Here is a 117,500-nt window from a genome sequence, read left to right on the forward strand (position 1 = left end):
CTTTTGAGTAAGCGCTTTGATCTGGAAACTATTACTGTGGGTGGAAGAGCATGGGAAACGATAATACTTGAAAGACCTCTTTCCAAGTCTGCAACTATTAATGCAACACCATAACTATATCACCCCTCAGCTTTTTTGTGTGTCTTTGACTATCTCAATGTACAGTAAAGTAAGAATCTCCACAACACAAACCCCCTAGGTGAAATATTTGATGCCGTCATTACTAACTTCGGTTGGTCAAAATAACTCCAGGTTGATTCCAAGAGGAATGCTTCATTGACAACGCATTGTCTGGGGAATCTGCCATCCCTCTGCCAGTGGAAATGCAAAACAGGGAAGCCGTCACAACCTGGAGCTGAACACGCTCAAGACAGTAGAGATGATTGTGGACTTCAGGAAACATCCATCACCACAGCTACCCCTCACACTATACAACTGCCTCGTGTCAACCGTTGAGAGCTTCAAGTTCCTGGGAATCAGTCTCCCAGGACATGAAGTGGGAAGTCAACACCAACTCTATCCTGAAAAAGGCCCAACAGAGAATGTACTTCCTGAGGCTGCTAAAGAAGCATGGCCTGCCACAGGAGGTGCTGCAACATTTCTACATGGCTGTCATCGAATCCATCCTGTGTTCTACCATCACCGTTTGGTTCGGGGCCGCCACAAAAATGGACAAAATCCGAATTCAACGGACAGTTAGGACGGCGGAAAAAATTATTGGCACCGCCGTACCCACTCTCGAGGACGCAAACTAGGGTGCGGAAAATCCTACTGGACCCTCCGCACCCTGCCCACCACCTTTTCCAGCTACTCCCCTCAGGCAGGCACTACTGATTCATGCGCACCAAATACAGCAGAAATTTAAACAGCTTCTTCCCCCAAGCCATTAACTCTTTGAACAGTAGCCCAAATGGAACTGTATAGTGCCTCTTTGCAATTTTTTGATGATGATACTAGGGCAGCATGTTCGACCGGAAACAAATTGCTTGTGTGTTCTACATACTTGGCAGTAAAGATGATTCTGATTCTGATGACACTGGTATGTTTCTGAAGCTTGTCTCCTCCATGATATATTTCCGTGTTCAGTAAAATACTTCCTCTTCACACATGGAAAAGTAATCAAAACATGAAACTAATGGGGCATGTAGGTCTCCTTGAGAGCACAATCGTCACCTCTGTTTAAGACATTAAGAGAGTCAATGGTTTCAGACAGATGATTAACTACTGTTTTCACGGAGGACACCATTACAAATTATCTGTAAATCATTGCCTAACAAATATTACCAAAGAGGAAATCAACTGAACATCTCAACTAAACTCTTTCTTGCCACTCCAGCAAATACCTTAGTGGAGAAGAAGGGTTTACGTTCAGAAATAATTTGTGGTTCTGTGTTTCCGGTAACAGAAACAAAAACATAAACAAAAAAATGATTCTGTGTGATTTTTGGGGCATTTGTCGTACATTCATAATTGTCCAGGATTTGCAAAACTCCATCAGGATATTGAGAGTTAAATAATCATTCATTTAAATACGTTAGCTACAGCTAATTGTTCCTCCCCGAAATATAAATGATAATTGATCTACTTGGCAGTAAAAATCCATAGTTAGTGCGTATCAAAATCCCAGAGCAAAACGACAAAATAACAAGCTTCTAGGCTTAAGTCACATTTACGCAATCACAGTTCTGTAGTGTGTGTGTGTGTGTGTGTGTGTGTGTGTGTGTGTGTGTGTGTGTGTGTGTGTGTGTGTGTGTGTGTGTGTGTGCTTCAGGTATGGCAGCACTGTGAGAGGTTTACAGATTAAGCTGAAAAACACACGGTTACTCAGTTTAGTTACTCAGTTTAGTTACTCAAGTCTCTCTGTCTCAATGGAGAGCACTGCCAGTCAAGAAAGTCGTCCTTGATCAGTCCTGTTCCGACTGTATGTTTTTAGTCTTTTGTGCTGAGAATTACCGCTCCACTGATGCTGTAGCAGCTGGAATAGTGAGCACGAGCTGGAGCAACTTTGTCGCTTCAGGAATAGTTTCAATGAGATCCTTCTTGGCCAAAAATCTGAGAAGCTGTCCAGGAGATTTACATTCATGCCTCACCGTTTGTGAGCTATACAGTCCGGTTAGTTGTATTAAGTTCATCCTGTCTACTTGATATCTAATTTAAAACTGATTATTTTCTTACAGACAGAGTATTGTAGGTGTTCAAATACCTGACATGTTTCGGCGTATACTTCCGCCTTTGTCAAACATGTCAGGTATTTGAACACCTACAATACACTGTCTGTAAGAAAATAATCTGTTTTAAATTAAAATTAAAATTATACAGTTCGGTGTTGGTCTTCCTTTGATTATTATCTCCTGCTTCGATTGAAAGTCTAGTTTAGACAATTCTTTCAATTTAGATATGTAATCCACCATTCTGAAAATAAGACCAAGCAACCCGAAAAAAGGACTGGATGATGGTTGCACTTAACTTGCTGTTAACTGTAGCTTGCTGTCACTAATTCTATTATTCTGCAGCCGAGGAGTCGCTAGAAAAATCGTAATCAACAGCGTCCCCTGTCATGAGGCAAGAGAACTGTGTGCCTCACCTATGCACAAAGTTTTGATAAAAATAAAATAAAATAAACACTGTAGTACAGTGTTTATAATGAACAGTGACTGTACATTATATACACTAGCTAAACAGTAGAAATTTAGTTCATATACTAAAAGCTTTTGAACACTTTAATAGCGATATGCAGAGGGACAGCAATGCGGTCTCACTGCAGAGCAAGCCAGTACAGTTAGCATAGTGATTGTGCAATCCATAGTGAGACTGAGCCGGCTGGTGCCTCACCAAAAAAAAATGGTGAAGTTAAATAGAAAAGAACGTTAAAGTACAAATCACTAAATAAATATACGTAATTTTTTAATTTATTTTGTCATTTAATATTTCCATGATGACAGGGGAGGCACAGCCTCACCTGCCTCCTCTGACTGCACGTCACTGGCAATGACTATGCTAACTGTGCTGGCTTGCTCTGCAGTGAGAGCGCATTGCTGTCCCTCTGCATATCGCTATTAAAGTGTTCAAAAACTTTTAGTATATGAACTAAATTACTACACTTTAGCTGGTGTATATAATGTACATTCACTGTACATTATAAACACTGTACTACAGTGTTTATTTTATTTTATTTTATTTTATTTTATTTTTATCAAAACTGTGTGCATAGGCAAGGCACACAGTTCTCCTGCCTCATGACAGGGGGCACTGGTGATTCCAGAGATTCTTCTTCTGAAGAATAATATTTAGCTTGTAGTTGACATGCACATTCCACCATGATGTCCCTGATCCACTGGTGGAAAGACACTTTGATCTTCTCCTCTTTCATCTAGAACTGTTTCATCATTCTGTGTCATCACAAAGAGGGTACAGCAAGTCCTGAAGAATGAATGTCTCTCTGTGTCTTTGTTTTGTCATATTGTCTCTATGCTGTCATATTATTTGGTATTTAGTTTTTTTTTTGTTCTTTTGACTTCAAGACGGCGCCGCGAGAGTGGCTGCCTTTCCAGCAGCTCATGTATTTCGTTTTTCTACTTTCATTCCTTTCATCACTTTGCTGCTGTGAAATGTAAATTTCTCCACTGTGAGACTAATAAAGGCATATCCAATCCAATCCAATCCAATCCAATCCAATTAGTGACAGCAAGCTACAGTAAACAGCAAGTTAAGTGCAACAACCCAGTCATTTTTTCGTGTTGCTTGGCCTTATTTTCAGAATGGAGGATTACATATCTAAATTGAAAGAATTTTCTAAACTGGACCTTCAATCGAAGCACGAGACCATAATTAAAAGAAGACCAACACCGGACTGTATGGCTCTTAAACGGTGAGGGATGGATGTCAATCCCCTGGAAAGCTTCTTTGCTTTTTGGCCCAGAAAGATCTCATTGAAACTATTCCTGAGGCGACAAAGTTGCTCCAGCTTGAGCTCACTGTTCCAGCTACTACAGCATCAATGGAGCGGTCATTCTCAACACTGAAAAGACTGAAAACATACAGTCGGAACAGGACTGAGAGAGGACGACTTTCTTGACTGGCAGTGATCTCCATTGAGTTAGAGAGACTTTTAATACTGAAGAAAGATAAGGAAGGCTTGGAAGGTTATCGATGCCTATCTTCAGAAGGAGAGGCGCATAGACTTCATTTATAAGTAAAGGTAACATGATCATAACATTTTTTAAGTATTTATTTCTATGCTACAGTTTGTATATATAAAGAATGCTGACATTGTGGCGGGCACTAGGACCAGGCATCTCACCCAGCAGGTGCACAGCGGGGGCATGTTTAGGTTGAAAATATATTACTGCATTTTTCTATGTAAGTCAGATACACTTGTTAGCAGTTGGAATAAAGACGTTCTACAGCCTGTCGTGTGTTCTCCTTCTTCAATTGCTACAACATGACATTTTAAACAAAACACGTTAACTGAGTTCGGTTCCGACGTGGCCCGGTCGCGATGGCACCGGCAGGGGGAGGGTCCCCCGACGCCGGCCGCGACCGGGCCGTGACCAGAGCAGAAGCGGTGACCCGCCTCCGTCGATAGACAGTTTAATCAGTTGGGTGCGAGGAGGTGCAACGGTTCAACAGACGGCCGCCGAGTTAAGACCGCATGTCGGGCGCGTAGCGTGGGGTAAGGCCTGCGCTCAGTGACCTGTTCTCAGAATCAGCCAGACACAGACCCGCCCGAGCCCGTGGCGCCTGCCGCCACCTCTCCCCCGCGTCCGCGCAGCTTCGCCGCCGTTATCATTGGTTCCGTAGTCGGCCGCCGAGACAGACCGTACATCGGGCGCGGAGCGCGGGGTAAGGACCGTGAAAGGTGACCTGTTCCCGAACCACCAGACACGGACCCGCCCGCGCCCATGGCGCCCGCCGCAGCCCGCCGCCGCCCCCGCATCCGTGCAGCTTCGCCTCCGTCGGTTCTGCAGATGGCCGCCGAGTACGACCACACGTCGGGCGCGGAGCGCGGGTTAAGGCCCGTGAAAGGTGACCTGTTCGCAGAACCCCCAGAGACGGACCTGCCCGCGGCCATGCCTCCCGCCGCCGCATCCCCCGCGTCTGCGCAACTTCGCCGCCGTTGTCGTCGGTTCCGCAATTGGCCGCCGAGTAAGACCGCACGTCGGGTGTCCCCCACCCACTGCTTGAAGACATATGGGATAGACTCCAATACCCCACCCCCAATGTCAGGATAATTGGAAAACAGATGAATGGATGTGAAGGTTGTGTTTGATCCTTTTTCACAAGATTGGATTGGATTGGATATGCCTTTATGAGTCTCGCAGTGGAGAAATTTACATTTCACAGCAGCAAAGTGATGAAAGGATGAAAGTAGGAAAACAAAATACATGAGCTGCTGGAAAGGCAACCACTGTTGCGGCGCCGTCTTGAAGTCAAAAGAACAAAAAAAAAAAAATCAATAACAAATAACATGACAGCACAAAGACAATGTGACAACATAAAGACACAGAGATTCATTCATTCTTAAGCACTTTCTGTACCCTCTTTGTTACATGACGCAGTTCTAGATGAAAGAGGAGAGAATCAAAGCGTCTTTCCACCAGTGGATCAATGACATCATGGTGGAATGTGCACGTCGACTACAAGCTAAATGTTGAAAGCAAACACGCAGCTGTAGCATCCATTGACGAAAAGAGATTGTCTCACATCTCCTGTACCACATAAATCCGCTTCAATTCCAAGCCGCAACAGTTCCACATACGCATCGGCGCTCTGCGCTGACGCTCCTTTCTTCTTATCGCGGGCTCCTAAAGCCATGCATCCATCCAGCCGCAGACTGTCCAACAGCACCGACCTTTCCGCTGAACAAAGCGAGGCTGTGAAGATGCTGCCCATTATAGGCGCAAAAAAAGCACAATGGCTCCAGAGCTGTCCAGCATTGACAGTCGAATGGCACTGACATTCCTCCCAAATCAAAAACAGTACTGGCATATTCATGCTGCCGAAAAGGCGCAACCGCTCAGCACAGTCTCCTCCTTGATGAATGTCGTGGTCAAAAATGCTGAAGAACAATTCGTATCCATTCCACACGACGCACAACAACACAAAGTGACAAAAGAAAACACAAAACAAGACAAAAACAACAAAAAAAGCAAGGCTCATGAGAGCACTTGCTGACGGTTGCCTACTCGGGCGCCATCTTGGACTCCTTGGACAAGAGCAGTGTGGATAATTTATGGATGGATTAAACAGCAAATGTTAAGAAACCTTACAACAAAAATAGTTCATGGTTAAACGCTTGAGAGATTCAATGGAGCTAATTCAGCATTCTGAATGTCAAAGTCAAGATCGGATTTGTGGGGGGCTCAGCATCATTTTATGAACATGAATTACGTCAGTCTCTGTAGTATATTTTTACAGGTTGTAATTTTTTCTGAGTGCAGGATATGGGTGGGCTCTTTCTTTTAAAATATAAGTTAAACATGTAAAAATGGGTCAACAGGAGACTCGGGAAAGCATCAGTATCATTATGCAGCCTGTAAAATTAGACTCGTATGAAAAAGAAGAGTGAGTAAGCTATAAAAGACAGCAGAAAGAAGGAATGTATTTCAATTTGCTGCAAAACAGTCAAACTGTAACCTATACCGCAGGCTCAAGAAATTACATGTGGTTTGGTGAGACTGTGGTGGACACACTTGAGTGAATTTGGTCACATAAACTGGAGCGATGACTCCCTGTGAATTTCAGGTCAATGCTTTGAGTTGGAAACACGGTCATTAAATTCTTTTTTTTTTTACTAAGAAACACGTGCATAGATGATCACAAATTAAAACGATGTATTGGAAATGTATGTACCAGTCCATTTTTTGAATTATAAGCACAATTTCAGCACTACTAAAATGGGATAACATCATCATTTTGTCCTTTTGAGTACACACTGTACAGGTTGGGGTGTATGTCAAACAATATACAGTAAAGTCTCGTTATATCGATATTCAAGGGAGTCTGAAAAAATATCGATATAACCGGGACTATCGATATATCCGACCCTGTTTGCATGTAATTTTGTCCGTGCGTGCATAGAAATACAGTAAAGTCTCGTTATATCGATATCGGTTATATCGATAGTACCGCTTATTACGATATTATTTTCATTTCCCTTGCACATTTCTAGTCTTTTTATGTATAATTAGTACCGTTTAGTACGCTACCCGGTTATTACGGTGCTCCTTTTCATCCCCCGCCGGCCATTTTTGTTGTTTATATCGATATATCCGTCGCGCCATTGGTCAACTTGGTCACGTGTGTTGTTACGTGGGCCGCCATCGGTCGCGCCATTGGTCGACTTGGTCACATGAGCCGCCATCGGTCGTGCTATTGGTCGACTTGGCCGTGTGACTTTGTCACGTGACACGCCATCGGTCGCGCCATTGGTCAACTTGGTCACGTGTCTTGGTTACGTGTCACGCCATCAGTCGCGCCATTGGTCGACTTGGTCAGGTGACTTGGTTACGTGCCCAGCACCCGTGTAGCAGAGCCATTTTCATTTTCAGACGCTAGCTCGTGTGTAGCAGACGAGATTGAAGTGTTTGTGTTAAAAGGTAAAAATGGGAAGCAGAAGATTGATGACTTTTTTAAATTGTATACATAATACAGTAAGATGTTTCCCTGTTGTGTTATGTACATGCCCACTGTACTGTATATGAATGCAATCGTTTTTTGCAACAATGTTTCTTGTTTTGTCTGCTGAAGCGCGATGATTTAGAAAATTATTAACATTCCATACTGTGTATTAAAGGACAGCCGATGTCACTTTTTATTCAAATGCAAATAAAAATGACTTCACGCCAAGACGTCTTGCATTGCTTGTGAATCCAAACAATGGCTTCAGATTCGGATAATATGCTTTCTTGTTACACATCCAGTTATGAATGTTTCAAATACACTGTAGTTCTGAAGATTAAAGCATACATGTTTACAATCATTAAAGAATTATATGTGCCATTTTGAGGCAACATTGGGGGAACATCTCACCCAAAAAAAAGGGAGCTAATGGCCAGCTCCGTTTCTTATATGGCGCTTGGCTGCCCTCTTTTGGCGGCTTTTGTTTAATGCAGTTCGGCGCAGGATCGGATATATCGATAGTCCCGGTTATATCGATATTTTTTCGGACTCCCTTGAATATCGATATAACGAGACTTTACTGTAGTATCGATATAACCGGGACTATCGATATAACGAGACTTTACTGTATATATATATATATATATATATATATATATATATATATATATATATATATATATATATATATATATATATATATAGTGATATCATGAGAGGCTAGCTCTCATCGGGACAGGACAAGAAGTGCAATGGACGACAGGTTTGAATACAAACAAAAGGTTTTAATCAAGGGTTCCAGGGGGAATTCACAAGCAACAAAGGTTTGAATAGTGTCTCTTCCAATACATATCAAAATAAAGTCTCTTCTGATACTTAAATCCAAATAAAGTCTCTTCTGAGGTAAAACTGAAGACGGAGTTCTTTTCCAAGAGTCTCTAGGCCTCACCCCTCTTGACGTCCTCCTCATTTAGCCTAGCCACCTTAGCTAGGTTCAAATCCAGTGTACAGTCGTGTGGTCCCAACTGGCAATGAGTTCCACGCAGCAATCAACTTCTTCACAGAGCACAGCAATCGAGCTTGGCTTTCCCCAAGCTCCACACTGAGAGACTCTCTGCCTTAAGAGTCTTGCTTGCCAATCCAGCCCTGATCAGCTGCAGGTGTGTGGTTTTAATTGCTGCCTTCCACCAGATGGGGCCAAGACTCTCTCTGGGCGGAGCCATCTTAAGGGGATGTATTTGCCCTCCAGGACACAGCCTCTCATGATATCACAATATATATATATATATATATATATATATATATATATATATATATATATATATATATATATATATATAATAGCGGCTGGATAGCTCAGTTGATAATGCATCGGTTTGGCATATGGGAGACGAGACGGGTTCGAATCCCACTTGTGGCAGAGAAAATGAGCACAATGACATCATCCAGTGTGGGTCCTTGGGCAAGACCCTTCACGCTAATGCCTACCTCATACAATGATGAGAGACAATAAATGGAATGACATGCCGGCTCAGACGTCGCCCGGCCAAACAAGGTCTGCGTCAGGTGCTGGGGAACCAGAGCACCCTGATGAAAAATGGGCTACTGGAACAAAGCGGAGATGGACGAGATGCGATAACATGGCTCTGTTGGAATGCTACTACTCAAGCAACCCTAGTCAGAGGGGTTACATGCGGAGAATGGGGGCTGAATGGTTACTTCGAAACCCACAGTCACGGTTGACCACGAAACAACTAGTAGCTCAGTGTTCCAATATCCACAAACGGCAATTGCTATCACAACTTGAGATTGATGAGGTACAACACAAATTCCGAGGTGAAGGGCCCCAGGCTGCCACATCACAGGAAGAGGTTCAACCAGAGATTGGGAGGCAAGCCCCAATGAATAATGAGATTGGGAAGCCAGCCCCAATAAATGAAATGCTGAGCGAGGCAGCAAATGACCTGAGAGATAAGATCATGGCAAGAATGAAAACTGGGCAACGAAGGCACCGATTACAACGGCTATGTGAAGTACCACCTGAAAGTCTCATGGAAACTGTGAATGCAGCACTGAGAACGATCCCGACCGGAACGATCACGGAAACCAATGAGCTGATATACACCTCAGCATCAGTGATCCTAGACATGCTTGGCTACAAGAGCAACCATGAGAGCCACGAGATTCATTACCCACCATGGAAAAGACGGTTGGAGGCCAGGATCAAGGCGGCTCGGAAAGATGTGAGTCAATTGACGGAGACCCAGAGAGGTGTGAATAAAAGGCCAATACCCAAGAGGTACATGCAGATAACCATACCTGAAGCACTCGAAACTGCCAAACAAAGGCTCCAGGCCTTGGCCAGTCGCCTAAAGAGGTACACGAAAGAAAATGAGGCCAGAAGAATAAACAGGCTGTTCGCAACACAACCTGCGAAAGTGTACGCTCAGTGGCAGGGTTCTAACAGCAGAGCAGACCCTCCAAGGCTGGAAACTGAAAGATACTGGAAAGGCATATGGGAGAAGGAGGTCACACATAACAGCAGTGCACAATGGCTGGTGACTCTGAAAGAGGAGCACAGCAACCTCCCTGAACAGAACCCAGTTACCATCACAGCGGCAGATATACAAGGAAGAGTCTCAGGTATGAAAAACTGGACGGCACCAGGCCCGGATATGGTCCACACCTACTGGCTAAAGAAACTCACAGCTCTCCACGAGCGCCTAGCAGCACAAATGAACCAGCTGCTGATGGATGGGACTCACCCAGGATGGCTAACCGAAGGGCGAACAATCCTGATCATGCAAGATTCCTCAAAGGGTGCAGTTCCTTCCAACTATCGGCCAATAACCTGTCTCTCCACAACATGGAAGCTCATGTCAGGCATAATTGCGGCTAAGATAAGTGGACACATGGATCAATACATGAGCAAAGCACAGAAAGGCATTAGTAGAGATACTAGAGGTGCCAAACATCAGCTGCTGGTTGACAGAACAGTCGCTCAAGACTGCAGGTCCCGACCTACCAACCTGTGCACAGCCTGGATTGATTACAAGAAAGCATATGACTCGATGCCACACACATGGATCAATGAATGCTTGGAGTTGTATAAGGTCAACAGGACCCTGAGAGCCTTCGTTGCAAACTCGATGAGGATGTGGAAAACCACACTTGAAGCCAATGGCAAGCCACTAACGCAAGTGTCCATCAAATGTGGCATATACCAAGGTGATGCACTCTCCCCACTGCTGTTCTGCATAGGACTGAACCCCCTCAGCCAGATAATCGCCAAGACAGGCTATGGATACCGCCTCAGAAATGGAGCTACGATCATGGATGACATCAAGCTGTATGCTAAGAGCGAAAGGGACATAGACTCCCTGATCCACACAACCAGGATCTACAGCAGTGATATCGGAATGTCATTCGGGCTGGAGAAATGTAGTCGGATGGTGACTAAGAGGGGCAAGGTAGTTCACACTGAAGGGGTCTCACTCCCTGAAGGAACAATAGCAGACATTGAAAACAGCTACAAGTACCTCGGTATACCACAGGCCAATGGCAACCTCGAATTAGCAACAAGGAAAGCGGCTACGACCAAATACCTCCAGCGGGTGAGGCAAGTCCTCAGAAGCCAGCTCAATGGCAAGAACAAGACCCGGGCAATAAACAGCTATGCCCTGCCAGTGATCAGATACCCTGCAGGAATAATAAGGTGGCCAAAGGAAGAGATTCAGACCACGGATGTTAAGACCCGAAAACTCCTCACCATGCACGGAGGGTTCCATCCCAAGTCCAGCACCCTGAGACTGTACACAAGCCGTAAGGAAGGAGGCCGGGGACTAGTGAGTGTGAGAGCCACTGTCCAGGATGAAACATCCAAGCTCCATGAATACATCAAGGAGAAGGCTCCAACGGATGATGTACTCAGAGAATGTCTCAGTCAATGGGGAACAGAGGATGAGGTGCTGGAAGAGGGACAATCATGGGAGGAAAAGCCCCTACACGGGATGTACCACCGAACCATAGCAGAAGTGGCTGATCTCAAGAAGTCCTATCAGTGGCTAGAGAGGGCTGGCCTAAAGGACAGCACAGTGGCACTCATCCTGGCTGCCCAAGAGCAGGCCCTGAACACCAGAGCCATAGAGGCAGGGATATACCACACCAGACAAGACCCAAGGTGTAGGTTGTGCAAAGAGGCACCTGAGACAATCCAACACGTAACTGCAGGGTGTAAGATGCTGGCAGGGAAAGCCTAGATTGGAGCGCCATAACCAGGTGGCTGGCATAGTCTACCGAAACATCTGTGCGGAGTATGGATTGGAAACCCCAAGGTCAAAATGGGAAACACCTCCCAAGGTGGTGGAGAATGACCGAGCAAAAATCCTGTGGGACTTCCAGATACAGACTGACAAGATGGTAATGGCCAACCAACCAGATATCGTGGTCATAGATAAAGGGGAAAGGAAAGCCGTTGTCGTGGATGTAGCGGTCCCGAGTGATGGGAACATCAGAAAGAAGGAACATGAGAAAATCGAGAAATACCAAGGGCTCAGAGAGGAGCTGGAGAGAGCCTGGAAGGTAAAGGTGACAGTCGTGCCTGTGGTGGTCGGAGCACTTGGGGCAGTGACCCCCAAACTCGACGAGTGGTTGCAACAGATCCCGGGAACAACATCGGATATCTCGGTCCAGAAAAGCGCAGTGCTGGGAACAGCACGGATACTGCGCAGAACCCTCAAGCTTCCTGGCCTCTGGTAGAGGACCCGAGCTGAAATGGGGACAGACACCACCCATGGTGGGTGAGACGAGGATATATATATATATATATATATATATATATATATATATATATATATATATATATATATATATATATATATATATATATATATATATATATATATACCACACTCATTAGACTCACTCTTGCACTTGGATCCCTCTCATTCACACACATATATTCCGTCTTGCTGCGACTGATCTTCATTCCTCTCCTTTCCAGGGCATATCTCCACATCTCTAGTTTCTCCGCCACCTGTTCCCTGTTCTCGCTACAGATCACAATGTCATCTGCAAACATCATGGTCCAAGGAGATTCTTGTCTAACATCGTCTGTCAGCCTATCCATCACCATAGCAAATAAGAAGGGGCTCAGAGCTGACCCCTGGTGGAGTCCCACCTCCACCTTGAATCCTCCGTCACACCAACAGCACACCTCACAACTGTCTGACAGTCATGATACATGTTTTGCACCGCTCTGACATACTTTTCCATCACTCCAGACTTCCTCATGCAATACCACAGCTCTTCTCTGGGAACCCTGTCATACCCTTTCTCCAGATCTACAAAGACACAATGCAATTCCTTCTGACCTTCTCTGTACGTCTCTATCAGCATTATTAAAGCAAACACTGCATCTGTCGTACTCTTTTTTTTGCCATGAAGCCATACTGCTGCTCACAAATGTTCACTTCTGCTCTTAGTCTAGCTTCGACTACTCTTTCCCAGAGTTTCATTGTATGGCTCATCAACTTTATTCCTCTGTAGTTAGTACAACTCTGCACTCTCCTTTGTTCTTAAAAATGGGCACGAGTACACTTCGTCTCCATTCTTCAGGCATCTGTTCACCATCTAAAATCTTGTTGAATAACCCAGTCAAGAACACCACCGCCACCTCTCCAAGACACTTCCATACCTCGATTGGTAAATCATCAGGCCCGAGTGCCTTTCCCCCCTTCATCCTCTTCAGCGCCTTCCTCACTTCATCTTTGCTAATGTTTGCTACGTCTTGGTCCACAACAGTCACGTCTTCTACTCTTTGTTCCTTCTCATTTTCCTCATTCATCAATTCTCCAAAGCACTCTTTCCATCTTGCCATCACACCACTGGCACCTGTTAATACATTGCCATCTCTATCCTTAATCACCCGAACCTGCTGCAGGTCCGTGCCATCTTTGTCTCTCTGTCTCGCCAGCCTGTAAAGATCAGTCTCGCCTTCCTTGCTGTCCAGCCGAGCATACAAGTCATCAAAGGCCTCTTGTTTGGCCTTTGCCACCTTTACTTTAACCGTGCGCTGCATCTCCTTGTACTGATGTCTACTCTCGTTCGTCCTCTCAGTGTCCCACTTCTTCTTTGCTAACCTCTTTCTCTGTATACACTATTGCACCTCCCCATTCCACCACCAAGTCTCCTTATCTACCTTTCTTCCACCGGATACACCAAGCACTTTCCGACCTGTGTCTCTGATTATGTTCGCTGTAGTTTGCCAGTCATCTGGAAGGACCTCTTGCCCACCCAGTGCTTGTCTTACCTCCTTCCTAAATGTTATGCAACACTCTTCCTTTTTCAACTTCCACCATTTTGTCCTCACTTCAGCCTTTGGTTTCTTCATCTTCCTCACTGCCAGCGTCATCCTACACACCACCAACCTATGCTGTCTGGCTACACTCTCACCAACCACTACTTTGCAGTCACTGATTTCCTTTAGATGGCGCCGTTGACACAAAATGTAGTCTACCTGTGTACTTCTGCCTCCACTCTTATAGGTCACCCGATGTTCCTGTCTCTTCTGAAAGAAAGTATTCACAATAGCCATTTCCATTCTCTTAGCAAAGTCAGCCACCATCTGTCCTTCAGCGTTCCTCATCTGGAGTCCAAACTTGCCCATCACCTCCTCATCAACATCTTTGTTTCCTGCACTAACATGTCCATTGAAGTATCCACCAATTACAACCCTCTCACTTCTCGGGATGTTCTGTATGACTTCATCAAAGTCCAACCAAAATTTCTCCTTCTCCGCCAGCTCACATCCTACTTGTGGGGCATACCGACAAACAACATTGAACATCACACCTTCAATTTCTAGCTTCAGGCTCATCATTCTATCTGATACTCTTTTTACTTCTAAGACATTCCTAACAAACACCTCTTTTAAGATAACCCCAACTCCATTTCTCTTTCTGTCTTCACCATGATAGAACAACTTAAACCCTGACCCTAAGCTTCTAGACTTGCTCCCTTTCCACCTGGTTTCCTGGACACACAGTATGTCTACCTTCCTTCTCTGCATCATGTCCACCAGCTCTCGACCTTTACCTGTCATTGTTCCTATATTCAAAGTTCCTACCCTTAGTTCTATACTCTTGGCGTTCCATTTCTCTCTTTTCCTCCGGCCACACATCCCTCCTCTCCTTCTTCGATCAACAGTAGTCAATTTTCCACTGGCACCCTGAAGGTCAACAGTACCAATGGCGGCCGTTGTTAACCCGGGCCTCGGCCGATCCGTTATGGGATTCAGAGGTTTGATTCGCATATTTGTTTTGGCATTTTTTTTTTTTACGTCGGATGCCCTTCCTGACACAACCCTCTGTATTTATCCGGGTTTGGGACCGGCACAATAAGACACTGGCTTGTGCCCCCTTGTGGCTACATTACATATATATATATATATATATATATATATATATATATATATATATATATATATATATATATATATATATATATATACAGTAAAGTCTCGTTATATCGATATTCAAGGGAGTCTGAAAAAATATCGATATAACCGGGACTAACGATATATCCGACCTGTTTGCATGTAATTTTCTCCGTGCGTGCATAGAAATAATATCGATATAACCGGGACTATCGATATATCAGATATCGATATAACGAGACTTTACTGTATATATATAATGTAGCCACAGGGGGGCACAAGCCAGTGTCTTATTGTGGCTACATTATATATATATATATATATATATATATATATATATATATATATATATATATATATATATATATATATATATATATATATATATATATATATATATATATATATATATATATATATATATATATATATATATAGGTCTACATTATATATATATATATATATATATATATATATATATATATATATATATATATATATATATATATATATATATATATATATATATATATATATATATATATATATGTAGCCACAAGGGGGCACAAGCCAGTGTCTTATTGTGCCGGTGTGTGTGTGTGTGTGTGTGCGTGTGTGCGTGTGTGTGTGTGTGTGTGTGCGTGTGTGTGTGCGGTTATGTATGTTTATGAGCAATCTTTTTGTGCCATGAGGAGGAGGGATGGACTATAGTAGAATGCCTATTAAAATTGCTTTAAAGTTGTCATCTGTTCAGAGCAATAAGTAGACAGACAGCGACAGAGAGAGAGAGAGGGAGAGGGAGAGAGAGAGAGACATGCACACAGTGATATTGCAGCGTGACTGAATTTAACGGTATTTATACATCAACGCTACCAAAATAATACACATTTAAAAGCTGGATTGACTCATGGAGACTTTTAAACAAGGAGACCATCAGGTCAAGTATGCATCTGTCATAATCCGCAAAGACAGTCATAAACTTGATGGACGAAACTTGAACTTTACTCCTTGCACTCCAATCATATTTTATTTTGGTGCTGAAGGATTTTTCATACCCGTACTGATAGAGAAGTTTTTAGTACTAGGTGTACAGTATGCATGCAAATCAACAGCACCTGTTTGAAAGAAATCATTTGAATGTGTGTGTAGATTATTTCCAAATTATGTCATTGTCAAGTTTGATTTAAAACCATATGGTACACCGGGGCATTCATGACAGATATCCATTGTATTGTCTTGACTCTCCAGTTCCATAGACAGGTCTAACATAAAGCCAATGCAGTCTCTTTTGCAAATGCAGTCACTGCCGCTCTGAAAGGGGTTTCTGAATAAATAAAGGTTTGTCATACAAAGTATATAAAAGTAAATCTTCTTTTGGGTTACCAGACGAGGGCCCACATAATACTCAGAATGAAGCAAACACAATATCCTTCCGCACGATTTGTCAGGCATTCTATATTTATTTGTCTCAGTTGATGCGTTAAACAAACATTGGGGCTGATCTGACAGTTCCTGTATTTCCGCTGACATTATAAATCTTCAGTTCTTCCAATCAATGGAATGATCCTGAAGGTCTGATCACCAGGCAGTCATCTCAACACAGCAAGACCATGGAATATGAAGTCAAGTCTTTTTCCATACCATAACACAGGGGATCTCTGTTTGCGTTCTGAGTACTCTCAGGTTACGAATATTCAGAAGACACATGAAATATAAGGCACATTACAGCCTTAACTGACAAACCGGAAGTGATTTTGCATTTGGTAGAGCGGTGTCAATCAGCAAGACATAACAAACAGTCAGCAACACAAGGCAACGGATGACGAGGTTGTCTTGGGTCATTCGAGAATGATCTGTCATTGCTCATTGACCACAAGACAGGAGACTGGCTTCGCGTGCATGTGTGCGTGCGTGTGTGTGTGCGTGCGTGTGTTTGCAATTTTGTGTGTGTGTGTGTGTGTGTTTCGCCCTCTCTTGCTCTCTCTCTTCATTTTATATATACTGTATACATTTTTTCAATTTTTAGTAATGCCCTCACACAATTGCATTCTGAGCAAAGTAATAAATGATCTGAAATGTAAAAGATTAGCATCACAAAACATCACAGCAATACCAAGATAGTACTATGGAAATGCACTGACATTGACAATTTCCATTTACCGGTACGTGGACAACGTGGTCTGTTTCCACATCTACCCTTTCCCTTCAAAGTGACTAAGTGATCAAGCTTGTAACAATAATATTTGACCATGACATATACATGTGCTATTGCTTACATTCTTCCACTTTGTAAAATTTAAAGATGGAAAGAGTATTAATCATAGCATCAACACCGTGGCTTTGGATAAGACCCAATAAGTCAGTCATCCAATACGTACTAAGAAAAAAAAAATCAAGTTTCCAGCCTCTGAATAAGAGGAACATTTCACATTCAGCTGCAGTTGTCATCTACATAGTTGTATTCTTTGGAAAGAGCCAAAGAACTGCATGAATGGAATAATCCAAGTTTGGTTCTCGGACATGGTGCATCACATGGGAGATGATCGTTGCTTCGATCAAGCCTTTTCCTGAGGGATAAACTCATGCGATGTTATGGAACAAATGTACCCCTGTCTTTATGGAAGAGGATCTCAGGCCGAAAAATTTGCCAGTGATGCCTTTTCATTGGGTCAGCAGGGAATGATAAGAAGATCCCTTTGTTTGTGAAGAAAACAATAAAAAATGTGGCTTGAATACTAAACTAAATGAAAGTATTTATGATTAAATTACAGATCCAGAATCGTGTTAGAATAATGTTTACTGTTGTAACCATAAACAACAGTGCTGAAGTCCAAAAACTTTTGTGGTGAGTCATATATCTGTATTGTGTATCTTTTACATTCTTAAAATATTTCACGCGAGAAGCATTGCTTAATTTTTGGCAGGCACTTTGATTAAAATACCACGAGAATGCCATTTTGTAGGAGCTGTCACCACAATTGTAAGCTGAAGTCTTAAAAGAAACGGTATACATGTATCCTAAAACAAAATTATGAGAAACTGTGATTGCATAAAATGAATGACAATTGACCATAACATAAATAGTGTGTGAGGTCAAGTCATAATTACATTCGAGATGATTCAAGTGTTTCAATTTCACAATTCTTGCTCATGTTATTGAGTCTACTACATAAACACACTAAAGACCTGCTCAAATGCTAAGATTGCGATGCACACAACGCTTAAATGATAACATGATCGATGGCCGATATGTGCTGCTTTTTTTAAATGTACAGTATGGGTGATCTATGCTCATACAAATATAGAGATATTTTTTGTTACAAAAGCAGGACAGGGCTTCATTCTTGATCAAAATAATGATAACATGTGCAATAAAGAGACTGGATTAAACATATGAAAATACACATTTGTTGAAACACGTTTTTGAACCAATTCCCTCCCACCTCTGCTCACTCTTACACACTTCTCCAAATGAGAGACGATGTTTTAGAAATTAGAAACTAGCACAGATGTTTAGGTGAAAATAAGCTTACAGATATTTGATTCATGAACGCCCAGGCACAGAAATCAAGTGAAATCAAGAGTGAACTTGTTTTCTTCATCCGTCTTCATCATGACGCACAGTGGTTCCTCTCCAATGCAATAGATAGGGACCAGTGACGTGCAGTCAGTGGAGGCAGGTGAGGCAGTGCCTCACCTGTCATCATGGAAAGCTGTCAATAATGATCAAATGATATCAAATGAAAAACAGTTAGATTAAACAGTTAGATGTATTTAGTGATTGGTACTTTAAAGTTCTTGTCCATTTAACATCACCGTTTTAGGATTTTTTTCAAAATCGCTGAATTTTCACATTTACCGTTCAAATGCTAAGTAGAGACGAGCGGTGACGTCATTGATGACGTGAGTGCCTCGCCAGCCATGAACCTCACCTCACGTCACTGATCGGGACAAGGGCAGCACTCTAATAGTACATGTTTGAATATTTTATACCGTTTCTCTCAAATTAAAAAACCAAAAAGTGCAAAATTATTTCTCCCTCATGGGTTCATACAATCAAATCATCAGGAGAGCATTTGTGATGAGCAGATTTCAGGCCTTTCCACCGATTTTCAATTGGATTTGATTCTCAACTTTCACTTGGCTTTTCAAACATCTTTACGTTTATATAAATTTAGGATAGGATAATAGTCTTGTAGTAAGACCAATCTTCATCCGAGTGTTTTCTGACTCAAACAGGTGTTGTCACAAATCTGCCCTGTGTTTGGATCCATATATAATCCCATCAAATTGAACAGGCTTCCCTGCCTCTTTTGAAGACAAACAAGTTATCCAGATCCTGATGCTGCCAACACCATGTTTGACAGTGTGGAGGATGTGTTCAGGGTGATGTGAGGTGTCACATTGATGCCAAACATAACGTTTTACATATGCCCAAGAAGTTCACTTACGGTTTAAACTGACCATAGTACTTTCTTCCACGTGTTTGGCATGTTTCCCGGACACCAAAAACAAAGATAAGGCTTTCTTCCCGGCAATCTTCCATAAAGGCCAAATTTGGGCAGGTTGCCACTCATAGTTATCATGTGGACAGATTCCCCCACCTGACTTGTAGTTCACTGCAAATCATCCGAGTGATAATGGGCTTCATGGCTGCATATCTGTTCAATGTTCTACATGTTTGGGCTGAAAGTTTAGCGGGATGACTTACCGAGGCTTAGTAGGTTTGTAGTGGTCCCGTACTCTTCCCATGTCAATTGCAGGAACAGTGTTAACCAATATGTTTAAAGCTTGTGAAATCTATTTATATTATAATCATGCTTTTAACCAAAACAGTTTCTGTGACCTGCCTGCCCGTTGATATTGGTGATGCTATTTGTGGTTTAAACAGACTTTTGGGATGATTAAAGAGCAGATCCATTTCTATAGAGATTGGTGAGACTCAGATGAACTCTTTCATCATCATTTTCAGTGATTTACATCATTCAACAATATTTTTAGTGTTTTCTTTTGTCACCTTGTGCTGTTGTGCGTCGTGTGGAATGGATACGGATTGTTTTTGAATGGGAGGAATGTTGGTGCCATTCGACTGGCTTCGCTGGACAGCTCGGGGTCATTGTGCTGTTTTGTGCCTGTAAGGGGCAGCATCTTCACAGCCCCGCTTTGTTCAATGGAAAGATCGGTGCTGTTGGACAGTCTGCGGCTGGATGGATGCATGGCTTGAGGATCCCGCTATAAGAAGAAAGGAGCGTCAGCGCAGAGCGCCGATGCGGATGTGGAACTGTCGCGGCTGGGAGTTGAAGCAGATTTATGTGGGACAGGAAATGTGAGACAATCTCTTTTTGTCAGTGGATGCTACAGCTGCGTGTTTGCTTTCAACATTTAGCTTGTAGTCGACGTGCACATTTCACCATGATGTCCCTGATCCACAGGTGAAAAGATGCTTTGATCCTCTCCTCTTTCATCTAGAACTGCTTTATGTAACAAAGAGGGTACAGAAAGTGCTAAAGAATGAATGCCTCTCTGTGTCTTTGTGTTGTAATATTGTCTTTGTTTTGTCATATTTGATTTTTTTGTTCTTTTGACTTCAAGACGGCACCGCGAGAGTGGCTGCCTTTCCAGCAGCTCATGTATTTTGTTTTTCTACTTTCATTCCTTTTATCGCTTTGCTGCTGTGAAATGTAAATTTCTCCACTGCTGACTAATAAAGGCAAATCCAATCCAATTTAGTTAACTTCTGGAGTAAGTTGGCTGTACTGACATTTACAGTATACTGAAAATTATTCCAGAGGAATATCGTATTTACTCCACTTCATGATTGTATTCCATTTGGTATTGATGCTTAACAAAAATATTTCAATTTTATTTCTTTATATCTATGCTGTAAATCTGAAATGAGGCAAAACGTTGGTGTGTGTTTACGTGCGTGTGTGCGTGTGTGTGCGTTTGTGTGTGTGTGTGTGTGTGTGTGTGTGTGTGTGTGTGTGTGTGTGTGTGTGTGTGCGTGCATGTACGCGTTTACAATCAGCAAAATAATCTGTGATTGTTGATGTGAAAAGCATTCAACAAAAGACGATTAACAGCCCAGTGAAACAAAAGAAACCAACGATAACATTATTAGCTGCCTGGGTAAAAACGACATAACTTTCACTGAAGATAGAACAAAAAGAAAACATAAGAGATAACATCAAGGAAAAAACAAATAAAAACAAGTCGCAGCACGCAATGATCATAAAGCTTTGGCATGACTGACCACAGTAACAGTAATGTTTCATTATTTCTCTATTCGCACATGGACACAAGTCAGTACAGCTTTTTCTCTGACATAATGGCATCACTATCTTGAAGTATAATGTAATTCAATTCTTCTTACCCCGAGTGAGATTTAAGACGCTTCTCATATTTCATCTTGAAGCATTTAACCGGGTTGAGCAGCCTTCCACCCAGGTTTGGTCCAAGTTAAACACCTGGATCTACTTCCTATCCAGACACTCTCTTTCCATCTAATTTGGGCACGTGCTCATCATCCCCTAATTACCATCTGATCAATGAAACACACAACTGTTGTCCAGCACCAGAGGAGCCATGCAGTCCCTAACCGAAATAGTGGTGAAGAGCCACTGATCAGTGGGCAGGGCAGATTGTTGGAAATTTGAGAGGAATACATATGTGTATGTGTATGTGTGTGTGTGTGTGTGTGTGTGTGTGTGTGTGTGTGTGTGTGTGTGTGTGTGTGTGTGTGTGTGTGTGTGTGTGTGTGTGTGTGTGTGCGGTGTGTGTGTGTGTGCACGGGTGTGTGCGTGTGTGTGTGTGTGTGTGGTTATGTGTGTTTTTGAGCAATCTTTTTGTGGAGGAGGGATGGACTATAGAAGTATGCCTACTAAAACTCTGCTTTAAAGTTGTCATCAGTTCAGAGCAACAAGTAGACAGACAGTGACAGAGAGAGAGAGAGAGAGAGAGAGAGAGAGAGAGAGAGAGAGAGAGAGAGAGAGAGAGAGAGAGAGAGAGACAGGCACAGCTGAGAGAGACAGCCTCTTAGGGCTCTGAGGTAGAAGTGATGGATTCAACTCACCACAAAGTGACAGTCATCTAAAGTGCCAAAGGCAGCACACTACCTGCCCTTTATACAGGAGACGAGTTAAAGTTTGCATTGTCTCTGAGGACTATTTTCAACTTTTCCTTGCGACAGTCCAGACGTCAACCTTCTGCTGGGCACATGTCAATCTTATTTGATTGTACAAGTGTGTTTACCTGTTCACTGCTGGAATGGACTGAGCTGACAGAGAGTGAGAAACCAGACGGTGTTAAAGACCAGGAGGACAAAGCCATCTCACTTGGGATGACTTTCTATCAAGAGGAACTACAATTGGCTCAGCCACAACAGCAAGACAGCTGAGGGAGTCTTGTCAATACGCTTCAGTTATCTTGTAAGCTTGAAGTCATTTATGTTGTTTTGATGAATTAAGTTCAGAAAAATCCTCAACGTGTTCTACTTTTTCCATCATCTCTGTTGATAAACTCTGCAGGTATGTTATTTATTGTTGTATATATGATAGTTGCTCCATGTAAATCACTTTGTATTCAGTTTGAAAGTGCTTCATAAATACAGTTAAGATGAGTTGAGAGTTCAGTATGAAACAAAGGAACAACAACTTGATAATTGAAGTGAACTCAAAAGGCTGCATTGTTAAGTCTACTGTAACTTTACTTGGGAACCAGAAAATTTCCATTCGATGATGTCAAACTTGCCACTTGGCTCACATCGACTGATTTGGTTGAGGGAGTTAATTCAGTGCAGGGGGATGATGGAGAGCAGGCGCTAAAAGCTAAGTGCTTCCTCACTTTAAGTGCGCTCTCCAAGTCAAACTAAATGATTGCAATTTCAAGAAGGATGATATGTTCATTTCTGTATATCAAGACGTTTGAACACTTCGATTTATGCTATTTTACAATTTTTTAAAACATTGTATTTAGGAGTGTGCAAATTCAGGATGTCCCCTGGAGCTCAAGAGGATATGGAGGCAGGAGCTTGAATCCTGTCTTTGTTTCTGTTGCCAGGGTAGTGTTTGGATAATAGGGCTTTGAGGTAGACCTTAACAAAACAGTTCAGGAGACCACATCTCCCAAATTAACTCAGATGACCTCGGGCAAAATATGAATGCGCAGCGAGAGATGTCCCATTACTGCAGCGTTGATGGAGCTCATCATGCTCCAAATATGTTGGCAGGAAGGTTTACAATGGGAAAAAATGAGGTAACTGTTCAAGTAATAAAATGGTGATAATCACCTTAAACATGCTCTTTGAACGGAGTGTGAGTGGTGGTGGTGGGGGGGGGGGGTGAACAGCAACTGTCCTGCAGGAGACAGACATTACCCAGCAGAGTTAATACCAGTTTGAAAATGTGCACAGTCGTCATGTAAAGCTAAGGCTTCATTTAAGCTCCTGAAGTGCTGCCCGTGTGGTTGCGTCAAGGTCACAAAGAAAGTGAGACACAGGTAACAAAAAAGCCTGAGGCTAAATGTTGTGTCAAGGTGTGGCAGCACGAACAAATGACAGAGAGGTCCTGCATTGCCGAAGTCTAAGTCTCTCTCCATGTGTGCATGGCCACTCACTCTAATGAGGTGACTAAGAATGTGAGGAATGCTCAAGCCCAAATTAAAGCGACGAGGGTAAGAGACATCAAGTCAGGGAAAGGTTGCCCCGCTTCTAATTAGTATGAGTATTACCAAATGGTTTGGAGTGCGGCACTCACTGGTGCACTTTGCCTGTTATGCTTGATTTAACATTGAGTGGAATTATCCAATAGCTGCTGACAATCAAATAAAGAAAGGGAAGCTTTTCACTGCACTTTGATCATTCATCTTTCCATCTTTACCTGAGGGGCAGTCTAGAGTGCAGCATATTGTGCTTCTCAACAGCAGCTAATTATAACTACTAGTGTCCACAAATTTAGGCGTGAGTGGATTGCAGAGGACAGGCTCCGATAGCTTCCATTCTGTTGAGGTGCATGATTACTCGGAAGATTCTATTTCGACTCGATAGGACTTCATAAGATAATCATTTGTGCTCCTTCATGAAATGTTTGGATATTTTTAAGTGACCTTTTCTTTGTTGAAAATATATATTTTTAAAGACTCACCAATGACAACCTTTTGTCTTCTTAACATTCTCCTCAGTCATATATGGCCCATCTTTAACATGTACAGTATATTCGCTCTATCATGAAATATAACATATGGTTTAATAACTACAACATATGATACTAAAAGTCTATTTAGAAATTTAATAACAAAAGAAGAACAAAAAGGTAAAATAAAGAGAGGCACCAACGACAAACTGCAGAAAGAAATGGTGGTGGTGATCCCAGTAAGAAAGACATTGCTGAATGTATAGAAATACATTTGCTCTGGCTAAACTTGATTGTACTAGACCAACTACATAAGCTAACCAAATGCAAACAAAAAGGAGTGATTAATGGAAAAAGAACATTGGTAGATCTTGGTCAGCAGTCAAAAAGACGTCATGTCATCGACAAGGTTTGAAAGAAGAAAAATACCAGAGAGAAGGCGAAACCGAAATTGTAATGAGGCACACATGAATTACACAGACTGAAACAGATTTTTGTGATCTCACTGCAGATTGAAATCACACTCTTCCTTTTCTTGCCTGTTCCCACAGGCTAGGTGAGTTGGAACAGTCTCATGGATACCCCTTCAACGGTTCTGCTGGGCCTTCTTCTTGTTTATGGGCAAGTCTGTCAAATTCAGGTGGTCGTGTCAGACAGCCACAGCTTTACGGGAGCCCAAGAATTTGAGAGTAGTGACGATAGTCCAGAGAGAGAATTTCTATATGCAGGGAGGAGCAAACGCGCGCCTGTTGACCAGTCACAGGACAAATGCTCATATACTTTTATTGTGCCACAGCAAAAAGTGACAGGGGCTATCTGTGTCAACTCCAAGGAGCCAGAGGCTACACTGGAGAATCGGGTCAATAAACAGGAGTTAGAGCTACTGAATGTGGAGCTGCAGAAACAGAAAAGGCAGATCGAGACGATACAGCAATTGGTAGAAGTGGATGGAGGGATTGTTAATGAAGTTAAGCTTCTGAGGAAAGAAAGTCGAAACATGAATTCCAGAGTCACACAATTGTACATGCAACTCCTTCATGAGATCATCAGAAAAAGAGACAATGCCCTCGAATTAGCTCAGGTGGAGAACAGAATACTTAACCAAACTTCAGAGATGCAACAACTTATCAGTCGCTACAAAGACCTGGAGCACAAGTACCAGCACTTGGCCTCTCTGGCCTCCAACCAGTCAAGTCTCATTGCCCTGCTGGAAGAGCAGTGCCAGGGTCGACCTCCTCTCCGACCCGTACCCGTGCCACAGCCTCGGGCTCAGCCACCTCGACCATCACCGCCTCTTAATAAGCCTTACCACCCACCAGTTCTTCCTCGGATCACTAAACCACTCAGCAATGAGATACAGAATGATCAGAAGTCTCTACCGCCTCCGACGATGCCTACCATCATACAAAGCCCTTCTTCCACTGACAAACCCTCTGGTAAGTCAAGCTGGATGTATAAAATGTATCGTTTGGTGACCCAACAAATTCCTCTTCTTTTTTTTTTAATGGAAACGTTTGTTTTAATGTGGCCATTAAATTGAAAAACAACATGTGGGCCATGCTCCACATGTTCTTCACTGACTTTGAGGGAGAGCAGTGGCTCAGTACCGACGCTTGGAGGAATTGATTCCATCAATATTGTGCGGGCATGTTCTGTGTCCATTGCATCTTATATTGTTTTTCAATTAAGCATTTTTCAATTAAGCATGTGACTTTCTCTCTCTGGGGGTGTACTGACATCGCTCAAAAATAAAACATAATAAATACAACTTTGAAACTGCCACTGACAGTGAGTGATGACTGTCACAGCGCTGGGTGGGTCAGGGAACAAATGCCATATATAAGCTCAACATAATAAACCAATTGTTACCACAGGACAGAGGTGGGCATTCCATCAGTCAGTCACTCTTTCCGTCAGTATTACAGGTCGAACCACTTCGGGACCCGGTCCGTCCCTTGTCGGCGTCAGTCAATCAGCATTGAGAATTTAATTTCCACATCTCACACAGACGATACACAAGTGACACACAGCACCCCACCACCCTCCCAAAGTCAGACAAACAAACAAACAAACAAACAAACAAACAAACAAACAAACAAACAAACAAACGACACACATGCACAACATGGTGATTGGTGAAATAAAAGCAATATTGGGTTCCATAGGACGCAAAGGTTTACAGCACTGTTTAATTTGTATTTTTTTCCTTGTGTGACAGTACTGGTAAGTCTGTTTGGCTGTTGCCAACAACAGGGCCTGAATCTTCACCGAACCGACGATGCTCACCTCCAAAGAAGATTTTACTATGCAAATAACAGTAGCAACGACATTAATAGCTTTCTTTCATGGATTTTTTAGCATTAGAATGTCGCTTATTTTGATGAACTGCAGTACTGGACATGGCGATGTGGGAACAGCTGAAAAAAAATCTTAATATGCCTCACACAAATTTATGATTAAAGTATCCATAATCATTGTGTAAAAATGGTCAAAGAAAATACAAGTAATCTTAAGTTTAATAATGGCAGCGGGAAAAGATGAAAAAAATATTTAATAACACTTGTTGTTGCATGTTTTATTACTCTGTTTCACAAACAAACTATTTAGTTACACAGTCAGATTTGGAAAGAAGTATGTTGAAGCCTTTTAAAGTGCTTCCGAAAAATCAATCATTTCTCTTACTTTTGGTTAGGAAAATGTTTTGGTGTCAAAAAGAGCATGGAATAAGACAGAAATCCAAAACAGAGCAATGAAAGAAAAAAAAGAGGCCAAGGCGTGAGATACCAGGAGGCAATGATGTCATTTGTTCCACTTGCACCAGGCACGAATCACGTCTTGCGTTTCCTCCAAAGAACGGGACTTATCAAGTAGAAAAACATGGAAGGATGTTTTTATTTTTTTAGCTTTGTCGCAGTCCTACGAAGACACTCTTGTAAAGAAATTAATGGCCACTGTGAGATAATGAATAAGGTCACTACATGGCCAGTGTTCATAGTATGAAAGCTGCAGTACAATTGTGACATCATGTTAGCAGGATGAAAGCAGATAGAAGAGGGTGATTTATTGCATGACATTTTGAACCGTCCTCCATATATATATATATATATATATAGCGGCTGGATAGCTCAGTTGATAAGGCAACGGTTTGGCATACGGGAGACGAGGATTCGAATGCCACATGGGGCAGAGAAAATGAGCACAAAACATCATCCAGTGTGGGTCCTTGGGCAAGACCCTTCACGCTAATGCCTACCTCATACAATGATGAGAGACAATAAATCGAATGACATGCCGGCTCAGACGTCGCCCGGCCAAACAAGGTCTGCGTCGGGTGCTGGGGAACCAGAGCACCTTGATGAAAAATGGGCTACTGGAACAAAGCGGAGATGGACGAGATGCGATAACATGGCTCTGTTGGAATGCTACTACTCAAGCAACCCTAGTCAGAGGGGTTACATGAGGAGAATTGGGGCTGAATGGTTACTTCGAAACCTGAATGGTTACTTCGAAACCCACAGTCACGGTTGACCACGAAACAACTAGTAACAACTAAACGGCAATTGCTATCACAACTTGAGATTGATGAGGTACGACACAAATTCCGAGGTGAAGGCCCAAGGCTGCCACATCAGACGAAGAGGTCAGACCAGAGATTGGGAGACAAGCCCCAATGAATGATGAGATTGGGAAGCCAGCCCCATTGAATGAAATGCTGAGAGAAGCAGCAACTGACCTGAGAGATAAGATCATGGCAAGAATGAATACTGGGCAACTAAGAAACCGATTACAACGGCTATGTGAAGTACCACCTGAAAGTCTCATAGAAACTGTGAATGCAGCACTGAGAACGATCCCGACCGGAACGATCACGGAAATCAATGAGCTGATATATACTTCAGCATCAGTGATCCTAGAGATGCTTGGCTACAAGAGCAACCATGAGAGCCACGAGATTCATTACCCACCATGGAAAAGACGGTTGGAGGCTAAGATCAAGGCGGCTCGGAAAGATGTCTGTCAATTGACGGAGACCCAGAGAGGTGTGAATAAAAGGCCAATACCTATGAGGTACATGCAGATAACCATACCTGAAGCACTCAAAACTGACAAACAAAGGCTCCAGGCCATGTCCAGTCGCCTAAAGAGGTACACGAAAGAGAATGAGGCCAGAAGAATAAACAGGCTGTTCGCAACACAACCTGCGAAAGTGTACGGTCAGTGGCAGGGTTCTAACAGCAGAGCAGACCCTCCAAGGCTGGAAACTGAAAGATACTGGAAAGGCATATGGGAGAAGGAGGTCGCACATAACAGCAGTGCACAATGGCTGGTGACTCTGAAAGAGGAGCACAGCAACCTCCCTGAACAGAATTCAGTTACCATCACAGCGGCAGACATCTACTGGCTAAAGAATCTCACAGCACTCCACAAGCGCCTAGCAGCACAAATGAACCAGTTGCTGATGGATGGGACTCAACCAGGATGGCTACCCGAAGGGTGAACAATCCTTCCTGACCAGGAAGGATTCCTCAAAGGGAACTTCCAACTATCGGCCAATAAACTGTCTCTCCACAACATGGAAGCTCATGTCAGGCATCATTGCGGCTAAGATAAGTGGACACATGGATCAATACATGAGCAAAGCACAGAAAGGCATTGGTAGAGATACTAGAGGTGCCAAACATCAGCTGCTGGTTGACAGAACAGTCGCACAAGACTGCAGGTCCTGACATACAAACCTGTGCACAGCCTGGATTGATTACAAGAAAGCATATGACTCGATGCCACACACATGGATCACTGAATGCTTGGAGTTGTATAAGGTCAACAAGAATGAAATGCTTCGTTGCAAATTCGATGACGATGTGGACAACCACAGTTGAAGCCAATGGCAAGCCGCTAACGCAAGTGTCCATCAAACGTGGCATATACCAAGGTGATGCACTCTCCCCACTGCTGTTCTGCAGTGGGGAGGACCTCCTCTACATGGATGACATAAAGCTGTATGCTAAGAGCGAAAGGGACATAGACATAGACTCCCCACAACCAGGATCTACAGCAGTGATATCGGGATGTTATTCGGGCTGGAGAAATGTAGTCGGATGGTGACTAAGAGGGGCAAGGTAGTCCACACTGAAGGGGTCTCACTCCCTGAAGGAACAATAGCAGACATTAGGTCTGTGTAAGCTCTCAGTCGTACAGGAGTGGTCCATGAGAAGGTTTCTTCAGCCGTCATCTGTACAAATTTGAAGGTTTCGGACGTTTCGCCTCCTATCCAAGAGGCTTCGCCAGCGAACTAAAGTCAGACTGGTCGTATCGGCCCTATTTATATATCCCTAATGTCCAGCCATGGCGGCGCCGGACACAGCTATGATAGGTCCCTACACTCAGGTTGGGGGGAGCAGAGGACCACTCCCTGTGGCCCCATTGATTGTTCCTACATTCCTGACTAACGACTGGCCCATTTCCCCCACTCCCACCGGTATCACCTCATCAGCATTACGAATGTTGCCTAACCTGTTTTGCCCAAGCAGGCTATTGTATGAACGATCCAAATTGAACCTCACCCCACCAGACCGGTTTAATGAAGCATTTTGTTGTTTTATAAGAATCGCTGTTCTTTCGCTAAGATTTTAACCTCATTGTCGTCAAATGAGTGGTTGCTAGCTTTTAGGTGCAAATGTACTGCCGATTGAGGCCCACTAGTATCATCCCTGCGATGTTGATAAAGTCTTTTTTTGAGAATTTGTTGAGTCTCCCCAATGTACTGCTCTTTACAATTTACATTCTTACAATGTAAGGAATAAACTACATGACTTTGTTTTTCATTTGGTAGCCTGTCTTTTGGATGCACTAATTTTTGCCTTAACGTGTTTATCGGTTTGAAATAAGTAGGAATTTTGTGTTGCCAAAGGACTCTGTAATTTTTCAGAAATTCCTGCAATGTAAGGTACTGCTACTCCTCTCCTTTTTGTATCTTGAGAATTATTGGTTTCATTCCCTATTCTTTCTTTCTGACATTTGTTGAATGACCACTGAGGGTACCCACAGTTAGTGAGTGCTCTCCTGATATGTTTTGACTCATTTTCTCTACCTTCAATGCTAGTTGGTATTAGTTTAGCCCTATGCTGGAGGCTTCTGATAACTCCTAATTTGTGTTGTAAAGGGTGGTTAGAGTCAAAAAGTAAGTATTGGTCAGTGTGCGTAGCCTTCCTAAAGACTTCTGTTTTTAGCGCTCTGTCCTCTTTTATAATTACTTTACAATCCAAGAAGGCAAGTTGGTTCTCTTCCTCACAAGTAAATTTAAGAGCCCATAGCACAACCATGAATTTGTTTATAAAATTTCTCCCGAAATTGAAAATACGTAGTATTAAGGCAGATTTCCAATAATTTGCAGATGTGATCCACTTTAAGTTTGGTTCTTTCATGCAGAGAAACGATCGCCAGCAGTCTCGTCCTCACCACTGAGACTGCTGCTGGAGTTGAGAAAGATGTAAAGATAGAAGTCACATCGTATGATGCCAAAGTTTCCTCAGGTTCCAATATGAGGTCTTTGATCCTCTCTACAAACCCTGTGGTGTTCTCTACGTGATATTCTGTGTTACCAACCAACGGCGCTAAGATAGTTTTTAAATATTTGGCTACATTGTATGTAGAGGAGTCAATGCTACAAATAATGGGTCTGAGGGGGAACCCTTCTTTATGTATTTTTGGCAGGCCATAGATACATGGCGTGGCCTCTCCCGGGTATAATCTAAAATACATCTGTTTGTCTATATGTTTTCCTTTCTCTAACTTTTGGAGACAGTCTATCATTTCTTTCTTGTATCTATTGGACGGGTCCCTTTTTAGTTGCTCATAAGTGTTAGAATCACTGATTAACCTATTTATTTTGTCTTCATAATCCAATGTGTTGAGAAGCACTGTGCATCTGCCCTTGTCTGCTGGCAAAATAGTAATATTTTTGTCGAGTAATTAATGCCTTTCTCTCTTCTAATGTTATGTTGGACGGAGGTAGTTTGGCACTACTGAGAAGGGCTGATATTTTAATGCGTAGATCATCTGCCTCTGCATACGAAAGTTTATTTTTAATAGCCGATTCAGTAGCTGTGATGTAATCTATTGTAGGTATTGTTTTAGGAGTCACTGAGAAATTTAAACCTTTGATTAGTACCGCCTTTTCTGTCTCTGAGAGATCTCTGTCTGACAAATTTTTGATCCAATTCTCCCTTGAAATCTGCTCATTCCTAATTTTTCGCGCGTTAACCAGTAGCTGGGATTGTTTCAGTAAAAGTATTTTTTGAAATTTACCCTTTTGTCTCTCTTTGGTTTTGCTGTGGTGCTGTGGCGTCACACGTGTGTATGATTTTGAAGTACGCCTTTCAACCCTTTCATGTCTTTCAATTCCTTGATCTCCTTGATGTGCGTCTCACCCTGACGCATAGCACACACTTGAAAATGGTATAAAGGAGCTGTCGCGGGACAGAGAGATTGGGCGAACCACGGGGCAGAATCATCTCAGACTCATCTCGGACTCACAGACTCAAAGAGACTTGCAAAGACCCGCACAGGCACGCCCGGGCCACGCCGGGCGTCGGACGGACATCATGGCACAACCTTCTCGACTCCACGCCACGATCAAGCTCTGCGCGTCACCTGCCTGGGAGATCTGACAACGAACCTACTTACAAATAAAGAGAACCATCAAGCTCTTTAGTGCCTCATATATCCGGATTTAGTAAATTTACACACTTCCTGATAGATTTTGTGGGTAAGTTTAGTTTGTAATCGCTGATAATAAGTTTCTATTTCTGACTGTTTTTTATCTCTATGTTAAGTCTCCTAATTCGCAAATTTAGTATTTTCCTAGTATAATTTTGTTGCATTTTATCGGCTGAGTATCCGGGTTCCAGGAGTGCTTGCTTCAAGCATTTAGGAATTAACCGGCTCTGTCTACATCTAAGATTGAATCTGAGGTGGTTCTTTAAGTCAGCTAATTTAAAGGTGGCCTTTTCTAAGTTACGTACCAGCAGAAGGATGTCTCTCCCAAAGTTGGCAGCAATACGTCTGTGTAAGCTCTCAGTCGTACAGGAGTGGTCCATCGATGAGAAGGTTTCTTCAGCCGTCATGGATCGTTCATACAATAGCCTGCTTAGGCAAAACAGGTTAGGCAACATTCGTAATGCTGATGAGGTGATACCAGTGGGAGTGGGGGAAATGGGCCAGTCGTTAGTCAGGAATGTAGGAACAATCAGTGGGGCCACAGGGAGTGGTCCTCTGCTCCCCCCAACCTGAGAGTAGGGACCTATCATAGCTGTGTCCGGCGCCGCCATGGCTGGACATTAGGGATATATAAATAGGGCCGATACGACCAGTCTGACTTTAGTTCGCTGACGAAGCCTCTTGGATAGGAGGCGAAACGTCCGAAACCTTCAAATTTGTACAGATGACGGCTGAAGAAACCTTCTCATCAATAGCAGACATTGAAAACAGCTACAAGTACCTTGGTATACCACAGGCCAATGGCAACCTCGAACTAGCAACAAGGAAAGCGGCTATGACCAAATATCTCCACCGGGTGAGGCAAGTCCTCAGAAGCCAGCTCAATGGCAAGAACAAGAGCCGGGCAATAAACAGCTATGCCCTGCCAGTGATCAGATACCCTGCAGCAATAATAAGGTGGCCAAAGGAAGAGATTCAGCCCACGGATGTTAAGACCCGAAAACTCCTCACCATGCATGGAGGGTTCCATCCCAAGTCCAGCACCCTGAGATTGTACACAAGCCGTAAGAAAGGAGGACGGGGACTAGTGAGTGTGAGAACCCCTGTCCAGGATGAAACATCCAAGCTCCATGAATACATCAAAAAGAAGGCTCCAACGGATGATGTACTCAGAGAATGTCTCAGACAATGGGGAACAGAGGATGAGATGCTGGAAGAGGGACAATCATGGGAGGAAAAGCCCCTATACGGGATGTACCACCGGACCATAGCAGAAGTGGCTGATTTGGTCCTACCAGTGGCTAGAGAGGGCTGGCCTAAAGGACAGCACAGAGGCACTCATCCTGGCTGCTCAAGAGTAGACCCTGAACACCAGAGCCATAGAGGCAGGGATATACCACACCAAGCAAGACCCAAGGTGTAGGTTGTGCAAATAGGCACCTGAGACAATCCAACACATAACTGCAGGGTGTAAGATGCTGGCAGGGAAAGCCTGCATGGAGCGCCATAACCAGGTGGCTGGCACAGTCTACCGAAACATCTGTGCGGAGTATGGACTGGAAACCCCAAGGTCAAAATGGGTAACACCTCCCAAGGTAGTAGAGAATGACCGAGCAAAGATCCTGTGGGACTTCCAGATACAGACTGACAAGATGGTAATGGCCAACCAACCAGATATCGTGGTCATAGATAAAGGGCAAAGGAAAGCCGTTGTCGTGGATGTAGCGGTCCCGAGTGATGGAAACATCAGGAAGCAGGAACATGAGAAAATCGAGAAATACCAAGGGCTCAGAGAGGAGCTGGAGAGAGCCTGGAAGGTAAAGGTGACAGTCGTGCCTGTGGTGGTCGGAGCACTCGGGGCAGTGACCTCCAAACGCGACGAGGGGTTGCAACAGATCCCGGGAACAACATCAGATATCTCGGTCCAGAAAAGCGCAGTGCTGGGAACAGCACGGATACTGCGCAGAACCCTCAAGCTTCCTAGCCTCTGGTAGAGGACCCGAGCTTAAATGGGGGACAGACACCACCCATGAGGGGTGAGACGAGGATATTTTATATATATATATATATATATATATATATATATATATATATATATATATATATATATATATATATATATATATATGAGGGCTGCCCGGTAGTCGAATGGTTAGCACACCGGCTTCACAGTGCAGAGGTCGCCGGTTCGCGTCCCGGTCCGGCCTCCCTGTGTGGAGTTTGCATGTTCTCCCCGGACCTGCGTGGGTTTTCTTCGGATCCTCCGGTTTCCTCCCACAGTCCAAAAACATGCATGGCAGGCAGATTGACCACTCCAAATTGTCCCTAGGTGTGAGTGTGAGAGTGACTGTTGTACATCTTTGTGTGCCCTGCGATTGGCTGGCAACCAATTCAGGGTGTCCCCCGCCTCATGCCCTAAGACAGCTGAGATAGGCTCCAGCAACCTCCGCGACCCTAATGAGTACTAAGCGGTACGGAAAATGAGATGAGAGATGATATATATATATATATATATATATGATAGATAGATAGATAGATAGATAGATAGATAGATAGATAGATAGATAGATAGATAGATAGATAGATAGATAGATAGATAGATAGATAGATAGATAACACACACACATGAATTTACATGAATATACATGAATATACATGAATATATTAAAATAAATAAAGGAATAAAAGATAATCTTCATATTGGGAAGAATACAAAAATACTGCACTGTGAGGAAACGCGAGAGTGAAACATTTGCTGCTGTTCCGCCATTCCACTGTTAGGGTTCCATTTGCCCTCATGCCAGTGTTTCCTTTGGCTAAACAACCAGCAACGATTTCCCTCGTGAGATGGTGAAGCCAAAGTCAATTTTACTATTAAAATGAGAAGCATGTTTTTTGAGAGATGGGATTCCCTTTGTCAGAATCCAAAATCTATTTGTGGTTTCCTTTGGAGATGTTGTTCAAGTTGATGTGATGACAAGGCTTTCTGGACAAAATATTACCTGCTTGACATAGTGCCACGTTTCTATCCAGGTCCATTTAAAGACTGCCTGCAGGCTTTGGAAGAGGGCCACACCGACAGCAGCATGTATTTGTTGAAACCAGAAAATGCCAACCGTCTGATGCAGGTGTGGTGTGACCAGAGACATGACCCAGGTGGCTGGACCGTAATCCAGAGGAGAGTGGACGGCTCTGTCAACTTTTTCAGGAACTGGGAGACATACAAGGTAGCAACACCTCAAACAAAACCAAGCAGCGCAACACATTTACAAGAGCAAGCAGCGATTGGATTTGGACAGAAACTAACCACATGTGAACAAATAACGAGTAGACAATTATTTAAATCTGAGCAAAGTGCCTCATGAAGCGCTTGTGCAAACCATTACAAAGCACATGACTCACTGATCCCATTTACATCTGCTTGGTCTTTGTGAATTTTCCTCACATTTCGTCTTATAAAAACAAATTAAAATAAATAAATGAAACATCTAAATGTTACCATATCTGACCACTGTTGTGTAAGTTTTCAGGAATTCCCTGGGAGGAAATCTATTTTGTTTAAGAACAGGCAGGATTTGTTTACCGGCAAATCACAAGGTTCTAATTAAACAAAAGGAAGGAACAGACCTTTTGGAGACCAAATATTTTAACGTCCTGAGAGCAGAAATGGCCTTCATATGCTCATCGGAACATGTGTTGTGTGGTTCAAAGCATGTGCCGGGCAGTGGACGGTGCAGAACAGTGAGCTTTATGACTGCTGCTGGAGAAAAACATTAAGACACGCTGGATTATGTGCCTTGCTTTGTTTTTGCTAATAAAATAACCACAAACACTTACCGAATTCCCCACACGATGACTCATGGTCGATTTACAACAATGGCGATCTAAGACAAACAACTTTAGAGAAGAGCTCAATTCATAATTAGCTTCAGAAAACAACCTATCCTGAAATGTCATTTTGATAGATGGGATTTTTAAAGTTTCTCAACGTGAGATTTTCATCATCACACTGACGTTTTCTTTTACACTTCACAGCAAGGCTTTGGAAATATCGATGGGGAGTACTGGCTCGGTTTGGAAAATATTTACTGGCTGACAAATCAGGGAAACTACAAACTTCTGGTAACTCTGGAGGACTGGTCTGGCAGGAAGGTGTTTGCCGAGTATGCCAGCTTCAGAGTGGAGTCTGAGGCTGCCTTCTATAAGCTACGAGTGGGTCGCTACCACGGCAATGCCGGCGACTCCCTCACGTGGCATAATGGGAAACAATTCACAACACTGGATAGAGACCACGATGCGTATACAGGTACAAAAGATGACTCAATGCATTTCAGATCATCTTTATTTCTGTCTTGCTTTCACAACAAATAACGTATTCAGTTAAATGTTGTGAATATTTGTACTCTATAGACTGGGTTAATTCCGTACATTCTTTCCAGGTAATTGTGCTCACTACCAGAAGGGAGGCTGGTGGTACAACTCTTGTGCCCATTCCAATTTGAATGGCGTTTGGTACAGAGGAGGCCACTATCGGAGCCGTTATCAAGATGGAGTCTACTGGGCAGAGTTCAGAGGAGGAGCTTATTCACTGAAGAAAGTGATCATGATGATCCGTCCAAACGCAAACACTTTTCACTAGATATTAAAATAAATAAACAAATAAACAAACAAATAAATAAATACATAAATAAATAAATAAAAATAAATAAATAAATAAATAAATAAATAAATAAATAAATAAATAAATTTTTATTTTGCATATCCCTGCAGCAAAAATGAAATAGATTAACAGCGGCTTTATTACCACGGTGTTACTCCATATTCACTGTATTGGCATTGATGCATTGCTCAGGTACATTATTATAGTTCTTTGATGTTCCTACTCATCTAAAATAAATCTTTTAAGAAGACATACTGCATTTACATGGTCACAGGAATCCAAAAATAAAAGCAATTTGCCTCAGTGTTCAAATGCAAGCCATGAAAGTGACATCATGTCAAGACCGATGTTTATTCCCTCAATGTTGACCTTGGTGTGACAGACAATACAAGTTGATACATCATTTAGGAGTTTTCTTTTCCACGTGTCCGCATTAGGGTCACGGGTGAGCTGAATCCCAGCCCAGATTGCTGGGACCATGAGGCTTGGTACATTTTCGACTAGATGTTAGCAATTTGCAGGGTACATATAGCTCAACAGCCAATGAGATTGTCTCATATTGGGGATTTAGGCTCCAATGCTCCAATATACTCTGACGTGCATGTATTTGGTATATGAGAGGAAGCTGGAGAAAAGTACCCTTAGAAAACCCAGGCAACCATTTTGTGTCTGACCGGAAACCGAGGCGGTCCGGACTGCGAGACAGTTAAACGCAATTTTAAAATGACATTAAAGAGGGAAGCACTTCCGTTCAGTAGATTCGAGACATTTTGTTTTTCAACAAACATTGTATCCAGTTGTACTCTGCAGTATCAGACACAGGAAATGCATCCCATGACAATTTCTTAATCAGCTTCATTCAAAATAGCAGCGTATAATTCATCAGTGCAGTAAGATTATTCTCTACATCGAGTTTGTGCGTCTCCCAAAGTCAAAACACAGTGTACGTCTGTGTAAAACACGGTGTAAAAATGTTGCAATTTTCATGTTTCCTAATGTTTCACTTTTGTTGTCCAGAATGTTGTTTACTTTTTAATTTTAATTTTTCAACTGCCTGAACTGTTTTCCACTAGTTTGTTCATACGGTATGAATCAAGCATTGTATTTCCTGTATAAATCGAGATGTTTGTTAATGTTAATGGGGATTTATGTGTGTTTGTACATAAGATATTTGTAATATAATGTCATAAATCCAATTGTGGAATGAAAAAAAAAATACTATTAAAATGTGTTCGGACAATCCACCTTCTTATTTCATGAAAAAATAGCCTAGACAATAGATTGAATAATTTGAGGAAACTGGCATGAATTCCACCATCCTCATTGTTTCAAGACGTCTGCATTTTTGTGGCCGTCGCTTCGGATGACGGAAAGATGTATGTCCAGGAAAACGTTACACATCACATTATCACACTCTCCCAGGAATGATTAGGAGTACACTGACTATAAGTGCTCCAAGTACGTTTTGAGAATTCATGTCGTAATGGAGCTGCGCATATAGATTTAGCAGACCAGAATAATGAGTGATGAAATGTGACAGGCTTAGAGCATTCAAGTAATGCATCTAGCAGACGTTTTCACTGTCAGCAAAACCTTCTTTCACTTGACCAAAAATGTCAATGAGTTTTCCAAAGATAGCTGGAAAATGTACCCATGACTTCATCGTATTAGACAAACCCCATCATGTCAAACTTGGATGCCCAATGTGAGGGTTTCCTGAGTGAAAACAATTGAGGATGAATCCCTGTGACAGACAACTTTCCAGTCAATTTGAGTTTTCTTAAGAGGCCACTTACCAAGAGAGCAAAAGTGACATTTACTGTTAAAGATCATTCCTCAATATAAAACCCAACACAGTATGGTGTAAGTAAAAAAAGGGTTAGTGTATGTTCCAATACCATTGTCGTAACAGTTTACCAAGAAGCACTGGAATTGATATAAATATAAAAAAAAAGGAAAAACTGTCATCCAAATGATGCTTGCGAGAAAGACCATCATAGAAGCTTTTAGTTCAGTATCCAAGAACGCTCTGAAATGTTCTTAGTCACCAACACTCACATCTCAAAACCAATTTGTTTTATCCAATTTGTGGTCTCTCAGGGAGAATAGTTTATCGTCTCCATAAACAGAAACATCGTGTTGCGTGTCTGACGACTCACCACGATGGAAAACCTTTGGCAAGGTTGGACGGTGTAGACCCCACACCTCAACCAACTTGGAAAACCAAGAGCTGACACAGTGCTTACTCAGCACATAGACAACCACATTTCCTGACTTGTCAAACCTGAACATTTAAATTTCACATCTGCAAAAGTCCATGTCCTTGAAATGATCTAGAACCATTAATTCCTTGCCCCGTCAGATCTCTTAAAATTATTGTTTTGTGGTAACTCTTATCTTAGCCAGAGAAGCTACAGAACAAACTTAAATTTTAAACAGATTATTTTCTTACAGACAGTGTATACAGTAGGTGTTTCAAATACCTGACATGTTTCGCCGTATACTTCCGCAAGTGAAGGCTGAAGTATTCGGCGAAACATGTCAGGTATTTGAAACACCTATAATACACTGTAAGAAAAGAATCTGTTTAAAATTAGATATCAAGTAGACAGGATGAAGTTAATACAACTATTACTGAACAAATTGTTTGATTGAGACCTTTAAATGTTCATATTTCAAGCTGCCAGTGGATATAAAAATATTTTGGCTGAAAACCAATTGAATTTAGCTGTGCCTAATGGCTGAGAGATTATCTCTCAGCCATTCTATCTATCTATTCTAGGTCTATTAGGTTTATTATTCAAGACCTAAAATAATTGAGGCTCACAAGGCTGGTTAAGGTGTCTGTAGAAGATTGCTGAGCACATTTGGGGCATTTCTGAACATCTTGGATTAAAATCTGAGTGTATTATGGCTTTTTCTCATCTTCTAAAGACATGTTTTTTAGACTAATTCAAGACTAGGCCATGAATGGTACTAAACTGGGGAGGCAAGGTTGAGGGTAGGTGTGGTATATAGCCCCTGATTTCAGCCCCTTGAGTAACGTATTTATTTATGTGTTTTCACCCTTTTATGTACCCTTTAATATGATAACATGGTCCACGATCTTAACCCAACCTTCTTTACCTTGGTAGGGTTAAAACACATTGACAAGTGTGTAGCCATTTTGTTCCAATCCAATTTCTGTTTACATGTTTGTGCTGCATGGTGAGTCTTTCAGTTACCGGATACTTGGGCAGTAAGTGCGCATTCGGAAATAGTCACGGAGGATGTACTGCTTCACTTTGACCATTACAAATTTTAGAGCATTTCTCAAATTTGTCGTTTGGCTATTAAAATAAAACAGTCCAAAGTCACTAATGTGAGTCTGAATGGTTGCCTGTGTAAAAAAATGGATCAATCAACTTAATTAAGAATAAATTGTGTAACAAAGAGGGTACAGAAACTGCTTAAGAATGAATGACTCTCTGTGTCTTTGTGTTGTCATGTTCTTTGTTATTTAGTTTTTTTTTGTTCTTTTGACTTCAAGACGGCACAGTGAGAGGGGCTTTCTTTCCAGCAGCTCCTGTATTTTGTTTTTCTACTTTCATTCCTTTCATAACTTTGCAACTGTGAAATGTAAATTTCCCCACTGCGAGACTAATAAAGGCAAATCCAATCCAATCCAATAATTCTGATGATTATGATGTTATAACCTTTATGTGTGTCACATTGGAGACATTCCAAATTCACAGCGGCAAAGTTATGAAAGGAAGAGAAAAAAAAAAGAATATGCCGAAAAATAAAATCGAGGAGCTGCCGCTTATCCCAGAATTACAGTGATTCAGTGCAAGGAAGTAGATGGTTGGGATTTTGAAACCAATAATACACCTGGATTTTACCTGGGTCTTACATTCTCCAAGACAAAATTAACATGCTCGTTTGGTTTGGTGTGTGACAACAGACAGTAGAGTCGGACGTAAATATTTGCCTTGACGACTGGAAGAGGAACTTGGGTTTTATTACACATTTTGTTTTGTTTTTTTTCAGCAAGTCATCAGGCTTACAAATTTTGGGGAATGCAGCATTTGTACAATGTTGGCAAGGCCACCGCGTCATCACCACGTCAATGCTAACCATTAGAGTAATTTTCCATTCTTGAACTTACCCTTATAAAAGATAGGGTCGTGGTCGACCGAAGTAAATCCTGTATGGTGTGCTGAAGAAAATCCGGGAAATCTTTTGCAATTTGATTTGACCCACTTAGTGTTGGCACGGGCATGAAGAGCAGTTAAAATGAGCTGAAGAAGACAAAGGTAGCCTTTCAGGCTCCTTCAGGTGTTAAGTGTTTTGACGTCCCTACATCAGAAGTACAAAGAGTTTAGGGATGTTTCCTTCTGTGTCTGTTTCATTCTTCATCCTTATGTACCATGCAGGGTCATAACGACCATTTGGAGTTTCTGCAACTGGTGTATACAATTCAACCTGACACCGTGATAGGTCCACACAGCTGCCACATCCTCCACACACCTTTGGAAATTAGAATAGGGATCAATGTCGTTTTCGAATGTGTCAAAGGCATTGTGAAGTGGGGTGATTATCATGAGGTCGGTCGGGTCATGTGGAGGAAATCAAGGGATCAAAGCCAGTACTGTTGCAGGAGTTCAGTGGTTGCAGTGGAGTTGCATTGTGAGACATTGTTCATTCAGAGTCCTTTTCTGCAGCAAATCATGCTTCAGCTTTCTGAGGTTCAGGTCTGTGATGCCAGCAGCAAGCACTTTCAGTTGAGTTTCCATCCCAGGGAGCAGGTGGGATGTCTCTTGGCTTTGTGGCTTGATCGCTGAACGGGTGGCAGCAAATGTGTTTCAGCTTTCTCAAGTTAATTTCTTTGAGGCCAGCAGCAAGCATTTGGAGTTCAGTTTCTATCCCAGGGAGCAGGTGGGATGTCTTGGCTTTGCGGCTTGACAGTGCTGTGGACATCGTGGAGCTTGTCTGAACGGGTGGATGCAAGTGGCTGTGCATTCAGAGTCCATTTCTTTCACGTCACCACAATTTGAACAGCCAGCTTGATTTCAGAGATTTTCTCGCACACGCCCTCAGGCACTCATCCTACCGCCCCACAGCCATGCCGCCTTGGTCAAGCCTTTGCGGCCAGCCGGCCATAATTTCGAAGTGGAGCTAGAGGGATGGGCCAGCCGTGCTGGAACCTGGACACATTAATTTACATTCGGTCAGATTTTTTGTTTGTTAGTTTTTTTTAATTAGAAGAGCATAGCTTCCCGCAAATTCCCTGAATGTGTGCGGCGCAACCAAAGCCATTCCTATCTTGTCTTCTCAAAAATTTGACAAGTCCATTTGTAGCCTGGACATTCCCACAGTCACCTTCTCGGCCTTGATTCGGGATCACTGCACATAAAATAACATTCAAAAATGAATTTGTCAGGTAGCTCCATCTGAGGTGGAGGAGAGATAGAATTGAGTTGGCATTTCTCAAACATCACTTTGCACTTTACAAATCAAGTATGGTGGCCACACATTAAGTATTTCCATAATTTCAATAATTTCAATAATGGAATCAAGTTTATAAAGGCTGAATCTGATCCCACAGTCGCATAGCAGTTACCAATTCGAAAATATAATTGGTATCATTATTAATTCTTCCTTACTTTTTTCTTTCTTTTTATCAATCGCCGAGCCAGTTCCACAATTTTCAATATGAAGGATCATGCTTTTATCATGTTTATATTGTATTAATTTACTCAAATTAATCAAACTTTAATTGTTTCCTTCATCAGTGTCTTAGCTCAGTCAGATAGTTTCAAACTAACATACTGCATGGGAATGCACACTGTTTGTTTCACTTTCACCCCACAATGGGGAGTCTTGTACTCTTGACAGTTGCATCGTGAATTTTGAACAGAGTGACAGGCCGCCCTGATAAGGAACCACTCACAGAGAAAGCCAAATCTTGCTCTTTTGCCATAAAAGACAACTTCCTGATTTAATGTGAAGGAAATAACTACGGCATCTTAGTTTTCTCATCTGAATACTTGTATGTTTAATATATGTTGAACATATCTTGTCACCTCTTAAAACATTTTGATCTTCTTTTTCAATTTGTGCACTTTCAATTTGGTCAATTTTTGGTGAACAGCTTGTCGCGCTTGAATGTTTGTTATCCTCCCCTTCTTGTGATTTATGCCTGCATGAGGAGTCCCTCACACATTGATTAGAGTATTTTGTTAACAAATGCCGTGTAAATTCTTCTTTTCTTAATCCAATCAATATCCTCAACCCTCACAACAGTGTTAACAATTGTGCTAAACCTTATATCACATTTTTGGTGAGCTCAGGTATTCTTGCCTACAGGTTTAACCCATCAACTCCTTATTTCTAATCTAATTCCGTTCAGTCTAGATGTACGCACGTATTATATCGTCGACACAGCTCACCTTTTATTTCCAGAACCATCAGTTCTCACCACTCGAGAACAAATGCTATCTCATAACTGCCTCAAAACAAAACGTATGCGGAAAAAGTGGTCAACACCGCTTCTCTCTATCCCCTGTAATTGAAAGGGGAAAAATGCAACAAGTTAATTCAAACCTCAAAACATCATTGTTTTTAAACTTTCACTCGACCAAAGCATACCGTCCTCACATTTCTTCCCACTGAGGCAATGATGAATTATAGACCTTGTCTTTTTTTTTTTTGCTATATTAGCTGCCCAAGCGAGGCAGTCAAAAATCAACAGTACACAAAAACATTCCAGATTAAACCAGCAAAATAACATGCCTTCCCGCATACCCCAAAATAATTTCTAATTATTCATCGTATTGTTTACTTCATTTTAGAGCATATTTTCTCGAACCATCATAATCCTTCATAATGTATCAATATCAATCACAATTCCATACAACACGTATTCCAATAGAATGCCATCCATCACTAATATGATTTTTGTCTCTCTCTTTCCTGATGTAAAATGTAAAATTCTAACTCACGTTACCCTCTGAAATCTGAAACCAAATACTTTAGGACTTTTTTGGACCCAACTCTCTCTGTGCGAAAATGCGGTCCGTGTCAGTTTCAAAATAAGTTTGGCAGTTTTCTTGCCTTCGGGCACTTCTCTTTGCTTACAACCATACGGCCATAATATGCTAAATTTTCTTTTTGCCCAATCTTTATATTTTAATAACGTTTTAGTTCCGCCAACATCTCTTTCAGAGTAAAGTTACTCTCTTTTTATAGGCATAATTATATCGCATTATCGATTTGGTGTTTGCCATCGACGAGCATTAATTCATCAACCTTATTTCGGCACCTCAGATCGAAGGCAGTTTGATTTCGAATGTCCGAGTAGGACTGACCACATTCCAACACTTCGTCCGTCCAAAGCAGAAACAAGTGTGTTGTCAACTTTTTATCCTTTCGGGGCGCCCCTAAATACTGCCTGAGATCTGCGGGCCGGAACACGCATCGCGCTACCTTTTTCCACCTTTTTCTTGTGTGGTTTTCCATCTATTTTTTTTTTCTTTCGGCATCGTAAATATTTACTTGAACAGTGTCGATCCTTCAACGTCTATATCAACCAATTGTTTTTTTTTCTACAAATTCTTCTTCATCGAGGCAGACTGGCAACTAATTTGATTTAACTCGTTTCCAAAAAACGGGAAGACTTTCGCTTAGTGCCTCGACTTCACTGTAATTTACATGAAATCGCAATCTCGTTCCGGCGTGTTTTTTCGAAATAAAATATTGAGGTTCCGGCGCCAAATTAAATTTTCATTAATAGTATCGAAGCAGAGCAAATTATTAGCGTTCAATTTTCGCCACATCCCCCTTCTCTCTCTCTTTTTCTTTTATTGCTTCTATGAATTTGGTCCAGTTCTTCACCGCATAGGGCGGACTCTATAACTGGGTTCGTTCAGTAGGACAGCAATTCAAATTTACATTTGTGGTTTCTCCTTCTTCAACCCCCAAAAGGGTGAGGAGAACTTGCATACTGCATCCACAAAAGTCTGCTGTTTGAATCCCACTGTATATTATATGAATTACGACACGTTATCGCAATTCCAATCACACTCAGATGCGGTCACGCCCGAAATAACCCCGCGACATAGTCAAGCTCGCAAGCTTGACACACAGACCCGCATGCTCACACATTGACTCACACAGGCACACAGACACAGTCACACAACCACAAGGATGATCAGTTCTTGTGTACCCAAAAACTAAGCTCAGTTCAGCACTCTCACTACCACATGAACTAGCTTAATTTTTTTCGAGGCTTTTCATTCTTCCAGACCTTCAAAAGGCTGTACTATCCAATCTTCAAGACCCAAACAAATAGGCTTGTCCTAAAATCAGTATCCGACTGACTTTCCGTACGGTTTTTTCCATGGCACAATGACCCTTTAGAACGTTCTCATTTTCCTTAAATCAGTATCCGACTGACTTTCTGTACGTACTTTTCCATGGCGCATTGGCCCCTTAGAAAGTTCTCTATCTTCCAAGACCCAAACAAATAGGCTTGTACTATCCAAAATCTTCCAAGACCTAAACAAATAGGCTTGTACTATCGTTTATCAGACTGACCTCAATTTTTGGAGACGATCCTTCCGGTCCCGAGCCCGCCCAGGTTCGTTGGGATGGCGTTTGCGTCTCACCCGGCGAGCAGGCCTGGCTTCTGCCCCCAAGAAAAGGAGGTCCTCTCGAAATCTTGTTGGCCTTGCCGGTGCACCGGTTCTTGACAGTCGCCGTAGACCGCTCACCGCAGGAGACGCGTTGCCATCCCGGACGAGCCCCCAAAAATGTCAGAGATATGACAGACAGACACCGTGGACAGAGACTCAGAACCAGAAAGATTGTCCCCACTGCCGGCAGGAGACGCAGTCATCAGATGACATACGTCTGAATTGTGCGCCCCTCTGCCAAGCTATTTATTGAGAGTATATGTAAATTACAGTGATATATTAGTAAACATAGTTTTCTTGATTATAATGCCACGCCTCTGGGCGTTCTGAGCACCAACAGCTGCAAGCAGTAAAACATAAGCCATTTTAATTGGTTGTCTTTTCCAAGAACTGATAAGTTTGTAATCTGGCGCTTGTGCAGGATGTTTAAGCCGTAAATAACTTTGGTGGAAAAGGAGTATCTCAAGCCCTAAATTCTGTGCAAGGCCGGACCTTCTAGAATCTTGATGGAGACGACAGTTCACCTTGCCGTGTCTGTTTCACTCAGATTTACTGTGGCCATCTGCGCTTTGACTGTAGGCCCATTGTTTAGTTGGTCAGCAAAGCACGGCACTTTTAAACATGATAAATTATTATTCTCCATCACACCGTTTTTCACTCAATTTTCTAAATGGCATTATTCAATGCCAAAGTTCAGCTATGTTAAATTGACGCATCTGTGATTTATGTGAACATTTGTCAGAGCATTGCTTAATTCAAGAGGGCATATACTTAATGCTTAACATATAGTAATTGTAAAAGAATTTAAATAGAAAAAAACAATAATTATTACCTGTGAATAAAAGTAAAAATCTTTTTTTTCATGTATCAGGCACCCCTTTGCTGCTTTCAGATGATTGTGATGCATATGGGAGTTATTAAGGATGCCTGAAATTGGAAAAACATCATAATGCGGTGAAGCGTCCCTTAGGGAGAATAGTCACTTCATTGTTGAGTGGAAATTCAGAATTCCACTTTCTTCCCAGTTTCCAAATGCTCAGCATTTGAACTGATTTCCAACTCTGGATATGTACGGTATCGTCTCGAGTCTAATAACCTTTGACCACTGTTTCATGCTCTATTTAAAGTTGCTCTAGAGCATCACGCAGTTCTCGATGAACTCCATCCGTCCATCCATCCATCCATCCATCCATCCATCCATCCATCCATCCATCCATCCATCCATCCATCCATTTTCTGCCACTTATCCGAGGTCGGGTCGTGGGGCGAGCAGCTTCAGTAGGGAAGCCCAGACTTTCCTCTCCCCAGCCACTTCTTCTAGCTCGTCCTGGCGGATCCCAAGGCGTTCCCAGGCCAGCTGAGAGACATAGTCTCTACAGCGTGTCCTGGGTCATCCCCGGGGTCTCCTGCCAGTGGGGCATGCTCGGAACACCTGAACAGGGAGGTGTCCTGGGGGCATCCTAATCAGATGGCCGAGCCACCTCATCTGGCTCCTCTCGATTTGGAGGAGAAGCGGCTTGACTTTGAGCCCTTCCCGGATGACCGAGCTTCTCACCTTATATCTAAGGGAGAGCCCGGACATCCTACGGAGAAAGCTCATTTCGGCCACTTGCATTGGATCTCGTTCTTTCGGACACAACCCATAGCTCGTGACCATAGATGAGGGTTGGGACGTAGATCGACCGGTAGATTGAGAGCTTTGCTTTTTGGCTCAGCTCCTTCTTCACCACGACAGATCGGTACAAAGTCCGCATCACAGCAGACGCCGCACCGATCCACCTGTTGACCTCTCGCTCCCTTACACCCTCATTCGTGAACAAGACTCCCAGATACTTAAACTCCTCCACTTGAGGCAAAATCTCCTCCCAGACAGGGAGAAAGCACTCAACCCTTTTCCGACTGAGAACCATTGTCTCAGATTTGGAAGTGCTGATTCTCATCCCAGCCGCTTTACATTCGGCTGCGAAACGCTCAAGAGAAAGTTGGAGAGCTCCACTTGAAGGCCCCAACTGTACCACATCATTTGCAAAAAGCATAGAAGCTATACTGAGGCCACCAAAACGGAAATCTTCAACACTTCGGCTGCGCCTAGAAATTCTGCCCATAAAGGTTATGAACAGAATCGGTGACAAAGGGCAGCCTCACTGGAAACGATTCCGACTTATTGCCGGCAATGCGAACCAGACTCTGCCATCGGTCGTACAGGGACCGAACGGCCCGTATCAGGCGTTCCTGCACCCCACACTCCCGAAGCACCCTCCACAGAACTCCACGAGGGACACGGTCAAACGCTTTCTCCTAGTCACAACGCACATTTAGACTGGTTGGGAGAATTCCCATGCACCCTCGAGGACCCTGCTAAGGGTGTAGAGCTGGTCCACTGTTCCGCGGCCGGGACGAAAACCACACTGTTCCTCCTCAATCTGAGGCTCGACTTTCCGACGGACCCGCCCCTCTGAGGAGTGTGATCCCTCTGTAGTTGGAACACACACTCCGGTCCCCCTTTTTAAAAAGGGGGACCAATACCTCGGTCTGCCAATCCAGAAGCACTCTCCCTGATGACCATGCAATGTTGCAGAGGCGTGTCAGCCAGGACAGCCCCACAACATCCAGAGCCTTTCGGAACTCCGGTCGGATCTTATCCACCCCTGAGGCCTTGCCACCGAGGAGCTTTTTAACCACCACAGAGATCGGAGAGCCCACCTCCCCAGACACTGCTTCCTCCAAGGAAGGCGTGTTGGTGGAGTTGAGGAGGTCATCGAAGTACTCTGCCCACCGGTTCACGACGTCTCGAGTCGAGGTCAGCAGCGCCCCCTTCTCACTGTACACAGTGTTAGTGGTGCACTGCTTTCCCCTCCTGAGACGCCGGATGGTGGACCAGAATTTCCCCGAAGCGGCCCGGAAGTCAGCTTCCATGGCCTCACTGAACTCTTCCTATGCCCGTGTTTTTGCCTCTGCGACCACCGAGGCTGCATTCCGCTTGGCTAATCGATACCTGTCAGCTGTCTCAGGGGTCCTACAGGCTATATAGGCCCGGTAGGACTCCTTCTTCAGCTTTACGGCATCCCTTACTACTGGTGTCCACCAGCGAGTTAAGGGGGTTGCCGCCACGACAGGCACCAACCACCTTACGGCCACAACTCCGATTTGCCGTCTCAGCAAGGGAGGTACAGAACATGGTCCATTCGGACTCAATGTCCCCCACCTCCCCCGGGACATGTGTAAAGTTCTGCCGGAGGTGGAATTTGAAACTCCTTCTGACAGGGGATTCCGCCAGACATTCCCAACACACCCTCACAACACATTTGGGTCTTCCAGGTCGGACTGGCATCTTCCCCCACCAACAGAGCCTACTCACCACCAGGTGGTGATCAGTTGACAGCTCCGCCCCTCTCTTCATGCGAGTGTCCAAAACATGAGGCCGCAAATCTGATGATACAACTATAAAGTCAATCATCAAACTGCGACCAAGGGTGTCCTGGTGCCACGTGCACCTATGGAAACCCTTATGTTTGAAAAAAGTGTTTGTTATAGACAATCCGTGTCGAGCACAGAAGTCCAATAACATAACACCACTCCTGTTCTGATCGGGGGGGCCATTCCTCCCAATCACGCCTCTCCAGGTCTCACTGTCATTGTCCATATGAGCAATGAAATCGCCCAGCAGAACAAGTGAGTCCCCAGGGGGAGTGCTCTCCAGCACACCCCCTAAGGTCTCCAAAAAGGATGGGTAAACTGAACTGCTGTTTGGTGCATATGCACAGACAACAGTCAGAACCCGTCCCCACACCTGAAAGCAGAGGGAAGACAGCTCCGCCCCTCTCTTCACGCGAGTGTCCAAAACATGAGGCCGCAAATCTGATGATAAAACTATAAAGTCAATCATCAAACTGCGACCAAGGGTGTCCTGGTGCCACGTGCCCCTATGGAAACCCTTATGTTTGAAAAAAGTGTTTGTTATAGACAATCCATGTCGAGCACAGAAGTCCAATAACATAACACCACTCCTGTTCTGATCGGGGGGGCCATTCCTCCCAATCACGCCTCTCCAGGTCTCACTGTCATTGTCCACATGAGCAATGAAATCGCCTAGCAGAACAAGTGAGTCCCCAGGGGGAGTGCTCTCCAGCACACCCCCTAAGGTCTCCAAAAAGGATGGGTACACTGAACTGCTGTTTGGTGCATATGCACAGACAACAGTCAGAACCCGTCCCCACACCCGAAAGTAGAGGGAAGAGACCCTTTCATCTACCGGGGTGAATCCCAACTTACAGGCGGCGAGCCGGGGGGCAATAACTATGCCGACACCTGCTCTACATCTCTCACCGTGGGCAACTCCAGAGTGGAAGAGAGTCCAACCCCTTTCGAGAGGGCTGGTACCGCAACCCAGGCTGTGTGTGGAGGCAAGCCCAACTATGTCTAGTCGGAAATTTTTGACCTCGTGCAACAGCTTGTGTTCCTTCCCTTTCAGAGAGGTGACATTCCATGTCCCACGTTCTGCAGTCGAGGGTCGGACCGCCAGGGTCCCTGCCTTTGGCTACCGCCCAGCTCACAATACACCCGACCCCTCTGGCCTCTCCCATAGGTGGTGAGAAGGGGGACCCACGTTTCCTCTTCGGGCTAAGCCCGACCGGGCCCCATGGGTGTAGGCCCGGCCACCAGGCGCTCGCCAACGAGCCCCATTTTCAGGCCTGACTCAAGAGAGGGGCCCCGGTGACCCACGTCCGGGCAAGGGAAAACTAAATCCATTTGTGTTTTTCATCATATGGGGTCTTCTGAGTCGTACTTTGTCTGGTCCCTCACCCAGGACCTGTTTGCCATGGGTGACCCAACCAGGGGCATAAAGCCCCTGACAACCTAGCTCCTAGGATCATTGGGACACACAAACCCCTCCACCACGGTAAGGTGACGAATCATGGAGAGGTCGATGAACTCCACTTGAGGAAACTTGAAAGAAATCTCTGAAAATTGTCACACTATATTTTACGTGGCATAGTTTTTATTCTTTCAAAGATGAGGGTGTATGTACTCGGTTATTTTACTGAAATGTGTACCCATGCAACCTTTAAAAGCTTTTTGCAGCTTTTGATGATAATGCTTTTTTAATTGAGAACATACCTTAATCAGAGAAACGGCGTAATGCATCCCTCGTTGCATTTTTGACTCAGATTAAAAAATATCTTTCCTTTTTTTCGCCTAACTCATCAGGTTTTTGAAGTATTCTCGTTATTTTTTACCTGTTACGTAGTAACTGGTAAAGTATTAATGAATTAATTCCTTTTCCAAACTACCTCATCCTCATAAGGGTCGGGGGGGGGGGGGGGGTGCTGGAGCCTAGCCTAGCTGCCTTCAGGGACAAAACTTGCCATGGAGGCATGGGGTGAACATGCAAACTCCACACAGGTAGGCCGGAGCCAGAATGCACCCCAGTTCCTCTGGACTGTGAGGTTGAGCGGGAAACACTCGACCGTCAGGCCGCCCACAGATTTTCCATGCTTTGTAATTTACAGTGATGATAGTTCAGAATAAATATAAACGTGTGACTGAATCGAACCCTTCATTTATAAATATTACTAATAATATATTACTCCTTTACCCGTGATATTGTTGTTATTTTAATTACTATTACCATGTTATATTTTTATTGGTAATATTATGAAAACTGAAAGCACCTTTGCTTTCAGTTTTCATTTCTTTGGTGAAAGCACCAAAGAAATAAATGAGTGCATATTCGGAATCAGCAATCAATCATCAAACTGATTGATTGGAGTCAATTATAAATATGGAGTACAGAGACATATATCATGGATTGATGTGATCATTAATAACTGCGATTATTTTTTGTCGGTCCAGCTAGGATAATCATATCCCACTAGAATAAAATATTTAAAGATAACACATCAAAGAAAATAAAAATTAAGATTTAAATGAAACTTAAATAAAAACATATTTTAATAATCCGCTTCTAATGAGTGCGTCCCACTGGCTATTTAAATACATGATGTATTCCAACTCATTTAATAGCACATCACTAACAGCTCGCACTGCAGACCATTTCGAGTCAATGAGTCAAAATTAGAGGAAACCTGGATTAGTTCCAGTACAGGACAAATAGACTCTGTTTTAAAAAAGGGAAATATGAACAAGAAGGAAGCTCTTACATCAGTAGATTGTTTTTCTTGGAATTTTACAGACAGTTATACTGTCTCAAACTCTTTAAGGTAAATAAAAGGAAATAAAAAACACACACACACAGACGCACACATATTTAAATACTGGTAGGTGGATGGATGGATGGATGGATGGACGGATGAACGGATGGATGGACGGACGGATGGATGGATGGATGGATGGATGGACGGACGGATGGGTAAGCAGGCAGGCTTGCATGCAGGCGGGCAGGCAGACAGACAGACGGAAAGACAATGTGTATGAATGATCTTGTTGCAGTATCAAACACATGACTAATTTTACTTGCAGAGGTATCACATGGTTTTCAGTTTTTCTAGTGTACTTTATTTTCATCCCCCATGAAAGAAGTCAACACATACATACACAACATAATGTTTTCAGGGAAATAAATGATAATTTAGATGTTGTATGAGTCAAGAATTTATTAATGCTACACAGCAAGATTCCTAAGGGAATACTAATTCATGAGAAATTCACCCGGACTATAAGGCACACCTTTAATGAATGACATATTATAATGCGGAAAATACAATACAGTCCTTATCGTAGGTGACTCTCCTTCCAAACAGCAATTCCCTCCCTCCCACCTCCTCCCACTCCATTTCATCAAGACATAAACGACCATCACAAATGTAAATAAAATTACTTTATTATATAGTACAGTTTCTTTCTTTAATTACTATACCATAGCACATTTATTATACGTAAAATAAGGTGTATTTTGTGGAGTTTTAAGGCTTATTTAGTTGAAAATTAGGTTTTATGGGGATCTGGGAACCGATTATTTGGAAGATACACTTTTCGTCTTACACACACTTTGTGGGAATCAATTAATTTTGTAAGCCAAGGTATCACTGTACTTGGAAACAGCATTGTAGTTTTGTTTGGAACTAGGTTACAAAATCATTGGTGATCATTAGAAAAAGGTAGTAGGTTAGTTCACTCACCTTTTTTTACATTATATCATCGTCTGGTACATCCGTATCTCACCTCCTGTAATATTTTAAGTGCCAGTCCTTTCCCTGCATTATATTGTTGCAAAGGTTTTTTTTTGTCAGATTGGCTACTCTTTCCGGATCATGTGCCGGATCATGCGCAAAAACTTTTTTTATATCTAATGAATGTGTGTTTAACAACGTGTGGACACACACCCACACGTCGGCCCACGCACACGTGCACACACACGCAGACACACAAACACACACAAATGCACGCACACATAAAAACACATGAACACGCACACACACACATAAACACATCAGAATCGGAATCAGAATCAGAATCAGAATCAGAATCATCTTTATTGCCAAGTATGTAGAAGACACAAGGAATTTGTTTCCGGTAGCACACGCTGCACTAGTATCGTTGTCAAAAAAAAAAAAAAAACTGCTAAGTGGCACTATACATTTCCATTTTGGCTACTGTTGAAAGAGTTCAAAGAGTTAATGGCTTGGAGGAAGAAGCTGTTTAAATCCACACACTCGTACCACACACCTGAGTTGACTAAAAATTTCTAAGCTCTGGTTTCATAAAACCTCAACTTAAGGGGGACACTGATTCGCCACAGCGAATCAGTGTCCTCTATCTAACCCGGTTTTGTGAATCCTCTTCTCTCACAACAGCTACCTTCATGTCCTCTTTGACAACATCCATAAACCTCCTCGTTGGTCTTCCTCTCGGTCCCCTGCATGGCAGGTCAAGGCTCAGCGTCCTTCTTCTGATAGTCACTCCCTCTCCTCTGGACATGTCCAAACCATCTCAGTCTGGCCACACTGACTTTCTCTCCAAAGCATCTAATATGAGTTGTCCCTCTGATATACTCATTCCTGATCCTATCCAACCCGGTCACTCCCAAAGAAAACCTCAACATCTTCATCTCTGCTACCTCCAGTTCTGCTTCCTGTCTTTTCTTCAGTGGCACAGTCTCCAGTCCAAACATCATGACAGGTCACACCACCACCGTTTTATACACTTTTCCTTTCATCCTAGCTGAAACCCTTATATCACATATCACACCTGATATTTTTCTCCAGCCGTTCTAGCCTGTCTGGACACGCTTCTTCACCTCTTTTCCACACTCTCCATTTCTCTGGACAGTTGACGCCAAGTACCTAAAATGCTCCACCTTGTTTATCCCTTCTCCCTGTAGCATCACTCTTGCACTTGGATCCCTCTCATTCACACACATATATTCCATCTTGCTGCGACTGATCTTCATTCCTCTCCTTTCCAGGGCATATCTCCACATCACTAGTTTCTCCCTCACCTGTTCACTGTTCTCCCTACAGATCACAATGTCATCTGCAAACATCTGCAGCATCATCAGCTTTCTAAGATGAGGCCCATTATTTGCTGTCCATCGCTTTTTTCACGGGTGAAAATATACACTAAGAAATCCAGTGGAACATCCAAGGTTAAACTTTGAACTACCAATCATGCATTCATTATTTTTTTTTTTATTTGCCTTTCCTCAGGATGGTTTCCCGCATGTCTTTGGGCAATCACAGGGAGACATCCTGGACAATCGCTGTGTATACATAGACAAGCAACCCTTCACACACACATTCACACTGATGGACAATTCTGTTTTCCAGTAACATCCCATACATGTTTTTGGAAGGTTGGAGGAGAAATTCCAGTCAAATTACACACAGGAAGGTCTGAGTAGAAATTGAACTCTGCACCTTTACACTGTGATGCGGATGTGCTAACCAGTCCTCCGCTGTTGCACTGATCACCATTTCTTAACTCTTTCACTGCCAGACGTTGTGCATATGTGTCCACTCCAGTGCCAGGGTTTTTGTAATTTTCACTCAAATTGCAGGGCCCACAGAAAATTGAGTTTTAAGACGACATCAAGCGTAAGAAACCTTAGACTCTCTTCTTTCATCAGAAAAAAAAGTTTATTTTGAGATTACAGTAGTACTTGATTGTAGAGTTATTTGCAGTGAAAGTGGGGGCGGCTGGACAAAAGGTAAATATTGCCCCCTCGTACGAGGGAAAAACATTGCCACAGGTCTGACCGAAGCTTGAAACGCAACCCCCACAAGAAAAAAACAAAACCCAAACAAATTCTGGAATGGCTCTTCACGTCATGCTTTTCAATTCCCGAATAATTTTGGGAATGGCAGTGAATGAGTTAATAAACATCTGAAGAGCAAATTGTCACTTTGAAATTGTCGTTCGATTTAAAAGTACTGGAACATTCTAATAATTCTGTCCCATAATAGGACGATTATAAGCAGTTCAAATATACGCTGCATTGTATCATAAAGTCACTTTATTTACATTTGTGATGGTCATTTATGGCTTGATGGAATGGCGTTGGAGGTCGAAGCTCAAAGGAAATTGCATGAGGACTGTGATTAAAGAAATAAACTGTGCTGTAAAATAAAGTTTTATCTACCTTTTTGATGGTGGTTGATGGCTTATGGAAGGAGAGTCACCTTCCATAAGGACTGTTGATGCTGTTCCGTCGTGTGCTTCCGCCGAAGATCACTCCGCCAGCCGTGGTGGGTGTGTATTATGAAAATAGTGCTTATTATAAGGTTTAATTTTCATAAATTTGACGTTTGTAAGACGAAAAGTTTGTAAGTTAAGGTGTTTGTAAGTTGAGGTCTCACTGTATTTATTTTTCACTCATGAAGGGTTCCGTGAATGTGCATATTAACTGTTTGGGTTTGGTATACCTCTGAAAAGAACGACTGCTTAACAGTCTTACAAGTAGAAAAATATATCCAGGTGTGTATGGTTTTCCGCTGAGGGACCCGATGACTATGGAAAACATATTTGTGTCCATGAATCATTCCCTCAATATATCATTTGACATACACAGTTGTGCTGGAAAATGAATGTGAGCTCAAAATTCATGGAACACGGTGTCACCTGCACTTTCAGCACATATACTGTGTAGGGGACATGGTCTCTGTGACACTTTCAGCCATATCAGTTTTATTGTTTTTTCTTATGTGGGATAGATGTCATCAATATAAGGCAGAGTGAAAAAATACAAAAAACATCAGATTTGGAATTGCCCCAAGCAATGTTGGAGGAAAACAATTTTCATAAAACCTCTCAAAGGTTATCCTGTTCTTTTTCACCTGTCACCATAAACATTACCTCATGTGATTTGATTGACAGAGCAATCACGTCGAAAAAGGATATTGTGAAAATGGACATTTAGAAATAAAGATATCCCCTTTTTTACTTTATATAGCCATGGAAAAGTAACTATTTTAAAAGCAGGACATTGTAATGATGAGAATATTAGTATAACTAAAAAAATATGACCACATTTCATGTTAATATTGCCTTATTTTTTATTTATTGTAATATTTTAGATTCTTATTTTTCCATGTTTATTTCAGTGTGTAATTTTGACTGTTTTGCACATACATACATACATACATACATACATACATACATACATACATACATACATACATACATTCTAGCTGTCCATCATAGGTGATGATGACGCTTGCTCCCAGGGAGGGGATGTTGGGGCGGGGGGGCATAGCGACGATGTCGCTGGTGCCACTTTTCATGGGCATAGAGCCCAATCCTTGAGCCGCAGACACGTCCGCAGATGGAACATGGGAGGCCGGATGGCAGGGGGGTACCAGCCGCCCGCTGGTGCCGTTGAATATGTCTCTCTAATTGTCTGTCTATGTGGATTTGATGTATTTTAGAGACTATCCTGGCACAAGTGGTCCGCCAGGTTTGTTGGTCTGAGGCCAAAGCTTCGAGCTCCGTGATGTTGATGTTGGCTCGTTTGAGGAGGTCCCTGGTGTAGTCCTTGAGGCGTCGCTTTTGCCCCCCTGCAGAGCGCTTCACATCTTTCAGCTGTCCATAGAGGACCTGGCGGGGCAGGCGGTGATCGGGCATGCGGATGGTGTGTCCAATCCACCGAAGGTGTTTTTTTGCAACTGCTGCTTCCATGCAGATGGAATTTGTGCGCTGAAAGATGTCTGGGTGGGGAACTCGATCTTCCCAGGACAGGCCAAGGATCTTCTGCAGGCTCCGGATGTGGAAGGCCTCAAGGGTAGTTAAGTGCCGGCGGTATGTGGTCCATGTTTCTGCCCCATAGAGGAGAGTGGACAGACACACTGCGCTGTATACGGCAATCTTGGTTCCAATTCTCTGCTGCGTAAACGTCCAAACGATGATGAGGCTTTATTTATACGATTGTATATTTCAATGTCAAGGGAGCAATTGGTGGACAAAGTGGAGCCACTACATTTAGTGAAATGCCATTGATGTGAAGGCTGGGTGGTGTGGGAGTTGGCGACACAGGTTGGAACATGAGCTCTGTTTTTTTGATGTTGATCTGGAGACCAAAAGACTGGTATAAGTTATAAATGGTATTGAGAGCATGCTGCATAGATTCTGAGCTGTGAGCTAGTACAGCACAGTCATCAGCATAGTGAAGTTCGCAGATGTGGCAGATATTTGTCTTTGTGTGGGCCTGGAGCCGTCTGATGTTGAAGAGGTTTCCATCGAGGCGGTATTCCACGCGGATGCCATCTTCATGTCCGATGCCTTTGTGAAATAGGCACGTGATGGCAGAAAGGAGGATATTAAAGAGTGCTGGAGCCAAGACACAGCCCTGTTTCACCCCAGCGTTCACCCCAAAGAGCTGTGACTGGAGCTCTCCGAAGAGTACTCTGGCTTGCATCCCGTCATGCAGCTGCTGGAGGATGCAAAGAAACTTGGGTGGAACCCCAAGTTTGGAGAGGTGCTTCCATAGTAACTCACGGTTGACGGTGTCAAATGCTTTGTTGAGATCTATGAAGGCTATGTAGAGGTCCAGGTGATGTTCTCTGCTCTTCTCCATAAGCTACCTTAATACAAAAATCATGTCTGTGGTGGATCTTGTCTACCGGAAACCACACTGCGTTTCTGGAAGCACAGACTCTGAGAGATGCTTGACCAACCTACTGAGCATGATTTTGGACAGAATTTTCCCTGCGGTGGAGAGGAGAGAGATTCCTCGGCTATTCCCACACGCTGTTTTGTCCCCTTTCTTTTTGTAGATTACAATGATGTTGGCATCCTTCCAGTCCTGTGGGAGCTTCCCGTGTTCCCAGATGTTATAGATAAGGAGGTGCAGACGGCGCGTGAGGAGATAACCTCCGTGTTTGTAAAATTCTGCACTTCTGTCTTTAAGGCTCATGATGGCTTGCCTGGTCTCCAAAAAGGATGGTGGGGTGTCGAGGCTCATGATTGGCGGCAGGTCTGGAAGATTATCCAGAATTTTTGAGTTGACGGGGTTGGTGGTGTTGAGAAGGGTCTCGAAATGGTTTGCCCAGCGAGCAAGGATCTATGGCGGTCCTTAAGGAGCACAGAGCCATCAGCAGATTGCACTGGAGAAAGTTTTTGCTTTCTAGGGCCGTACAGTTCTTGGATGGCATTGTAGAAACCCTGGGTGTTGTTACAGTTTGCCAGATATTGGATCTCATGTGCCTTCTGCAACCACCAGGTGTCCTCCATGACACGGAGTGCCCGCTGGGTTGCTGCCCTTGCTTCAGTAAATATTGCTTTCCGGGTGTGAGATGTGGGACAGGACAGAAGAGCTTTGTGGGCCTCATGTTTTGCTTTTAGAATGGACTGTATTTCATCCGAGATTGAATCGAACCAATCCTGGTGTCTTCTCCTTGACTGTCCAAGCACTTCTGAGGCTGTGCTGTAAATAGCCTGACGCAGAGCTTGCCAGTCGACCGGTTCCTCTGGGATCTTGTCGAGTTTTTCGGCAAGGAGACGTTGAAGGTTGGCTTTGATGGTGGGGTTGGTCAGTGCTGTGCAGCAGAGCTTTCCGTTGGGAGCTGTCCTTGGACGACGGGGATGTATGCGTATGAGGAGTTTGGATCTGACCATATGGTGGTCAGTCCAACACTCAGCTCCACGCATGGCACGGGTGATAAGGACATCCTGTATGTCCTTCTGACGGACAATCACATAGTCCAGGGGGTGCCAATGTTTGGAGCGGGGGTGCTGCCAAGTGGTCTTGAACCTGTCTTTCATTTGGAAGATGGTATTAGTAATGACCAAGTGATGCTCTGCACAGAGGGAGAGTAGCCGAAGGCCATTGGTGTTCATCTTTCCCACTCCATGCTGGCCAATAACTTTATTCCATACGAGATGTTCCATGCCTACCCTCGCATTGAAATCTCCCATGATGAGGAGCTTATCCGTGGCCGGAGTTTTCTTCAGGATGGTGTCCAGAGCTCTGTAGAACTCGTCCTTGACAATGTGGTTGGCATCCCGAGTTGGTGCGTAAGCACTGATGAGTGTAGCGAAGCGTCCCTTTGCCAAGGGAATGCGCCAGGTCATCAGCCTTTCATTGATGCCAATAGGGGATTCCGGAATGCATTGCAGCAGTTGGGACTTCACAGCAAAGACAACTCCATGGATACGGCGGTTGCCTTCGGGGACCCCTTTCCAGAAGAAGGTATACCCTGCACCAACCTCTGTCAGGGAGTCTTCTCCATGTAGTCTGGTCTCGCTGAGGGCTGCAATGTCGATGTTGTATCTTGCGAGCTCCATGGCTACAAGTGCTGTCCTCTGGTGGGGCCTCTCAGCGGTTTGAGCCAGGTCCAACAGCGTGCGGACATTCCACGAAGAAATGCTTAGTTTTTTTGTGATTCGATTTTTTGAAGTTTAGACCGCAGGAGGGATGCTCCGACGATTGCGGTTTAGCGTCCGGAGTGTAGAGAGCAGACAATTTTTAGACCACTTTTTCTAGGTCCTTCCCCATCACAGGGGTGAGCAGTGTGGAGCTGCTCAGACACAATGGAAGCTGCCGAGGAGATGCGCTGCTCCATCCCACACTATCAACGACCATCACTCCATTGTCGCCTGTGTGCATGGTTTGGCTAGGCACTTCCAGCCACATCCTTGGCCTGTGGCCACTGCCATTCCACATCGCCACAGGACTTTGGGTTTCCATGGGAGGAGGGGGGGGGGGAGTTGGGGCAAGAAGCTTGCGCAAAGGTAGAGATTAAGGTGAGTGTGTGGGTGCACAGTCCACCATCTTCGCTCTTACCAGATGAGTTTCTGGTGGCATGAGCATACTCATGACGACCATTTTCTGGCAGGAGTTGCAGGGGGCTGCCGGTAGTCCGGTTTGTTGGACTCCGCTTACGCCTACCCCCGGGTGCGGGTTTGGGATCACTCTTTGTCTGGCCTCTACCCCTCGACCTGTTCGGCTTGGGTGACCCTGCCAGGAGTGCAAGACTCACAGTGAACAATAGTTTCCATTTAAGATGACTGAGTCGTTTGCTGATTGAAAACACATGGAAGAAAAGTCCACAATTTATTTGGATGCTGCAATTATCCTAACTTTATCACATCACTATGCCGTTTGTCATTTTAAGATGGGATACATTGCAGCTTGTCTTTACAGCTTTTTACGGAGACCCTAACGGGACATCGAAGAAAAAAAAAGAAAACTTTGCGAGATCTCGCAATACTTTGCGAGATCTCGCAATACTTTGAGAGATCTCGCAATACTTTGCATTCTCTCGCAAAACTTTGCATTCCCTCGCAATACTTTGCATTCCCTCGCAATACTTTGCATTCTCTCGCAAAACTTTGCATTCTCTCGCAAATAATGCGAGATCTCGCAATCTTTAAAAAAAATGCACGTTCATGTACTTCCGGTTCATCGACTGTGTAACTGAAAACAACAAACATGGAGCCTCTTCAACCTTTCGTTCGTTTAATCGAGTTTTACTTTAAAATTGGCTTGAAATACAAATATATAAATCCGTTCTTGAGATTAAACACGGTTTCTTAATAAGTGAAAGACATTTGAAGCAAGTGGTGAACAAAAGTGGACTATTTCGGCGAAAAACGTTCGATGACCTGGTCGTCTTGGTTGACTTTATTCACAACCAGTTGCAGCATTCCGGACAACTACACGGCAGAGAACATGGGCTTCTTGTCAGGAAAGAGGATGTTCGTCTGGTCCTCAAAGAGTTGGATCCGAAAGGAGTGCCGTTAAGGCAAGCAAGACGTCTGAGACGACGAAACTACTCGAAAGGGCCGAATTTTATTTGGCATCTGGATTCATATGACAAACTGAAACCGTTTGGAATTTGCATCAATGGGGCCATTGATGGCTTTTCAAGGAAAATGATGTGGCTCAATGCCTACACAACAAGTAGTGACTCGAAGTTAATTGGAGGTTACTACATAGAAGTCGTGAACCGTTTGGGAGGTTGTCCTCGAATCGTTTGAGCTGATTTTGGGACTGAAAATGGACATATTAAAGGCTTCCAGTGTTTACCATACCGCCAGGCAGTACCCTTGACAGTTACTTGGATGGAGCCAGCATCACCAATCAAATAATTTAATATTGGTGGGGGTTTCCTCGCAGTCAATGCATGTAATTCTGGTTATCACTCTTCAAATACCTCAGAAACAATGGCTTCTTTGATGGTGGATTTCTGGACAAAAGCATCCTGCAGTTTTGTTGCATGGGACTTATTCAGGTGAGATCATACATTCTGTAGCTCCATTTATGAAATATGTATTTTTGTATTTGAGAGTGTGTTGATGGGACACAAAAGAAGGTAAAAAAATCGGCTAGTGGAAAGAAGATAGTGGTCTGTGTGTGTGGGGACATAAGGTGAAGGTGAAATGCTCAAGGTAAACAAAGATGAAGGAAAAGTGGGGATGGGCAGAGTGGTAAACATGATGAGAGAGTGACGACTGTAAGGCAGAAAGGAGGGAGAAGGGAGAGAAAAGCAGTCTCATTCTATAATTTCTTGCTCATAAGAGCTGCTATGACTGTGCAACTCTTCCTAAATCTGTCTGTATATGCGCACCAAATCCAGCAGGCATTTAAACAGCTTCTTCCCTCAAGCCGTTAACTCTCTAAAAAGTAACCCAAATAGAACTGTATAGTGCCTCCATTTTTTTGATGAGACTAGTGCAACTTTAGACTGCCCTACGGAAGGTTTACCCTGACAGATGTTTTACATCTCAAAGTACAAATAATGAAATGCTCCTAAACTTGTGTGTGTGCAGACAAGAGAGTTAAGAAGGATTTCATGACGTGTACTTTGAGATGTCAAACATCTGTCATGGTCAACCTTGCGTAGGGCAGTCTACATTTGTATTTTCCATTTGTGTCTGCAATTGATTTCATGGTTATTATCCATTCATTCCATTTTCTATGTCACTTATTATATAAAAAAATCCTATATATTCTCATCCTGATCTCTTCCAAGGCTGTCATCTGGATCCCATACCACGGTATCTTCTTCTTCACAGACCTCATGAGAGATGCACCCCAGCTCCGTTTGAGGCTGGGCATCGGGAACTGGTTCTTCAGAGAAATCTGTGGAATTTGGGAGGTCAATCCAAATGGGATCCTGTTCATTTGTGTTGGTGTCCTGCCCTTTGCCAATGTCATTATTTGCTGTTGGAGTTGAATGAGACGGTTGGGCTTCTCCTGCCCCTTCTGCTGTTCCAGCCTCAGTCATTCGTCTTTGCTTTTTGAACCTTGCTTGCCTTGTCTGCAACAAATATAATTAAAACTCACTGTAACTGGCGGGTATCTTGTCATTGGTTGCCATGACAACGAAAATATAATTTATTTGGACTTGTTCTGTAAAAGTGTTTAATATTTCTATGCGAAACTTTATGTGTGTTTTTCTAAAAATTGTCTTCCATACTTTATTTATAATGTTTGTCATTGTCACTTCCGCTTCCGTGTCAGGTGTAGATAAAAGCGAGTACGGCGAGACAGACGGAACGAAAGTCTCGAGAGGCAGACACAAGGAGAGCGACCGCTAGATAGAGAACGAGACACAGGCAGAGTAACGAAAGTCTCGAGAGAGAGACAAGCAGAGCAACGAAAGTTTCAAGTCTACGTCGTTTATCTACTTTCGGTTAATAAGGTGCACACGGTACGTTATTAATTTCCTTATTGACTGAATGTTTTGTCGAACTTATTGTAATGTTGTTGTTTCAATGTTCTTTATAGTTTTCACGGTGTTCAAGTGTTTCATAATAAACGTTGTGACATCATTACGAAGCGTCATCCTTGACCGGGGTAGATACACTCACAAAATAATTATCTGTAGCAATTGAAAGTCATGTAATGGTAAACATTATGTTTTGATTCGGTGTTGTACAAACAATACATTTTAGGATTCTACTTCAGAAACACTATTAGATTGTTGTGAATTATCCCTGAAATGCAATTTTGAGCAAACATATTCATAGCTAGGACACAGGTTTTCAGTTTTTTTTAAAGAGCAAAACTACTTCTCTGCTGTTTTACTTTAATCCAATATAAAAATATCACCAAGTGGTACAAACCTGTTCTCCCGTGTCACTGTCAGATGCGTGTCCATCATTTGCGTCATGATGAGATCCACCTTCAATCAATTGTGCACTTTCTCCCACCATGTTGGTGACAGATGAATGAGCTTCACTGCATTCATCCAAATGAGATGTTGGAGTATTTTCTTTTGTGCCAATGTAAAATCTTAAGTTTCAATTTGGTTTTTTCATAGAGTCTGTCAATTGTTTCATCTCAAGCAATGTGGTTTCTTTTGAAATCACAGACCTCAAAAGTAAAGTCTTCAACAGGTCCTTTAGTTGAGCTTCCATCTGGGAAAAATAGTCCTTTTCCCAGCTCCAAAATCTGAGCGACAGTTGCTGTTTTTTCCAGGATGGCATGCCTTGTTCCTCCACCTTTGCTTGTCCTCACTTGATGGTCATCGTTGCCATAAAAATGGAGCCAACCAATGTCTATCTTCCTTTGAGTCTTTTCTGCAGAAACATTTTTATGTCTTGCCATCCCATCAACATGGTTTTGGAGTACTCCCAAAGTCTCACCCAGTACACCTTTTTTCCTTGATGTTATTTTGCCTCTTAATTTTTGGAGCAGTTCATTTTCTGATGACAAAAGCAAAGGACAGCTATTCGATCACCATAAGAAGTGATATATTTGCCCATTTGCTCCTCAGTCGTCATAGCAATTACTGCCATGTCAACCTGCAAAGATAAATTGTGAGAATAAATACTTGGTGTTTATTTAATTATCTATAACTTTTAATAAATTTAACATATTCACATGAGTGATGGGAAAATGCAGTCATCATTATTTGTATTCAATATTACACAAGAATAGTACATTAGGTAGCGGCAGCACATTTACTAACTGTAATATCGATTTTAAATTGTGTTAATAACCTCATTATTAAAATACAATTAACAGTACAGGTAGAGTAGATAGAAATGTTAGCTTCACTTTCACTTTATTGACCTTCTACGACCAATGCTACTTCGAAAAAAAACTGTCCTTTGCTCTTGTTTTGCTTATTACATCAGACTGTGTAGCTGTATGCCCACCTTGTCGCTTTTCATACGTGTAATGTCCACGTGAGGGACATTTCTTGACTCCAAGAAGTGTTCCAAGTCTTCTTCCATGATGCGCCGAGTTGTTGTCTTCTCTCAATAAGCAGCGTGCACGAGCGTCTACCTGAGCCAAGCTGACCCGGAAGTACATAAACGCGCATTTTTAAAAAAATATTGCGAGATCTCGCATTCTTTGCGAGAGAATGCAAAGTATTGCGAGGGAATGCAAAGTTTTGCGAGAGAATGCAAAGTATTGCGAGGGAATGCAAAGTTTTGCGAGAGAATGCAAAGTATTGCGAGATCTCGCAAAGTGTTCTTTTTTTTTTCTTCGATGTCCCCTTAGGGGCTCCGTAGCTTTTTGGTTTCATCGCACTTGGTTATGATTATTTTAAGAAACGGCGGGTGTTCATCCACTGAATAACAGATTACAGTGACAACGTGATTGCTGCTCAGCTCTGAAGTGACTTTACAATAGGTGATATGTGGCTCCCTCCAGGGGATGAAGTCATCGTTCCACAGATGACTTGAACCACCACAAAAAGCAAACAATGGTAATAATTACTGCAAGTATTAATAATAATAATACCTTTCATTTATAAGCACCTTTCAAAACTCTCAAGGACACTTTACAGTATTGTTGAGTGATTTATCTGTAATTGTAACAGTTCCAGTGAAAATCAGATGTGGTACCCAAATGATGCATTCATGAAAAGTGACACAAAAGACAAAAAAAGGGCCAAATCAGCGTCTTTATTTTACAAACGCATTTCTGTCTTGACATTTTTCCTTAATAAAAAAGCAATTTACAAGCTTAAGAACCAAAATGAAGCTGCACAGAATGATTATGAGTAAAATATATCATTTGAATAAATATACTTTGATTTCATGCTATAAAATAAAAAAAACAACAACATAAATGGCAATAGATACGTCAGCTTGAGCTAGCTTCATTTACTTCATAGTTGTACAAAACAGTAGAGTTCTGAGGTTCACAGTTGGGTTGTGAGGTTGTGTGGAGAGTGAATAAAACAGGAGGTAGGGTACATGTGCTGTCATGACTTGGTTTTGGTGGCCCTTCTTTGGACCTCAATCTTCAGCTCAGTGGAACGTCGTGGTCTCATTGAGGCAGAATGTATGGAAACCACTGACGTGAGGACTTTCTCCCCTACATGAAGAGAAGTGCACTATTATGGACAAAGGATGCGGCCCAATGAGACCATTTTAAAACACTATATACCCTGAGTTGAAAGTTCCAACTTGATGTGTGTTTGTTTTTTTTGCGTTGTTCCCAATTGCATGAGCAAGAGACATTAAAATGTGTTGAGGGAGTTGATATTGAGCGAATCCTAACAGTCTCTGCAACTAAAGAGACAGAAGTGTCCACCAAATCAGATCATGACAACACACAACCCATTTGCAAAACGTGGCAAGACAGCCCAAAAATCCCTTTCTTATGTTGACAAAGCTGGAGGTGCAACTCTGCCCAGTGCAGAGTAGATGACTGAGCCACATGCTCAGCTCTTCGGCTGCAGTTCAACAATTACTGATGGATTTTGACCATAAACACTTTTCTTCTTCCTTTAATATATACGCAGCATGTATTTTGAGAATTATTTTTTAAGAGTAAGCCAACCTGTCCAAACTTTGTCAGCGGATAATAAAAAAACAACAACAAAAAAGCCCTCATCAAATCAGATCTGCTTCTATTTTAATTAACAGCTCCCTGACATTCAGTTTATTTGATATGACAGGTCAATATTTCAATCGGCTTGATGATCCAAATACACCACTTTTATAAAAGTTTATTGCTTTCCTATAAAACTATACATTGGGCAGAAACTGAAAAGAAGGTATGGAAGACTTAACATTTTTTTCTAAGCCAGTCTCAGTGTTTGTAAACTACCTGAAGTGAATTTAAGAAGAGGATGAGCTGTAATTTCAAAAAGTAGTCGGACAGCTTTCCCTGTAAACACTTCCTTTTGATTACTTGCGGCCCATGATGCATCTCCTGCATTACATGTGGAACTAAGAAAGTCAACGAGTGTGTGGGTCAAGGTCAGTTGGTTTTGTGTGTGTACTATGACTTAAGTAAATATAGCTACAAGAAAAAGCATTGAAACAATACCCCCGCCATTTACCTATACATGGACTTATATACTTATTTGATAAGAAAACAAAACCTTATTAGACACAAAGCATCTTTTCACGGGGAAAGGAATCTGTGAAAGCAAATGAGGCCGTTATAGCTGGATAGATATAATTTCCAGAGGTACTATTAATGGGAACTGTTAAGTGCACAATGTCAAAAATTCAACAACTCCGAGGTTTTTTTTGTCATTATCCATTAGCAATCGTAACTAAATTTTGTGGTTGCGAAACGTGCAATTCAACTACAGTATAGGGTAAGCTTTTCTTTTTTTTCTTTTCCTTTTTCATTTTATTTAAAATGCAGACATACGTGACTAAATTTCTAAGCAGCTGCTCCCCGCCAGTGTTGGAGCAGAGAGGGAAGTACATTTTTCGCTTTCCATGCATCTCCTTCCTTCATTCATTGAAAGATGGAAAAAGTACGGCACATACTGTAGATGGGATTGTCCTCACTGGTTTGAGTGGAGGGATCAACAAATCTCTCTCTGAGTCCAAGGCAAGAGCCTCATTTGATTGTTATCACTTGCTCCCTCAGATAGTCATTTGTCCCGTGAAGATAAAATAAAATCTAAAAGAAAACAAAAGGTATTTCCTTTGAGTAAAAAGGGGTCAAGAGGGTAGGACATGAGCTGAAAAAAGTACAAAAACTGAATGACAGTGGACAACTCATTTCTGCTCGATACTAATCTACAATAAATGTATGCGGCTGTTTCATAAAAACCTCTTGATTCAATTCATTTAAAAAGAAACCAGGCACAATCTTCCAAGTGCCAAACTCTGAAAGGTAAAGCTTGTGGGAAGGCACTAGGTTGAAATGCCACTTGTTGTGAAGGACTCCCTCCTTTGTTTACATTGGCTTCACACAATTACATTACCTATTGCACATCATTTACTATCAACTATTTTATGGCTTCAATTAATGTTGCTAATTCTTATAGAGCCTTCATCACAAATTGGTCAGATTTGTTACAAATGATTGCTTGAAGTGGGCATGTACATTCCTTTCAAATCACAATTAACTTGGCCTACTGTTCACAAATAACCTATTCCTTTGGGTAAGCATTCACTTAGGAAATTAATAATGTACACTTAAAAAAACGACCTAATCTTTGGCGTGAACTCATGGCACATAAAAATAACATCTGGGCAATTATTGGCAGAATCAAATTTAAACTCATCAGTGAGGACAAAGTTAAAAATCATGGAAATAAATTGGGTAACAAGTCATTTTAAATAGTACTATTGATGTTGGGATAAAAATGTGATTATTAACCCAAATGTTAAGTAAGAAACACGGACAGAAACAAAACTGAATGACAACCAAATTCAAGTGAATTTCACAGAAATTTGATACATTCCCAATTGCCCACTAAAGATAGACTGCACATGAGAAAATTATAAGGGCCACCCATCTTAATTTAACTTGGCAAAAGACCACGTCATATTGCTAGAAAGTAAAATTGCACCACAAAAGAAAAAAAAGAAAAAGCCATTGACTCATTTGGATGGATAATAAGACAGCGGTGTTGTTTCAAAAAGAGAGCACACGAGCTGCGCTTCAAATTACCAAATCACCATTAAAGGATAATCAATCAGGCCTTCCAAGTGCCTATTTTAAGAACCATCAATGAAATCACAATGGTAATAAAACAGTCTTTAAAAACTCAGCTCTACCCAACGGCCAATAAATGAGTAAAAACACAACAACGACATTTTGCATGATTTGTAACCATTAGTAATCTTGCGGTTGCAGTCGCATCATGTTGGAGGAACTACCACGAGGGTGGTGCTGTACTACTTTTGACACTGCAGCATCAGATTAAAAAGGAGATACGCAAACCCTCCCAACTAACTATCCAAAGTGCATCAATACTTTGTATTACATACTTTCACCACCTCCTTTAACATTTACATATCTCATCTTTTAGCCACACATATCAAACAAAAAGTGGTATTGACTGCTGAAAACAACCATGGTCTTTCCATAAATATTTTGTGCCACATCAATGCAGAGAACAAAGATGGCAGGTACAAAGCCAATGAACTTGGGACATGGTGTGCAATATGAATAAAAACAGAATGTGATGATTTGCAAAGCATATTCACCCTATATTTGATTGAATGGACTGCAAAGACAGGACATGTTAAGAGTTCAAAGCTTTCTTGTTTTTAGCACATAATCGCCTACTTGGAATTTTATGGCTGCAATGCGTTCCAACAAAGCAGCGACAGGGTCATGTTGTGTTGAATGAATGGGAACTGAGGACACTAATTTGTGAGGCTTTGTAGGTGGAATTCTTTGCCAGTTTTGCATGATGTACGGCTTCAGCTGTTCAACAGTCTCCGTTGCCGAAGTTTACGCTTCATAATGGAGATTGGACTTGACTGCACGCAGGCCAGTCCAGTCCTCTGGTGCTTTTACTCCAAAGCCACACCATTGTGACACGTGCAAAATGTGGTTTGGCATTGTTGTGCTGAAATAAGCAGGACATTTATGAAAAAGACCACAGAACACTTTTCCACTTTTCACACACATCTTAGATGAGCTCGGGACCAGAGAAGCCGGTGGCATTTCTGGGTGCTGTTCAAAAAATGTTTTTTGATTTGCATAAACATTTTAAGTTGCACTTATGAATGCGGCGCCAAACTATATTTACTGACATTAGTTTTCTGAAGTGTTCCATAGCCCATGTGGTGACATCCTTTATATGTAAATGTCAGTTTGTGATGTAGGGATTGAAGGTCATGGGCAATTCAATATTGTTTTTTTAGGCCTTGCCGCTTACTTGCCAAAGTTCTCTGAACGTTTTGACAATATTGTGGGGCATATATAATGAAATCCTCAAATTCATTGCAATTGATGTAGTGTCCCTGAGAGTTTTGAAAGACGCTTATAAATAAAATGTATTATTATTATTAATTGTATGTTGACAAATTTTGACGACTTTCCCACAGTTGGACAGTGGTTTACCTTGCCATGGCTTATCTAAGAAATGATTGAGCAATTTTATACCTAATTGCGCTGCCAATTAGGTATAGGCTAAGTTCCCACTTAGCCGTTTTGCACATTCTTTTTTTACTCTTGTCTCATCTTTTTGGTATAAAATATCAATTAAGGATTATCTTATAAAACAATTTATCATTTTGTCTCTTTATAGTGTATTCAAATAAATATTGGTTGAACGTGATTAGCAAATCATATTTTGTTCTACTTATGATCAACACAATCTCTCAACTTCATTGGCGAAGGCTTTGTCGGATAGAATGAAAGGAGAGAACAATAAAAAACAACAAAAAAAACAACAATTGTCCTTGAAAATAATGGAAGAAAAACCATGTCAAAATGGCTGAGATTCCTTTGCTGCCTTTTGCATATTATTGACATGACATTGGTATTTTTGCTTAGCACGAACGGATCCGGGGTTGTTGCAACTGCTGTGAATGAATAATGAGTTGTAGCTTACCTTACCTAACTCGGTTCTACAGAAGTTGCACAATCTGATTAGTGTGGGGGTTAGATATGTGGGACTTCAAGTGAGCCCCTTTTCACAGTTAACATTTCTAAAACCGTGATTACATAAGAGCACACCAACACCATTAGCGATGAGGTAAAAATCCTGTGTTTTGTTGGGAAAACACTTGAGACCACAAACTGTTAACGTTAAGTAACAGTGTACTGGGCTAGCGATCTCTTCATGTTCCAAAAACAAACACGAGCATAATAAATGTACTCACTTGAACAAATCACTTCTCCTTGTTAGTCTAACCCACAGAATCAACAAAGAAGATTTCCCCCTGTCGACGAAGGCTATACATTGAGAGAATATTCTTTAAATGATTTGGCAAAATACTGTACATGCACCCTAAAATGAATTTATAACAGTGAACTTGTCTGTGCCCGGTAGTTTACTGGCTATGAGGTAGAACCAAGTAAGTTCCATTGAAGTGAAAATACTGTGATGAGCATGTAGTGGGTTGTTTCATGAGGTATTGAACGGATATGTCACAAACGTTTTTGCAATAAAATAAAAGAAAAAAAAGAAAGAGAATAGATAATTCCTAGTGAGTGAGTGACCTCCTGTGGCCATATGTGCAAAAACAGGTCAGGTAAAAAGGTGATATGACAAGCATCTTACCAGAGCTTTCACATTTTCAATTATTGCAACATGCCTATATAACTCTGTAAATATGTTTCTAAAAACATGGACAGATATAAAGAGAAATCATATGGGGGAAGGGAAGCTTGGAGGAGGGTGTTTGGGGTGTACATAAATGGGAGCTAGGCAAAAATAGTAAGATGCAACTCCGAAAGTAACTCGTTTTACTCTGCATTTGACACCTAGCATTCACAAAATTGGTAGCACCCCTTTTAGTAAGAAACGTCCACATTAGAGGGAGCTGGAAAATCCTTAAATTGATTTAAACAAACAAACAAACAAACAAACAAACTAACTAACTAACTAACAAAAGCCCAAGATTACAATTTCTTAAAGCTTCTTTAACCGGAAGCAGAACCTAATAATCGCATCTGGATGCCTGAGCCTGTTCTGGACTGCATTTGGAACTCTCCTCTGTATCATTGGCTGGTGCCTCTTCTGCATATTGTGCCTCATATGCTATCCCCTCGGCAGTCTCGTCCGGGTCTTTCTGATCCGAGCTTGCCTCCGTCCTGTCTGGGGAGTCCATTTGATTGCCGCTCTCGGACACTCCCATGTGCTTCTTCCTCAGGTGCTGGTTCAGGGTGCCCTGAAATGGGAAGCATTTTCCACAGATCTGGCAGTGGAAGGGCTTGTTGTCCGTGTGGCCACGGATGTGGTACTCCAGTTGGTCTTTCCTTGTGTACTTCTTGCCACAGAATTTACAAACAAAGGGGGTGATGCCCATATGCAGGCGCATGTGACGGTCGAGGCTCCCTTTCTGATTGAAGGTCTTACCACAGTAGACGCAAATGAGTCTTTCGTTGTACGGGTACCACTGACTCCTCAGACTCCGCTCTCGCAAGTCGTTCTCCAACATGGCGGGTCCCACCGCGGGCTCGCTGTCATCCGCTCCTTGTTTGATGTGACTCATTACCGCTGCCGGAATGGCCAGGGGGCGCTTTGCTCTGGCTCTCCCACCTCTGAAGCCGCTGAGTATGGAACGGGATGGACTGGAGCTGCTAAGGTTAACAAAGCATGGGGAAGACAGCCCTGAGTAGGAATAGGCAGCAGATTGGATAACTGGACCGTAAGAACCCACGCTAACGGCCAGAACCTGCTCTCCGTCGACCAATTCTGTGTGGTAGCCATCATCGCCAGCTGAGGAACTGTCCGAGTAGGTCGGCCTCTCCGTTTTTTCGACTTTCACGTGCACATCCGTTACTTGCCCATCTTTGCCAATGAGTTCCACTTGCTCCATTTCTCCTTCCATGGGTGTGTCATGCTCTGACACACTATCGGTGCTCCCGCGATCTGACTGGCCTTCCTCTTGCTGCAGTCGTCCACGGCCAAGGGATTTTCCGGCAAGGTCCAAGCGTGCTTCGTGTCCTGCCTGACTCTGACGGGAGTAGTAAGGGGGGGAGATCTGTGTGGGGTTGACAAAGAGGTTGCTGTCGTTGCCCCCGTTGTGACTGGTCTGCGAATCATCCTTCTCTGGGCTGCAGGTATTACCTGGGAGGCTTATTTTGGAGTGGATGCTCTCAAGGATCTGAGTACACTTGTCAATAATCACCTGCATCTGCAGAAAACTGGCGGCGGTGAGGAAGCTGATAATGTCCTTGAGCTGCAGGGACATATGTCCCGTGTAGCAGAATGCAAGAAGCTGCTCAAACACCTCAGGGCTTTTGATGACTGAGATCGAAAGGCCACTCATGGTGCTGAGCGCCGAGTGGTCTCGAAAGTAGGGTGAGCTCGCTGCCAGGACGGCCTTGTGGGCACGAAATGGCTGACCCTGAATGTGAACAATGATGTCACATAACTTGCCCTGTAGTCGCAACTCATTGAGCTGAGTCAGAACGGTGTTGCTGAACTCCGGCACATCAAACTCGATGTAGCTGCCGTCGTCCATTTCTTGAATATGCTTCTCCAGTTTGTCAACCACCTGAAGGGGAACGACAACAAACAGAAAACATCATAAACAAAACATAAAAGGGTATCTCATTTGTCATTAATATCTACATTTCCAAAAAAAAATTGAAATGCAGTATGTATTTACTTCACGCAATGATTACATTTTTTTTGGGTTTTTGGGAAGAGATGAACTACTAGAAATTATAGAAAATTGAGAAGCGCATGTAAATATGAATGGCTAGGTTGTAGAATCACAGAAGTGCAAACGATGATTACAGAAATAGAGCTAAAAACTGAAAACTGCCCTTCTACGACTGTCAACGTTATTTCTTTCCAGAATGATCATGTGATACGAGCTGACATTGTGATTGGCCATCACTTCTTGTTGCAAAGCCATTCACTTGTGATGCGTAGTTTGAACCGTAAAGGGCCACGCGGTCGGGTTGCTTGCTGTATGGCTGTCTTAAAAAATGCAGAACAGGTCTGGCAACATTGTTTTTGGGATGGCAAGTGAACAACGTAGTATAGTCATACTGTAGGCTGAGATAAAAAAGTTAACACCCAATGCACATGCATGTGTATGTAGAATTCAATACATTGATAATTGGGTGGGTGAAAATGTGTGGGTTGGGTCAGACTTAAAACCTCTGTCAAACTCAGGCAAACGATTTGGCTGCACCTTTTACCAGTGATTATAACAATTTTCTGAATTTGGGTGATTAGATTCATCTTTATGTGAATTTTTATGAATAACACTATTTTCATATATATATATATATATATATCCAAAAAACAAAATGGTGTCTTCGGTTAAAGCCACGTGATTGGTCAAGAACCCAGCAGTGGGGGGCGGGGGACGGGGGGGTTAAACATTAAAGAGAAAGGCAGACAGAGAGAGAGAGAAAACACACACGAAAGGGAGAGGACAGAGCTTGAAAAAAAAAACAAGGGAAAAAAAAAAGTAAAATGTTGAGAAAATGGATAGAAAACAGTGAAATTTGGACCTATTTCAACTTGGACTGGAAGGTTAAATATCCCATCAATCAGGCTACACAAATAACCCGCACAAGTCATCTGTACATTTGATGCAAAAAGCTATTAACCCAGCTAAACAGATCACAATTGATGAACTAGATACAATTATCACAGAGAAAGCGCCTACAAGGGTTCACTCCTCATCAAGTGTTTAAAGCTGAGGAAACCGGACACTCAATTCCATCAAGCCATTAACAACCATTATAAAGGTAAATAAAATGACTTTATTGTATAGTACAGTTTATTTCTTTAATCACAATACTATAGCACATTTATTATACATAAAATAAGGTATATTTTGTGTAGTTTTAAGGCTTAGAAAATTAGAGAGTAGAAAATTATGTTTTATGGGGACCTGGGAACGGATTCTTCTCATTGTAATGGTTTCCTTTGGGAAATTAATTTTGGGATACACACTTTTCGCCTTACAAACTCTGTCTGGGAACGAATTAAGTTTGTAAGCCAAGGTCCCACTGTATGCATATATATATATATATATATATATATATATATATATATATATATATATATATATATATATATATATATATATATATATATATATATATACTGTATAGATATACAGTAAAGTCTCGTTATATCGATATCGGATATATCGATAGTCCGGGTTATATCGATACTATTTCTATGCACGCACTGAGAAAATTACATGCAAACAGGGTCGGATATATCGATAGTCCCGGTTATATCGATATTTTTTCGGACTCCCTTGAATATCAATATAACGAGACTTTACTGTATATACCAGCGAAAGTGTACGCTCAGTGGCAGGGTTCTAACAGCAGAGGCTCCAAGGCTGGAAACTGAAAGATACTGGAAAGGCATATGGGAGAAGGAGGTCGCACATAACAGCAGTGCACAATGGCTGGTGACTCTGAAAGAGGAGCACAGAAACCTCCCTGAACAGAACCCAGTTACCATCACAGCGTCAGACATACAAGAAAGAGTCTCAGGTATGAAAAACTGGACGGCACCAGGCCCGGATATGGTCCACACCTACTTGCTAAAGAAACTCACAGCACTCCACGAGCGCCTAGCAGCACAAATGAACCGGTTGCTGATGGATGGGACTCACCCAGGATGGCTAACCGAAGGGCGAACAATCCTGATCATGAAGGATTCCTCAAAGGGTGCAGTTCCTTCCAACTATCGGCCAATAACCAGTCTCTCCACAACATGGAAGCTCATGTCAGGCATCATTGCGGTTAAGATAAGTGGACACATGGATCAATACATGAGCAAAGCACAGAAAGGCATTGGTAGAGATACTAGAGGTGCAAAACATCAGCTGCTGGTTGACAGAACAGTCGCAGAAGACTGCAGGTCCCGACATACCAACCTGTGCACAGCTTGGATTGATTACAAAAAAGCATATGACTCAATGCCACACATGGATCACTGAATGCTTGGAGTTGTATAAGGTCAACAGGACCCTGAGAGCCTTCGTTGCAAACTCGATGAGGATGTGGAAAACCACACTTGAAGCCAATGGCAAGCCACTAACGCAAGTGTCCATCAAACGTGGTACATACCAAGGTGATGCACTCTCCCCACTGCTGTTCTGCATAGGACTGAACCCCCTCAGCCAGATAATCGCCAAGACAGGCTATGGATACCGCCTCAGAAATGGGGCTATGATCAGTCACCTCCTCTACATGGATGTCATAAAGCTGTATGCTCCACAGAACCAGGATCTACAGCAGTGATATTGGGATGTCATTCGGGCTGGAGAAATGTAGTTGGATGGTGACTAAGAGGGGCAAGGTAGTCCACACTGAAGGGGTCTCACTCCCTGAAGGAACAATACTAGACATTGAAAACAGCTAAAGTACCTTGGTATACCACAGGCCAATGGCAACCTCGAACTAGCAACAAGGAAAGCGGCTACGACCAAATACCTCCAGCGGGTGAGGCAAGTCCTCAGAAGCCAGCTCAATGGCAAGAACAAGACCCGGGCAATAAACAGCTATGCCCTGCCAGTGATCAGATACCCTGCAGGAATAATAAGGTGGCCAAAGGAAGAGATTCAGACCACGGTTGATAAGACCCGAAAACTCCTCACCATGCATGGAGGGTTCCATCCCAAGTCCAGCACCCTGAGACTGTACACCAGCCGTAAGGAAGGAGGCCGGGGACTAGTGAGTGTGAGAGCCACTGTCAAGGATGAAACATCCAAGCTCCATGAATACATCAAAGAGAAGGCTCCAACGGATGATGTACTCAGAGAATGTCTCAGACAATGGGGAACAGAGGATGAGGTGCTGGAAGAGGGACAATCATGGGAGGAAAAGCCCCTACATGGGATGCACCACCGAACCATAACAGAAGTGGCTGATCTCAAGAAGTCCTATCAGTGGCTAGAGAGGGCTGGCCTAAAGGACAGCACAGAGGCACTCATCCTGGCTGCTCAAGAGCAGGCCCTGAACACCAGAGCCATAGAGGCAGGGATATACCACACCAGGAGAGACCCAAGGTGTAGGTTGTGCAAAGAGGCACCTGAGACAATCCAACACATAAATGCAGGGTGTAAGATGCTGGCAGGGAAAGCCTACATGGAGCGCCATAACCAGGTGGCTGGCATAGTCTACCGAAACATCTGTGCGGAGTATGGACTGGTAACCCCAAGGTCAAAATGGCTAACACCTCCCAAGGTAGTAGAGAATGACCGAGCAAAGATCCTGTGGGACTTCCAGATACAGACTGACAAGATGTTAATGGCCAACCAACCAGATATCGTGGTCATAGATAAAGGGGAAAGGAAAGCCGTTGTCGTGGATGTAGCGGTCCCGAGTGATGGAAACATCAGAAAGAAGGATCATGAGAAAATCGAGAAATACCAAGGGCTCAGAGAGGAGCTGGAGAGAGCCTGGAATGTAAAGGTGACAGTCGTGCCTGTGGTGGTCGGAGCACTCGGGGCAGTGAAGCCCAAACTCGACGGGTGGTTGCAACAGATCCCGGGAACAACATGGGATATCTCGGTCCAGAAAAGCGCAGTGCTGGGAACAGCACGGATACTGCGCAGAACCCTCAAGCCTCCTGGCCTCTGGTAGAGGACCCGAGCTAAAAAATGGGGGACAGACACAATCCATGAGGGGTGAGACGAGGAGATATATATATACAGTAAAGTCTCGTTATATCGATATTCAAGGGAGTCCAAAAAAATATCGATATAACCGGGACTATCGATATATCCGACCCTGTTTGCATGTAATTTTCTCCGTGCGTGCATAGAAATAGTATCGATATAACCGGGACTATCGATATATCCGATATCGATATAACGAGACTTTACTGTATATATATATATATATATATATATATATACACAGTAAAGTCTCGTTATGGCTAATGGCCAATAAGGTGGCCAAAGGTTTCGGACGTTTTGCCTCCTATCCAAGAGGCTTCGTCAGCGAACTAAAGTCTGACTGGTCGTATCGGCCCTATTTATATATCCCTAATGTCCAGACATGGCGGCGTCGGACACAGCTATGATAGGTCCCTACTCTCAGGTTGGCGTTAGAGAAAGGCAAACATATAGACAAACAGATGAATTTTAGACTATACCCGGGAGAGTCCACGCCATGTATCTATGGCCTGCCAAAAATACATAAAGAAGGGTTCCCCCTCAGACCCATTGTTTGTAGCATTGACTCCTCTACATACAATGTAGACAAATATTTAAAAACTATCTTAGCTCCGTTGGTTGGTAACACAGAATATCACGTAGAGAACACCACAGGGTTTGTAGAGAGGATCAAAGACCTCATATTGGAACCTGAGGAAACTTTGGCAGAATAAGATGTGACTTCTCTCTTTACATCTGTCCCAACCCCAGCAGCAGTCTCAGTGGTGAGGACGAGACTGCTGGCGGACGTTTCTCTGCATGAAAGAACCAAACTTAAAGCGGATCACATCTGCCAATTATTGGAAATCCTTAATACTACGTATTTTCAATTTCGGGAGAAATTTTATAAACAAATTCATGGTTGTGCTATGGGCTCACCAGTTTCACCCATAGTGGCTAATCCAGACATGGGCAAACTACGGCCCGTGAGGCTTTTTAATCCGGTCCGCCGAATTTACCCAAATTATAATAAAAACAGTGTCTGAAACTCATGACAAAAAGTTAGCGGACAACACGGCAGATAACTGAAAAGTTGCCTGCCCCATTTTTCACAACTTGAAGCACAATGAGACAACTAATCACATTAAAAAACATTGTCACAAAGTATGACGTTTTTTTTTTAATCAAGAATGTACCTACTACAAATACTACCTTGCTTAATTTACGGTAAATGTGTATGGCTGTAGATTTTGCTGCAGTAGTCGCTTCTCATTGTGGTGCATATTGCAATGTTTGCATTGCTTCCTAGGAGCCACGAAGCCCCTTTCATAAGTCTCAGGTATACTTTACAGTCACGGTTTAATGTAAATTTACGTTTTGTAGCGTCACATATGTTGTTAGCTTCTTTTGAATCTTTCTTCTGGGCTGAGGTTCTGTGCATCTATTTTGGAAAATGATATGCAATTGCACGACTTTATAACGCTTGCGAAAGTCCGGAAGAAAGCAGCAGGCTTCTGATTGGCTGCCGTGCATGCAAATTTCAACTGCAGGTAGCCTGTGTCTGTATGCTTGGCGACGGTACACGTGTACTGTTTGCGCGTGAAGGCGAGGGCGTCCGTGGCGAGTTTGTAGAGCGAGCAGTGAGGACAATCCATCCATGATTTAGCGGAGTTTAACACAAGTACGTAGGTATTATTGAGCTTGACTATTTCGTTGTGGAATAATGTTTTGAAAGTGATTGAATTTTTGTTGATTTCTTAACTTTGCACCTTAGATTGAAACTTATTAAAAACAGACGCAATCTTGATAAATTACAGTGCATATGGATGAGAAGGTTTCTTCAGCCGTCATCTGTACAAAAGTGAAGGTTTCGGACGTTTCGCCTCCTATCCAAGAGGCTTCGTCAGCGAACTAAAGTCTGACTGGTCGTATCGGCCCCATTTATATATCCCTAATGTCCAGACATGGTGGCGCCGGACACAGCTATGATAGGTCCCTACTCTCAGGTTGGGAGGGGCGGGGGACCCCTCCCTGTGGCCCCACTGATTGTTCCTACATTCCTGACTAACGATTGGCCTATTACCCCCACTGCCCCCGGTATCACCTCATCAGCATAACGACCGATGAGGGTCGTTAATAGGCCAATCGTTAGTCAGGAATGTAGGAACAATCAGTGGGGCCACAGGGAGGGGTCCCCCGCCCCTCCCAACCTGAGAGTAGGGACCTATCATAGCTGTGTCCGGCGCCACCATGTCTGGACATTAGGGATATATAAATGGGGCCGATACGACCAGTCAGACTTTAGTTCGCTGACGAAGCCTCTTGGATAGGAGGCGAAACGTCCGAAACCTTCACTTTTGTACAGATGACGGCTGAAGAAACCTTCTCATCGATGGACCACTCCTGTACGACTGAGAGCTTACACAGACGTACAGTGCATATGTTATTTTAATCTATTTCCATTTCCTCCTCCCAGTATCTGCGAAATAGTCTGTAAATGCCATATCTTGCATATTCCTTGAGACAAATTTATTAACTGATCAGGGATATTTTTCACATTTGAAAGACAGTTAATAAATTGGGTTGTAGTGTTCTTACTGTGCTATGAGGTTTGTACACACTACATTTAAAAGGACAACCGGCACCAATTTTTTTTGTTTCCCACTGACATCAGAAAAACGTTTTATAGCATCTAAAATACCCAAATCAAGCAGGCTGATATTTTTAGTTAAATGAAAAACACCAATAAAAATGACTTCAAAATGAATCCGGAAATGGCCAGTTTCAGAAGGTCTCACCCCCTTGTTCGTGACGTCACGCCAAGACGTCTTGCCTTGCTCGAGAATCAAACCAATGGCTTCAGATTCGGGGAAGATGTTTTCTTGTTACTCATCCAGTTATGAATATGATTCAAATAGTTCTGAAGAGGAAAGCATAAATGTTTGCAATTGATTCAAGGAGTCCTCCCATATCAATTCGAGCCGTCAATGACAGCAATGTAGCACCCAGAAAATGCAGAAGATTGCGCCCAAGCTCTGTTGGAAATGGGCTGATTTGTCAGCTGGGAATTTGTGTCAGCGAATATCAAATACAGTAAAGTCTCGTTATATCGATATCGGATATATCGATAGTCCCGGTTATATCGATACTATTTCTATGCACACACGGAGAAAATTACATGCAAACAGGGTCGGATATATCGATAGTCCCGGTTATATCGATATTTTTTCGGGCTCCCTTGAATATCGATATAACGAGACTTTACTGTAGTTGTCTTGGTGCAACACACAACGATTCATCATGGCGTTATGTATATGTTTTCCTTCTAATTTCGCCATCAACACGGATCAACACGAAGTTTTCAGACCAAACATAGTACCCAAAATGCATTGTGTGTCGCTTTCTCGGCCAGGGGCGGTCCAAACGTGACGTCACATGAGGATCGTCATCAACTCGAAATCATCAATATTCAGCACAAGTCTTAAAACGTAAACTATAGCTATATGCTGTGGAATCTTTGTAAAATACACTCAGTCGAAGTCATTTGAAGTGATTTTATAAATTATGGACATAACTTGTCCGGAGGCGTCGGTTGTCCTTTAATGCTTCAGGTCACAGGTGTCAAAGTCAAGGCCCGCGGGCCAAATCCGGCCCGCCACATCATTTTTTTCGGCCCGCGAAAGCAAATCGAATTCGTTAAATTCCATAATGATTGCTAAAATCTGAGCCAAAATTTCATATTTTTGGATGTCAACCACAATAAAAGTCATGATTCTTGACTTCAGATTTGAAAACGAGTTATTCATTAATTTGCTGTGTGCTCTATATGTAATATTTGAAGGGATTTAAACATTCTAATGGGTTCCCCAAATTCATAATGGCCCTCGAGAGGAAACCATAACTACAATGTGGCCCTGCTTTAGGTTTAGTATTTCCGGCCCAAACAATCCCTCCAAATGCTCCTGGCCTGGCCCCTCTGTCAAATTTTATAACCCAATGCGGCCCGCGAGTCAAAAAGTTTGCCCACCCCTGGGCTAATCTGTACATGGAAGAGATGGAGAAACAGGCCCTCACATCCTTCCCGGGGACAAAACTTAGACACTGGTTTAGATATGTGGACGATACTTTTGTCATAATTAAAAAACAAGAAATTCAATCCTTCACAGATCACCTCAACTCTGTAGACATCAACATTAAATTTACTTGTGAAGACATTAAAGAGAACCAACTAGCCTTCTTGGATTGTAAAGTAATTATAAAAGAGGACAGAGCGCTAAAAACAGAAGTCTTTAGGAAGGCTACGCCCACTGACCAATACTTACTTTTTGACTAACCACCCTTCACAACACAAACTAGGAGTTATCAGAACCCTACGGCATAGGGCTAAACTAATACCAACTCGCATTGAAGGTAGAGAAAAGGAGTCAAAACATATCAGGAGAGCACTCACTAACTGTAGGTACCCTCAGTGGTCATTCAACAAATGTCAGAAAGAAAGAATAGGGAATTAAACCAAAAATTCTCAAGATACAAAAAGGAGAGGAGTAGCAGTACCTTACATTGCAGGAGTTTCTGAAAAATTACAGAGTCCTTTGGCAACACAAAATTCCTACTTATTTCAAACCGATAAACACGTTAAGGCCAAAAATTAGTGCATCCAAAAGATAGGCTACCAAATGAAAAACAAAAGTAATGTAGTTTATTCAATACATTGTAAGAATGAAAATTGTAAAGAGCAGTACATTGGGGAGACTCAACAAATTCTCAAAAAAAGACTATCAACATCGCAGGGATAATACAAGTGGGCCTCAATCGGCAGTACATTTGCACCTAAAACCTAGCAACCACTCATTTGACGACAATGAGGTTAAAATCTTAGCGAAAAAACATAGATGGTTTGAAAGGGGGGTAAAAGAAGCGATTCTTATAAAACAACAAAATCCTTCATTGAACCGGTCTGGTGGGGTGAGGTTCAATTTGGATCGTTCATACAATAGCCTGCTTAGGCAACATTCGTAATGCTGATGAGGTGATACCGGTGGGAGTGGGGCAAATAGGCCAGTCGTTAGTCAGGAATGTAGGAACAATCAGTGGGGCCACAGGGAGTGGTCCTCTGCTCCCCCCAACCTGAGAGTAGGGACCTATCATAGCTGTGTCCGGCGCCGCCATGTCTGGACATTAGGGATATATAAATAGGGCTGATACGACCAGTCAGACTTTAGTTCGCTGACGAAGCCTCTTGGATAGGAGGTGAAACGTCCGAAACCTTCAAATTTGTACAGATGACGGCTGAAGAAACCTATATATATATATATATATATATATATATAATATAATATATATATATATATATATATATATATATATATATATATATATATATATATATATATATATATATATATATATATATTAATGTTGTCTGGGGCTTCATGCCCCTGGTAGGGTCACCCATGGCAAACAGGTCCTGGGTGAGGGACCAGACAAAGTACGACTCAGAAGACCCCATATGATGAAAAAGAGAAATGGATTCAGTTTTCCCTTGCCCGGACGCGAGTCACCGGAGCCTCTCTCTGGAGCCAGGCCTGGAGATGGGGCTCGTTGGCGAGCGCCTGGTGGCCGGGCCTACACCCATGGGGCCCGGTCGGGCTCAGCCCGAAGAGGAAACGTGGGTCCCCCTTCTCAAGGGCTCACCACCCATGGGAGGGGCCAGAGGGGTCTGGTGCAATGTGAGCTGGGCAGCAGCCAAAGGCGGGGACCCTGGCGGTCCGACCCTCGACTGCAGAAGCTAGCTCTGGGGACGTGGAATGTCACCTCTCTTACAGGGAAGGAGCCTGAGCTGGTCACGAGGTTGAAAAGTTCGGACTAGACATAGTTGGGCTTGCCTCCACACATAGCCTGGGTTCCGGTACCAGCCCTCTCGAGAGGGGTTGGACTCTCTTCCACTCTGGAGTTGCCCACGGTGAGAGGCGTAGAGCAGGTGTCGGCATACTTATTGCCCCCCGACTCGCCGCCTGTACATTGGGATTCACCCCAGTAGACGAAAGGGTTGCTTCCCTCCGCCTTCAGGTGGGGGGACGGGTTCTGACTGTTGTCTGTGCATATGCACCAAACAGCAGTTCAGTGTACCCATCCTTTTTGGAGACCTTAGGGGGTGTGCTGGAGAGCGCTCCCCCTGGGGACTCCCTTGTTCTGCTGGGCGATTTCAATGCTCATGTGGGCAATGACAGTGGGACCTGGAAGGGCGTGATTGGGAGGAATGGCCCCCCCGATCAGAACAGGAGTGGTGTCTTGTTATTAGACTTCTGTGCTCAACACGGATTGTCTATAACAAACACTTTATTCAAACATAAGGGTATCCATATGTACACGTGGCACCAGGACACCCTTGGTCGCAGTTCGATGATTGACTTTATAGTTGTATCATCGGATTTGCGGCCTCATGTTTTGGACACTCGAGTGAAGAGAGGGGCGGAGCTGTCAACTGATCACCACCTGGTGGTGAGTAGGCTCCGTTGGTGGGGGAAGATGCCAGTCCGACCTGGAAGACCCAAACGTGTTGTGAGGGTTTGTTGGGAACGTCTGGCAGAATCCCCTGTCAGAAGGAGTTTCAACTCCCACCTCCGGCAGAACTATACACATGTCCCGGGGGAGGTGGGGGACATTGAGTCCGAATGGACCATGTTCCGTACCTCCCTTGCTGAGGCGGCAAATCAGAGTTGCGGCCGTAAGGTGGTTGGTGCCTGTCGTGGAGGCAATCCCCGTACTCGCTCGTGGACACCAGTAGTAAGGGATGCCGTAAAGCTGAAGAAGGAGTCCTACCGGGCTTATATAGCCTGTGGGACTCCTGAGACAGCTGACACGTATCGACTAGCCAAGCGGAATGCAGCCTCGGTGGTCGCCGAGGCAAAAACACGGGCATGGGAAGAGTTCGGTGAGGCCATGGAAGCCGACTTCCGGACCGCTTCGAGGAAATTCTGGTCCACCATCCGGCGTCTCAGGAGGGGAAAGCAGTGCACCAATAACACTGTGTACAGTGAGGTTGGGGCGCTGCTGACTTCGACTCGAGACGTCGTGAACCGGTGGGCAGAGTACTTCGAAGACCTCCTCAACTCCACCAACACGCCTTCCTTGGAGGAAGCAGTGTCTGGGGACTCCGAGGTGGGCCCTCCGATCCTTGTGACTGAAGTCACCGAGGTGGTTAAAAAGCTCATCGGTGGCAAGGCCCCGGGGGTGGATGAGATCCGACCGGAGTTCCTAAAGGCTCTGGATGTTGTGGGGCTGTCCTGGCTGACACGCCTCTGCAACATTGCGTGGTCATCGGGGAGAGTGCCTCTGGATTGGCAGACCGGGGTGGTGGTCCCCCTTTTTAAAAAGGGGGACCGGAGGGTGTGTTCCAACTACAGAGGGATCACACTCCTCAGCCTCCCTGGAAAGGTCTATTCAGGGGTCCTAGAGGGGCGGGTCCGTCGGAAAGTCGAGCCTCAGATTGAGGAGGAACAGTGTGGTTTTCGTCCCAGCCGCGGAACAGTGGACCAGCTCTACACCCTTAGCAGGGTCCTCGAGGGCGCATGGGAATTCGCCCAACCACTCTACATGTGTTTTGTGGACTTGGAGAAAGCGTTTGACCGTGTCCCTCGTGGAGTTCTGTGGAGGGTACTTCGGGAGTATGGGGTACAGGAGCGGCTGATACGGGCCGTTCGGTCCCTATATGACCGATGTCAGAGTCTGGTTCGCATTGCCGGCAGTAAGTCGGAATCGTTTCCAGTGAGGGTTGGGCTCCGCCAAGGCTGCCCTTTGTCACCGATTCTGTTCATAACCTTTATGGACAGAATTTCTAGGCGCAGCCAAAGCGTTGAAGGTTTCCGTTTTGGTAGCCTCAGTATAGCATCTCTGCTTTTTGCAGATGATGTTGTACTGTTGGGGCCTTCAAGTGGAGCTCTGCAACTCTCGCTGGAGCGTTTCGCAGCCGAATGTGAAGCGGCTGGGATGGGAATCAGCACCTCCAAATCTGAGACAATGGTTCTCAGTCGGAAAAGGGTGGAGTGCCCTCTCCGGGTCGGGGAGGAGATTTTGCCTCAAGTGGAGGAGTTTAAGTATCTGGGTGTCTTGTTCACGAGTGAGGGTGAAAGGGATCAAGAGGTCGACAGGCGGATCGGTGCGGCGTCTGCCGTGATGCGGACTTTGTACCGATCTGTCGTGGTGAAGAAGGAGCTGAGCCAAAAAGCAAAGCTCTCAATCTACCGGTCGATCTACGTCCAAACCCTCATCTATGGTCACGAGCTATGGGTTGTGTCCGAAAGAACGAGATCCCGGATGCAAGCGGCCGAAATGAGCTTTCTCCGTCGGGTGTCCGGGCTCTCCCTTAGAGATAAGGTGAGAAGCTCGATCATCCGGGAGGGGCTCAAAGTCGAGCCGCTTCTCCTCCACATCGAGAGGAGCCAGATGAGGTGGCTCAGGCATCTGATTAGGATGCCCCCGGGACGTCTCCCTTGTGAGGTGTTCCGGGCATGCCCCACTGGCAGGAGACCCCGGGGACGACCCAGAACACGCTGGAGAGACTATGTCTCCCAGCTGGCATGGGAACGCCTCGGGATCCGCCAGGACGAGCTGGAAGAAGTGGCTGGGGAGAGGGAAGTCTGGGCTTCCCTACTGAAGCTGCTGCCCCCGCGACCCGACCCCGGATAAGCGGCAGAAGATGGATGGATGGATGGATATATATATATACATATATATATATATATATATATACAGTAAAGTCTCGTTATATCGATATTCAAGGGAGTCCGAAAAAATATCGATATAACCGGGACTATCGATATATCCGACCCTGTTTGCATGTAATTTTCTCCGTGCGTGCATCGAAATAGTATCGATATAACCGGGACTATCGATATATCCGATATCGATATAACGAGACTTTACTGTATATATATATATATATATATATATATATATATATATATATATATATATATATATATATATATATATATATATATATATATAGTTTGTGCGTGAATGAGAGGGATCCAAGGGCAAGAGTGATGCTACGGGGAGAAGAGATAAAGAAGGTGGAGGATTTTAAGTACTTGGGGTCAACTATCCAGAGCAATGGAGAGTATGGAAAAGAGGTGAAGAAGCGTGTCCAGGCAGCCTGGAGCAGCTGGACAAAAATGTCAGGTGTGATGTGTGATAGGAGGGTTTCAGCTAGGATGAAAGGAAAAGTGTATAAAACAGTGGTGAGACCAGCCATGATGTTTGGACTGGGGACAGTGCCACTGAAGAAAAGACAGGAAGCAGAGCTGGAGGTAGCAGAGCTGAAGATGTTGACGTTTTCTTTGGGAGTGACCAGGTTGGATAGGATCAGGAATGAGTACATTAGAGGGACGACTCATATTAGAGGCTTTGCAGAGAAAGTCAGAGAGGCCAGACTGAGATGGTTTGGACATGTCCAGAGGAGAGAGAGTGACTATATCGGGAGAAGGATGCTGAGCCTTGAACTGTCAGTTGTTGCCAAACTGTTGAAATCTCCAAGATATGGCATGGCCATGAGAATGCGAGGAGAAGGATGTTCCTGTTACTCGTGTTCGTTCCTAAAAATGGTGATGCTTGTGAAAACAAAACAACTAACTCAAACGCGCATTAGTTCAATGGTGTCAACTAATGTCCGGATTAATTTGAGGCAATTTGTCCAAAATTTTCTGGAGGGGTTTTAATAAAAATCTGGAATCAGTGAAATTCCGGAGTAATTTCATCATAGTATATGGAAAGCACACATTGGAATTGTTTTCTTTCTTTTTTGTTTCAACTCATTCACTGCCATTCACAAATTTATTCTGGAATTGAAAATTTGATGTCGAGTGCCATTCCCGAATTTGTTTGGGTTTTGTTTTTTTTTTGTTTGGGTGCCGATAAAGCGCTGGCCATGACCTCTCGCGATGTTTTTTTTCCCTTTCCACAAGGGGCAGCATTTCTCTTTTTTCCATGTTAGCGCTTTGTTAGAGCTTCAGCTGTTGTTCAAGCGCTATATAAAACAATATGTATGCATTGCATTGTATTTTGGACAGTCACCCTCATTTCAAGCTCATATAATTCCAGAGCCATATAATATAGGAATAACTCATTTTTTTTCTGATGAAAAAAGAGAGTCTAAGGTTTGTTACGCTACATTGAATGTTTATGTAGTCCTAAGACTCAATATTCTGTGGGTCCTGGAATTCGAGTGACAATGACAAATATCCTGGCACTGGAGTGGAGACATTTTTGCACGTCTGCCAGTGAGTTAATCATTTTTGGGGTTGTTTTTATTTTTCATGAGGCATTTTAGTAGCAGTCAATTAAATGCAGATTCTTGCCCTTGGAAGCCTGGTCTTTTTAAAATTTACACACAGAAATATCTGCACATCCAACCCTTAATATTCTTTATTAATATCTTCCTATTTTTCTTTTCTTGAAATTTGTGCGTTTTGACATTTGTCTATATTTTGGCTTTGAACTGGATGTTTTGATACTGTATTTCTTAATTATGGTAGAAATATTTCTGAGTACTGTGAAAAGCACTTTCAAATAAACTTTTTGTACAAATATAAATGGCTTTTAAAGGTTGTAATTCCTCGACACCTATACTATTTGTGAACCAAACAATAGCATATTGCATTGCTTGTTCGCATACAGCTAAAAGGACTTACAGTACCTAAAGCAAAGCTAAATGGTTGTGAATAATGTAAAAAATGATCATCATATTTGTTTACTCTTGATTTTGACAATAAACATAGCACGAAACAGGGTGAAGCCACTGAAGACTTGTTCATTAACTGGCAAGCTGCTGCTTGTCGTGAAGTAAGTTGACTACCACTGAACAGTTCTCTCGACTTGATAGCCTATCAAAGAGGGAAAAAATGGTTTTGTGACACAATGTAAACTCCTGTATATGCAACAGAGAATGACTATGTTTCAAGGCTGCTGGAACGAAATCGGTAGCATGACAAAGTTATTTTAACATTATGAAACAGACTTCTGTTCCTTTGGACTTTTCCCTTCAGGTGTCGCCATAGCGTATCAGTGTTCTCCATCTTCAGAGGTTTGATTTGCATGTTTGTTTTGGCCAAGCTTTTACGTCAGATGCCCTTCCTGACACAACCCTCTGTAGTTATCCGGTCTTGGGACACATTAACACATTATAAAACAGACACATGCCGCTAATTGAAACACAACATGAGGTTCCGAAAACTCCCATTCAGAAACAGACAACATGATGTTGTGCCTGGGGGAAACCCACTAATCCAAACTCCACACAGGGATGCCAGAGCCCAGATCCACCGAAAACTTCAGAGCTGCAGCATCCACAACCCGTCCAACATGTTATCATCTTTCAATGATGTTTTTAAACATACGTGAGAAGCTGACTAAAAGAATACAGTAAAGTCTCGTTATATCGATATCGGTTATAACGATAGTACCGCTTATTACGATATTATTTTCATTTCCCTTGCACATTTCTAGTCTTTTTATGTATAATTAGTACCGTTTAGTACGATACCCGGTTGTTACGATAATCCGGTTATTACGGTGCTCCTTTTCATCCCCCGCCGGCCATTTTTGTTGTTTACATCGATATATCCGTCGCGCCATTGGTCAACTTGGTCACGTGTCTTGTTACGTGAGCAGCTCTCCCGAGCAGACGCCATTTTCAGACGGCAGCTCGTGTGTATCAGACGGCTGCTCGTGTGTCTTCAACAATGGACTGTTTTGGATGCCATCAGAGCAATTTCCAAAGCGTGGAGCACGGTGTCCGAAAACACCATCAAGAACTGCTTCCGTCACTGCAAATTTGAAAATCCAGGGTGCAGTGAGGAAACATCTGCAGCTAACGAAGAGGATGACGACAACATTCCTCTTGCAGTGTTGGCTGAAAAGCTAAAAGTCGCCGACATTGCATCGTATGTCGCAGTCGACAAAGACATTGCGACATTCCCAAGCTCATCAGATATCGCAGCGGAGGTCAAAGCCAAGTATGCCACAGTAGATTCCCGTGATGATGATGATGCTGATGACGATGAAGAAGAAGCGACTGAATGCACACCTTTTGCAACTTCGACAAAAGCGTTGCAAGGGGTTGCGGACACGCGATCTTTCTTTGAATCCATAGAAAATGCATCCGGTTTTTTAGAAACGTTAAACAAGATGGAAGTGTTCATATTAAAATATAAAAATGGGAAGCAGAAGAAGATTGATGACTTTTTTAAATAGCTTACATACATACTAATTGCAGTGTTATGTACATGTACTGTTACATGAATGCAAGCGTTTTTTGCAACAATGTTTGTTGTTTTGTCTGCTGAAGCGTCATGATTTTGAAAATGACTGTACATTCCATACTGTGCATTAAAGGGCAACCAACATCACTTTTTGTGTTTCTTGAGTCAGTCAAAAAGCTGTTGTAACGTCACAGCTGCGCGCCGGCATTCGATTCAGCCACTCTCGAACGTCACGTAAGTTATGTAAACGTTGCAGTTTTGGTTTTTCATCCATGTACAGTATTTAATTGTGTTGCATCCAGATATCTTTATTGTTTGCAACAATCACTGTTTTTCATATGATTGTACATGCTGGCGTTCGTGGCTTCGTGTGAATAGAACTTGACGATTTAGCATTGGTTGGTTGCATTTTTGAAAGGAAATAGTCATTAAAAAGTGTAAAGACGTTTTTATTTTATGCACAACTTTATTTTTCACTTCACTACTGTACAAAAAACATGTTAGATACGCAATCCATGAACCCAATGATGAAATTACATGCCATAACAAAGATGCCGCATTTACGCACCCCCCCCCCCCCACAGGATCGGATATATCGATAGTCCCGGTTATATCGATATTTTTTCGGATTCCCTTGCGTATCGATATAACGAGACTTTACTGTATATTCTTCCTGCAACTCGAAGTCTTGCATTCCTGGAAGTATTAATAATCAGTTAATATAAATACGTAGTGCAAAGGAAATAAAATGAAGACGCATTGATCAGAAATAATTAATAGACTTCACCACAACCCTCATCTGTTTTGGAAGAGGACTCATTCCACATTCCACGTTTAAAGGACAACCGACATCACTTTTTGGTTTCCTAACTGACATCAGAAAAACGTTTTATAGCATCTAAAATACCGAAAACATGCAGTATGATATTTTTAGTCAAATGCAAAACACCAATAAAAATGACTTAAAGTGTCCAAAATCTGCAAAAAATTGAGCTGCGAATTGGGCATTTTCAGAAAGTTCCCCCCACCCCCCAGTTCGTGACGTCACGCCGAGACGTCTTGCATTGCTCAAGAATCAAAACAATGGCTTCAGATTCGGAGAATATTCTTTCTTGTTACACATCCAGTTATGAATATGATTCAAATAGTTCTGAAGAGGAAAGCATACATATTTGCAATTGATTAAATAATTTATTCCGTGCCATTTTGAGGCTACATTGGGGGGAAATGTATCACCAAAAAAGAGGCAGAAAATGGCGACCAAGCTCCATGTGAGGAATTAATCAGGACGTTTCCACAGGCTGATAAATTCCTTACATGGAGCTTTGTCGCCCTCTTCTGCCTCTTTTTGGTGCAGCACGACGTTTTCAGACCAAACAAGTACAGCAAAATGCATCGACGTGATGGAAGGACTGCTACAATGTGTCCTTTTTTCGGTCAGGGGCGTTCCTTCAGTGACGTAGGGTGAGGACTCGTCACCAACTCAAAAACAACACTTCCGGAATATTCAGCACGAGTCTTAAAACGTAAAATATAGCTATATGCGGTGGAATCTTTGTAAAATACGCTCATTAGAAGTCATTTGAAGCCATTTTACAAATTATGGACACAACTTGTCCGGAGGCGTCGGTTGTCCTTTAAGTCTTCTGATCAGTGACCGACGTTGCCATGTTTTTCATTTTGAAGTACGACAATGGCCCTACAGTACAGTATGTCAAATATGCCTATATACACAGCACCGACACTGAGCACAAGTTACAAGCACCTTGTGCGAAACTGAGTATAAATGCAGGTGAAATTTTACAACTACTTTAAAGGTACGTTTTAAGACTCGCGCTGAATATTCCGGAAGTCTTGTTTTTGAGTCGGTGACGAGTCCGTACGTGACTTCACTGAAGGAACGCCCCTAACCGAAAAAAAAGACACATTGTAGCAGTCCTTCCAACATGTCGATGCATTTTGCTGCGCTTGTTTGGTCTGAAAACGTCATGTTGCACAAAAAAGAGCCAGAAGAGGGCGACCAAACTCCATATAAGGAATTTATCAGCCTGTGGAAACGGGCTGATTAATTCCTCACAGGGAGCTTGGTCGCCATTTTCTGCCTCTTTTCTGGGACGCTACATTGCAGTCCAAATGCCTCAAAATGACACGGAAGGCCTTCTTTAATCAATTGCAAACATGTATGCTTTCCTCTTCAGAACTATTTGAATCATATTTATAACTGGATGTGTAACAAGAAAGCATATTCTCTGAATCTGAAGCCATTGTTTTGATTCTCCAGCAATGCAAGACGTCGTGACGTGACGTCACGAACTGGGGGGGGGGGGGGACTTTCTGAAAATGCCCAAGTCGCAGCTCAATTTTTTGCAGATTTTGGACACTTTAAGTCATTTTTTATTGGTGTTTTGCATTTGAATAAAAATATCATACTGCGTATTTTGGGTATCTTAGATGCTATAAAATGTTTTTCTGATGTCAGTTAAGAAACAAAAAAGTGACGTTGGTTGTCCTTTAAATATTACCATTCTTATCAATTTGTTCAGAATTTAGATTGAATAGTTACATAATCCTCAAATAAAATTATATAAAAAAAATTACTTACTTACTTGATCTTACTTGTCTCACAATGGCAGAATTTTCTATTTAAAGCAGCAAAATTATGAAAGATTATGCCCCACCTTCCTGTGTGGAGTTTACATGATCTGCCCATGCCCGTGTGTGTTTTTTTTCTCCTCCAGGTACTGCGGTTTCTTCCCACATTCAAAAAGCATGCATGGCAGGTTAATGGAACACTGTAAATTGTCCTAAGGTGTGACTGTGAGTGTAAATGGTTATTCGTCAACGTGTACCCTGGGTTTTGGCTGGCAACCAGTTCCGGGTGTACCCCACCAACTGCCTGGAGACGGCTAGGATAGGCTCCGGCACGCCCACGTCAATCATGAGGATAAAGCGAATCACTTAAAGTGAAGTGATATATACAGTACAGTGCAGCAAGTCCCGACAAGAACAAATGTGAACCATCAAGACCACATCTGTATATCGCAGTAACTCAATTTGAATCCACTTACTTCACACTTGGAAGTATCCAATTTCATATATATATATATGAATTTGGATACTTACTATACATATATATATATATATATATATATATATATATATATATATATATATATATATATATATATATATATACATATATATACATATATATATATATATATATATATATATATATATATATATATATATATATATATATATACACACACACACACACACACACATATATATATATATATATATATATATATATATATATATATATATATATATATATATATATGTATATATATATATATATATATATATATATATATATATATATATATATATATATATATATATATATATATATATATATATATATATATATATATATATATATATATATATATATACACAGTAAAGTCTCGTTATATCGATATTCAAGGGAGTCCGAAAAATATCGATATAACCGGGACTATCGATATATCCGACTCTGTTTGCATGTAATTTTCCCCGTGCGTGCATAGAAATAGTATCGATATAACCGGGACTATCGATATATCCAATATCGATATAACGAGACTTTACTGTATATATACACACACAGTAAAGTCTCGTTATATTGACATCGTTTATATTCGGATGGAGGACACTGATTTGCTGTGGCGACCCCTTGAAGGGAAAAGCCGAAAGGAAATGAAGAAGACGAGGTTATTATTGATGCTTCGCCATCCTTTGCCAATCTACTTCTCTGTGGTGTGAAACAGTGACTTCTAACCCCATATCATGAATCCACACATTGATGGTAAGAACTCAAACAGTTTAACGACAGTATTTCTTTCTTCACATTATCAGACCATTGTCATCAAATGGTAAGTATAGTTTTTGCTTCTTCAATGTTGCTGTGCCGATGACCATTTTGTGTTTGGGAGTCTTTTACTGAGCAAGTTGCTTGTTCTGTAGCCACAAAGGGACATAAGTCTTCTTGTGCCGGTCCCAAGCCCGGATAAATACAGAGGGTTGTGTCAGGAAGGGCATCCGACGTAAAAGCTTGGCCAAAAAAAAACATGCGGATCAAACCTCGAAAGATGGAGGACACTGATTCCCTTGAAGGGAAAAGCCGAAAGGAAAAGAAGAAATTTATAGTGATAATACTGCTTATTACGACACTATTTGCATTTCCCGTGCACATTTCTAGTCTTTTATGTATAATTAGTTCCGTGTAGTACGATTCGTGGTTTTTATGATAAACCGGTTACGACGGTGCTCTTTTTCATCTCCCGCCTGCCATTTTGCTATGTTTATATCGATACAAAAGATACATAAGGTGAATCGATATTTGCTTAGGGCAGGGGTGTCAAAGTCATTTTTTGCCGCGGGCCACATTGTAGTTATGGTTTCCTCTCGAGGGCCGTTATGAATTTGGGGAACCCATTAGAATGTTTAAATCCCTTCAAATATTACATATAGAGCACACAGCAAATTAATGAATAACTCGTTTTCAAATCTGAAGTCAAGAATAATGACTTTTATTGTGGTTGACATCCAAAAATATGAAATTTTTGGCTCAGATTTTAGCAATCATCATGGAATTTAACAAGTTTGATTTGCTTTCGCGGGCCGAAAAGAAATGATGTGGCGGGCCGGATTTGGCCCGCGGGCCTTGACTTTGACACCTGTGGCTTAGAGGGTTCTACACAGTACCCCTATTATCGAAATCTGTATCGGTCGCGGCGTTGGTCAACTTAGTCACGTGACCAAGTCACGTGACTTGGTTACGTGACCAGCTCCCGTGTCTTGCAGTGGAGCAGACGCCATATTGCTACCGTCTTCAACCATAGCAAAACGAAAGAATTGTGACCTCGGAAGGAAATACAAGGCAATCGTGGCTGATGAGGAGAATCCAACACAAAATTAAAGCCAAGTATGCCCCAGAAGATTCCCACAATGACAAGGATGAAGAACCAACAAAGCCACAAGCGTTGCAAGGTGTTACGGACGTACAATCTTACTTACAATCCAGAGAAAATGCATCAGGTTTTTTAGAAATGTTAAACAAGATTGAATCGTTTGTGTTAAAAGGTGAAAATGGGAAGCAGAACAAGATTGAAGATTTTTTTTAAATTGCATAATAAGATGTAAGCGTTGCAGTTTCCCTGTTGCAGTGTTATGTACATGTACACTGTACTGTACTGTATATGAATGCAACCGTTTTTTGCAACAATGTTTATTGTTTTGTCTGCTGAAGCGTGATGATTTTGAAAATGACTGTACTGCCATACTGTAATAAAGATCCCCCAGTCATGTAACCGGCTTCCGTGTTTCTCTCACAATAAAAAAAATCTTAGCAGAGCTCACATCTTTCATTACTGCTGCAATAGCATCTGAAACCTATTGTAATGCCCCTCAGCATGGGAAATGATGTGCACAGTTGCTGCTATAGCGGGTCGGTCTTTTTAATAACAAAACGTAGCAGTTATCACATACGGATCTAAACAGGAGCTGCTGTTACGCCACAGCTCAGCCATTCTATTCAGACACTCTCTCGAACCCCGTTGTCGGGTCCTCCCAAGCCCCAGTCACGTGACCAGCTTCCGTGTTTATCCTGTTGATGCGAGCACAATAAAGAAATGGCGTAGCAGAGCTTATATACAGTACTGTTGTTCAACACCAATTTAAACCATGGGTAAACGTAACAATTATGATATCCGAACAGCATACAAGGCAATTGTGGCTGTGGAGGACAATCCAACAAGCAAATCCTTCATCGCGAAAGAGTTTGATGTGCAGCAGAATACTTCATCAACGTAAGTTATGTAAACGTTGCAGTTTTGGTTTTTCATTCATGTATTTAATTGTGTTGCATTCAGATATCTTTATCGCTTGCAACATTCACTGTTTTTAATATGTTTGTACATGCTGGCGTCCGTGCTTTCGTGTGAATAGAACAACATGAGGATTTTTTTTTGCATTGGTTGCATTTTTGAAATGAAATAGTCATTAAAAGGTGTAAAGAAATTTTTATTTGATGCACAAGTTTATTTTTCACTTCACTACTGTACAAAAAGCATGCTAGATACGCAATCCATGAACCCAATGATAAATGTACATGACATATCAAAGATCCCTCATTTACATATTGCCCCCCTCCCCTTTAATGCAGTTAGGCGCAGGATGGATATATCGACATTTTTTCTGAATCCCGAGAATATCGATATAACGAGACTTAACTGTATATATATATATATATAACGAGACTTAACTGTATATATATATATATATATATATATATATATATATATATATATATATATATACAGTTAAGTCTCGTTATATCGATATTGAAGGGAGTCCGAAAAAATATCGATATAACCGGGACTATCGATATATCCGACCCTGTTTGCATGTAATTTTCTCCGTGCGTGCATAGAAATAGTATCGATATAACCGGGACTATCAATATATCCGATATCGATATAACGAGACGAGACTTTACTGTGTGTGTGTATGTATATATATATATATATATATATATATATATATATATATATATATATATATATATATATATATATATATATATATATATATATATATATATATATCGTCATAATAAGTCATTATGGCACTTTAGGGGAAATGGGTAACTATAATGTGGCCCATGACGAAAATGGGTATGACACCTTTGCGTTAAATGGACATCTTCCAAAGAAACAAGATCAGAATTTAATGAAGCATGGCCAAATACACAAATGTTTAAAGTGATATTCCAAATAAGTTGACAAATAATTTGGTCATATTGTTTAACATGAAGACCTTTTTTACCAGATTGTTACATTTGTCTGAAACGAAGATATGCCACCGCCCCACCAAACACACACACACACACACACACACCCACACACACAAACATTTATTTTTCAAAACCCTACATTACGATTTTTGTAATTCTTCTTGCACAATACTCAGATTTAAGTGTCCAATATTGCCAGGCTTTGCATTTCAATATACTGCCACTTTGGGGAATTCTTGTTCACATAGCTAATTATTCAGTCATAAGTTAGAATTACTTTCTAGGCTTCATGCAAATAGGCTAAGGAAAATGGTGTGGCCTAAAAAGTCTAAAATCATTTAATGGGAAATCCTTGCTAAAATAATAGTTAAAAGTTAATGCTCTGGTGCTCTGGGTGGACTCAGTTGACTTTAGCCATAACGTTGCAATAACAAGTACAGGAACATGAAAATACATAATTGCTGGTAGTGAAGTGAGTATTACTGGTTAAACAGTGCAACATAAACGAAATAACTGCAATGTAAAATGTGATAGGCTGATTACTACATGTGTGCTGACAGTTTGAACTTATAAAGTGATACATTTTTATGCCTACGTTTTTTTGCATACATGTGAGAAACCGGCTGTCGAAACAACAGGCATGCACATATGTGCCATGTCAAACTTTTATTGTCATAATCCAACGTGTGGGTAACAAAAAAATCTAAGGCATAAGTGCAACAATTTTTAAATTCATTCGAATCTAAGACACGAATGTCGGTCGTCTCAACCAGTTGTGTTCCGAAATCTTTTCACCGTGGTTTGTGTGCATCGCTTCACAGGGCCGGGGCATACCGCGACCAAGAGCATTTTAACATTTGCTAACTCCATTAGCTAGCTTAACATGTAGCCAGCATTTAAGCAAAACCACCGGATACTCACAAACATACACAAGCCCCGCGGTGTGCACTCCGCGTGAAACCACTAGACAGTCGGTTCACGTTGTACACAATGCACAAAAGATTGACGACCTTGTATACATTTTCACGAAACATGGCTCCGCAGATGCATTATGTCGGCTGTCAGAGAAGGTGGCTGTACGGCTAGCCGAGTTAGCCATCAACCCATGTTAGCCAACGACGGTAGCTCGCGCTAGCATGCAAACGCTGGCACCACATTCCACCATTGGCGAAGTGTATCTGAACACACGTTGGCATGGCGAACGTTTAAAACAAGGAGACTTACCGCGCTGCAGATTGACATTAAACGTTGTCCATTCCCCTTCAACTTCGCAAACAGCCACAGCCAGGCCTCCCCCCCTCTCCAGTCCAGATGTGTCAGACAGTTGCTGCTGCAATTTTTTTTTTGCATCAACAGGAAGTGTTCTTTTGGCTCTTTGCATTAATTCTATCGGCGAGTTTTGCAGCGGCCCCTCCCTTGCTTATGCCAGTGTAATATATAGCTACATATCATCCACGTACTATGAGTCGTACTCACCATAATAAATGAAAATGAGGCGGGATCCAGTTTGTTCTCAACCCACAAAGTGGCCATGCGAATGTACTTGTCTCATTCGTCGCACTCGTGGTGTGCAAAAAACATTCTATGCAGTCCACTTTTATTTCACAATCACAATGGACATTGTGTGAAATTATGAAATGGTGTGCACGACAGTTGCACACTTTTAGTGCTAATTTAATAACAAAGCTATATCGAACAGTGTGTTTATTCGTGTACATGCTTATCCAACATGTACTTAAACAAATCTTATTAATTAATTAATTGATTGATTGATGTGCGTACGACATCGTGAGCCCGTAACAACCATGACATAATCTGAGGTATTGTTTATTATGTGTCCATATTTAGTGCAACATTGGTTGTCTGAAAATCTTCAGTGGTTGTCTTATATAATAGTGCTATGCATGTAATAAAGCCATACATGTTAAGTTTCAGTCATCAGAAATCGGGAGATTTTCGTACTTGCGACTGTGTTTTGCGTGTTAATATTATTTGAGCGTTACAAAAGTGTACATTCAAAGTAAATAAAACACAAACATGCTTTCATTGTTCATTTATACATTCAATTAGTGTAAACATGTATTTTTTTACATGTTCTTTTGTTTCACCATACAAATCATAGGGAGTATTGTGGTCAAAGTCGGGAGTCTCCCGACCAAATCGTGAGATTTAACATGGATGTAATGTTTAATATTATTTAAAAAATATTTCATCTTAAAACATACACGAACAAATAAAATATCATGAACATCAATGGATGCGTCTTGGTGAGTTTAAGAGCAGTCATCTTTCAACTTTGATGTTATACTTGTATAATATGTAATCGAAGATAATTAGTACGATTAGAATACTGCTCTGAAATGTACGCGACACGAAAAAAGTCTTCTGTAGAAATTCCACAAAGGGGCGCCAGAGACTACAATGTGATAAACACAACATGTTCTTTCCTAACCTCCAAAACAAAAACAGTGACTCAAGGATTTTGTCAGTCACTGTTGTTCATGTCACAAATCATATAAAATAAAATAATGTTCAAACGGGTGAGACTATCTAATACTGCAAGGAATAGACGCCAGTGCGTATGTAACGCATTTGTATGATAATTGCACATTTTTAGTTGAAAATGTCTCAATTAATGTTATGGCAATTACTGTATTCGCAAAAACGCAATGGTCTTCCGTTTGTTTCTGATTTTGGTTACCATTATAATCTAAATAAAACACATTGAGGACTCTCAATGTATGACACCAGGATACACTGGATTTAGTTGATTGCGTTGAGTATCGATGAACTTGTATTCTAACTTGACTACAAGGTATAAGAAATATGCAACTACATATGTGCTATTTATTTGATTAGCAAGAAGGCAGCCATCTTCCGTTGCCACTGTTAATGACAACTTAATTTTGTGATGAAACGATGTGTATGCTTGATGCTAGAATCTCCGTGTGGAGAAAAAGACTCTTAAAGAAGGAACTTCACTCCTGGACCACTGAGAGTATATGAGCTCAGTATTTTTAATTGGTTCGGTTTACGTTTCACGGCAAAATCTGTCCTGATGGCCTTTGGTGTCATTTCATTTTGATGGTTAAGACAACATGATGCAGACAAACATTTGAGGATCACTCAGAGACATTACATTACATACACATTACATAAAATGTCAAACTATATACTTCCAGATGCAATCGCCATATGACACTTTGTCCAGACTTATATGTACAACTGTATACCATTTAAGGTGTTTTTTTGCCATTCAAACACAAAATATCATTTTGTCGGAGAGAAATCAATGTATTAGCACTTAGAAATTTAATGTATTCTTCTTCTTCTTCTTCTTCTTCTTCTTCTTCTTCTTCTTCTTCTTCTTCTTCTTATTATTATTATTATTATTATTATTATTATTATTATTATTATTATTATTATTATTATTATTATTATTAGTAGTAGTAGTAGTAGTAGTAGTAGTAGTAGTAGTAGTAGTAGTAGTAGTAGTAGTATTAAAATCAATTGGGTTTGGCAATTGTAATGTTAGATGGCGGCTGATATATACCAGTGGTGGGCAGTCGGGCCTTCAATGCCTACTCTGCTTATGGAAGCCAAGTCCATAAGGACTCTTGTACAGTACATGCTTTCACACTACTCCATTTTATCAGTGCTTTCATTAAAAAATGCTATTTAAGAAACAAGTGTTTGGGCTGAGAAAAACAATAGAATCTACGAAATGAAGTCTCAAAGTCTGAACATTCACACAATAACAGTGGTGGACTGTCAGGGCCTACAAGGTCTTCTCTGCCTGCCTAAAAATATGTGAATCACAGGGTGATGTTAATTAAATTTTGTCCATGAATTCTTATTTACTAATTCCAAATTGTCTTTCAGTTTCTTTTCATTGCATTTCTCCTGTTGTGGTGCGTTTATATGTGTTAACCAATCACGTTTCAGGCATAATTTCTTGCCAGGGTCAGAAATCTACCTGGACCTTCTTTGAAGGTGTTGGACTTTGTTGCTCTTCATCCGAGGGGCTTCGTCAGCGAACTAAAGTTGTGCTGGTAAAACATATATCCCGAATGGACAGAGGTGGCTGTGCCAGACCTCTGCTGTGATATAGGTCCCTGTGCCCATCCCCTGCTCTGATTCGTCTCTGTGCACAGGGACCTATCAAAGCATACATCCGACATCTTCAAAAAGGTTTCTTCAGCCATCATCTGTACGATGGCTGAAGAAACCTTTTCCTTGATGGACAACTCCTGTATGACTGAGAGCCTACACAGACGTATGCCTGGCTAGTAACATGATTGGATAGTCACTAGCCAATCATTGTATCACTAGCTGCTAGTCAGAGCATACTGGCCAGAGCCCGCATACTGTATCTGTAGCGAGCTGCATAGGCAATACATGGTGACCCAAAAAGTTGCGTACCCATGAAAATTTCAATTGTGGCTTTGATTAAAAAGCTATTTATTTCAAATTAAAACCATACATTATTCAGTTTATGGAAGACCATTCACCAGAGTTTCAGCTATTACTCTCAATTTTTAGTCAGTTTATGGCTTTCCCAAGATGTGTTCCAAACGTCCACCATTTTGTTGCAAGCAAACCTGTGACATAGGTGTCAATCACTTTTGCACACTCCTCTTTCGGGAGGGTGACCCAAAAAATGCGTCCTTCTGAGTCCCTCACTGCAGCAACGTTTTCTCCCGAAAGAGGAGTGTGTCAAAGTGATTGACAACTTTGTCAGAGCGGTACAGGTTTGCTGGCAAAGAAATGGTGGACATTTGGAACACATATTGGGAGAGCCATAAATTGACTAAAAATTGACAGAAATAGTTGAAACTCTGGTGAATGGTCTTCTATAAACTGAATAATGTGTGCTTGTAATTTGAAATAAATAGCTTTTTAAGCAAAGCCACGATTAAAATGTTCATGGGTACGCATCTTTTTAGGTCACCTTGAATATTTTTGTGTTGATTTAATAGTATTTTTATGAGGTTACCATGAATCTACACGTTCATAGTAAAAATTCCAACAGTTTAATGACAGTATTTCTTACATTTCTGCTTAATTATATACATTTCATTTTCTAATCCGCTTGTTCTCACAAGGGTTGTGGGGGTGCTAAAGCCAATACCAGCAATCTTTGGGCAATAGGCGGGGTACACACCAAACTGGTTTAGTCAATCGCAGAACACATGTAGATGTTCTGATTCTGATTCTAATTCTGATGTTCAGACTCATGCATAATGACAATTTAGAGTATTCATCTACCATGCATACATCTACCATGCATGTATTTGAAATGTGGGCGGAAAACAGACCTCCCGGAGAAAACCTGTTCATACATGGGGTGAATATGAAACTGGCACACAGGAAAGACTGCTGCCGGTATTGATCCATCTATTTCTGCACTGTGACGTTGGTGTGTTAGTGTTACTAACCACTGTGTCGCCCGTATTTGTGTGTGTGTGTTTGTGTGTGTGTCTATGTGCAAACGTTCATGCACACCCATAGTGAACATATTCTCAGCTTTACCTATGAATGACTCAGCAATTCAGGAAAGCTCATTTTAGATCCAATAATTGCACCCACCAGGTACCAGTTAACCTGTTCACCCGTGGAATATGCCAAACAGGTGTTTGATGAGAATTATTCGACTTTCGCAGTCTTTTTTTGCCACATGTACCAACTATTTTGGAATGTGTTGTAGCCATAGAATTCAAAGTAAATTATTATTTGCTGAAAACAAGATAGTTTATCAATTTGGACATGAAATATCTTGTCTTAGTAGTGTATTCGGTTATCTATGGTGAATGTGATTTACGAATCATTGATTGTTTTTTTTGTATATTTTTAAAACCGTGGCTCAACTACATTGGATTTTGGTTTGTACAGTGCCGACTCATCAGGCAATCCGGCTCAGGTCTTTCCAGAGGATCTGGTCTCACAGGACTGCTTCTGCGGTCTTTGCAGCCTGGCAAATTTCCATTGAGTGGTGTGAACATGTGAACATGCATCCTTTATATTCTTGCCTTCTTTTTTGAGTTGATGTGTTTTGGATTTCTGCAGAATTTGTTTTTGCATTTGTTTGTGGTTTGTGATATTTGTCCCCCCTATGTTGCCGTGAATGTAGCAATTTGTGTTTTTTTTCTACATTGTTTTTTGTTTGCATCATTCCAGTGTTTGCACTGTTTTCAGCATTTCTTATTTGAAGCGTTGCTGTTGTGCAGTTGTTGAATGTGCGTTTTAGTTTGCATTTGTGTGTTTCTCTCTTTTTTTGCAGCCCACCAGCGAAAGCCCCGCCTCCTCCAAAGGCCAGCCTGCCCCTGTTGCTATCAATAATACATGCTGTAGATGAGGTCTGCTCTGCTACACACTAGTTATTGAGAAAAAAATAATACTGTATATGCTTTGTGTGTGTGTGTGTGTGTGTGTGTGTGTGTGTGTGTGTGTGTGTGTGTGTGTGTGTCTGTGTGTGCGCGCGTGTGTGTGTGTGTGTGTGTGTGTGTGTGTGTGTGTGTGTGTGTGTGTGTGTGTGCGTGTGTGTGTGTGTGTGTGTGTGTGTGTGTGCGTGCGTGCGTGCGTGCGTGCAAGCACATTTGTTTGAACGTGAATGACAAGTTGGCAGCCCAAGGAATTCTGACCTAACCATGTGCAGGTGGATGATCAACCCAAAGAAAGAATGGCTTTGTCATTACACATGCTTCCTCGAAACAAGTCCGTCCTCTATGCTCGGCTCCGATTGTTCCCTCCTGTTGATGTACAGCTGTGGCCACAAGTTTCATCATTAGAGAGTTTGTCTGATCGGGAGGAATGATGATGGCATTGATAACATCTCAAGCAATTTTTTTATCAAAGGGTTTCCTGCTGCACTTGTAATCTTTTCTCAAACATACCTTGTCAGCTCTATATTGTTTGCTTGAGCTGGATTTATTTGGCAATATGTTAATGAAACTCTTTTGGGCGGTGGTGCAGGTATCGTAAGGGGGCTCCAGGTGGATGGGACCAGGGCCATGATGTTTTGTTAATTTTTTGCTTCCAGATGACATTGCAAAAACCCTAAACTCTGCTCCTATGTATTAGCGTATGGGTGTATGGATGGAAAAGCCACATATCATGTATTAAACTCAAAGAAGTTCACTGTTTAATGCTGAGCCTGAAACTATCACACCTATATGCGGTGTATGTATATATTTTTTGTTTTTGCTGATGCTTCAATGAGAAACCCTTTCCATGTGTATCATCAATCAATCAATCAATTAAAATACAGTCTTTTAAACACATTTGATGTTCATAGATCATGTGTGAAAAGCATTTTTTTCTTATAACAACACAATGTCAATGTAATTCACAAATACTATTCTCATTTTGTTTTCTTAATTGATTTAGTAGTATGGATTCTAAGCATTAAACGAATAAAACATTTCGCAGTATTTTTACCAAGGGTCCTTTGGCTATCTTGGCTGTCATTGCAGGGAGAGAACAATGGCCTTCCAGTGCTCCTGGCTAGAAATAGTCCAAAGCTCACTGATGGAGAACATATTTCCTAGGAACAGGTGTCTAAGTTCGTCAGTGCCTGATCCTCAACGTGACTCTAAATGAAAGAGCCGCCTCATCCAGGTGCAGCAGCACCTCCTTGGCTCTGTCAGGTTTCCCCTTGATGGAAAAACCTTGTGCAAGAAATAATGATACATATCACATTTAAAGCATATTCATCATATACACTTTTTTAGTTATCAATAAAATATCTGGTACATTCTTCAAATAGTTTTCATCATCCATGGCTTTTAAATGAGTAAATTACTAACTTTAATGATTTACTGCTTTTTAAGTATACTGAGTGACCACAGGATTAGATTACACATGCACAATCTATCAGTCTTTTCAAGAATAAAAAAACATGTTTTTATTCATAGTTTATACTTTTAATACAAATCACCATCCATCCATCCATCCATCCATCCATCCATCCATCCATCCATCCATCCATCCGTATTGCTTTATCCTCACTATGGTCCCAGACGTCGGGTTACATGCGGAGCTGCTTTCTAGCTGATCACACACATAAACTTCCAATTTTAACCTGTCATATTTTTTTTCGATTACAGTCTCTGTCAGAGCATAATAGGCATAAGCTTTGCTCTCTTGTATCTTGTAGGAGCAGATGTTTATCAAATGAAGTGTTCGAATAAAATGAAGTTTGCACACATGGTGACCATAAATGGCAGTGCTAGTTTTATGTTCATGTTTTGACAAAGAATAATTAAAAATGATTAAAGCAGGCATAGCGCAATCCTATAATGATTCGGGCTCCAACTGTTGCGGTAGGAACAAAACCCCGAAGCTAAAGTGAGTTTTAACCGTTCGAAGCACTCATATTATAAGTGTAATGAGGTCTCTAATGCGTCATATATTTGCCAGTGAAATCAAGCCAATTTGTGGAAATGGTGGCCCGAGGTTGCAAGAATATAGAGTGGCTTGTAAAGATGAGTGATATCTGGCAAAGCATGAAGAGAATGAGAGGTGTGCTGCCTGGTGCTTAGCTCAAATGAAAGCTCTGATTAGTGGAGCAAAGATCAAAATGACAGAGCGGTGGAGGCTTCAGCTGGGCCTTTGTTATTGATAAGTCTGTCATCTCCGTCGATATTGGCGCAGTAATGGCAGCTGATGATTAGGCCACTCGTGAGCTATTAACTACATTTCTTATCCTTTTACTGGGGCCCGAGAGGGCCGCTTCGACAGACAAAGGCCTCCATTATGAAGCTGCCTTCTTAAACGACTTCCACCTGATCGAAAAGGCACAACTGTTACGACTTTCCACCGCGGCCAAAGAAGTCTGGGATGAGTCAGAGGTCACAGTGCACGCCTGTTTGAAATGAAGGGGTTCTGAGTGAGTTAGCCGCTGAAAGAGGCCTGCAGGAAAATTACAGAAAATTGTCTGTTTTGTCAACATTTCATCAGAAGATTTACAGAAAGCTGAACCTCGGGCCTTTCTCTCCCACTCTTTCACAAGACTAAGGAGATTGAGTGGCAGAATGGACTAGCAAACAAATCTCCTCTTTATTTCTTTCTCGCTTTCGCTTTCCTGCTCTTGACATATCACTCAATACGATCTTTCAACGATTCTCTATAGTTGCAGTACATTTGCTCAGCAAAAATTGTCACGGATATGTTTTTCCTGAGACATTGATGATTATGAACAAAGATGTTATGTAAACTGTACAGTTGAAATGTCCAATTTCCGCAACAAAAACAAACAAATCAGTTTAAGATGAAAACAAATTAATCATTTGAGCATAAACCCTTAAATTCATGCCGTTGCTGGTCAATGTAAGATAGGATGGTATCGTAATGATTGTCATGTTTTTTCAAAGAAACAATGTTACGTTTAAATTTATCCTTGATCAGATTTTTCCAGACTTGAGCCAAACTTGTTTTGTGCAAAGAGACCCCCCCCCCCGTCCCCACCCGCCAACCTAATCTTGAGATCTCTGGCTTCAACTCACCCTTTGCTTTATCCAACGAAGGCCATGAAGAATCCAAGACTTGTTGATTTAGTCCCCAGTGGCTGCAGGCAAACCATCTTTCATTAACGTCTCTAACCTCAAGAATGAGATGCTGTCCTCCCGATAAAATCTGGTAATGCAGTAACATGGAATTATGGAAAAAGAAAATTGCCATTTTGTTTATGAACACCTGTGATCTCCCATAAAAGCCCCCTGTTCCCCAGGTTGGGTGAGTCCCTGGAGAGTAGAAGGCCTTGGAACACAATCCATGCTGCAGAGATTTTCATGCTGAAGGCCTGACTTGCTGGAGGGTCTGCAGTGAAGCTCATCTCTGAGAACCACAGTGTAATCCTCTGTGCTTGAAAGAATGAAAGAAAGATTCATCTACCCACACGAGGAAGATACTCAGAAAGTTGTCAATAAGCATTTTGAGGTCAAGACAAAACATTTATGAAGCACTCCGCACTAATGCTACAGAATGTGATCACTTTACTTTAGACACACACACACACACACACCCACACACACACACGCACACACACACACGCACTCTCACACACACACACACACACACACACACACACACACACACACACACACACACACACACACACACACACACACACACACACCCACACACACACACCACACACACACACACACACACACACACACACACACACACACACACACACACACGCACATTGGGATGAAAATGTAAACTGAGTGTTTGACAGTGTCTCACCACTTGTTTTTGTGAAGTTTTTGTTTATGGCTTAATAGGAGAGATACAATAATAGAATTATGTGGCAGCCTGACATGCCTTTTCACTGATAAACTAAGGTCAAGTTCTGAATACTCTGTGCAGTGGAAAGAATGCAGGTGTTCACCGTGCAGCAATGGCCTTAGGAGGAACAAATCACTTTCTCATGTATGCCTCCTTCTCTCACAGTACAGTGCACACGAGTAACTGTTAGAATGGGAGTTTTGAGCACTTTTACTTGTAATCCTGCCGTGTGATAATTGCTGATTATTTTCTCAATGAATTAACTCATTCCCTGCCATTCCCAAATGTATTCAGTAATTGAAAAGTGTGACGTGGAGACGGCATTCCCGAATTTGCTCGCGTGTTGGGACCTTCTGTCCATGTTAGCGCTTTGTTAGACCTTCAGCTATTGTTAAAGCGCTATATAAATCAATATGTATGTATTGTATTGTATTTTCTACAGCCGCCCCCATTTCAAGCTCAGACTATAGACCCAAACTATATACCCATGTAACCTAGGAATTGACTTTTTATGATAAAAGAAGAGAGTCTAAGATTTCTAGCACTGTATTGAATGTTTATGTACTCCGAAGCTCAATATTCCGTGGGTCCTGCAATTTGAGTGAAAATGACAAAAACTCTGTCACTGGCGTGGACACATTTTAGCACATCGTCGGACAGTGAATGAGTTTATTATCTTTGAGGACTTAGGAAAAAGAATTGCCCATTTGAAATTAGAATGTAAATTAGTAAGAACGCGGTTTTATACAGGGATTTTTTGATAGTTTGCTCTACCCAGTATATTCCTCCACTCCTCCAAAAACATTGTATCCTTGGGACCAATTCGTCTATGGTTTTGTTGTGGATATTTAGGTCAAATAATGAATATTGCGTCTTTTACACATGTTAACACACATGTTTCAGTTATAAAACCCTCAAGTTATAGCTTGAGCTGCATGGCTTCTTCTGAGACAGGCTTATGTAATTTCACCAATGAAAAACAAGACAGCAACTGAATTGCTTCTTAATTTTTTATTTGTAGACATTTAATGTGTGTGTCCTGACAAAGACGCTCAAATGACATTGTAGTATGTATGCTCGATCTAAAGTGGTGCTGTAATACTGCCACAGGAAATCACCAAAAACAGAGAAGAATCCTGTGCGGTGTAAAAAATTCATAACAATGGGAGGGAACGTGGCACAAGCAACAAAGGAGGCATTTGTGTGGACTGACGACTAGCTGGACCTTCTGCTTCAAAACCAAAGCCTAGATCGACACAAAGGTAAAAACCATGTGACTCGGCAGTCTACCATAATTGTTGTAAATGTTGTGTTTTCTGCATGGTCATGTGACATCTGTAAAAACCACATAATTGTTTTTTAGGAATTATGCCTGTGTGTTGTACATATGGAAGGGTGATGGTCGTGTTTTGAGACCTATCCAATCCGAGACCCTTAAAATACAGACTCCCTTTGGACGAAACGTTGAAATGCTGAAATACTTTTGTGAATACACTGATATACGTTCCTGAATGGAGTTGCTCACCTAAAAAAATCTTGTAAATTGTGTTACAGATGTACAGTAGATGCAAATATCTGGAAATAAATGTTGGAATGTTTATCAGAGTTCAAATTCATCTCATGATGTAAAGCCCAAATCTTTTCAGTTGACCGCACATTTAAAGTAACTGTCCTCACTTTTACAACACTTAAAAAAAGGAGTTTATTGGATATACTCTAGCTAATATTGACACATTCAAGCCCTTTTGAGGAGCAAGAAGAAAGTCTTCCTGCGAACTGATGCGGCTTTGTCTCCCCCTGATACTTTCTTCACCACCTCTTTAAATATTAAAGGACTTGGCAAGGAGCCGGTGGCAGGTTCTCTGGAGGATGCCACGAGGTAATGATGGTCAATGATGCCGTGAATCTCAGACTGTCCATGTTCTGACCTCGACAATCGCGGTCCATGCATATTTAATGATGTGTTCATGTTGGTTCAAAATTAATTTCAGAGTAGAACTTATGAACACACATGCACACGCCCCCGATACACATTCAGTCTATCAATAGATATGTATTGGCTTGAGATTTGTCTTACGATTGAGGCACCAAGTAAGTAATGTGCCACCAGGCACTGCCTCAAATATCTAGATCCGTCGTACAGCAAGTGGTACCTATGGGTCTCAGGTTTTAATCAGTACAGATCATGTGCCTGTGATTCAAAACACAGCAGGTGCTGAGATACACGATGTGTGTCTGAAGTGAAACTTTCCACATAATTTGTTTTAGTGTCATTTAAAGCAACATGCACAGTTGTATTGTGGTGCCACGTTTTGCACTCATGATGACTAATTGCCACCGTAGACCAGCCTAAATTTATTATTACAAAAATCACTAAAATGAAGTACGTCTACAATACACTACATATTATACAAGTCGTTCTGGCAAAACAAAATAGAGCTTTGAGTTCAAAACAATATTTTGGAAGCTGAGAGACAGTAATTAAATTAGACAGGAATTCTTGCTTTTTCTTTAGGTCAAAGTTATCCATGTTAATCAAGACCGACCGGAGACGTACATAGACATGGTTTCCTGCTGGGCCTCTTCTGTCTGTGTGCAAAGTTACCACGGTTTGTTTTTAATATGAAAAGCTGTGTCAATACAAACTGACTGTGTGACATGAAGGAATTATTACGCGTAACGGTTTCATGTCTAATTATTCACAATTAAATGAGCCTATAGTTAACATTCAGAATTCAAAGGTATCATGTCATTTGGGTGTTTTATGATTGTTTTAGTAGATGGAAACAACGAAAAGTAAAATTGAAAAAAAAAAAAAACATTTACAAAATGTAAGAAAAACTAACAAATGCATTTTATACCTACAAATATATAATTATCAAGAAAATATCCTTTGTTTTTGTCTTTGGCAAAGATTTTTATACATGAGATTTTGAAATTTATTTCAAATGGCTTCCTTTCGACGTGACAGACAGGCTGTTAGGCGGAAAAAGGAAGGTCGAACTGTCATTTTTGGAGTTGAAGTCTACAGAAGTGACGTCAATTATGTGATTTGAAATTCGTCAACGTTAAAAGGGTGGCAACATATATGGGAACGTTGAAACGAGATTAGACTGTACACTGCAGTGGTATCACTCATTTTTTTTGCCGCGGGCCACATTGTAGTTACAGTTTTCACTCGTGGGCCGTTATGAATTACATACATATATTACATACATACCCACAACAAATTAATGAATAACTAGATTTCAATCTGAAGTCATGAATAATGAATCTTATTGTGGTTTACATATGACAATTGGAAATTTTGGTTCGGACTTTAGCAAGCATCGGGACACTTGACATGCTTGATTTGCTTTTGTGGGCCGAATAAAATGAAATGGTGGGCCAGATTTGGCCCCCGGGCCTTGACTTTGACACCAGGGTAAACTGTGTATCAAAAAGAATGTCTGATGAATAACAGTATCCATGCAGGTATTATTCCTCAGTGTGTGTGTACGTGCTAGGAAACACACATGTGTGCGGGCATGCGTGCGTCTCCTAGTGTTCTGGCTGAGCAGGAATGTGTTTTCCAATGTATTTCTTCTCCCGTCGCGTTGAGCTGCGGTGGTCTTGCGGCAACAGTCCTGTGTCCACAGACAAGCTGACTGCGCTAGGCTGGGCTCAGGTATCTGCACTAACCTCCCCTTTGTCCTGCTATAAAATAGCCCCTTTTGTTTGCTGTTTTCTGCAGGTCATTGTGAGGGGAGCCTCTAAGTGTCAGCTTTAATTCACACTGTAACCCAAGCCATGATGCCTCCCCAAGATCCACGCAGCCTGCTTGACTCTCAGTTGGTCCTTGGAGAGCTGAGGCTGCATTACAGCCTCCCATAACTACACCCATGGGATGACTTTACAACTTTGTTGCTTAAATATTTAAATAGCCCGTGAATTGACATCCCTCAGACATTACCTAGGGCACCATTTAACGTTTTGCGAATGGACCGGAGAAGATTCTGACGTCTGCAAGTATGAATGCAAACTTGTTTTTCTCTTTTGTTTTTCATGAACCCTCATTAAAATGATTTATCACCAATTGCAGCGCAGTTGTGCCTAACCAATCATGTACTCCACCACAGGTCACTGCTCACCATGTCAAGGTTTTCTTGTTAAACATGATTTTTAATGATGATTGTAAAGGTATTCCGTCATCCTGGCCATCCATTGCACAAATCAAATACTATTGATTTGGGTTATGGTGTAGATGAAGACTGTATCACCGTTATACGGTCATCATCTTAATTGGCAAGTTGTCATCAATTCTGTTGTGTCCTGAAAATTCATCTTTCTTTTTGAATGCTTATTCCTTTGATCTTTTCGCCTGAATGTGAGGCATGTCAAGATACAGTTGAAATAGCCATATTGTTGCACAGGTGCACCTTGGACTGGTGACAATAAAAGTCCTCTCTCCAATGTTACATTCAGTCATACCACAAATGCCAGGTTTGGAAGTGTGCAACTCTTATCCACACAGCAGGAATACCCGGTCTATCCCAATAGCTAGAGTTCAACATTATAAGCCTCCAACATTGTTTGGAGAATTTGGCCAAATATCCAAAATGTTGATGTTTTAATAGATAAATAAATAACATTAAGAAGAATAGAAATAACCCCAAGCTTCTGATAAATGCAACATTTCATTCAGGTGCTATTTCACTGAGTGGCACAAGCTTGCGTGTGTTCGCAAATGTAGATGATCAAGGGTCCTGGTCGCGTTGCCGCTTTATTCTCACGGTGGGTCCAGGTGTCCCGGAGCCTATCCCAGGAGTCTTCGGGCAGTCAGCAGGGTACACTCTGAACTGTTTGACAGCCAACCGCAGGGCACACTGAGACGAACAACTACCCGTGCTCACACTGACACCTAAGGACAATGTAGAGTGTTCCATTAATATGCCACGCATGTTTTTGGAATGAGGGAGGAAACGCAGTACCCGGAGAAAACCCGTGCAATCACAGGAGGAACATGCAAACGCCACACAGGAAGGCCGGCTGGAGCCAAAATTGATACCTGCACCTCTGCATTGTGAGGCGGATGGACTAACAAGTTTAGCAACAGGTTTAATTTAGTTTCATAACATTTTGCGGTGCTGCTATCCGTTTCCTTTGAAGAACAAATTCTGCAATTCACCCTTTTGCGTCACATTTGTAGTTTTATAGCCAAATATGACTTGGGATCAATTTCACTCTCATAACAACCAACATACAGTATGACATACTCTGAATGAGAGAATGACAGAAGTTTGACATTGAACTGATAGACTGATCCGTGAATCATGACAGTGCTATTCCCACAATGATATAAAATAGCATTTTGTATATATATATACAGTAAAGTCTCGTTATATCGATATTCAAGGGAGTCTGAAAAAATATCGATATAACCGGGACTATCGATATATCCGATATCGATATAACGAGACTTTACTGTATATATATATACAAAATGCTATTTTATATCATTGTGGGAATATTCACACTTGGAAGTATCCAATATATATATATATATGAATATATTACTATATATATATATATATATATATATATATATATATATATATATATATATATATAATATATATATATATATATATATATATATATATATATATATATATATATATATATATATATATATATATATATATATATATATATATATATATATATATATATATATATAAATCCTCGTCTCACCCACCATGGGTGGTGTCTGTCCCCATTTCAGCGCTCGGGTCCTCTACCAGAGCCCAGGAAACTTGAGGGTTCTGCGCAGTATCCGTGCTGTTCCCAGCACTGCGCTTTTCTGGACCGAGATATCCGATGTTGTTACCGGGATCTGTTGCAACCACTCGTCGAGTTTGGGGGTCACTGCCCCAAGTGCTCCGACCACCACAGGCACAACTGTCACCTTTACCTTCCAGAGAGCTCAGAGAGGAGCTCTCCAGCTCCTCTCTGAGCCCTTGGTATTTCTCGATTTTCTCATGTTCCTTCTTTCTGATGTTCCCATCACTCGGGACCGCGACATCCACGACAACGGCTTTCCTTTCCCCTTTATCTATGACCACGATATCTGGTTGGTTGGCCATTACCATCTTGTCAGTCTGTATCTGGAAGTCCCACAGGATTTTTGCTCGGTCATTCTCCACCACCTTGGGAGGTGTTTGCCATTTTGACCTTGGGGTTTCCAGTCCATACTCCGCACAGATGTTTCGGTAGACTATGCCAGCCACCTGGTTATGGCGCTCCATGTAGGCTTTCCCTGCCAGCATCTTACACCCTGCAGTTACGTGTTGGATTGTCTCAGGTGCCTCTTTGCACAACCTCCACCTTGGGTCTTGTCTGGTGTGGTATATCCCTGCCTCTATGGCTCTGGTGTTCAGGGCCTGCTCTTGGGCAGCCAGGATGAGTGCCTCTGTGCTGTCCTTTAGGCCAGCCCTCTCTAGCCACTGATAGGACTTCTTGAGATCAGCCACTTCTGCTATGGTTCGGTGGTACATCCCGTGTAGGGGCTTTTCCTCCCATGATTGTCCCTCTTCCAGCACCTCATCCTCTGTTCCCCATTGACTGAGACATTCTCTGAGTACATCATCCGTTGGAGCCTTCTCTTTGATGTATTCATGGAGCTTGGATGTTTCATCCTGGACAGTGGCTCTCACACTCACTAGTCCCCGGCCTCCTTCCTTACGGCTTGTGTACAGTCTCAGGGTGCTGGACTTGGGATGGAACCCTCCGTGCATGGTGAGGAGTTTTCGGGTCTTAACATCCGTGGTCTGAATCTCTTCCTTTGGCCACCTTATTATTCCTGCAGGGTATCTGATCACTGGCAGGGCATAGCTGTTTATTGCCCGGGTCTTGTTCTTGCCATTGAGCTGGCTTCTGAGGACTTGCCTCACCCGCTGGATGTATTTGGTCGTAGCCGCTTTCCTTGTTGCTAATTCGAGGTTGCCATTGGCCTGTGGTATACCGAGGTACTTGTAGCTGTTTTCAATGTCTGCTATTGTTCCTTCAGTGAGTGAGACCCCTTCAGTGTGGACTACCTTGCCCCTCTTAGTCAGCATCCGACTACATTTCTCCAGCCCGAATGACATTCCGATATCACTGCTGTAGATCCTGGTTGTGTGGATCAGGGAGTCTATGTCCCTTTCGCTCTTAGCATACAGCTTGATATCATCCATGTAGAGGAGGTGACTGATCGTAGCTCCATTTCTGAGGCGGTATCCATAGCCTGTCTTGGCGATTATCTGGCTGAGGGGGTTCAGTCCTATGCAGAACAGCAGTGGGGAGAGTGCATCTCCTTGGTATATGCCACATTTGATGGACACTTGCGTTAGTGGCTTGCCATTGGCTTCAAGTGTGGTTTTCCACATCCTCATCGAGTTTGCAACGAAGGCTCTCAGGGTCCTGTTGACCTTATACAACTCCAAGCATGTGTGGCATCGAGTCATATGCTTTCTTGTAATCAATCCAGGCTGTGCACACGTTGGTATGTCGGGACCTGCAGTCTTGAGCGACTGTTCTGTCAACCAGCAGCTGATGTTTGGCACCTCTAGTATCTCTACTAATGCCTTTCTGTGCTTTGCTCATGTATTGATCCATGTGTCCACTTATCTTAGCCGCAATGATGCCTGACATGAGCTTCCATGTTGTGGAGAGACTGGTTATTGGCCGATAGTTGGAAGGAACTGCACCCTTTGAGGAATCCTTCATGATCAGGATTGTTCGCCCTTCGGTTAGCCATCCTGGGTGAGTCCCATCCATCAGCAGCTGGTTCATTTGTGCTGCTAGGCGCTCGTGGAGAGCTGTGAGTTTCTTTAGCCAGTAGGTGTGGACCATATCCGGGCCTGGTGCCGTCCAGTTTTTCATACCTGAGACTCTTCCTTGTATATCTGCCGCTGTGATGGTAACTGGGTTCTGTTCAGGGAGGTTGCTGTGCTCCTCTTTCAGAGTCACCAGCCATTGTGCACTGCTGTTATGTGCGACCTCCTTCTCCCATATGCCTTTCCAGTATCTTTCAGTTTCCAGCCTTGGAGGGTCTGCTCTGCTGTTAGAACCCTGCCACTGATGTACACTTTCGCAGGTTGTGTTGCGAACAGCCTGTTTATTCTTCTGGCCTCATTCTCTTTCGTGTACCTCTTTAGGCGACTGGCCAAGGCCTGAAGCCTTTGTTTGGCAGTTTCGAGTGCTTCAGGTATGGTTATCTGCATGTACCTCTTGGGTATTGGCCTTTTATTCACACCTCTCTGGGTCTCCGTCAATTGACTCACATCTTTCCGAGCCGCCTTGATCTTGGCCTCCAACCGTCTTTTCCATGGTGGATAATGAATCTCGTGGCTCTCATGGTTGCTCTTGTAGCCGAGCATGTCTAGGATCACTGATGCTGAGGTGTATATCAGCTCATTGGTTTCCGTGATCGTTCCGGTCGGGATCGTTCTCAGTGCTGCATTCACAGTTTCCATGAGACTTTCAGGTGGTACTTCACATAGCCGTTGTAATCGGTGCCTTCGTTGCCCAGTTTTCATTCTTTCCACGATCTTATCTCTCAGGTCATTTGCTGCCTCGCTCAGCTGGCTTCCCAATCTCATTATTCATTGGGGCTTGCCTCCCAATCTCTGGTTGAACCTCTTCCTGTGATGTGGCAGCAGCTGGGGCCCTTCACCTCGGAATTTGTGTTGTACCTCATCAATCTCAAGTTGTGATAGCAATTGCCGTTTGTGGATATTGGAACACTGAGCTACTAGTTGTTTCGTGGTCAACCGTGACTGTGGGTTTCAAAGTAACCATTCAGCCCCCATTCTCCGCATGTAACCCCTCTGATTAGGGTTGCTTGAGTAGTGGCATTCCAACAGAGCCATGTTATCGCATCTCGTCCATCTCCGCTTTGTTCCAGTAGCCCATTTTTCATCAGGGTGCTCTGGTTCCCCAGCACCTGACGCAGACCTTGTTTGGCCGGGCGACGTCTGAGCCGGCATGTCATTCCATTTATTTATTGTCTCTCATCATTGTATGAGGTAGGCATTAGCGTGAAGGGTCTTGCCCAAGGACCCACACTGGATGATGTCATTGTGCTCATTTCTGCTCATTTTCTCTGTCACAAGTGGGATTCGAACCCTCGTCTCCCATATTCCAAACTGATGCCTTATCAACTGAGCTATCCAGCCGCTATATATATATATATATATATATATATATATATATATATATATATATATATATATATATATAAATGTTCCAAGTTATCATGTCTCCAATCAAGTACCAATAAGGCCATGAACACCCCAATTCCAAACAGTCACTGGAGTGAAACCGGCTCCAGTTCTTAAAGTATGAAGTCTGTATCGCTGCCGAATGTACGTTCAGAAAGACACCAATACCAGGTGCATTTCCTTGAGAATTGGTCTGAGATCAGTCACCCAGATGAAGGATGAAAGGTGGGATTCAATTACACGGCGATGAAGTTGTTCTTTAAGATGAATGATCATTTTGGAAGGCATTCATTTTGGAAGGCATTCATGATCTTGATATGTTTTACCTGCCAGGTGGATTGATTACTTCAGGAAAAAAAAGATCCCCTATTTAGTTTCATGACTATTACAAATGTAAAGAATATAATTGTGTGAGTGAAACATACTGCATTTTATGTTTATTATAAATACATGGATTTTTGACGACGATACTAGTGCAGCGTGTTCTTTGACGACGATACTAGTGCAGCGTGTTCTTGACGACGATACTAGTGCAGCGTGTTCTACTGGAAACAAATTCCTTGTGTGTTCTACATACTTGGTAATAAAGATGATTCTGATTCTGATTCTGATTCAGATTCTGATTCTGATTCTGATGGATATATTACTATTCAAGTCAACCAATTATCCACTCATTTATTGCTTTGTGCTTTTTGAGTCCTATCGAATAGGACTTGGTATTATCATTGACCTTTGGTGCCATCCTGAAAATGTTTCCTGCCTTTGGATGGTTTGCAAAATTCACAACCATGCATCATCAAAAATCAACAACGGGCATGTTAATTAGCATGATTTAAAAAAAAAAAAAACAGGACTTTGAATCTACAATTAAAAAATGTAAATTGCTGGTACAGTAAACGGATGCCTTCGCTACGACATGTGATTGAAATTGTGAAGTGGATTATTTGAAATGTCATTGTAAAAGGTAACAATGAGGGTATTTCCCCGTTCTGAGCTGTACCCATAGTCTCAAGATATTACTGGGAGATACAACCCTAGGCACTGTCTGCCAGTAATATGCTCAAAGATGAGAAGAAACAACAGCAAAAAAGAGGGACGAGGCCCATGTTAAAACAACAAACATTCTAACCTGATATCATACCCAGTGGGATATGTTGTATTTCTCCACTCATTGCTTTGTTCTCCCGAGACATTGTATCAATAGTAAAAAACTTCCCCAAACTTTCTCTGAGCTTAAAATAAATCAGATTCACTATTCTGTGTGATGGTCTTTCATAAAATAACTTAGACTTTGAAAATGCAAGAAAATAAGCAGATGGGATGTTATCTCGGGTATTTTCCTTCTTGAATAAGTAAAAATCTGTAAAAAGGATTAATATTATTTTCGGTTGAATAAATATACCAGTTGATCTATTCCTGGCACAATATCCAAGTCTGCTTGTAAAACACAGCAAGATCGATGAGACAGGAGAAGACAATTTCCATCCATCCATGCATTTTCCATACCGCTTGTTCCTCATTTGGGTCGCGGAGGGTGCTGGAGCCTATCTCCGTTGTCTTTGGGCATGAGGCGGGGGACACCCTGAATTGGTTCCCAGCCAATCACAGGGCACACAAGGACGTCTGTGTAAGCTCTCAGTCGTACAGGAGTGGTCCATCGATGAGAAGGTTTCTTCAGCCGTCATCTGTACTTTTTGAAGGTGTCGGACGTTTCGCCTCCTATCCAAGAGGCTTCGTCAGTGAACTAAAGTCTGACTGGTCGTATCGGCCCTATTTGTATATCCCTAATGTCCAGACGTGGCGGCGCCGGACACAGCTATGATAGGTCCCTACTCTCAGGTTGGGGGAGCAGAGGACCACTCCTTGTGGCCCCACTGATTGTTCCTACATTCCTGACTAACGACTGGCCTATTTTCCCCACTCCCACCGGTATCACCTCATCAGCATTACGAATGCACACGATGGCACACAAAGACGTACAACAGTCACTCTCACACTCACACGTAGGGACAATTTGGAGTGGCCAATCTGCTTGCCATGCATGTTTTTGGAGTGTGGGAGGAAACCAGAGAACCCGGAGAAAACCCATGCGGGCCGGGGAGAACATACAAACTCCACACAAGGAGGCCGGACCGGGACGCGAACCGGCAACCTCTGCACTGTGAAGCCGGTGTGCTAACCACTCTAATCTAATCTAATCTAATCTAATCTAATCTAATCTAATCTAATCTAATTGAAATCTAATCGAATCTAATCTAATTCATCAATTAATGTAAGTAGTACCTCTCAGGAACAATTGTGAGACAATGTGCAAAGTATCAAGCAGACAGTGGTTCAAGTGAGTACTGAGCTGGAGCGACAATGATTATAACACGATACTGTTCCACAGGGTTGTGCAAAATTGCAAAGAGGCACTATACAGTTCTATTTAGGTTACTGTAGGGGGAACAAACCGTTTAAATGTCTGCTGGATTTGGTGCGCATGGATAAGTAGCGTCTGTGGGAGGGGAGTAGCTTGAAAAAGTGCTGAGAAAAAGAAAAGTGGCAGAGTACAGATGGCCCAGTATTGGATTGGATTGGATATGCCTTTATTAGTCTCACAGTGGAGAAATTTACATTTCACAGCAGCAAAGTGATGAAAGGAATGAAAGTAGAAAAATGAAATACATGAGCTGCTGGAAAGGCAGCCACTCTCGCGGCGCCGTCTTGAAGTCAAAAGAACAAAAAAAAACTCAATAACAAATAATA

At 42.3% G+C, this 117,500-nt stretch overlaps 3 protein-coding genes across 4 annotated transcripts; 1 reads left to right on the forward strand and 2 right to left on the reverse strand.

Annotated features, from left to right (window-relative positions):
* Window positions 1–22,029: 22,029 nt before the first annotated feature.
* angptl2b (angiopoietin like 2b) lies at window positions 22,030–37,810 on the forward strand. 2 transcript variants are annotated; one of them, XM_088994619.1, is made up of 5 exons: window positions 22,030–22,581; window positions 24,735–25,619; window positions 34,936–35,129; window positions 35,938–36,208; window positions 36,342–37,810. In XM_088994619.1, the coding sequence occupies exons 2-5, from the start codon at window positions 24,758–24,760 to the stop codon at window positions 36,539–36,541; spliced, it is 1,527 nt and encodes a 508-aa protein (XP_088850745.1). In that variant the 5' UTR covers window positions 22,030–22,581; window positions 24,735–24,757; the 3' UTR covers window positions 36,542–37,810. The 2 variants fall into 2 exon arrangements, with proteins under 2 accessions (XP_088850745.1, XP_088850744.1); XM_088994618.1 differs by having other exon boundaries at window positions 22,030–22,482; window positions 36,342–37,809.
* Window positions 37,811–52,040: 14,230 nt separating this feature from the next.
* Window positions 52,041–64,198, reverse strand: LOC148899397 (protein CFDP2-like). Its single transcript, XM_088994620.1, has 3 exons — window positions 63,799–64,198; window positions 62,761–63,441; window positions 52,041–59,647 (listed from the first exon to the last, which is right to left on the reverse strand). Exon 3 carries the CDS (start codon window positions 58,972–58,974, stop codon window positions 57,649–57,651), a length of 1,326 nt encoding a protein of 441 aa, XP_088850746.1. The 5' UTR covers window positions 58,975–59,647; window positions 62,761–63,441; window positions 63,799–64,198; the 3' UTR covers window positions 52,041–57,648.
* Window positions 64,199–64,533: 335 nt separating this feature from the next.
* Window positions 64,534–96,629, reverse strand: zbtb34 (zinc finger and BTB domain containing 34). Its single transcript, XM_088994616.1, has 2 exons — window positions 96,445–96,629; window positions 64,534–72,030 (listed from the first exon to the last, which is right to left on the reverse strand). The coding sequence occupies exons 1-2, from the start codon at window positions 96,568–96,570 to the stop codon at window positions 70,468–70,470; spliced, it is 1,689 nt and encodes a 562-aa protein (XP_088850742.1). The 5' UTR covers window positions 96,571–96,629; the 3' UTR covers window positions 64,534–70,467.
* Window positions 96,630–117,500: the final 20,871 nt, after the last annotated feature.

This window comes from Hippocampus bargibanti, linkage group LG04, assembly GCF_051943395.1.
Source record: "Hippocampus bargibanti isolate YZ-2025 linkage group LG04, ASM5194339v1, whole genome shotgun sequence".
Classification (NCBI taxonomy): domain Eukaryota; kingdom Metazoa; phylum Chordata; class Actinopteri; order Syngnathiformes; family Syngnathidae; genus Hippocampus; species Hippocampus bargibanti.

Bases quoted from the DNA above. Each gene is read 5' to 3' on its own strand.
- angptl2b (XM_088994619.1), top strand. From the start codon at position 24,758: ATGGATACCCCTTCAACGGTTCTGCTGGGCCTTCTTCTTGTTTATGGG. The intron at 35,130-35,937 runs GTAGCAACACCT...TACACTTCACAG, and splicing joins GGAACTGGGAGACATACAAG to CAAGGCTTTGGAAATATCGA. The intron at 36,209-36,341 runs GTACAAAAGATG...CATTCTTTCCAG, and splicing joins AGACCACGATGCGTATACAG to GTAATTGTGCTCACTACCAG.
- LOC148899397 (XM_088994620.1), bottom strand. From the start codon at position 58,974: ATGGAGCTCGCAAGATACAACATCGACATTGCAGCCCTCAGCGAGACC.
- zbtb34 (XM_088994616.1), bottom strand. From the start codon at position 96,570: ATGCAAAAAAAAAATTGCAGCAGCAACTGTCTGACACATCTGGACTGG. The intron at 72,031-96,444 runs GTAAGTCTCCTT...GTTCCCCTTCAG, and splicing joins TAATGTCAATCTGCAGCGCG to GTGGTTGACAAACTGGAGAA.